The sequence below is a fragment of the Saccostrea cucullata genome, unplaced genomic scaffold (assembly GCF_032062105.1).
Source record: "Saccostrea cucullata isolate Sc308-1 unplaced genomic scaffold, CSIRO_AGI_Scuc_v1 ctg2065, whole genome shotgun sequence".
Taxonomy (NCBI): domain Eukaryota; kingdom Metazoa; phylum Mollusca; class Bivalvia; order Ostreida; family Ostreidae; genus Saccostrea; species Saccostrea cuccullata.
In genome coordinates this window covers 1-106,249 of record NW_026926015.1, presented here as the reverse complement: position 1 = coordinate 106,249, position 106,249 = coordinate 1, and the positions used below count along the sequence as shown (strand labels likewise).

At 33.6% G+C, this 106,249-nt stretch overlaps 3 protein-coding genes, 4 long non-coding RNA genes and 1 pseudogene across 17 annotated transcripts; 2 read left to right on the top strand and 6 right to left on the bottom strand.

The window, feature by feature from the left end:
• The first annotated feature begins 4,008 nt into the window (after positions 1-4,008).
• Positions 4,009-5,215, top strand: LOC134270392 (uncharacterized; annotated as a pseudogene).
• Positions 5,216-44,611: 39,396 nt separating this feature from the next.
• Positions 44,612-68,073, bottom strand: LOC134270391 (NADH dehydrogenase [ubiquinone] 1 alpha subcomplex subunit 6-like). Its single transcript, XM_062752627.1, has 3 exons — positions 67,908-68,073; positions 57,833-57,948; positions 44,612-44,881 (listed from the first exon to the last, which is right to left on the bottom strand). Exons 1-3 carry the CDS (start codon positions 68,035-68,037, stop codon positions 44,750-44,752), a joined length of 378 nt encoding a protein of 125 aa, XP_062608611.1. The 5' UTR covers positions 68,038-68,073; the 3' UTR covers positions 44,612-44,749.
• A 2,522-nt stretch (positions 68,074-70,595) lies between these two features.
• LOC134270384 (ATP-dependent DNA helicase RecQ-like) lies at positions 70,596-72,384 on the bottom strand. The gene is made up of 2 exons (XM_062752624.1): positions 71,945-72,384; positions 70,596-71,757 (listed from the first exon to the last, which is right to left on the bottom strand). The coding sequence occupies exons 1-2, from the start codon at positions 72,382-72,384 to the stop codon at positions 70,596-70,598; spliced, it is 1,602 nt and encodes a 533-aa protein (XP_062608608.1).
• Positions 72,385-75,842: 3,458 nt separating this feature from the next.
• On the top strand, positions 75,843-87,329 carry LOC134270389 (uncharacterized). 4 transcript variants are annotated; one of them, XR_009992809.1, is made up of 5 exons: positions 75,843-75,928; positions 83,238-83,309; positions 84,099-84,274; positions 84,915-84,987; positions 85,427-87,329. XR_009992809.1 is itself a non-coding variant. In XM_062752626.1 (3 exons), exons 1-3 carry the CDS (start codon positions 75,893-75,895, stop codon positions 85,510-85,512), a joined length of 273 nt encoding a protein of 90 aa, XP_062608610.1. In that variant the 5' UTR covers positions 75,843-75,892; the 3' UTR covers positions 85,513-87,329. The 4 variants fall into 4 exon arrangements, 2 of the variants coding, with proteins under 2 accessions (XP_062608610.1, XP_062608609.1); XR_009992810.1 differs by lacking the exon at positions 83,238-83,309; XM_062752626.1 differs by lacking the exons at positions 83,238-83,309; positions 84,099-84,274 and having other exon boundaries at positions 84,915-85,065.
• A 9,113-nt stretch (positions 87,330-96,442) lies between these two features.
• On the bottom strand, positions 96,443-100,367 carry LOC134270388 (uncharacterized). Its single transcript, XR_009992808.1, has 5 exons — positions 100,255-100,367; positions 98,637-98,735; positions 97,777-97,859; positions 97,592-97,682; positions 96,443-97,475 (listed from the first exon to the last, which is right to left on the bottom strand). It is a non-coding gene; the product is annotated as an uncharacterized LOC134270388 (long non-coding RNA).
• Positions 100,368-100,529: 162 nt separating this feature from the next.
• Positions 100,530-102,122, bottom strand: LOC134270387 (uncharacterized). Of its 3 annotated transcripts, none has more exons than XR_009992807.1 (3): positions 101,729-102,122; positions 100,957-101,040; positions 100,530-100,865 (listed from the first exon to the last, which is right to left on the bottom strand). It is a non-coding gene; the product is annotated as an uncharacterized LOC134270387 (long non-coding RNA). The 3 variants fall into 3 exon arrangements; XR_009992805.1 differs by lacking the exon at positions 101,729-102,122 and adding an exon at positions 101,133-101,210; XR_009992806.1 differs by lacking the exon at positions 101,729-102,122 and adding an exon at positions 101,133-101,210 and having other exon boundaries at positions 100,957-101,037.
• Positions 102,123-102,775: 653 nt separating this feature from the next.
• LOC134270386 (uncharacterized) lies at positions 102,776-104,205 on the bottom strand. Of its 3 annotated transcripts, none has more exons than XR_009992802.1 (5): positions 103,743-104,205; positions 103,567-103,650; positions 103,072-103,475; positions 102,896-102,979; positions 102,776-102,804 (listed from the first exon to the last, which is right to left on the bottom strand). It is a non-coding gene; the product is annotated as an uncharacterized LOC134270386 (long non-coding RNA). The 3 variants fall into 3 exon arrangements; XR_009992803.1 differs by having other exon boundaries at positions 102,896-102,976; XR_009992804.1 differs by having other exon boundaries at positions 103,567-103,647.
• Positions 104,206-104,244: 39 nt separating this feature from the next.
• Positions 104,245-106,217, bottom strand: LOC134270385 (uncharacterized). 4 transcript variants are annotated; one of them, XR_009992799.1, is made up of 6 exons: positions 105,762-106,217; positions 105,586-105,669; positions 105,091-105,494; positions 104,915-104,998; positions 104,420-104,823; positions 104,245-104,327 (listed from the first exon to the last, which is right to left on the bottom strand). It is a non-coding gene; the product is annotated as an uncharacterized LOC134270385 (long non-coding RNA). The 4 variants fall into 4 exon arrangements; XR_009992798.1 differs by having other exon boundaries at positions 104,253-104,324; XR_009992801.1 differs by having other exon boundaries at positions 104,253-104,324; positions 104,915-104,995.
• Between the last annotated feature and the right edge of the window lie 32 nt (positions 106,218-106,249).

Below are 106,249 nucleotides of genomic sequence, written 5' to 3'. Positions count from 1 at the left end.
AATTCCTAAATTTAACATTGAAATAAAGTTTTCAAAAGTGACTGAAATATTGATTTCAAAAGTGATTGAAATCATTATTTTGATAGTTGCTGATAATTAACGCAATTTGCGGAATATAGGTCGATACTCTTTTCCTCAGAACCGCCGGGGCCGCCCAATATACAGAATGGACAATTCTAAGGCTCAAGTTTACGAAAAATGCCCCTAAATCAGTAAAAGTTACGTCAAAATTTGTACCAGCAACAAATACTTTTTACCTTATTTTCAAAATGACGGTTTCTGTCCGATAATAAAAAAATGAGAATTCCCCAAAACTATTTTACAGATATGAGCATCATTTCCCGACAACAAACTTTTTGCTTCTATTTTTGATTTTTTTTTTCAGATAGGAGCTTGTATTTATGATTTGGGGAGGTTTGATATGTAATTGACTTATCTGCACAGTTTCGGAAATCGTCAGGCTGTTTTGTCCCAGGGTTTTTTCTCAATTGTTTTTCATTGCAAGTAATAAATAAAAACTGAGGTTGTAAGGGATATAATTTACATCGTGTAACAAATATTTCTCCTCCGTTTTTTTGTTAATATCGGTATGCGTTCAATAATAAAAAGTGACAACAAAAAAAATAGAATATTGAAATTCAGATAGGAGACTATATTAATAGTTTGGAGTTTTTTATTTTCAAATTACTAATCTTAATCTGTACCAGGAATTGGGAAAATGATTCCCTGCAAGTCTTGCCGGTTTTAATATCCCTCCGGCTATTTACCTTGGGGGTTAAAAAAAAGTTTTCTGAAAGAAATACATAAAATCTTAATGTGCAAACAATATATTGGCCCTTTCTTTATCATGTCCAAACAACAAATAACTTGCTTCTATTTTTGAGAATGACTGTATTGGTTTGATATTAAAATGACAATTCTTTAAACTAAATTGAAATATTTTTCAGGTTGGAGAATGTGTCAGGAAATGGAATGTTTTTAGGTGGTTGATATTTTTTTATTGTCATTTTTAATTATTGAACTTATACAGTCATTTTCAAAAATATGAAGAAAATATTTGTTGCTGGAATATGCTTAGGAGACGAATTTGATATTATTTATACCTTCAGATTTTGTGCATTTTTTTGCACTTAAAAACTTGAGAAAAATTAATGATAAGAAATTCCTGCAAGTCTCAACGTTTGGGATACTTTTTTTGTCTTTTTTTCCCTGCAAGAAATACATAAAATCTTGGGGTACAAACAAAATATTGGCCCTTTCTTTATCACGTCCCAGAAACAAATATTTTGCTCCTATTTTTGAAAATGGCTGTGTACTATATAAAAAAAATGACCGTTTCAGAAATTTAGGTTATTGAAATATTTTTCAAAATATTTTCCGTTTGCTTAATTTGATTAAGTTATATGCTGCAGGAATAAGACAAAGACTTTCATGACTCTCATAAGAATACTTATTTGAGTGCACTTCAATTACACACATAGGTCAACCACTACTAATCAAGCAACAGTGACCAATTGAAATCATAGTAAAATGCTGTAATATTGCATGAAATATTGCGGTAAAATATAAATCTAATTGAGAGTACATTCGCAATTTGACAGTCATCATGAATTTCACGGCTTTTTTTGTTCAGTGAAGTGCAGCACTGATACCCTATAACGGAACGTGGATTTGCTAATCATGCCACGTAGGTATTAAAACCAGCACAGGTGTTAACACCTTTGAGTTCACAGTATATAAATCTCTATATCTGTCAGACAATTAAGATTCTGCTAGAGGCTTATCAAACGCAATTAAAGAATAGGAATATACCGACAACAATTTATCTCACGCATTTTACATTTAAATAAATGTAACGCAATAAAAATAAAGCATTTAATATATACTATTTTAATTAATCGTTACTAATAAATGGTAAAAAGAGACTGATTGCAAAAACTTTTCCGTATTTTAACATTTGGATACGGTTTCGGTTTTACTTTTAGTACATGATCACGACTCCTCAACTTGATGGACAGTGCATGATGTTTATAGATATAAAATTGAGAAATTGTTTGATAGATGAAGCAAATAATTTTTCTATTGTCATCAATGGATATTCTTTATGCCCTGGTAAACAACCAGGGCATATTAATTTTTCTGCGTAAAATAACAAGAAAGGAAAGTGGCACAGATTTTGCTTTGAAATCTTACTGATTTAGGAGAAATTTTCGTAAGCTTGATCCATAAAAAGGAAAATGATTATTTCAATCACTTTTGAATATTTCAATCATTTTTGAAAACTTTATTTCAATGTTAAATTTAGCAATATACTGAAAACAATTTATTTCACGCATTTTACATTTTAATGAATATAACACAATGAAAATGAAATATTTAATATATATACTATTTCAATTAATCGTTACTAATAAATGGTAAAAGAGACTACCATTGTAATTGTGAAAACATTTTGATACGGTTGCAGTTTTATTTTCAGTACACAAACACGATTCCTTAACTTAACAAGATATACAGCGCATGATGTTAATATTGTAATATTCATTACTTTATTAGATAAAGGGGGGTAGATTTTATTTGTAAAAGTTCTAGTCAAGTCATTGTATTTCTCGGAATATTCCGTGAATCATGCCATGTTTGTTTTGTTTATAGATTTACCATTGTGTTGGTCCCACATGTTTTTCTGTTATATGCTTATGTATTTTGATTATTATTTACCTGACAAGGCTATGTTCTTAAATTGTTTAAGATTTTATTGTCAATGAAAATAAGAATCTACTTACAGGAGTTTCAGTGATGTTATTAAGTAATCCACACTGTATTTGATATGACATGACATCTACTGTCAGTGCATGTAGGCCGCCATTGTATGACATCATCAAATAGTTCAATTGGCACAATAATTTGGATTTGTTATAATGTAAAGCTAGTACAAGTAGATTCCTATTAAATTACAGTTGAATTATAGTTTTTATAACTTGAACTATTTAAAAGATACCTGAAGATTTGATCTCTCTATTTATGATTGTTGTCATTTAGCACTATTTATTTTGCTCAAGAATATTACCTAATTACTGATGTCTACTATAGTTACACCACAAGAGATAGTTCTTTGTTAAGAATTGTTTAATTCTTGATTTATTAAGTAAGTAATGCATTCATTTTATTGTGTATAGAGAATATATAGCTAATAGGATAATTTAGTAATATATGATTGTTTTTAATTGTTAGAATTATAATAATTTATGCCTGTCAGGATTGTCAGGAAAATGAAGCATTTTGATTGGTTAGTTTCTAGATGCAAAAGCTATATAAGTGAGCCAACTTCTCAGTTTTGTCAGATAGCTCCACTGAGCACTTGACTAATTGTTATCTTATTAGGTATGATGAATTCTGAAAACCAAGATCATGATTTTTATAAAGACAAGTTCTAATTATTATTCAGCATAAAGATTGTTTTCATAACTTGGCAACCCAGAATCCTGACATTTTATAAATTCCTGACACCCAGATTCCTGACAACATATTTCCTGACACCCAGAATTCCTGACACCCAGATTTCCTGACACCCAGAATTCCTGACACCCAGATTTCCTGACACTCAGAATTCCTGACAATATAATTCCTGACAAGTGAAATACTGACAATCTCTTATAATGTAAATAATTATTACTCTCCACATTTTTTTACTCCTGATACAGCACTCTTTGTTATAAGAGTTATTCCCCTTTAAATCCCATTATGGCTATAGATACCTAGAACTTTATACTGAGCTATCTCCCACCACTCATGAGACCCTAACAAAATGTTGTGTGTATGTTGATAAAGGGACCAACACAGTTTTGTGCATCAAATGTTGACTTGTTTATTTATGTTTGCGATGAAAGTTAATAAACAGTTATAAAGAACATATGGAGTTCCTGTGTGAAACATCTACAATGGAAATAAGGATATTTTAAGGCCAGCCTGTTACAGTATTAAAAGTTTATTTTCTAAATTAATCGCAAGTTGCAGAAACACTGTGCTGGTCAAAACAAAAACAACACAGTGATAAGGTATATTTAAAAACATTCCATCTATTTATTACTTGTATTTCTCTTGAATTAATAGCCAAGATCAATAAATAGATTGTTTTGTTAGGGTTTGCTATTAGATAACTTCAAAAGAGAGAAACAGTCAAATTGTTGTCAGAAGTTAGTGGAGATAATATGAATATAAGAAACTCTAGCCAAAGGTCAAAGGCAACAGTTTTCCAGATCTTCCCAACTGTATACTAGTACATCTTCCCACTGTATACTAGTACATGTATATGTATATAGGGGTAGCAGTATTGCTTAATATTTTCTCAAAGTGATAATTGCACAACAAGCAGAATTCATGTAAATTGAAAGCAATATTTTATAAATCAAAATGATTAAAATTAAATTCTTACACTTTAAAATGTTAAATCAGAAATATTTATAAACTGGTGCCATGTCTTAATGTCTAAATTTGTACATTTAAAAATAAATTGATTTGCTAGCTGAGACAGGTGAGGTTTAAGAAACCTTAAACTTGTTCATATTTATGTTTATATGTCTTGTTCCAGATATGGCATGTGGAGAGTATTGACAAGCCGACACTGTAATGTTGAAGTCTCACTTATGGAGGCTCGGCACACTAAATTCAGTCTAGGTTGGCATTTCGGTCTCTAGAAGATGAAGTGGACACACTCAACTGCAGAAACTCGAGATGAAGTAGCGTTATCAGTGAGGCAATCTTCCAGAAATGATCACAATATACCCCAGCTGATCAGTGATGTTGTAACTGGTCATGTTTTATTGTTCCCTTCTTCAAGAAACTACCTTCCATTTCAAAATTTCACCATTTTAAGATTTCTGCAGACAGACGAGATGTTGTTTCTGTGAAGACTTATTACAGCTCAGAAGAAAAATCTGTCAACATTTTGAAAAGAGGTCACCAAGCACTAACGTTGCCATCAGTCATTGAACCAAAAGGCCTTGATGCTGCAAGGCAGTGGTATCTTATATGATGAGATACATGCAGGGATACATCTGACAGTCTGGAGTCATGCCCTAAACCTATATGTCCAAAACCTCGCATCAAAGTGGATCCAGAAAAAAGAAAGAGTCCAAAGAAGTTCACTGTGCCAGAGAGTAAAGATATTACGTCAAGGAAGATAGATATGTATTGTGCTTCATATAATCTTTCATGAAAATGATTATTTATTCAAATGTTAATTGTTTTGTGTGATTTATTAATTGTATGCTTGTTTTCTTTTTTGTTTGTTTGTTTGTTTGTTTTTTTTTTTTAAAGTTTTTTGAAAGTTAAAATGAAAAGTGAGTAATTTTTTTTTTACCTGTTATGTGCTGTATAATTGGAAATTTATTAGTATTTTTTCCTTTTTGCACCAGAAATTTAACCTTTTTGCACTAGAATTTGCTATGCATATAAAATTTGCCTACATACTACATGTATATAAATTCAAATTTCTATACAGTATTTGCTTGATAATGTTATTCATGTCTTGATTATTATTTTTTCTCTTCAATAAAACAAGCAAAACTTCCATTATGTCTGAATTTCAAGAGTTTGTGAATAAGATGTATCATTTTTGCAGCTTCATAACTGTAAAATTAAAAGGATAATCACACTAACGTTTTGGATTTTTACTTACTCATACTGTAGCTAGCTGAAAATACAAGAATCTCAATTTCTTGAAAAAACAAATAAACCTGGTTTTCTGGTGGCTTATCACATTAACATCATGCACTTTCCATCTTGTGAAGTTGGGGAGTCGTGATCGTGTACTAAAAGAAAAACTGTATCTGTAGCAGAATGTTAAAACACAGTAAAGTTTGTCAATCTCAACTGTAGTCTCTTTTACCATTTATTAGTAACGATTAATTAAAATAGTATATATTAAACATTTTATTTTCATTGTGTTATATTTATTTAAATGTAAAATGCGTGAAATAAATTGTTGTCAATATTTAATTGAGTTTGATTAGCTTCTAATAGTATTTTAATTGTCTGACAGATAAAGATACTCTGTACAGAAGGGTGTTAACACCTGTGTTGGATTCAATACCTGCGGGGCATGAGTTTCGTTGCAGCATAGTGCTGCACTTCATTGAACAAACAAAGCTGTGAAATTCATGTACTCTCAATTAGATTTATATTTTACCGCAATATCTCATGCAAAATTACAGCATTTTACTATGATTTTAATTGTTCACTGTTGCTTGATGTTCAGTTGTGGTTGACCTATGTATGTACATGTAAATGAAGTGCACTTAAATAAGTATTTTTAAGAGACTCATGAATGTCTTAGCCTAATTCCTGCAAATCAAACTTAATCAAATCAAACAAACCCAAAATATTAACACATGTTCCTCTGAAAAATATTTCAATAACTTAAGTTACTGGAATAGTCATAATACAGTCATTTTCAAAAATAGGAGCAAAATATTGGTTGCTTCGACGTGATAAAGAAACTGCCAATATATTGTTTGAACCATCAGATTTTATGTATTTCTTGCAGAAAAAAAATGAGAAAAAAAACCTGAAGTAACTGAAAAATATCCCAAGTGATCTTCAAATGGTGATACTTGCAGGAATTTCTTTTCCAAATTCCTAGTGAAGATCACTCAATTACAAAATAAACCAGTTAAAAGTATTATTACATGCTCCTATCTGAAGAGAAATCAGAAATAGGAAGAAAAAGTACATTCCACTAATTATTTTTAGAATCGGTAGAAGAAGAAAAGAGTGCAGAAAAAAAATTGCAAGTTCCTTAACTTCAAGGCTTGCATAAAAAAAATTCTGCAGATGTACTAAACTGAGCCTCAAACTTGTTGATAAGGCATATCTTTCCTACCAAAAAAGTTTAGCAAATGTAATTAATCAAGAAGATCAGCCGAATTATTTTTTTATATTATAACGCCAGTGAGAACTCTGAATTTCCCCTACTTTCACTTTCATTTTTAGAGGTTGCCGCAGACAGATGCATTTTGCTGGAAAACGAATCTGACATGCCACCTCGAGATTCTTACCAAGGAAAGACAATTTTTTTGTTCAATGAAGTGTAGCATTGATACACTGAAACCATTTCTCAGTAACAATTAATATAAATATAGTATGTATTAAATATTTTATATTCATTGTGTTATATTTATTTAAATGTAAAATGCGTGAAATAAATTGTTGTTACTAAATTCTTAAATTTAACATTGAAATAACGTTTTCAATAGTGATTGAAATAGATATTTTGATAGTTGCTGATAATTAACGCAATACACGTAATTTAAGGAATATAGATCGATAATCTTTTCCTCAGAACCGCTAGGGTCGCCGAATATACAGAATCGATCTTTTTAAAGATCTAGTTTACGTAAATTACCCCTAAATCTGTAAAATTTACGTCAATTTTTAAGTAAATCTGTGCCACTTTCGTAAATTTTTTATTATTTACGCAGAAAAATTAATATGCCCTGGTAAACAATAAACAATAAAATATTTATTCCATTGCTTTCGTACAAAATAAATTCCATGAAATATCCGTTGATGACAACAAAAAAAAATTGCTTTTTTCTAGTTAATAATTTCTCAACTTTATATATATTAACATCAAGGGCTGTTGTTCTTGTGAAGTTATCTGCTACAGCATCAAAATGTAAAAATACGGAAAAGTTTTCACAATCACAGTTGTAGCCTGTTTTTCCATTTATTGTCAACGATTAATTGAAATAGTATATATATATTAAATATTTTATTTTCATTGTGCTATATTTGTTTAAATGTAAAATGCGTGAAATAAGTTGTTGTTAGTAAATTTCTAAATTTAACATTGAAATTAAGTTTTCAACAGTGATTGAAATAAAATAAAACAGTGACTTAAATAATTATTTTGATAGTTGCTGATAATTAACGCAATACCCGTATTTTAAGGAATATAGGTCGAAATATTGCTTTATCTTGTAAATTATTTCTCAACTTTATATCTATTAACATGATGCACTGTCCATCTTGTTAAGTTGAGGAGTCGTAATCGTGTACTAAAAGTAAAACCGCAACCGTATCAAAATTTCAAAATATGGAAAAGTTTCCACAACCACAACTGTAGGCTCTTTTACCATTTATTAGTAATGATTAATTGAAATAGTACATATTTAATATTTTATTTTCACTCTTGTTATATTTATTTCAATGCGTGAAATAAATTTTTGTCAGTAAATTTCTAAATTTAAGTACATTTGAATAGCTTCTAACAGAATTTGAATTGTCTGACAGATAAAGAGACTTATACTGTGTACACAAAGGTGTTAACACCTGTGTTGGTTTAAATACTTGCGAAGCATGACTAACAAATCCACGTGCCGTTATACGGTATCAGTGCTACACTTCCTCGAACAAACAAAGCCGTGAAATTCATGACGACTGTGAAATTGCGAATGTACTCTTTAAATTTATGTTTTACCGCAATATCTCATGCAAAATTACAGCATGTTACTATGATTTCAATTGTTCATTGTTGCTTGATATCTACAGGTACATTTATTTCAATAGTGAACAGTAGTGGTTGACCTTTGTATATATTTGAAATGCACTAAAATAAGTATTCTTATGAGACTCATGAAAGTCTTTGCCTAATTCCTGCAGCATATAACTTAATCAAATTATACAAACGCAAAACAATAATATATTCTTCTGAAAGATATTTCAATATAACCTAAGTTTCTGGAATATTCATTTTTTATTATTGGACTAATACAGCCATTTTCAAAAATAGAAGCAAAATATTTGTTTCTTGGACGGCCAATGTATTGTTTGTACCCACAGATTTAATGTATTTCTTGCCGAAAAAAATGATGTACCAGCAACAAATATTTTTCACCTTATTTTCAAAATGACGGTTTTAGTCCAATAATAATAATAAAAAAAAGAGAATTTCCAAAATTAGAATTTTGAAATCTTTTTCTCAAATTTTCTTTTTATTTGCAAGTAATAAATAAAAACCGAGGGTATAAAGAATATAATTTACATTGTGTAACAAATATTTCTCCTCCGCTTTTTTGTGAAAATTGGTATTTGTTCAATAATAAAAAATGACAACAAAAAAATAGAATATTGAAATATATTCAAATAGGAGAATGTATTAATAGTTTTAGAGTTTTTCATTATCAAATCACTAATCTTAATCTGTACCAGGGATAGGAAAAATGATTCCCTGCAAGTCTCGCCGCTTTTCAGATTCCTCCGGCTATTTTTCAGTTACCCGAAGGCTTTTTTAAAAATAAGAAAAACTTTTCTGCAATGCATAATACAGTGAAAACCCGTATAATCTGATACCTTTATAATCCGACATACTGTGAATTCCGTCGTTTCTTTCCCATTTTAGTATTTTCCTTGTTTTTTTACACACTGCAATCTGACACCTTGTTCATTCCGTCACAAAATGTGTCTCCAACTGCATGTCGGATTAGACATGTTTCACTGTACATAAAATCTTAATGTACAAACAATATAATGGCCCTTTCTTTATTATGTCCAAGCAATAAATAATTTGTTTCTATTTTTGGGAATGACTGTATTGGTCTGATAGTAAAAATGACAATTCTTGAAACTAAGACTATTGAAATATTTTTCAGTTAGGAGAATGTATCAAGAATTAGAAAAGGAATTTCCTGAGAGTCTTACCGTTTTCAAGATCCCTTAGGGTATTTTTTCAGTTACCCCACTGCTTTTTTTATCAAAATTTTTTTGGAAGAAACACAAAAATATGAGGGTACAAACAATATGTAGGCCCTTTTTATATCATGTCCCAGGAATAATTTCCCTCCTATTTTTGAAAATGACAGCATTAGGTCAATAATGAAAAAATGACAATTCCAGAAACTTAGAAATATTTTTTCAGATAGGAGCATGTTCATGTATTAATGTTTCTGGGTGGTCGATATGTAATTGTGTTATATCCACCAGGAATAGGGATAAGAAATTCTAAAGAGTCTCACCATTTCTAAAATCTCTAAGGTTATTTTCCATTTGTTCCAGAGCTTTTTTTTTTTTTTAAACTCATTTACATAATTAACCACTCGAAAGTATTAATACATGCTCCTATCTTCAATATATTTCAATATACTAATTGTCATTTTTTTATTTTTGAACTTATACAGTCACTTTCAAAAATAGGATGAAATATTTGTTGCTGTAAGTTGCTGTAACATGATTAGGAGAGGACTTTAATATTATTTGTACCCTCAGATTTTGTGTATTTCTTGCAATTCAAAATTTGAAAAACATTAATGATATGCAATTTTGAAATACTTTTGTAATAATAAGTTCCTTTCTGTCATATATTTGAAAGAAAAAAATCATAAATACATCTAAGTTCAGAAATTAGAATATCTAGACCATAGTGAAGAAATGACTGATAATTTTGTGTACAAACTTCATGAGGAAAATTATGATTGAATAAATGAATCAAGAATGAATTAATTCTTAAATTTTTAAATAGTTAAGTTATTTCAATAGATCTTGCAGTGTGGTTTACGTACCGTAATTTACGGTCGACTACAGGTCGATGGGGGTATATAGGTCGAAAGGCTCATTTTCAGCAGTAATTTTTGAAAAAGTCCTTAGATAGGACGACTTTGCTACATACGACGAGGCTTTGTTTTTCTATTTCTAAAGATTCTTTGCTACGTATCAGAGTAGGTAAGCCTCCAAAATTAAATCAATCCGTGACATGAACTTATCAAAAAATAAACAGGTATTTTAATGAGTGAAGCAATTGGGTACATCCCACTGATTATTTTTAGTATCGGTAGGAGAGGAAGTGCAGAAAAAATTACAAATTCCTTAACTTGAAAGCTTTCTTTCATAAAAAAAATTGTGCAGATGCACTAAACTGAGCCTCACATTTGTTGATAAGGAATGTCTTTACTACCAAAAAAGTTTAGCAAATGTAATTTATTAAGAAAAATAAGCCAATTTATTTTTTTTTTGTATTATAACGCCAGTGAGAACTCTGAATTTCCCCTACTTTCACTTTCATTTTTAGAGGTTGCCGAAGACAGACGCATTTTGCTGGAAAACGAATGTTACATGCCACCTCGAGATTTTAACCAAGGAGAGACAGCATGGTTTGTTTAATGAAGTGTAGCACTGATACACTGATACCATTTATTAGTAACGTTTAATTGTAATAGTGTATATTAAATGTTTTATTTTCATCGTGTTATATTTATTTAAATATCAAATGCGTGAAAGGAATTGTTGTCAATAAATTCTTAAATTTCACATTGAAATAAAGTTTTCAAAAGGGATTGAAATATTGATTTCAATAGTGATTGAAATCATTATTTTGATAGTTGCTGATAATAAACGCAATACTGGAAATTTACAGAATATAGGTCGATACTGTTTTCCTCAGAACCACTGGGGTCGCCCAATATACAGAATGGACCATTCTAAGGCTCAAGTTTACGAAAAATGCGCCAAAATCAGTAAAATTTACGTCAGTTTTAAAGCAAATCTACCAACTTTTCTAAATTTTTAATTATTTTACGCAGAAAAATTAATATGACCTGGTAAACAATAAAGAATAAAGAATTCGATTGCTTTCGTACAAAAATAAATTCCATGAAATAACCCGTTGATTGTTGATTGATTGTATACTGTTTAACGTCCCTCTCCAGAATATTTCACTGATACGTCACCATTGTCGGTGAAGGCTGCAAATTTAGGCCTATGCTCCGCACTTACGGCCTTTGAGCAGGGAGGGATCTTTATCGTGCCACACCTGCTGTGACACGGGGCCTCAGTTTATACGGTCTTATCCGAAGGACCGCCCCATTTAGTCGCCTTTTACGACAAGCAAGGGGGTACTGAGGACGTATTCTAACCCGGATTCCCACGGGGCGAAATATCCGTTGATGACAAAAGAAAAAAAAATTGTTTCATCTAGTAAATAATTTCTCAACTTTATATCTATCAACATCATGCGCTGTCCATCTTGTTAAGCTGAGGAGTCGTGATCGTGTATTAAAAGTAAAACCGCAACCGTATCAAAATTTCAAAATTTGGAAAAGTTTTCACATCACAACAGTAGTCTCTTTTACCATTTGGCCGTCCCATACAAAAAGTTATTAAGGTCATTTTTATCAAAATTTGTTTTTTGGGGGTGTTTTAATAGTAATTCTTCTAAAATACAAAATTCCAAAGTTTGAATAAGAAATTCCGAAAAATGTGTGAAATATGACAAATTTATTAACTTTCAAAATTACAACTTTGACGTTGACTTCATAGTGACGTCGCATAAAAAGTGACGTCGAAGAACCTTCAAGTATCATTCTTCGTGTAATAATGGGGGGCATGTGACATCCCTGAACTCTGATATGACATATGGCCTGATATGTTTAAACAAACAATGACTGCCTTTTTCTGCTTAAACCTCTTGGTAATATTTCCTGTGGAAAATCCCCAGGCGCATCTGTTAAGGCAATAGGGACTTCTTGGCTGTCTACATCTGTTTTACAAAAGACAACTCCTGGTTGTAAAGCTTAAATCCGAAAATGGTGGAATTTCCTTATTTCTGTTATTGGTTTGAAGTGATTTTTACGAACTCCTTCCAGTTGTAATAAGTCATGTTCCTGTCCAGCACGATCACGTCTCTGTCATGAGAGGATTTGTTAATTAACTTTGTATTTGTGTCACAATATGTCCTAAAATGGTTTGAAAATATGTCATGATTCATATATTTAAAATTGATGTAACTTTTTTTTACTGAGGAATTCAAATTACATTCGATATTTCTTTTTGATCTGCGAAAAGCCTGCATCAACCTGGCATTTGGTGTGTCCAGGAACTTGCATGTTTAATTCAATAGCCCAGTGAAATCCTACCATGACTCGCCAAAGTAAGTATCCTATGGTGTATCTGTTTTTGTTCTGTCCTAAAAGAAATCAAATTGAAAGCTGATTTATATAATTTTCTATTTTTATTTTTTTTTTCGCTGTGTTACTTCTTTGAAAGTTAGGGGAGTTGATTTCTTAAATAATTCTACTAAATGTAAATTAGGCAGATTGATAGGTCAGGAGCTGAGGAGGCCTTATATGCATGTAAATCTCGTGCACGTCTGTTTTTCTTGCTAACGCTGAGGCCAAATTTATGTAAATCTCGTTCGGATCTCCTTGTGTTTGAAGTTAATTGGCGAGGATTATTGAAAAGGGCACGGGAGTCCTCATATATATTAAATATATTAGTCTGCATTTTTAAAATCTAAATCATTCTATATTTTTATTATGAGGCTCTGACATACAATACTAACTAGACAGTGATTTCTTCAGAAATTTCACACAGATTTTTGAAAAATTTAACAGAAGCATACACATAAAATTTAGGTGTAAGAGAATATACCTCCGCAATTGTCACAATGCAGTACTGCAGATTTCTCCCCAAACCCGAACTCCTGAAAATGATGGTGGAGGATACTCAAAACGGTATTTGGTCCATGTTTGTACTCTTGCCATCTTTCTTTATTGTCTGGTCCGCATCAAGGAGGTAGTTGTACTGGGTACTGGATCCTTCCATACAAATTCCAAATATTTGTATTTTACTTGGTGTTTCAAAGAAAAGAGGTCAACCTTGCCTAGAATGGTGTGGAATAGTTACAAGCGAAATCGAACGTGTAAAGAGCCTTTACATATTCTATGGAACAGGCTATATGTGGAGAATTTTCTAGAAATAAAGACCGGTGTTCTATCCTTGCTTCTTCGATGCATTTAATGTAATATTTATGTTCTCTTTCTTCTTTATTGAGATGCTCTGTGTATACCCATTTGGCATCCAGCTTTTCATTTTCAGTGTGTGCATACATGATTTTAACTCTATGATGCTCACATGTACTACATACATCCGTCCTCGGTGTGGCGATCTGGATGCTGGACCAATCGGCAATCCTCTGCTGACTCTGCTACGCTCCATTCAAACCTCGGATGTGATTGGTGGAGGAATACGCAACAGATCCTTACATTTCTCCGCCGGAAACTGCCTTATCACTCATTTCATATTTCGCTCTGCATAACGTTCTTCGAAAAAGGTTTCTTAATTTGTGAAATTTTTTATCGTAAACAGGTTTTGATTCATCCTCATGTTAATAGGCTTTGAAAGCAAGAAAAAACTGTTGTGTGTACCACAAAATAACTCCGATTTCAAATGTATGACATTTGAAAGAAATTCAAATAAGATCACATGACTGAATCAGCAAGATGGTAGATCACCGTTGACGTCCGAAGTTATGTGCGAGGTACGAGTCATCCGAGGAAATCCGAGTGATGCTGGACAGGCACGTAGACCATATGGCATAAAAAGAGGACAACTTCACACATCGTATATCTGAAGTGCTGCATGCTTCAGAATAACTTGCGTGCAAGATCCTCCTTGGTGAGAGAGAAAGGTAGGAAAATTGGTGGTTCAGTATCCCTACCTCTTGGAGCTGCTTGCATTGGAAGGCCGTGTTTCTAAGCATATCTCTGAATGAAACTTTCAACATACAAATGTACTGTGTATCGTCATATGTCAGGGCATTGTGCGTTTTTTTTTCAAGTATTTCTGTGTATCTGTGGCCTAATGCGATTGGTTTTCATGTGTCTTACTAAGTTTTTGAGGTATTTTTTCCCCAATGGCATGAATGAAAAGAAATTCGTCTTTACAAATCTCTCTAACATCAGAGTTGTAATGATATCTTTGTCTTGTGATTTGTTTCCTAGAATCTTCCCTGGTACCACTACATTTCAGCTTCCCCATAAGATACATAATTCTCTCCTCATATGAAAGTTCTTTCATGCAACATATGCAACATATATGCCCCCCAAATCTAATCAAAACTCTTACAAGTCTGAAATACATTCCATTTGACAATGACAACCATTATTAACCTTTTCTCTAACTATTTGCATTAAACTTTTCTCTAACTGTTTGCTCCAAATAAAGACATTGAGACATCTTCAGGCTTGTTTTCCGTCGTACTAACTTGACAGGTAAAAAGCTGACATCTGTCATGAATATCATTTTTGTTCACTTCGTCACTCTCACTGTCAGATGAATGTTCCTCACCATCCGAACTATCACGGTCAAGCAAAATTATTTGTGCAAAAGGGAAATATTCCCTTTGAAGCTCACCAATAATCTATTGAAAAAATATTGATTTCGTTGAAATTAAAAGTGTGTTAACAGAACGCTGACCTTGACACTAGCGGGACGTAACTCTTAATTTGTACGATTTCTAAAATCTCGTTAATGTTTTGACAACACATACGGCTGAGTAGTTCATTATGATTGTTGAAAATGACCTGTTTATAAAGACATTTTTTTTAATTACACGCAATAATGCATTGAAAAAAGTTATGGTCCCGCAGTCAATCGTGTATTGTACAGATGTAAGCAAGGATAACAAACAATCGGACAAATTTGTTTATAAACAGTGAGTCAGTTTATTCGAGTCAATTTACATAATACAATTACATGTAGGCTTATTTCTGCATATCTGATAATGTTGTTTACGGTAAATAGAACTGTAAAGCTGTAGTTCGATCTTTTATTTGAATGTAAATATTGCCGCATTGCTTCGAGATTTTTTCATGTCGCAGTTGGAGATCCAGGAATTTATTCAGCTATTAATTTATATATTTTCAGCAAAATATCTTTCTGTAATTAAATTATAAGCATAGTTTGTTTTCTAATTATTAATAATACCTCTAAAAAGTCCATCACCGTGGCATTCTCATTTTTTTCTTTTTTTCTTCTTTTTTCTACAAACGTCAAATTAATCTTTGCAAATTATGACGTTAATTTTTGGCGACGTTTTTTCTCAATTATGACGTTATACCAATAAGGATCCTTTTATGGGACGGCTCATTTATTAGTAACGATTAATTGAAAAAGTATATATATTAAATACTTTATTTTCCTTGTGTTATATTTACTAGAATTAAAACTGCAACCGTATCAAAATTTCAAAATATGGAAAACTTTTCACAATCACAACTGCAGTCTATTTTACCATTTATTAGTAAACGATTATTTGAAATAGTATACAGGGTGTATATATCAAATATTTTATTTTCATGGTGTTATATTTATTCAAATGTAAAATGCGTGGAATGAACTGTTGTCAATAAATTCCTAAATTTAACATTGAAATAAAGTTTTCAAAGGGGATCGAAATATTGATTTCAATAGTGATTGAAAGCATTATTTTGATAGTTACTTATAATTAACGCAATACCCGAAATTTACAGAATACAGACCGAAACTCTTTTCTCAGAACCGCTAGGGTTGCCAATATACAAAATCGATCTTTTTTAAGGCTCAAGTTTACGAAAAATGCCCTAAAATCAGTAAAACTTACGTCAATTTTAAAGCAAATCTGAACCACTTTACTAAATTTTTGATTACTTTACGCAGAAAAATAAATATTCCCTTGTAAATAATAAAGAATAAAATATTTGTCGCATATCTGCGGTGATTTTCTTTGATCTTTGTGTGGTGATATATCCCATATCACATATGCGATAATACTTTCCACGCCCCTTCATATATCACTGCAGGAGGCAGAAATCAGGTCATGAGAAAAAAAACTAATATCATTTCACAAGTTCATAACTACAGAAAAATGAAGATGTTAAGCTATTTCTTAGCCTTTAACTAAATTAAAACACAACTCGGTTGAAAGTTCCCAGTCGTTCAAAAGATTAATCCATTTTGAAATTTTTAAAGTTACGGAAAAATCTCCAAACTTTAAATCGTTAAACTCCTTGATATTTGCTTCTGTGATTTCACATTTGTCGAGTGCTAAACTCAAAAATAAATTGTCAAAATCTTCAAACTAAGTTAAAAAGTCAGACACATTCACTAAGAATGTTCGACATGTTGGAGAGCTAGCTTGAAATGAATTTTAAGTTTATGACTCTGAACATTTTTTTTTTTATTTTGACACTCTCAATGAAATTTACGTCATCAGACATGCGACAAGTTGCTTACATCATAGAAGCCGAGTAGTATTGGTTATATCCGCGCCCTCGATTTCCACGCCCCATGAAAACGATATAATCAATACTACTCGGCTTCTATGATGTAACCTATACTTATTCCATTGCTTTCGTACAAAAATAAATTCGATTAAATATCAGTTGATGACAAAAGAAAAAAAATTGCTTCATCTAGTAAATAATTTCTCAACTTTATATCTATTAACATCATGCACCGTCCAATCTTTTTAAGTTGAGGAGTGGTGATCATGTACTAAAAGTAAAACCACAACCGTACCTTTTTAAGGCTCAAGTTAACGAAAATTGACCCCAAATAAGTAAAATTTACGTCAATTTTAAAGAAAATCTGTACCACTTTACTAAATTTTTGATTATTTTACGCAGAAAAATTAATATGCCCTGTTAAACAATAAAGAGTAAAATGTTTGCACAAAAATAATGCTTGCACAAAAATAAATTCCATGAAATATCCGTTGATGACAAAAGTCTATCTTGTTACGTTGAGGAGTCCTGATGGTGTACTCAAAGTAAAACCGCAACCGTATCAAAATTTTAAAATATGGAAAAGTTTTCACAATCACAACTGAAGGCTCTTTTACCATTTATTAGTAATGATTAATTGAAATAGTACATATTAAATTTTCATTGTGTTATATTCATTTAAATGTAAAATGCATTTTGAATTGTCTGACAGATAAAGAGATTAAATACTGTGTACACAAAGATGTTAACGCCTGTGTTGGTTTAAATACCAGCGTGGCATGATTAACAAATCCACGTGCCGTTATAGGGTATCAGTGCTACTCTTCATTGAACAAACAAAGCCGTGAAATTCATGACGACTGTGAAATTGCGAATGTACTTTTTTGATTTATATTTTACCGCAATATCTCATGCAAAATTACAGCATTTTACAATCAATTGATCACTGTTGCTTGATATCTACATGTACATTTATTTTAATAGTGAACAGTAGTGGTTGACCTATGTATGTATTTGAAGTGCACTAAAATAAGTACTTTTATCAGACTCATGAAAGTCTTTGCCCAATTCTTGCAGCATATAACTTAATCAAATTAAACAAACCCCAAACATTAATATATCATAATACATTCTTCTGAAATATATTTCTATGGAACGCCGTCACTGCCTTATGTGGAGAACTTTCATTATATAATGGTATTTTGTCATCATATGCTGGTACTTTGTCATTATATGTTACTACTTTTCATTATATGTTTCTACTTTGTCATTATATGATGATACTTCAACATTATGGGACTGCAGGGGATCGATAGATTTGTAGAAGAGAGAATAGATGTTAAATAATAAAGAAAATATGTAAACGTTTTTATGCATACAAATTATATAGTATGTAAATGAGGTTTTCCTTTTTTTTTTTTTAATATATATAATTCATTTTGTTGTTTTTAATCGAGATTTTACGAAAACATCGGTGTCCGTTTTTGGTTTTAACATTTATTACAGAGTACTAGATTTACCGCTTTTTGGCAGGTGATTGTCATACTGCTGATTCAGTAACAAATACGCATGTCTCCTAAAATTTTTATGCATTAATGAATTTATTTAAACCTAGAAAATGTTATGGAAAATTTGAATAAATTCTGTGCAACAATAAAAGGAAATCGATAAAAATCCTAAATCCGAGAACGAGCATATAATGTTAAAGTAGTAGCATATAATGTTAAAGTAGTAGCATATAATGACAAAGTAGTCGAATATATTGATGAAGTAATAGCATATAATGAAAAGTAGTAGCATCATAAAATGACAAAATACCATCATATAATGACAAAGTACCATCATATAATGATAAAATACCATCATATAATGACAAAGTAACAGCATATAATGACAAAATCCCATCATATAATGACAAAATACAATTATATAATGATAAAATCATATAATGACAAAGTAACTAGCATATAATAAAAGTTCTCCACATAAGGCAGTGACGGCGTTCCATATATTTCAATAACCTAAGTTTCTGGAATATTCATTTTTTAATTATTGGACTAATACAGCCATTTTCAAAAATAGGAGCAAAATATTTGTTGCTGGGACGTGATAAAGAAAGGGCTAATATATTGTTTGTACCCTCAGATTTTATCTATTTCTTGCTGAAACAAAATGAGACATGGTATCATGTAGCAGCAACAAATATTTTTCACCTTATTTTCAAAATGATGGTTTTGGACCAATAATTAAAAAAAATGAGAATTCCCAAAATTAGAATTTTGAAATCTTTTTCAAATATGAGCATCATGTCCCAGGAACAAACTTTTTGCTTCTCTTTTTTATTTTTTTTTTCCAGATGGGAGCTTGTACTTATGATTTGGGGGAGGTTCAATATGTAACTGAGTTATCTTCACCATGAATTGGGATATGAATTTTGACAGTTTCGGAAACCGTCAGGCTATTTTGTCCTAGGGCTTTTAATCAAATTTTCTTTTCATTTGCAAGCAATAAATAAAAACTGAGGGTATAAAAGATATAATTTTCATTGTGTAACAAATATTTCTCCTCCGTTTTTTGTAAATATCGGTATTCGTTCAATAATAAAAAAAATGACCAAAAAAAAAAAAAAAAAAAAAAAAGATAGAATACTGAAATACATTCAAATAAAAGAATGTATTAATAGTTTGGAGTTTTTCATTATCAAATTACTAATCTTAATCTGTACCAGGGATTGGGAAAATAATTCCCTGCAAGTCTCGCCGCTTTTAAGATTCCTCCAGCTATTTTTCAGTTACCCTAGGGCTTTTTAAAAAAAAAAAAAAAGTTTTCTGCAATGCATAATACAGTGAAAAACCGTATAATCCGATACCTTAATAATCCGAAATACTGTGAATTCCGACGTTAAATTTCTTTCCCATTTTAGCATTTTCCTTGTTTTTTACACACTGCAATCTGACACCCCGTCTATTCCGACACAAAATGTGTCTCCAACATTCCAGCATGTCGCGTTAGACAGGTTTCACTGTACATAAAATCTTAATGTACAAACAATATAATGGCCCTTTCTTTATCATGTCCAATCAACAAATAATTTGTTCCTATTTTTGAGAATGACTGTATTGGTCTGATAGTAAAAATGACAATTCTTGATACTAAGACTATTGAAATATTTTTCAGTTAGGAGAATGTATCAGGAATTAGGAAAGGAATTTCCTGAGAGTCTTACCGTTTTCAAGATCCCTTAGGGTATTTTTTTCAGTTACCCCACTGCCTTTTTTATCAACTTTTTTTTGGAAGAAACGCACAAAATATGAGGGTACACACAATATGTAGGCCCTTTTTATATCATGTCCCAGGAATATTTTCCTCCTATTTTTGAAAATGACAAAATGAGATGTTCCAGAAATTTAGACTTTTGAAATATTTTTCAGGTAGGAGCATTGTAGATTTATGTTCTGGGTGGTTGATATGTAATTGTGTTATATCCACCAGGAATAGGGAGAAGAATTTCCAAAGAGTCTTACCGTTTCTAAAACATCTCAGGTTATTTTCCATTTGTTTCAGAGTTTTTTCTTTTTTTTTTTTTAGATATAACTCAATTACATAGTAAACCACTCGAAAATATTAATGCCTGCTCCTATCTTCAATATATTTCAATATACTAATATTTATTGTCTTTTTTAGTATTAGACTTTTACAGTCATTTTCAAAAATAGGAGGAAATATTTGTTGCTGGAACATGATTAGGAGAGGACTTCTATATTATTTGTACCCTTATATTTTGTGTATTTCTTGCAGTTAAAAATTTGAGAAAAATTAATGATATACAATTTTGAAATACTTTTGTAATAATAAGTTCTTTTCTGTCATTGATTTGAAAGAAGAGAATCATAAATACATCTAAGTTCAGAAATTAGAATATTTAGAGTATATTGAAAGAAATGACTGATAATTTTGCGTACAAACTTCATGAGGAAAATTATGATTGAATGAATGAATCAAAAATGAATTAATTCTTAAATTTTTTAATAGTTAAGTTATTTCAATAAAACTTGCAGTGTGGTTTAAGTACCGTAATTTACGTTCGACTACAGGATGATGGGGTATATAGGTCGAAAGGCTCATTTTCAGCAGTAATTTTTGAAAAAAATCCTTAGATAGGACGACTTTGTTACATACGACGAAGCTTTGTTTTTCTATTTCTAAAGTTTACTACGTATTAGAATAAAATCAATCCGTGACATGAACTTATCAAGAAAATAAACAGGTATTTTAATGAGTGCAGGAATTGGGTACATCCACAGGGGCCGGTAACATACTGTTTTTGATTTTACGTAATCACTATATATATATATATACAAAAAGAGAAAGGGAAACAACGTCAGCTCGAATTTACACAAGGTCGATCTCGGAAATGACTCGTGTTTTCAATAAAATATCTTGTAGTTGGTGAAATAACATCTGGGATCATTCAGTAATAATCACTCTTTAATAAAAATACCATCGTGTAAGTCATGTTTTGCAGATGCGATATCCTGTCATGCAAGTGATGTAGTTTAAGTCTTCCACTTAATTCGCTGAACATTGCATCCAATATTTAACGCGAGATGTGATTGGTCAATGGTGCTTTTCTAGAACAGATCTGACCAATCACGCTCCGCCTTTTAGCAATCATGGGTTTTTCCAAAATGTCGTCTGTTCTGGGCTCGAGCCTCTCTGTGAACGAAAAAAGCTACCGTATTTATTCGAATCGGAGATGTTGTACCTTTTAATTGCAATTAACAAAAGAAAAAGATGATTTTCGTGAACGCTGGATCTTTACTTTGTGTTTTCCATCTCCGGAAAGACTTCAAGACTGGAGAAAATGTGCGAATTTTGCCTCTTTTTTGGTGGACGACTTAAAGTACATCGACTCGCACAACGGGATATCGAATTAGTATTACCCAACTTACACGCTATAAAAAGTAACGAGGTTTCTGTTTTATTTAAGAATATTTATTGTAGTATGATTTCTAGTTATAATTTAATTGGCTACATTCTTTTTTCTATGAAATACGAAGTATTTGGGAGATCGACCCTGTGTAAATTCGGGCTGACGTTGTTTCCCTTTCCTTTTTTGTATATATAAAGTGATTACGTAAAATCAAAAACAGTATGTTACCGGCCCCTGTGGGTACATCCCAATGATTATATTTAGTATCGGTAGGAGAGGAAGTGCAGAAAAAATTACAAATTCCTTAGCTTGAAGGCTTGCATAAAAAAATTGTGCAGATGTACCAAACTGAGCCTCACATTTGTTGATAAGGAATATCTTTCCTACCAAAAAAAGTTAAGGAAATGTAATTTATAAAGAAAATAAGCTGATTTATTTTTCTTGTATTATAACGCCAGTGAGAACTCTGAATTTCCCCTACTTTCACTTTCATTTTTAGAGGAAGCCGAAGACAGACGCATTTTGCTGGAAAACGAATGTGACATGCCACCTCGAGATTTTAACCAAGGAGAGACAGCATATTTTGTTTGAATTGTAGCACTGTTACACTGATACCATTTATTAGTAACGATTAATTGTAATAGTGTATATTAAATGTTCTATTTTCATTGTGTTATATTTATTTAAATGTAAAATGCGTGAAAGGAATTGTTGTCAATAAATTCCTAAATTTAACATTGAAATAAAAGATATCAAAAGGGATTGAAATATTGATTTCAATAGTGATTGAAATCATTATTTTGATAGTTGCTGATAATTAACGCAATACCCGAAATTTACGGAATATAGATCAATACTCTTTTCCTCAGAACCGCTGGGGTCGCCCAATATACAGAATCAACCTTTTAAAGGCTCAATTTAACGAAAATTGCGCTAAAATCAGTAAAATTTACGTCAGCGTCAGTTTTAAAGTAGATCTGTATCACTTTCGTAAATTTTTGGTTATTTTGCACAGAAAAATTAATATGCCCTGGTAAACAATAGAGATTAAAATATTTATTCCGTGAAGTCCTACCATGACTCGCCAAAGTAAGTATCCTATGGTGTATCTGTTTTTGTTCTGTCCTGAAAGAAATCAAATTAAAAGCTGTATAAATTTCCATTTTTATTTTTTTTTTCTTTGTGTTATTTCTTTGAAAGTTAGGGAAGTTGATTTCTTAAATAATTCTTCTGAATGTAAATTAGGCAGATTGATAGGTCAGGAGCTAAGGAGGCCTTATATGCATGTAAATCTCGTGCACGTCTGTTTTTGTTGCTGATGCTGAGTCCTTGTGTTTGAAGTTAATTGGCGAGGACTATTGAAATTGGCACGAGAGTCCTCATATACATTTATTATATTAGTCTACATTTTTAAAATCTAAATCATTCTACATTTTTATTATAATCAATGATGCCCTGACAGACAATACTAACTAGACAGTGATTCCTTCAGGAATTTCACACAGATTTTTGAAAAATTTAACAGAAGCATACACATAAAATTTAGGTGTAAAAGAATATACCTCCGCAATTGTCACAATGCAGTACCGCAGATTTCTCCCCAAACCCGAACTCCTGAAAATGATGGTGGAGGATACTCAAAACGGTATTTGGGCCATCTTTCCCTATTGTCTGGTCCTCATCAAGGAGGTAGTTGTACTGGGTACTGGATCCTTCCATACAAATTCCAAATATTAAATATTTTGTAATTTACCAGAGCTTGCCTAGAATAGTGTGGAACAGTTACATTTTGAGCGAAATCGAACGTGTACTGAGCCTTTATATATTCTGTGGATCAGACTATATGTGAAGAACTTTCTAGGAATAAAGTCCGGTGTTCTATCCTTGCTTCTTCGATGCATTCAATGTAATTAATGTTCTCTTTCTGCTTTATTGAGATGCTCTGTGAATAGCCCTGTGACATTCAGCTTTTCATTTTCAGTGTGCGTATACATGATTTTAACTCTATGATGCTCACATGTACTACGCGTCCTCGGTGTGGCAATCTGGATGCTGGACAGGCACGTAGACCATATGACATAAAAAGAGGACAACTTCACCATCGTATATCTGAAGTGCTGCATGCTTCAGAATAACTTGCCTGCAGGTCCTTCTTGGTGAGAGAGCAAGGTAGGGTGGCAGAGAATATTTTTTTTTCGCAATCAAAACGTTTGACTGACTGTTTTCTTAATATTGAGCTGCTTTTAAAATGTGCATTGAAAAATTTTAAATTCCCTCTACATGTAGCCCCATAATATCAAGAGCTTTTAATGAACCTATGATCAATTTTTGGTAATTAAATATGTGGTTTATTGGTTAGAAATTTAATAAGACTATCAAAAATATGCCAATCAAAGTTAAATTAATTCTGTACAGTAGTCAACATAACTAAAATCAGAGTTAGAAAAATGATACATTTAGATGTATTTATTGTCCGTAAAAGCCGTAACGTTGGTCTCATTGTTTTAGTTTTAAATATTTTAACAGCGTGTTTCCCATGTTGATTACATGTATGATGTATATATTTGAATCAATTTTATAATCTTTTATTATGTTTTGTTTTATTACATATTTTTTTAATCATATTTTGTGTTGTCTTCAGTGCAAAAATAAAATAACGAAAAAGGTAACAACGAAAAAGGAAGTTATTACTGCGTTGATCTCGACGCAAAATGTAATAACGCAAAATGTAATAATCTAAAAATCGTGTTATTACATTTTGCGTTATTACACGTTGCGTTGATCTCGACGCAAAATGTAATAACGCAAAATGTAATAATCCAGGTTTATTACATTTCGCGTTGTTATTACATTTTGCGTTGTAACAAAACTTACAACATTTTGTGTATCTTCATATGTCAGGGTTGCGGTTTTTTTTTAAAGTATTCCTGTGTATCTATGGCCTAATGCGATTGGTTTTCATGTGTCTTACTGAGTTTATGAGGTATTTTTCCCCAATGGCATGAATGAAAAGAAATGCGAGTTTAAAAATCTCTCCAACATTAGAGTTGTAATGATATCTTTGTCTTTTGAAATGTAGTATACCACTACATTTCAGCTTCCCCATTCCCCATAAGATACATAATTCTCTCCTCATTTGAAAGTTCTTTCATGCAACATATATGCCCCAAAATCTACTCAAAACTTACAAGTCTGAAATACATTCATTTGACAATGACAACCATCATTAACCTTTTCTCTAACTATTTGCCCCAAATAAGACATTGAGACAACTTCAGGCTTGCTTTTCGTCGTACTAGCTTGACAGGTAAAAAGCTGACATCTGTCATGAATATCATTTTTTTTCACTTCGTCACTCTCACTGTCAGATGAATGTTCCTCACCATCCAAACTCAAGCAAACTTATTTGTGCAGAAAGGAAATATTCCCTGTGAAGCTCATCAATAATATGTTGAAAAAATATTGATTTCGTTGAAATTAAAAATGTGTTAACAGAACTCTGACCTTGACACTAGCGGGACGTAATGCATTTGTACGAATTCTAAAATCTCGTTAATGTTTTGTTCTCACACGTACGGCTGAGTAGTTCACTATGATTGTTGAAAATGACCTGCTTATAAAGACATTTTTTAATTACACGCAATAATGCATTGAAAAATTTGCAAGTTATGGTCCCGCAGTCAATCGTTGCTATCAACATGTACAGATGTAAGCAAGTATAACAAACAATCTGACAAATTTGTTTATAGAGTCAGTTTATTAGAGTCAGTTTATATAATACACTGTAAAAAGTAGTGTTCATTTTTAACATGTTCACATGTTAATTGATATACAGCAGTGTTAAAACTTGAACACGTAATGTATTAAAGGTGTAAAATCTTAAACACATAAACATGTAAGCATTCCATGTACTATGCTTTAACATATTATGTGTTAATAGCTCCTCAGTCTTCTGGCAAGTTTATTTCAATTAATATAACTATTTTCTTTACCTTTCATTTTAGAATGCAAAACATTTTGATATGTAAGAATTTTGTAACCCCCCCCCCCCCTCCAACTGGTTTATTTCCTGAACACATTTTAATATCTTATTACACTAATATATATATGATTTATGATTTTGGTGTATATCGATTTATATGCATCACATGTACATGTAAATTAGCTAACATAATTAGTAATATCCCAAATATCTTGGAATTGCATTTGGTGGGAACAAACACTCAAAAGCAAGTAACAGATATATACCGTATTGTTAACTATTAACATTCGTGTTAAAAGTAGGTATTGTTTCATTAACACATTAAGTGTATAAACTAGTGATGAATTGCATCACTGAAACTGACCTCTCTCTAGTTGACCTGACCTTTTGCCGCCGCATCAGTAATTTCTTTGTTTCAAAGAGAGCGGTCAGCAGAAAATTCAAAGAAAGCAAGGCCAACTTCGGAGTGTGTTCTTGTGTGCAAGGGTAAGTTGATTATCATTTTAAAGTTATTTTTACATAAATTGTAGTGCAAATTTTATTTCAAAAACATTTGTGTAAATATTATTTACAAACACTTTAATTTTGCATTCTTTGGTCGGTTGAGTCAAGTAAAGCATGTAAACAAAGAGTAGATATTGTACTAATTTATAAACGTTGTACTAAGTATTTGCTTATGCATTTCCATCATTTATTTAGAACGCCCAGTAAATAGAAGACCTGTCTTCAAAGAATTTCAAAGCATCTCGAGTCTGAAGAGGAATATGCCCCTTCCAAAGAATTTTGTGATATACATTGTACATCGATCATTGGAGACGTTTGCCTTTGTGAACTTGATAATTCTGGACTTACATGGTGGTGAATCTAAATTATTTTTCTTTGGACTTTGAATTCTTATACTGTATCTCGGATAACAACTTAGAACATTTTGGATTGTGTTCGCCTACTCAGACGATTACTGTAAATGTGAGCAAAATTTGGACATAAACGGATTAAAAAAGAAACAACAGGATCCTTTGTGACTGCTGTGTGTGCTCAAAGCAAAATTGTATTATGTATTTGACTTCGACTACCAATGCAGTAATCTACGGACTGTTTTGGAATATTTTAAAACATGCACGTGTTGAAAAATAAAATTATTCTCGTACGATGTGTACTTATGTTTGTTTTTTCCTACAGGACAACAGACAAAAGGATAATGTTTAGGATTCTTTTTTTACGAAACGTGTGTTAAATGTAAAACACCAGTTTCAGTATTAACGCGTTAAAGCGTGAATTAAGTGTTTCCAGGGGTTTTAACGTGTAATGCGTTAATTTTATGAAACATTTCTACATGTTATTAGATTAACACACCCGTTAATGTATTCACACTTTAACGCGTGAATTAAGTGTTTCCAGAATAGTGTTAATAATTGTGTTAAATTATTTACACTTCTTTTTACAGTGTACATGTAGGCTTATTTCTGCATATCTGATAATGTTGTTTACGGTAAATAGCACGTACAGTGCTTATCTTTCAAATAACAGATCGTACTACAGCTGTACAAGCTGTAGTACGATCTGTTATTTGAATGCAAATATTGCCGCATTGCTTCGAGATTTTTTCATGTCGCAGGTGGGGATCCAGGAATTTATGCAGCTAGTATTTTCAGCGAAATATCTTTCTGTAATTAAATTATAAGCATAGTTTGTTTTTCTAATTATTCATAATACCTCTAAAAAAGTCCATCAATGTGGCATTCTCATTTTTTTTTTCTTTCTTTCTTCTTTATTTCTGCAAACGTCAAATTAATCTTTGCAAACTATGACTTTAATTTTTGGCGACGTTTCATTCTCAGTTATGACTTAATACCAATAAGGGTCCTTTTCGCATGGTACGGCTCATTTATTAGTAACGATTAATTGAAAAAAGTAAATATATTAAATATTTTATTTTCATTGTGTTATATTTATTTGAATGTAAAATGTGTGAAATGAATGTTGTCAGTAAATTCCCAAATTTAACATTGAAATAAAGTTTTTAAAAGTGATTGAAATATTGATTTTAAAAGTGATTGAAATAATTATTTTGATAGTTGCTAATAATTAACATCAAGCGCTGTCTATCTTGCTAAGTTGAAGAGTCGTGATCGTGTTCTGAAAGTAAAACTTCAACAGTATCAAAATTTTAAAATACGGAAAAGTTTTCACAATTACAACTGTAGGCTCTTTTTGCCATTTATTAGTAATGATTAATTGAAATAGTATATATCAAATATTTTCATTGTGTTATATCTATTAAAATGTAAAATGCGTGAAATGAATTGTTGTCAGTAAAGTTTTCAAAAGTAATTGAAATATTGATTTCAAAAGTGATTGAAATAATTATTTTGACAGTTGCTAATAATTAACGCAATACCCGTAATTTACGGAATATAGGTCGATACTCTTTTCCTCAGAACTGTTGGGGTCGCCCAATATACAGAATGGACCATTCTAAGTCTCAAAAAGCCCTTAAATCAGCAAAAATTACGTCAATTTTAAAGCAAATCAGTCAAATTTACGTCAATTTTAAAGCAAAATTAATCTGTAAACAATACCACTTTACTAAATTTATTAATTAAGTATTAATTTCTCACTAAAGTATTAGTAACATAACGTAAAACCGTAACCGTATCAAAATATTTAAATACGGAAAAGTTTTCACAACCACAACTGTAGTCTCTTTTACCATATATTAGTAACGATTAATTGAAATAGTATATATATTAAATATTTTATTTTCATTGTGTTATATTAATCTAAATGTAAAATGCGTGAAAACAAAATGTTGTAAGTAAATTCCTAAATTTAACATTGAAATAAAATTTTCAAAAGTGACTGAAATATTGATTTCAAAAGTGACTGAAATCATTATTTTGATAGTTGCTGAAATTAACGCAATATCCGTAATTTACGGAATATAGGTCGATACTCTTTTCCTCAGAACTGTTGGGGTCGCCCAATATACAGAATGGACCATTCCAAGGCTCAAGTTTACGAAAAATGCCCCTAAATCAGTAAAATTTACGTCAATTTCAAAGCAAATCTGTACCACTTTCTAAATTTTTGAATTTTTTGAAAATATTTTACGCAGAAAAAATATATATGCCCTGGTAAACAATAAAGAATAAAAAAATTTTTTCCATTGCTTTTGTACAAAAATAAATTCCATTAAATATACCGTTGATGACAACAAAAGAAAAAAAACATTGCTTCATCTACTTTATATTTCTCAACTTAACATCAAGCGCTGTCCATCTTGTGTTAAATAGGGGAGTCGTGATCATGTACTAAAAGTAAAATCGTAACCGTATCAAAAATTTAAAATACGGAAAAGTTTTCACAATCACAACTGTAGGCTCGTTTGCCATTTATTAGTAACGATTATTTGAAATAGTATATATTATATATTTTATTTTCATTGTGTTATATTTAATTAAATGTAAAATGCGTGAAATAAATTGTTGTCAGTAAATTCCTAAATATAACATTAAAGTAAAGTTTTCAAAAGTGATTGAAATCATTATTTTGATAGTTGCTGATAATTAACGCAAATACCCGTAATTTGCGGAATATAGGGGTCGATACTCTTTTCCTCAGAACCGCCGGGGTCGCCCAATATACAGAATGGACCATTCTAAGGCTCAAGTTTACGAAAAATGCCCCTAAATCAGTAAAATTTACGTCAATTTCAAAGCAAATCTGTCCCACATTCCTAATTTTTTGAATATTTTACGCAGAAAAATTAATATGACCTGATAAACAATAAAGAATAAAAATATTTTTTCCATTGCTTTCGTTCAAAAATAAATTCCATTAAATATACCTTGATGACAACAGAAAAAAAAGCATTGCTTCATCTAGTAAATAATTTCTCAACTTGATATCAAACATCATTGCTAATGCAATTTATTTTGTCTAAAAGTAAAACCGTAACCGTATCAAAAATTTAAAATACGGAAAAGTTTTCACAACCACAACTGTAGTCTCTCTTACCATTTAATAGTAACGATTTATTGAAATAATATATATTCAATATTTTATTTTCATTGTATTATATGTATTTAAATTTAAAATGCGTGAAATAAATTGTTGTCAGTAAATTCCTAAATATAACATTAAAGTAAAGTTTTCAAAAGTGATTGAAATCATTATTTTGATAGTTGCTGATAATTAACGCAATACCCGTAATTTACGGAATATAGGTCGATACTCTTTTCCTCAGAACCGCCGGGGTCGCCCAATATACAGAATGGACCATTCTAAGGCTCAAGTTTACGAAAAATGCCCCTAAATCAGTAAAATTTACGTCAATTTTAAAGCAAATATGTACCACTTTCCTAATTTTTTGAATATTTTACGCAGAAAAATTAATATGCCCTGGTAAACAATAAAGAATAAAATATTTATCCATTTCTTTCGTACAAAAAAAATTCCATTTAATATCCGTTGATGACAAAAGAAAAAAAAAACATTGCTTCATCTAGTAAATATTTTCTCAACTTTTTATGTACTAACATCATGCGCTGTCCATCTTGTTAAGTAGGAGAGTCGTGATCGTGTACTAAAAGTAAAACCGCAACCGTATCACAATTTTAAAATCCGGAAAAGTTTTCACAATCACAACTGTAGTCTATTTTACCATTTATTAGTAACGACTAATTAAAATAGTATATATTACTTATTTTATTTTCATTGTATTATATCTATTTAAATGTAAAATGCGTGAAATAAATTGTTGTCAGTAAATTCCTAAATTTAACATTGAAATAAAGTTTTCAAAAGTGACTGAAATATTGATTTCAAAAGTGATTGAAATCATTATTTTGATAGTTGCTGATAATTAACGCAATACCCGTAATTTACGGAATATAGGTCGATACTCTTTTCCTCAGAACCGCCGGGGTCGCCCAATATACAGAATGGACCATTCTAAGGCTCAAGTTTAAGAAAAAGCCCCTAAATCAGTAAAATTTACGTCAATTTTAAAGCAAATCTGTACCACTTTTCTAAATTTTTGATTATTTTACGCAGAAAAATTAATATGCCCTGGTAAACAATAAAGAATAAAATATTTATTCCATTGCTTTCGTACAAAAATAAATTCCATTAAATATACCTTGATGACAAAAGAAAAAAAAACATTGCTTCATCTACATGTAAATAATTTCTCAACTTGATATCTATTAACATCATGTGCTGTTAAGAAGGGGAGTCGTGATCATGTACTAAAAGTAAAACCGTAACCGTATCAAAATTTTAAAATACGGAAAAGTTTTCACAATCACAACTGTAGTCTCTTTTACCATTTATTAGTAACGATTAATTGAAATAGTATATATGAAATATTTTCATTGTGTTATATTTATTTAAATGTAAAATGCGTGGAATAAAAATTGTTGTCAGTAAATTCCTAAATTTAACATTGAAATAAAGTTTTCAAAAGTGACTGAAATATTGATTTCAAAAGTGATTGAAATCATTATTTTGATAGTTGCTGATAATTAACGCAATACCCGTAATTTGCGGAATATAGGTCGATACTCTTTTCCTCAGATCCGCTGGGGTCGCCCAATATACAGAATGGACCATTCCAAGGCTCAAGTTTACGAAAAATGCCCCTAAATCAGTAAAATTTACGTCAATTTCAAAGCAAATCTGTCCCACATTCCTAATTTTTTGAATATTTTACGCAGAAAAATTAATATGACCTGGTAAACAATAAAGAATAAAATATTTATTCCAATTGCTTTTGTACAAAAATAAATTCCATTAAATATCCGTTGATAACAAAAGAAAAAAAACATTGCTTCATCTACTTTATATCTATTAACATCAAGCGCTGTCCATCTTGTTAAATAGGGGAGTCGTGATCGTGTACTAAAAGTAAAAAACGTAACCGTATCAAAATTTAAAAAGTTTTCAGTTTTCACAATCACAACTGTAGTCTCTTTTACCATATATTAGTAACGATTAATTGAAATAGTATATATATTAAATATTTTATTTTCATTGTGTTATATTTAATTAAATGTAAAATGCGTGAAATAAATTGTTGTCAGTAAATTCCTAAATTTAACATTAAAGTTTGATTTTCTTCCAAAAGTGAGAATTTTACTTTGTCTGACAATAAAGAGATTTATAATGTATACGAAAAGGTGTTAACACTTGTGTGGTTTAAATACCTGCGGGGCATGATTAACAAATCCACGTGCCGTTATAGGGTATCAGTTCTACACTTCCTTGAACATACAAAGCATGATGACTGTGAAATTGCGAATGTAATCTCAATTAGATTTATTTTTTACCGCAATATCTCATACAAAATTACAGCGTTTTACAATGATTTTACTATGATTTCAATTGTTCACTGTTGCTTCATAAATACACGAAACGGTCATATGCGAGTTTTAGCAAATCAACCGCAAATTTGTCAAAATTGTGAATGTACTCTCAATTAAATTTATAAATTAAACTTAAGTATGTTAATATGATTTCAGTTCCTTACTGTTGCTTAATGGTTATTTGCGTGTTTTAGCAAATCCCCGGAGCTGAAAAATAAAAATGGCGGACATCGAAGTAAATGTCGATTACCGGTAAATAACGTCTGAATAAAATATATTAGGAATGTGTTCATGTTGTTCTGAAATCTTATTATTCATTGATGTCGGGTATTTCACGAATTAAAGCTGTTGTACACTAACGTATTTACGTGTTATTTATGCCTGTGGTTTAACAACAGTGTGAAACTACGCAATAACATTGAACAGGCAAGTTGGAGGAAATTAGTATCACAATTCAAAGAAGTTTTAACAACATTGATATAAAACTTTATTTAAATGCTGTACTCATTGAAATACCTGTTTATTTTCTTGATACGTTCATGTCACGGATTTAATTTTACAGGTTTATCTCTTCTGATACGTAGTATTTGCGTATTGTAGAATCTTTAGAAATAGAACCAGAAGTCTCTGTCGAGAATGTAGCTCTACTGGTTTGTACTTATCAAAAACCATTGCACTATTTCATGTATCTTTGTGTAGTCTACTTGTGTGCCAACTTATTTTGAAATCAAACTAAAACTGTAGAAGGAGTAGGGTTTTAAAGGAATTTCACAGAAAATTCTATTTTTAGTAACCATGGAAACACCGATCATCGAAATCAAAAACCGATGCACTATTCGATGTATCTTAGAGTAGTCTACTTGTGTGCCAAGTTATACTGAAAGCAGACCAAAACTGTAGATGGAGTAGCGTTTTAATATATAGGTCGATACTCTTTTCCTCAGAACCGCCGGGGTGCCCACAGAATTAATTTATGCCCCTTCAGTAAATTTACGTCAATTTTAGAGTGCCACTTTCGTAATTTATTTTTATTATTTTACACACAAAAATTAAAATGCCCTGGTAAACAAATTTCACAGAAAATTCTATTTTTAGTAACCATGGCAACACCGTTCATTGAAATCAAAAACCGATGCACTATTCTATGTATCTTAGTGTAGTCTACTTGTGTGCCAAGTTATATTGAAATCAGACAAAAACTGTAGAAGGAGTAGCGTTTTAAAGGAATTTCACAGAAATTTATATTTTTTAAATGTAAACATGTTCATCGAAATTAAAAACCGATGCACTTTCTATGTATCTTAATTCCTACTTGTTGCCAATATTGAAATCAGAAATTTTCAAAACTGTAGAAATAGTGTTTTAAAAATTTCAAAGAAATCATTATTTTGATAGTTGCCATGAAATTCACCAAATCAAAAACCGAATATATTCTATGTACTGTTGGGGTCGCCCAATATACAGAATGGACCATTCTAAGTCTCAAAAAGCCCTTAAATCAGCAAAAATTACGTCAATTTTAAAGCAAATCTGTGCCATTTTCATAATTTTTTGGTTATTTTACGCAGAAAAAATAATATGCCCTGGTAAACAATAAAGAATTCTATTTTTAGTAACCATGGCAACACCGTTCATAAAATTAAAAACCGATGCACTATTCTAAAAAAACATGTATCTTAGTGTAGTATATAATGTGTGCACTTTATAATATTGAAATCAACAAAACTGTAGAAGGAGTAGTGTTTTAAAGGAATTTCACAGAAAATTCTATTTTTAGTAACCATGGCAACAATATTTAAATCGAAATTATAAACCAATGCACTATTCTATGTCTCTTTTAGTCTATATGTGTGTGCCAAGTAATTGAAATAGTATATATATTAAATATAGTGAAATTTCACAGAAATTTATATTTTTAGTAACCATGGCAACACCTTTCATCGAAATCACAAACCAATGCACAGAATTAGGTATCCTAGTGTAGTCTACATGTGTGCAAAGTTATATTGAAATCAGACTAAAATTGTAGGAGGAGTAGCGTTTTGAAAAGTTGTTTACAGACAGACGGACAGACAGACGGACAGACAGACAGACAGACAGACAGAAGGACGGACGCCGGACGCATTACTATCGCATAAGCTCTTCTGGTCTCTGACCAGTAGAGCTAAAAACAAATCCTCGTCCTATGTAGCAAAGTCGTCCTTTCTAAGGATTTATCAAAATTTTGGCCGAAAATGAGCCTTTCGACCTATATACCCCATCGACCTGTAGTCCGTGAATTACGGTACTTAAACCACATTGCAAGCCTTATTGAAATAACTTAACTTTTAAATAAAACATAAGTATTAATTGTTCATTATGTTCTCAAACATTTTTGATTCATTCATTCAATCATAATTTTCATCATGAAGTTTGTACACAAAATTATCAGTCATTTTTTCAGTATAGTCTAGATATTCTAATTTCTAAACTTAGATGTATGAATGATCCTTTTCTTTCAAAATCAATGACAGAAAGGAACTTTATATTACAAAAGTATTTCAAAATTGCATATCATGAATTTTTTTCTCAATTTTTTTTTACTGCAAGAAATACACAAAATCTGAGGGTACAAATAATATTAAAGTCATTGAAATCTCCTAATCATGTTCCACCAACAAATATTTTCTCTTATTTTTGAAAATGACTGTATAAGTCTAATAATAAAAATGACAATAAAAAAATTAGTATATTGAAATATATTCAGATGGGAGCATGTAATAATCCTTTAGAGTGGTTTATAATTTAATTGAGTTATATTTGAAAAATAAGCTGTAAATGGAAAATTACCTGAGAGATTTTAAAAATGGTGAGACTCTTTAGAAATTCTTCTCCCTATTCCTGGTGGATATAACACAATTACATATCAACCACCCAAAAACATTTATACATGCTCCTATCTGAAAAATATTTCAAAAGTCTAAGTTACTGGAATTGTCATTTTTTATTATTGACCTAATGCTGTCATTTTCAAAAATAGGAGGGAAATTATTCCTGGGACATGGTATAAAAAGGGCCAACATATTGTTTGTACCCCCAGATTTTATGTGTTTCTTGCAGAAAAAAAAATTCAAAAAAAAGCCCTGGGGTAACTGAAAAAATATCCTAAGGGATCTTGAAAACGGTAAGACTCTCAAGAAATTCCTTTCCTAATTCCTGATACATTCTCATGTCTGAAAAATATTTCAGTAGTCATTTTTTTTAATATAGGACCAATACAGACATTTTCAAAAAAAGAAACAAAATATTTGTTGCTTGGACATGATAAATAAAGGGTCAATATATTGTTTGTACATTAAGATTTTATGTATTTCTTGCAGAAAACTTAAGCCCTGGGGTAACTGAAAAATAGCCCGAGGGATCTTAAAAACGGTGAGACTTGCAGGGAAATATTTTCCCAATCCCCGGTGCAGATTAGTAATTAGATAATGAACCACTCCAAAGTATTAATACATTCTCCTATCTGAATATATTTCAATAGCCTGAGGGATCTTGGAAAGGGTGAGATTCTCAGGAAATTCTTTTCCCAATTCCTGGTACATATGACTCAAATTACATATTAAACCACCCTAAAACATAAATACAAGCTCCTATCTGAACAAAAATCAAAAATAGGAGCAAAAAGTTTGTTATGCGACATGATGCTCGTATCTGAAAAAAGATTTCAAAATTCTAATTTTTGAGAATTCTCATTTTTTTTATCATTGGACCAAGCCGTCATTTTGAAAATTAGGTGGAAAATATTTGTTGCTGGTACATGATATATTGTTTCTACCCTCAGTTTTATGTATTTCTTTCGTAAAAAAAATTGAAAAAAAGCCCTGAGGTAAGTGGAAAATAGCCTGATGGATCTTGAAAACGGTCAGACTCTCATGAAACTCTTTTATCGATTCTTGGTGCATATAACTCAATTACATATTAAACGTTCCAAAAACATCAATACAAGCTCCTAGCTGAAAAATTTTCAAAATAGGAGATAAAAGTTTGTTGCTTGGAAATAATATAGAAAGCACTAATATATTATTCGCACCCCCACTCCAATTCTTTTTGTGCATTTCTTGCAGTAAAGAAGTTTATTTAGGCTATTTTTCATTTGCCTCGTGGCTTTTTTCAAAACTTCTTTACTGCAAGAAATACCTAGAAAAAATTGGGGGCACGAATAATATATCAAAAAAAGAAACGCATAGTAGAATTTTAGTGACACATTGAACATAAAGATTATTTAGTGAAATGATGCATTGATAAAACAGAAATGTTGTAAGCAATAGGAATACTATCTAAATGTCATAATTGCTCAACTATTGTAAAATCATAGTCAGTTCAAGGCCATTAAAGATCAATATTTGGTATGCCCCACGCAGACACAAATGATAGCCACAAACTGCATCCAATGGAAGCAAATGTTTGTAACAAAAACAGTATAGGAATATACTCTCCCACTCCAAATGTAGAACTTTGGTCAGCTGTTGCAGAGTCTGGGGATGCCATTGTCTATGGCAAATCATGTCAATCCATTTTGTCCAATGCTGCTTAATTTGGATTAAATTTAGCGATTTAGATGACTGTGGCAGAAACAGGTTGCTGTTGCTTTGCAAGAATTGGAGTTGTCAAACGAGCCGTATGTGACTGTGTATTGTGAGATTGCAATACGGCTCTAGGATGCAAACAGGATGAATGGGCATGTGTAGGTAGAACATGGTTAGAGTACCTTTTTTCCATCAAAGTCCATTGAATTCGAACCAAATCAATCTTACTTTCTTATAATACCGTTTTCCATATCATTACACTACCACCACCAACTTTTTTAACGTCCTGGAGGCAGTTATCTGTCTAACATTCATTACAAAGCATTAGCACTCTTAAACTTATAAGAGGCTTTTAGATATACATTCCGGACTAGTAGCTAAACCAAAATGTTCAGCAGTGATGCTGTGGTCATACTCTATTGATCTGAAATCTTTGAAGTCGATATTTGGGGTGTTGTGGGGTCAGAACAACGGCATGAATAATCCTCTTGCAATAATTCGAAGTCAACTGAAACACCCCTACTAATGTGTTCGGAACCTTTTATTTTTCGGTGTTCTGCACATTATAAAACCCGATGAGTTCAGAGTAGCTCTAAAAGTGGCTCTGGCGAGAGCTAGCGAGACTTCAGCGAGATAGGGTAAATTATTCACGAAATGTGGCTAGGAAATGACTAGCACGTGGAGACATGGTAAACAGAAGTTATGTTGCGTTTTAGTTTTCACCACCCTATAATGTAATTTTCAATGTACTTCAATCGATCTTTCTTGAATCCATTCAAGTTTATATTATTTTTTAGTATTCTCTATGATACAATTTTCTGCAGTCATGAATTAAAATTTCTTTATGGACAAATATTTTGCATGGGAACCGGGACTATATTTTTTGGCGTCAGATTAGCAAATGATGCACCAGTGTGACTTTAACTGAAAAATCAGATGAATGAGAATTGTATTACGGGTTACTATACGAATACTACAGGAATTTTACGCTTGATAAATTCCTTTATTGTACTATCGATGAATACAATTGCCAGGTGGATTCCCTGGCCAACACACGTGATCACAAGTATTGTTTTGTCCATTTAAATGCATACGAAAAGCTGCTCATTTTCCTTACCCTTGAAGTGCTGGTGTTCTAAACTTGACACGAACTACGTATACATTTTATTAAACATATTTTTCTCTAGTTAACAACAAATTTAAAAAGCCCGTAATATTTTTCATAGTTATCTAATGTTTGCATTTTGTTCATAAGAACATTTTTTTATTTTGCACTCCGTTGACACCCCTACTATTTAGTTATCTAATGTTTGCATTTTGTTCATAAGAACATTTTTTTATTTTGCACTCCATTGACACCCCTACTATTTATGTGTTCGGAACCTTTTATTTTTCGGTGTTCTGCAAATTATAAAACCCGATGAGTTCAGAGTCGCTCTGACAGTGGCTCTGATGAGAGTTAGCGAGACTTCAGCGAGATAGGGTAAAGGATGAGGTGACTTGCGGCCCCTCGCATATTGACAAAAAATTAAATGTCTAAATTTTACACAAATTTTTGTATGTAACTAATCACTGATATGTGTACCTTTATAGAATACTATTTTTAACAAAAATAGAAACGTGATTTGAAAGATTTAGATCTTATATTGTGGTAGGGGTATCATGTTTACATTCAATTCCCATTGCATTGAACCCCGCCCCACTCTTTGAAGCCCTTAAAATATACCAGCGCAGATAGGTACAATTTTCTCCTTTGGCTGGTCACTGTATTCCATTAAAATCTACCTATATGTGAAAGGAGAAAATTGTACCTAACTGATTTTTCAAAAAATTGTAAAATCTAGTTGCCCTTTCCCATTATAAACAGATCGACGGAACTAGATATTCTGACGTAAGAATGAATTCATATGCTAATCGAGGCACAGGCGATACTTTCTAACTGACCAATCAGCTTAATAAAATTCGTTACGAGTGAGTAGCACAAAAATACTATGGAAACATGCTTGGAATTTTACTACTATCCGATATTTTTTTTATGCACTAGAGTCACAGATTAGACACGGATCTACATATGTACAATTTCCGCGACCACGGTAAAATTTATATACAGTTATTGTAACAATTGATAGAATATACATGATATACATTAGTTTAAAGTTTTGTAGCGTGTTTGGTGAGCAATTCGCTAGGTCTACACGTATTCCCGAGTATCGGTGAATACATATTTCATATGTGCATATCTTGTCCTAAAAACCATAAATGCTGAAGATCCATGCGTATTATTATAAACACCATTGGCTGACCAATGTCCATTATAAAAGTTTGAAATGTAGAAAAGGATAACAGGTAAATTGACCTAAACCACGTGTCTGCGATAAAATGTAAACGTACTAATCCAGCATGTTTTGGTATTCTGTCATCGGATTTGACAATGACTAAGTGCGAAATAATAAAAATAACCATATAAGGTTTTCTCGGACACGCGTATCCCTCTATTGTACTAAGACCCGCCCATTCTCTTGTCATAAAAGAAAATATTCGCACAAACCTGGCCGAATTTAGCTGTAATAGGGTCTAAAAAATCAAAGATAATGCAGTATTTCTTATAGAAAAAAATTTGTCTGAGCTATTGAAACTATTCAAAAAGCGTCGTATTTATTATCTCATGTTTGAAAACTATCAACATCGTTGTAGATTAAATAAAATTCGTCGTGGAAAAAGGGGCCCCAGATAGCAGTTATGTCACATCATCCTTATTCACAAAAATGTGGCTAGGAAGTGACTAGCACGTGGAGACATAGTAAACAGATAAGTTATGTTGCGTTTTAGTTTTCACCACCCTATAATACCGGGGTCATTCTGTAGAAATGTACTTCAATACTTCTTTTTTGAATTCATTAAAGTTTAAATTATAAGTATTCTCTATGATTTTCTGCTGTCATGAATTAAAATTTATTTTTGGACATATATTTTGCATGGAAACCGGGACTATATTTTTTTGGCGTCAGATTAGCAAATGAGGCAGCAATGTGACTTTAACTGACAAATCAGATGAATGAGAATTGCATTATGGGTTACTATAAGAATACTACAGGAATTTTACGCTTGATAAATTCCTTTATTGTACTATCGGTGAATAAAATTGTCATATGGATTCCCTGGCCAACACACGTAATCACGATCGAGTATAGTTATGTAAAAAAATGTTTTGTCCATTTAAATACATACGAGAAGCTGCTCGTTTTCCTTACCCTTGAAGTGCTTGCGTTCTGAACTTGACACTAACTATACCTATACATTTTATTAAACATATTTTTCTCTAGTTAACAACAAATTAAAAACGCCCGTGATATTTTTCATAGTTTCTAATGTTTGCATTTTGTTCATATGAACATTTTTTGAGCACTCTATTGACATGATCATAGATTGACCTGAACCACGTGCTCGAAGTATAATATCATGTAAACACGTATTTGGCGTAAACGTATTCAATCAACAATTGGTTAGTTACTCGTGGTAAGATCCCCTGTGCGCATTAATAGAAATAGCCATATAAGGTAAACAAAGGTTTGCCAGTGTAGATGATATTTCACATTTTTTTTAACCAGCGTATCGGTCGCTAATGAGCTGTAATTTTTTCAGTAAACTATGATAAGATGTATCTATTGTTATTTACCCCCCCCCCCCCTTCCTTAAACCACCCTTTTCTGTTGAAAATCATGAAAGTCTTTAAGAAAGGTCTGGAAACACATTTTTCATAGGACGTGTTTTCAAAAGAACCAGACTATAGCAATTTCCTGTTTACTGCTAACTTTATTTATAAAACCGGTTCTAACCTATAACCTTTGAATAGGTAAACCCAAACCTCGTGTCTTGAATTTAAATCACAATAACATTAGTAGGGGTGATTGACATGATCATAGATTGACCTGAACCACGTGTTCGAAGTAACACGTAAACATGTATTTGGCTTAAACGTATTCAAACAACAATTAAATGGTCAGTTGTCGTGGTAAGATCCTCTGTGCACATTAATAGCAATAGCCATATAAGGCAAACGAAGGTTTGTCCGTGTTTCTGTTGAAAATCATGAAAGTCTTTCAGAAAGGTGTGGCAACACATTTTTCACAGGTCATGTTTTCAGAAGAAACAGACTATAGCAATTTCCTGTTTACTGCTAATTTTATTTCTAAAACCGGATCTACCCTATAACCTTTGAATAGGTTAACCTAAACCACGTGTCTTGAATTTAAATCACAATAACATTAGTAGGGGTGTGAAAATGTTCTTGTTAGATGACCTGTGCAGTTCAGGAATAGCTAATGCTTTAGATGACGTCATTGCATTACATTCAGAAGTGATGCTGTGCTGCTGATGTCACACGTAGTCTACAATATTTTTGCGAACATTGGGTGTTCGATGTTAATGGTTTATGTTTTATAATATACGGCGCTGTGCATAACATTTAAACCTCTTGCAATAGTAGATTGCGGTACCCCTGCTTCCAGTTGCCCATTTTCCTTTTTGTGCTTTGCAACATTCAGATGCAGCATTTTTAGGAAACATTATTTTTCAGATAAAACCAGATTCAAAACATCGAGAACCCCCGCTTTTGATAGCCCCTTTGTACCTGAAGGAATTGTATCAAATTCAACAAATGAAAATTGAGATCAAAATTTTGGGGGAAATTTTGCAAAATCAGGTCTTTTTGTCTGTGAGACTTGTAGAATAGCTGCAAAGTTCACAACTGCATTAAAAAATCACGCATTTCACTCAAATACATCATATCCATATAAAAACAAAAGGTATGACAAACTATCAAACATTTTTCAGGGCATTGTTCCTACTATGCGTTTCTTTTTTTTGAGGAGTATATATAAGTGCTTTCTATATCATTTCCCATGAACAAACATTTTCTTCCTATCTTTAATTTTGTTTCCGATAGGAGCATGTAATAATACTTTGAAGTGGTTTATTATGTAATTGAGTGATCTTTCCCAGGAATTTGAAAAAAGAATTTCCTGCAAGTCTCACCATTTTTAAGATCCTTTAGGATGTTTTTCAGTTACTCCAGGACTTTTTTTCTCATTTTTTTCCTGCCAGAAATACATAAAATCTGAGGGTATAAACAATATTTTATCTTTAGCACGTCCTAGCAACAAATATTTTGATCCTATTTTTGAAAATGGATGTATTAGTCCAATAATAAAAAATGACTATTCCAGTAACTTAGGTTATTGAAATATTTTTCAGAGGAGCATGTATTAATGTTTTGGGGTTGTTCAATTTGATTAAGTTATATCCAGCAGGAATTAGGCAAAGACTTTCTTGAGTCTTATAAGGGTACTTATTTGAGTGCATTTCAATAACAAACATAGGTTGCAACCACTACTGTTCACTACTGAAATAAAGTTTTCAATAGTGATTGAAATACTGATTTCAAAAGTGATTCAAATAATTATTTTGATAGTTGCTGATAATTAACCCAATGATGAGGTGATGCCTTGGGTGTTGTTGGTCATCAACTTTGTTTTTCTCCATTGATTTCCATGCCATATGCAGAGGCTGCTAGGTATATCAAGTTAATTTATCAAGCAGGTAAGCTCATCCTTCTTCCTTCGGCCATCTTTGTCATAAGCTAATCAGAGATTTTTAATGGTTCTTCCTCTATAGAGACTACTTTTGTGATCGTTATGAACATCTATAATCCTTTCAAAGAAGACATTAAAGAGGATGGTGGATAGCTGACAGGCCTGGCGTAATCCTAACATAGTGCAAAACCAGTCTTTAATGCTGTTTTGAAGAGAACTTGTGGCCTTGTAGTATATTGAGGTTTCATCAGTTTTCGTTAGCATCAATTTTCAAGGATTTTTTTTTTGAGGATACGTAATTTCATGGACAAAAGCCTTGCCTATGCAAATGAATAACATATTTCTCAATTCAATGAACATTTAAATTCATGGATCTGCTCAACAATGAAATCCTCGATAACTGGTGCTCAACAAATATTAATAAAACCACAGTAACTCTTCACTTTCCATGATGCTCCAGATAGTTTTTTTTAATTCGAAAGTGGATTTACTCTCTGAATTTCAAATCAATGCAGATTTTGATGTCCAGTAAAATTAATTCAGAGTATTTTGTTAATAAAGGTGTTTTAGAAGAAGAAAAAAGTACAAAGGTCAGTTTCTGCATTTATATTTAAATAAATTTTGAAAATATCAACAAGGCTGACTACAAACTGAGAAACATTCTTTTTTGACAAGGAGGATCATACAGTAGGTAAAGTTACCGCTGGCACTTTAAACTTATCCTCCATTTAAGATGATATTATAACAAGAGAAATTGAGAGAAAAAATCTTTAATAATATGGTAAGTTGATAGAAATCAGAAATTGGCAATAAACTCATGAAAAAAGTATGTACACAGGGATTTATCAAGGCTGTTTTTACTACCGGTAAACGGTACCTTTCCCCTCTTGAAAAAGGTGCAAAAATTCCCCTTTTTCAGATAGAAAATTCTCCGATTAAACGGAGAATATTTAAAACATCGTTCTGAAATTTTCCGTTTTTGTCCGATTGAAGTTTTACAGCTAATTTACCATCCTAGTCATTCAAACGCTTTTAAAAGAAAGAATATATTATTCAAGCTTTTATTTGATATTGATCGGTAAACATGTGCCAAGTCCATGATGTCGAAAGATAGGCGTGCGATTGTAGAGTTAAAAAGAAAAGTGTAGATGAGTAAGATGGAGCTTATATCACTATGAATCGGAAGAATGGAGTAACAACAAAAACAATGTTAGTAGTGAAACATGAAAAACAGAATTGATTTGTGATAGATATTTAGAGAAAAAATTAAATAAAGTCCTGACCTGGTTAAATTTTTTGTGTGTGTGTTATTTAGTATTTTGCCTAAAAAGGGAAGTTTTTGTGGTCTTTGTAAAGGTCTACAAATGACCCTCAGAAGCTCTAAGAATGCAGGATTTTGCTCCATTTATTTAAAAATTTTCCGGGGGGGCATGCCCCCGGACCCCCCTAGAATACTCGCGCCTCCGGCGCTCAGATTGAGCCTGCGGCTCTCATTTTTCCCCTTTACATATAAAACGGTAGTAAAACAAAATAGCTAGATAAATCCCTGGTACAAACCGTGTGTAAGTGGCTTACTAAACAGAGAACTCTAGAGAATTTAAGACAACTCTTGGTCAATAAATTAAGAATTTTAAACATAAAATGAGAAGTGAATTTTAATCTAAATCTTTGATTCTTTCTCACGGAAATCCTCCTCGCCATTACTAGTGAGAATATTCCTGGTCATTAAAATGCTTTGAAATCAGTATTTTGTTTTGAGAAAAATCAAACACCGAGTTAACCTCAATTCATATCATTAGCTAAGTTGTACTTGTATTCCACAAACCACCGCACGCACATTGTATGCAGTACTTTTGTGGTGTATTACTTAATATCTATTATTGCTAATGCATAACTGTATGCCCAGTTTTAATTTCCAATGCGTATTTTGTAAATTTCAATGCTTATTTCTGCAGATTCACACTTTATCTGGAGCTCTGTACATGTACCAACTTTGGTCAAAATTTGGCCAGTGGTTCAGGAAAATGTGAAAAGTTTACAGACAGACGGACACACAGACAGCTAGATCGACAGATGGAAAACAAGTGATCAGAAATCTCACTTGACCTTTCAGCTCAAAGTGGTCTAAAGAAGAAGAAGAAAAACTTCAAGTTTGCTTTATTACTATGGAGAGAATATCTACAAACACAACACTGTTAACAATGTCTACATGTGTTTGTGAGTATAAGGGTGTGTGTGTGAGTGTGTGCGATAAATAGATATTATCCTATTTTGGATGGTTTAAGGATCATGTCCTGCATAAAACTTTCCTAAGAAATCAGTGGGTCTTGGGTTATGTGTGTCTTTGAAGTATTTCATCAAGTGAGTTTTCTGACTAAAGTCCTCCACAGCATCTAAGAGTGCCAGTTGACCCTGTAAAATACAAGAGGTCCATGGGCCACATCGCTCATCTGAGCACTGTGGCAATGATAAAAGCAAAAATCAATCCATTTTTGAAAGCATGTGGTCCCAACCTACCCCTTAAATGTAGAAGGGAGGATGATTTGAATTAACTTGAATCAAAAAAGGATGCTTACACATTTCTTTGACTTATTATAGCTTTTTTCCATTAAAGTTTTAACTTTTATTTTTCCCCACCCTATCCCCCGGAGTCATTTCAACAAATTGAATCTACACTACCTGAGGATGTTTCCTTATAAATATGACCAATCATGGCTTTGTTGTTCTTGAGAAGGAGATTTTTCAAAATTTTTCTTATATATTTCTATGTAAAACTTTGGTCGTCCATTGTGTCCCCATCCTACCCTCAGAGGTCATGATTTGAACAAACTTGAACCTACACTACCTGAGGACGCTTCTGTATAAATACCCAAGGACCTTGAATCGCTCTTCTGATAAATTGTACAATCTCTATCACTTCTATTTGAAGCCTCTAACCTGAGTATCCTAAGACCCAAGTTGTATCAACTGACAAAGTTTGATGATTCTTAGCCAATTAGGACTGAAAATATTTTTAATAATAAAGCTATAAAAAACCATAAGTACATCACAGTGACCTATATTAAGATTGAAGTTTTCTGAGGACTCAAGATGCATTAATAAACAAAGATTGAAGATTCTAAGCCAATAAGTATTTGAGATATTTAAAAGTAGGTCACCGTGACCTACTTTTTGTCTACATTCTTTGAAAACCCAAGATACATCAACTGACAAAGTTTGATGATTCTAAGCCAAAAAGTACTTGAGATATTCAAAAGTAGGTCACCATGACCTACTTTTTGATCAACATTCTCTAAAAACCAAAGATGCATCAACAAACAAAGTTTAGTGATTCTAAACCAGTTAGTACCATAGATACTTAAATAAAGCCATAAAATGTAAAAAATTAGGTCACTGTGACCTATTTTTTGGACATCATTCTCCGAAAACCCAAGATGCATCAACTTACAAAGTTTGATGATTCTATGCCAATAAATATCTAAGATACTTAAATAAAGCCATATAATGTCAAAAGTAGGTCACTTTGACCTACTTTTTGGTCGTCACTCTCCGAAAACCTAAGACGCATCAACTCAAAGTTTGATGATTCTAAGCCAATAAATACCTAAGATACTTAAATAAAGCCATAAAATATCAAAGGTAGGTCACTGTGACCTACTTTTTGGTCATCACTCTCCGAAAACCCAAGACGCATCAACTCACAAAGTTTGATGATTCTAAGCCAATAAATACCTAAGATACTTAAATAAAGCCATAAGATGTCAAAAATTAAGTCACCATGACCTACTTTTTGGACATCATTCTTCGAAAACCTAAGATGCATAAGCTTACAAAGTTTGATGATTCTAAGCCAATAAGTACCGTAGATACTTAAATAAAGCCATAAAATGTCAAAAGTAGGTCACCGTGACCAGCTTTTTGGTCGTCACTCTCCAAAAACCTAAGATGCATAAGCTTACAAAGTTTGATGATTCTAAGCCAATAAGTACCGTAGATACTTAAATAAAGCCATAAAATGTCAAAAGTAGGTCACCGTGACCAGCTTTTTGGTCGTCACTCTCCAAAAACCTAAGACGCATCAACTCACAAAGTTTGATGATTCTAAGCCAATAAATACCTAAAATAAAATACTAAAATATAGCCATAAAATGTCGAAAGTAGGTCACAGTGACCTACTTTTTGGACATCATTCTCTGAAAACCCAAGATGCATCAACACACAAAGTTTGATGATTCTAAGCCAATAAGTACCGTAGATACTTCAATAAAGCCATAAAATGTCAAAAGTAGGTCACCATGACCTACTTTTTGGTCGTCACTCTCCGAAAACCCAAGATGCATCAACTCACAAAGTTTGATGATTCTAAGCCAATAAATACCTAAGATACTAAAATATAGCCATAAAATGTTGAAACTAGGTCATCGTGACCTATATTTTGGTCGACATTTTTTAAAGTCACAAGATGCATCTGCTGACCAAGTTTGATGATCCTAGGTCTGAAGGTAATCAAAATATGCCTTTTAAACAATTTGAAAACAAATGCCTGCAAAATTCAAAAAGTAGGTCACAGTGACCTACTTTTCCATAAATATGTTTTAAGGTCCCAAGATGCATCATTTTACAAGATTTGATGATTCTAAACCTCTCAGTGTCTGAAATAATTGGATTAAATGTTTTAAAAAGAAGTAGTGATAAAGTTCAAAAAGTAGGTCACGGCAACCTACTTTTAAGCTGACGTTGTTCAAGGACCCAAGATGCATCAACTGACAAAGTTTGATGATCATAGGCCTTAAAGTGCCCAAAATATGCCTTCAAATCAACTTGAAAACAAATACCCACAAAATTTGAAAAGTAGGTCACCGTGACCTACTTTTGAGTTAACATGATGTGAAGTCCTGAGATGCATCAACTTACAAGATTTGATGATCCTAATCCTAATATTAAGCAAAATATAAACGTTTTTATTATTCGTAAATTTAGGTCAACTTTGAAGTGACCTTGAGACCACGCCCTTTGCCCCAGGGTCATGCATTGAACAATTTTTAATCTTCAACATATCCTGATCCTTGTATGTAAGTTTGGTGAAAATCTGCCTGGTGGTTCTGCAGAAGAAGATTTTTTAGCAACCAGTACTTTTGGTTTTGTTTTCCTGATTATCTCCCCTTGTTTAAAAGTCCCAATCTTTATTTTAGTATAAAGGGTAGCCCTTGGGCCAAGGATACCCTGTGACAAATTTGACACTGATTGGCCAAGGGGTTCTTGAGTTATGGCCCATATTCTAACAAAAGGCCCATGGGCCACATCGCTCACCTGAGCACTAATGGTAGGAAAAAGTAGAAAATGGCTTTTTATTGTAAAATTTAAATCAAGTAGTCCGATGATCAATCATGGATTTGCTATTTTTTATAAAATTATTTTTAAAGAATTTTCATATATATATCTTTAAAAACTTTGGACGGCCATTTTGGCCCCGCCCTACCCCCGGGGGTCATGATTTGAACAAACTTGAATCTACACTACCTGAGCATGCTTCCATATAAATATGATGAATTATGGCTTTGTCATTCTTGAGAAGAAGATTTTTAAAGAATTTTCCTATGTATGTCAATGTAAAACTTTGGTTGGCCATTCTGGCCCCGCCCTACCCCCGAGGGTCATGATTTGAACAAAATTGAATCTACACTACCTGAGCATGCTTCCATATAAATATGATGAATTATGGCTTTGTCATTCTTGAGAAGAAGATTTTTAAAGAATTTTCCTATATATTTCTATGTAAAACTTTGGTCGGCCATTTTGGCCCCGCCCTACCCCCGGGGGTCATGATTTGAACAAACTTGAATCTACACTACCTGAGCATGCTTCCATATATATATGATGAATTATGGCTTTGTCATTCTTGAGAAGAAGATTTTTAAAGAATTTTCCTATATATTTCTATGTAAAACTTTGAATTTTCCATATATTTCATTTTGGCCCTGCCCTACCCCCAGGGGTCATGATTTGAACAAACTTGAATCTACACTACATGAACATGCTTCCATATAAATATGATGAATTATGGCTTTGTCATTCTTGAGAAGAAGATTTTTAAAGAATTTTCCTATATATTTCTATGTAAAACTTTGGTCGGCCATTTTGGCCCCGCCCTACCCCCGGGGGTCATGATTTGAACAAACTTGAATCCACACTACCTGAGCATGCTTCCATATAAATATGATGAATTATGGCTTTGTCATTCTTGAGAAGAAGATTTTTAAAGAATTTTCCTATATATTTCTATGTAAAACTTTGGTCGGCCATTTTGGCCCCGCCCTACCCCCGGGGGTCATGATTTGAACAAAATTGAATCTACACTACCTGAGCATTCTTCCATATATATATGATGAATTATGGCTTTGTCATTCTTGAAGAAGATTTTTAAAGAATTTTCCTAATATTTCTAGATTTTTAAAGAATTTTCCTATATATTTCTATGTAAGATAAGATAAGATAATATTTATTTAAAGTCGGGTACATCAACAAAGAACATTAGCTCTGAAGAGCTATTTTCCGACTACATAATAATGTTACATAAAATACAACAATCAAACATAATAAACTAGAAACAGTTTTTAAAAATTACATCGATATCACACTACTAAAATATCACTATTCCTCCGTGGTGCTTTACAATGACATAGTATTCACCACATTGAAACTGACAAACCTAAAATAACTTAAACCCTGTCTACTAGTTTCTAAAAATAAAATTAGCGACAGGCACAGCAATTACAGCAATTTCCGTACCAACTATTTATGTTGGATTTAAACTGGTTAAAAGAAGTAATATTTCTAAAAGATTCTGGTAAAGAATTCCAAAGTTTTGCAGACTCATATCTAAAAGACTTCATAAAAACTTTGGTCGGCCATTTTGGCCCCGCCCTACCCCCGGGGGTCATGATTTGAACAAACTTGAATCTACACTACCTGAGCATGCTTCCATATAAATATGATGAATTATGGCATTGTCATTCTTGAGAAAAAGATTTTAAAAGAATTTTCCTATATATTTCTATGTAAAACTTTGGTCGGCCATTTTGGCCCGGCCCTACCCCCGGGGGTAATGATTTGAACAAACTTGAATCTACACTACCTGAGGATGTTTCCCCATAAGTTTCATCTTTCCTGGCACAGTGGTTCTTAAGAAGAAGATTTTTAAAATATGTCACCAAATTTTCATTAATTCCCAATTATCTCCCCTTGAATTAGGGCGTGGCCCTTCATTTGAACAAACTTGAATCCCCTTCACCCAAGGATACTTTGTGGCAAGTTTGGTTGAAATTGGCCCAGCGGTTCTTAAGAAGAAGTCGAAAATGTGAAAAGTTTACAGACAGACGGACAGACAGACAGACGGACGCCGGACAAAATGTGATCAGAAAAGCTCACTTGAGCTTTCAGCTCAGGTGAGCTAAAAAGTTAATGCACACCGCACAAATGGCCATAGCATTAGCTCTTTGAGCCTTTGGCTCAGAAGAGCTAATAATCAATCATGGCTTTGTTGTTCTTGAGAAGATTTTAAAAGATTTTTTTTTATAATTAGTTCTATGTAAAACTTTGGTCATCCATTGTAGCCCCATCCTACCCTCAGGGGTCATAATTTGAACAAACTTGAATCTGCACTAGTGCACTACCCGAGAATGCTTCTTTAAATATATGATCAATCATGCCTTTGTTGTTCTTTAGAAGAAGATTTTTAAAAGATTTTTCCTATGTAAAACTTTGGTCTTCCATTGTGGCCCAACCCTACCCCAGGGGGTTATGATCTGAACAAATTTAAATTTATACTACCTGAGGATGTTTCCACATTAGTTTCATCTTTCCTTCCCAGTGGTTCTTAAGAAGATTTTTAAAACATGTCACCAAATTTTCATTAATTCCCAATTATCTCCCCTTGAATTAGGGCGTGGCCCTTCATTTGAACAAACTTGAATCCCCTTCACCCAAGGATACTTTGTGGCAAGTTTGGTTGAAATTGGCCCAGCGGTTCTTAAGAAGAAGTCGAAAATGTGAAAAGTTTACAGACAGACGGACAGACAGACGGACGACGGACAAAATGTGATCAGAAAAGCTCACTTGAGCTTTCAGCTCAGGTGAGCTAAAAAGTTAATGCACACCGCACAAATGGCCATAGCATTAGCTCTTTGAGCCTTTGGCTCAGAAGAGCTAATAATCAGTCATGGCTTTGTTGTTCTTGAGAAGATTTTAAAAGATTTTTTTTTTATAATTAGTTCTATGTAAAACTTTGGTCATCCATTGTAGCCCCATCCTACCCTCAGGGGTCATAATTTGAACAAACTTGAATCTGCACTAGTGCACTACCCGAGAATGCTTCTTTAAATATATGATCAATCATGCCTTTGTTGCTTTAGAAGAAGATTTTTAAAAGATTTTTCCTATGTAAAACTTTGGTCTTCCATTGTGGCCCAACCCTACCCCAGGGGGTTATGATCTGAACAAATTTAAATTTATACTACCTGAGGATGTTTCCACATTAGTTTCATCTTTCCTTCCCAGTGGTTCTTAAGAAGATTTTTAAAACATGCCACCAAATTTTCACAATTTAATTATCTCCCCCTGAATAAGGGCATGACCCTTTATTTAAATAAACTTGAATTCCCTTTACCCAAGGATGCTTTGTGGCAAGTTTGCTTGAAATTGGCCCAGTTGTTCTGGAGAAGAAGTCAAAAATGTGAAAAGGTTACTGACAGATGGTATAGACAGGCAGCATTTTTACAATGATTTTATATGAAAAGTCATTATTTTTCTAAAAAATATGCTAGAAAAACAAAATTTTACGTTCTGAAATTTTTATGTATATAAAATCAATTATGTTTGGACGACAAAATGTGATCACAAAAGCTCACTTGAACTTTCAGCAGATCAGGTGAGCTGTGATCACAAAAGTAAAATTTCTTAAAATTTCTTCAGAAGTAAAGAGACTTATTTCATAAAAAAAGGACTGTATGCCTTAGAGTCACCTAAATATCAAATGGATTTTCCGGATATCATATGACCACTTTGAGCCCAACTGGAACCAGCTTAGAAATATAACCCAAATGTTTTACACATTGATAAACCTCTTGGTCATTATCAAATCTATCATAAGCAAATGAAATATTTAAAGGCACTGTTACAATCAACAAGAAGAAAATGATGTCATGGCATTCACAATTTTGAAAGAGGCACCATTGCTTATTATAACTATACACTTAGCATGCTTACTTTGGTTACTTAATACTTTTAAAATACCCATTGACAGATAAGGGGACAAAAGAAAAAAACATTTTGACTAATCAGTAATATTTAGCAATAATAAGTAATGCCACTACCACACAGAAACCCCTGACCCTTGGTCCACACATAACACAATTTTGGAAAAGGCACCCTTGCTTTATATCAAAAATCTTTGATTACTACCACGAAGTAAATTTAAATTCATTCATTTTCAGTATATAAGTAGAGCCATCATCCCCCTCCATGTACCCCTGACCCAGGGGCCTTAAAAATCACGCGGAAAAATGGCCCTTGCTCATCATAGCAATATAGGAATTCATAGCTTAATACCTAGAAGCAGAGAAGACTTTTAAAGAAATAATGCATTTTCACTATATAATCAATACAGCCATGCCCTAACACCAGAACCCCTGACCCTGGGGCCATAAAATTCACAATTTTGTAAAAGGCATTCCTGCACATTATAACTATGTACTTAGTTAGTTTATTTAATACCCAGGAGCAGAGAAGAAGATTTTTAAAGAAATAGTGCATTTTCTTTATATGTTCCATAGAGCCCTGCTCTAACACCAGAACCCCTGACCCTGGGGCCATAAAATTCACAATTTTGGAAGAGGCATTCTTGCACATTATAACTATGTTCTTAGTTAGTTTGTTTAATTCAAAGGAGCAGAGAAGATTTTTAAAGAAATATAAATGTATTTTCACTATATAATCAATAGAGCCCCACCCCAACACCAGAAAAAAAACCCTGACCCTGGGGCAATAAAATTCACAATCTTGGAAGAGGCTTTCTTGCTCAGCATAACTATATACTTAGCTAGTTTGTTTAATACCCAGGTGCAGACAAGAAGATTTTCGAAGAATTTCTGCCTTTTATCTATATGTTTGATAGAGCCCCGCCCCAACACCAGAATCCCTGACCCTGGGGCCATAAAATTCACAACTTTGGAAGAGGCATTCTTGCTCATCATAACTATATACTTAGTTTGTTTAATAACTAACTGGAGCAGAGAAGAAGATTTTTAAAGAAACAAGAGGCCAATAGGCCTTATAGGTCACCTGAGTATCATGCGACAACTTTCCAATGATTGAATTTGATTCATGTTTTAAACCAGAGGCCATGAAATTCACAATTTTGAAAGAGGCACCATTGCTTATCATAATTATACACTCAGTGTGCTTATTTTGGTTACTTAATACCCAGAGGTAGATCAGGGTAACAAAGAGAAAATGCATTTCCACTTTTAATGAATTTCAGGGCCCTGGGTCAGGGCTTCTTGTGTTAGGGTGGGTCCACAGTTGAGCTCCCCATCCCACAGGAACCACTGACCCTGGGGCCACATCTTTTAAAATTTTGGATTTTTAAAAAAAATTTATTTCATCATGCTGTTGATTAATACCAAAGTGCAGATTTCAAAGCATTAAATTATTTCAGACTATGTTACCCCCCCTCCCAAAGTACCTCTGTCCCAGGGGCCAGGTAATAAACTGTTTAAAGAAGCAGGTTTTTTTGTCATAAATATATACTAAGATCATTGGCAATATATACCCAACAACAAAGGAAAAGATTTTCAAAGAATTCATGCATTTTTACTATATAAACATAAGAGCCCCGCCTTAACACAGGAAGCCCTAACCCAGGGACCCTGAAATTCAAAAATCTCAAAGAGACATCCTTCCTCTGCATAACTATGTACATAGTTCTTCAGTTAAATACCCAGGTGCATAAAAGAAGAGTTTTAAAGAATTTAGGCATTTTCACTACATAATCAATAAAAGTTCCGCCCTAACACCAAAACCCCCAACCCAGGGGTCATGAAATTCAAAATTTTGGAAGTGGTAGTCTTATTCAACATAACTATGTACTTGGTTAGTTTATTTAATGCCCATGAACAGAAAAGAAGAATTTCAAAGTATTGTTGTATTTTCACTATATAATCTATATAGCCCCACCCTACCACTAGAACCCCTGACCCTGGAGCCATTAAATTCACAATTTGAGAAGAGGCAGTCTTATTCAATATAACTATGCACTTGGTTAGTTTATTTAATGCCCACAAACAGAAAAGAGGAATTTTAAAGAAATTATGCATTTTCACTATATAATCTATATAGCCCCACCCTAGCAACAGAACCCCTGACCCTTTAATGCCCAGGAGCAGAAAAGAAGAATTTCAAAGAAATAATGCATTTTCACTATATAACCTGTTTAGCCCCGCCCTAGCTCTAGAAACCCTGACCCTGGGGCCATGAATTTCACAATTTTGGTAGAGGACTCAATGTTGATCACAATCATACCAACAGTTTGACTGCTTGATGTCCAGGTGTAAAGAATAATATTTTTAAAGATTGCACTAATTTTAGTGGTTTTGCCCCCCCCCCCCCAGGCCTCAGGGGGGCAGGTATCATGAAATTCACAATTTTTGTTCCTCTTCACCCATAGATGCTATATGCCAAATTTGGCTGAAATTGGTAAAGTGGTTTCAGAGAAGAAGCTAAAAATGTTCAAATGTTAACGCACGACGAACCAAGAACGACGGACGAAAACAGATAGCAATAGGTCACCTGAGTTTACTCAGAAGACCTAAAAATGCATTTTCACTATATAATCAATAGAGCCCTGCCCTAACACCAGAACCCCTGATCTGGGGCCATAAAATTCACAATTTTGTAAAAGGCATTTCTGCACATTATAACTATGTACTTAGTTATTTTATTTAATACCCAGGAGCAGAGAAGAAGATTTTTAAAGAAATAATGCATTTTCTCTATATGTTCCATAGAGCCCCGCCCTAGCACTACAACCCCTGATCTTAGGGCCATGAATTTCATAACTTTGGTAGAGGACTCAATGGTCATTCCAATCATGCTAACAGTTTGACTGCTTGGTGTCCAGGAGTAAAGAAGAAGATTTTTAAAGATTGCATTAATTTTAGTGGTTTTAGTCCCACCCCTCAGGCCCCAGGGGGACAGGGACCATGAAATTCATAATTTTTGTTCCCCTTCATATATAGATGCTTTATGCCAAATTTGGTTGAAATTGGTTGAGTGGTTGCAGAGAAGAAGCTAAAAATGTTCAAATGTTAACACACGAGGCACACTGCACGAGGATGGACAAAAACAGATAGCAATAGGTCACCTGAGTAGAGCTGAAACGAATACCATTAATCAACATTCGAACATTCGTGACTGTTATTCGATTCGTATTTGAACATTCGGTAATTAAATAAAAGAGTTATTATGCCTTTTCATATACTTGCAAATCCTATTGTTTATTACTATATATCAATGTATAAGTGTGTAATAAATAAACGTCTGTTCCATGCCGTTTGACATGTAAGTGTGCATTAGGAATCGCGTGTATTTTCAAGAAAAAAAATTAGAAAAAAAATCTTTCTCAACAATCATAAGCCTCTTTACTTCTTTAAATTAGGTGACTGTATTGCATTCCGATTATGTAAAACGCCCGATCAGCAGACCAGCAGGTGCTCGCCATGTTTTACTGTTATAAAAATAAAACCAAAAAAAAAAAAAAAACAGTTCGTTTCCGGAAGCGTCCTGTGAATTTTTTAATCAATATTTAGATTTAAAATATAACATTCTCAAAAAATATACCGGTAATATAATGTATATTTTTCAGATATGATTTCTGCAATTATTTATAAATTATAAATCTGAACAATCAATTCCGTTTGTTGATCCGGAATATTTCTCGCACAATATAAATCTTTTTTATTACTTTCGAAAATCATGGTGGTCAATCTCACCCATATCTAAATTAATTCGGAAACACATGAGGTTGTTGAATATTTGGCTTGAAGATGATTAAATAAATCTGACGTTGTGTCTTTACCAGGCCAGTAGTACCATGTGGACAAAGTTTACAACCTGTCTTATACATGTATTTGCTTTCGTTTGCTTCTTTTTCCACCTTGATCAAAAACAAGAGGATAGATCCACACCATTTATTGCATAAAATACGTTGTATTAAACATGTGACCGAATATTCGAATACAAATTTTCCATTCGAATATTTGTGAAAAACTATTCGTTCGCGAATGTTCGAACATTCGTTTCAGCTCTACACCTGAGTTTACTTAATTACATTTTCAAAGTAATTGGAAGTAATTTGTATTTGAGCCACCTTTCAATTACAAGTAAATGCATGTATTTAAACACATTTCCCAAAAAGTCATGTATTTTTAATTCATATTTTACAATTACATTTCAATTACTTTTTTCAAGTTAAAATCTTAAAATAGTTGACTTATAATGATACCCCATTTATATACCTGTGGCATGGGCTTGAGTTTGTGCAAAAAGTAAAGTTCTCATAATTGTTTAATTTGTATATTCCCCGAATGGCTACTGGACAAAACCAACAAGTAATTATCACACTCAATTAAGGGGCCTTTAATGGGTAGAGGTAGACGGTGTGTTCCCGTTTTGCACACATTTGGTAATTAGTATAGAACAACCGGTGTGAAGTGTGTTTTGATAGCAATTATAGTCTGATTTCTGTTTTGGATTTACCTGGATTTACCTGTGAATACCTGATTTAGCTTAATGTATTCTTAAGAGGTTTAATACAATTTTATAAGCATTTTATTGAAATTATATATATATTTATGGGAAAATATTTAGTTTTATTGAATAAATAATTAATATTTGTTTCATATTATTTATTATTAAGTCCAATTTCTGAAAAAAAAGAATATGTACTTTTAAATCTTGATATAATTCTAAATGAATTAAAGATATAACATATAATAAAGAAAATAGTAATAAAAATTAATTTGAAAAGATGTCATAATAAGATCATCAGATAATCAAATACATTAACTTTGTATTTGTTCTCTTATTTTTTCACTATAAGTTCATCTTTCACATACTTGCTAAGCCAAGTATAGTATAGACTATAGCAATTAAGTAATTATCTCACCTGGTCAAATTCCCGTTTTTCACACATTTTTTAATTATCTGTAATTAAATGTGTGCAAAACGGGAACAAACCAGGTAGACTTACAGTACCTGTAGTAATAATATACCAGGGGTTCATACCATATAAGTTTGTTAAGATTTTGACTTACGTAGGGTCATAAGTATGTTTTAGGCACAATCCTAAGACCTATCTAAGTACTACTTAAGTATGTTTTAAACCGTAACATAAAACGAACTAAGCTAGGTCTTAGCTAAGTCAAACTTATATGCAAAATATTTCTTACAAATCAACCTATAGTTTTTCATTTTATTTAGATATTGCTAAAAAATGATTCAGTTACATTTTAAATAAAATATTTATAAAAGTTGATGTCCTTACCTATCGGTTTTAGTTATGTAAGATTAGATTTTGTATTAAATATATATTTCTATTAAAGCAATAAGAGCTGCATGTTTGACATCGGAAAAAAATGTTGCAAATTTGTAATTGACTATTTCAATGACAGGAAAATAGAACAATTAAAAACTTCTGTTGTTCATATTTGCTATGAAAGAACTTTTTATACACGTTGATTGAAGCAAAATTGAATTATTGTCGTCCTGTACAATAATGATTTCTTATATAATACTATATTCGGTTGTACAGACATATTTCTTCTGAACCATTTTTAAACTTTATTTTGGTTTTATTGATCATAAGGGTTTAGATTACATACAGATTAATCATAATAACACATTTTACCAGCAAAATAAAATTCTCAAAAATACAGCTCATATTGCTTTAAATGCACTGAATATTTGATAAAAAAAAAAAAATGCGTGGTTACAAATTGGCGATTTGTGGTTCATTGTAAATGTATGACTATTGCTGTCAGTTATTTTAATTTACACTCTTTATTAGTTATTTATCATCATCCTCTTACTCATTAACATTTTTTCTGTGTTTGAAAATTTGTGGCTAGTTTGGTTGAAATTGGTGGTTTGAAGAAGTCAGATAGTACATGTAATATGTTTACAGATGGATGGACAGATGGACAAAATGTGATCAGAGGGTATCACTTGAACTTTCTGCTCAGTCTAGCTATATACATTGTGAGTTTGGTTTGTCTTTAAAGACAAAGAAAACACACTTATTTATCTTACCTTTACAACCAGTAAATCAACAACTCTTAAATCCGTGACATGCTTATTTTTAATGAACTCCTCCCTGAGCTTTGCATAGGCTTCTTGTTCTGTGACATCTAGCTTAAACTTAGCAACTGGAAGAAGGGAAGAAATATCAACCATGCAGTTAAAAAAAAAAATTTCTCATTTCCTAAAAAGAGGCCCAAGGGCCTTGAACTGCTCTTCTGATAAATTGTAAAACCTATCACCTCTATTTGAAGCCTCTAAGTATCTATACTTACAAATTAATTTTGCAAATAAACTCCAAAACACTTCCACAAGAGTTCAACCTTATTCCCCATTTTCAAAAGTGAGTTATCTCCCCTCAAAATCGGAACTCTTCTATACTAGCCTAACTTCCGCGGACTACGCGTTGCGATTATCCCACAACATAATGAACAACTTACACGCTGTATTTAAAAATTTTAAAAGAAGGAAACGGTTTGCATTTTTTTAAGATAATAAATTAATTTATAAAGGGTCTGTTAACCCCCCCCTTCTAGAAAGCTATACATGTACGAATTAGCCAGGCACGTAGCATCGTCTTTAAAAGTGGGGGGGGGGGGGGGTATCCAAAGAAATATTTTTTTCTTACCTGGAAAAGTTGACAAGCAAAGAAAAACCTTGCCAAAAGTTGAAAAAGTTACTTATTTTAGTACCAGTTCCTGGTATACAATACTACATTTCCCTTGTATAACTTTACCGTAGTATAAACTGTGTGTGTGTGTGTGGGAAGAGGGGGGGGGGGTGGTGGGGGTGGCAACCTGTCTATCAATGAACATTTTCAATAGAAAAAGTAATATTGGGAAAAAAGTGGGGGTGGGGCTAAGGCCCTTGATTAAATCCATTGTGAATGTCATTATTAGTTTTTAGAAACGTTTAAATGCTTATATGAAATTTTGAATTAATTCCTGAATTGATTCTTTCCTTTATTCATATAGGGTTTACCGTGAAAATTAAAAATCCTGTCTTTTCTTTGGAGTGAAACTACCGGTAAATGCAGTAGGTTTAAGCACTCTTCAAGTTCATTAATTGTGAATTCAATAAAATTGCAGCCATACCTGTTAGCATAGCTTTCACTGAAAACAAATTGTTATCCAGGCCTCTCTCTCTCTCTCTCTCTCTAGATTGTTTTTACACACTTTGCAAAAAAGAATAACTTTATAAAACATAAAGGCTGTGTAGATTCATGTAAAGGATTAAAAAAAACTTAGGCCGAGTAACTTCACTGGCTCTGTAGCACACAGAGACGATTGCAATGTTTTTTGAGAAGAGTCAATTAACTTAGAAATAACACCCTGGATGATTGCTGAGTCAATTCTACAGGAGAGATTCCTGTATCAATTTCGTTTAGGCTTTCTGCACTCCCCTTTTTGGTTTTGTACAAGGAAGATTAGAGCTTCCTTACTGTAAGGAAGAGGATGACCTTTAGTTTCTTGCATAAACAAAATTTGTGTCCCCTACCTCCCCTGAGGCTAACTCGGAGTCACGATAATAAAGAAGGTGGCCTGGGCCTCCTTCAGCCTTTTTTAGAACATTGAGACTCTTGATCTAGTAATGAATCATCAACTGGGGCAAAAATAGAAACTTTGGTTCTGAGTACTGACAAATTTAACTGCGTCAAAACAGTAGATAGCACTGCTATTTTGGCGCGGATTAGTCTTTCTTTGTTACCGAGTCGCATTGTTGCAAATTAAACTAGTGCTAATTGTACTAAAGCTCAACTCCCTTTTGGTGCCATATTCCCTGTAAGCTTCATTAAATAGGACAAAATCTATGCATTTGAGACTTATAGTTCATTCAAATTTTAGCATTGCATGCGTTTGAATGCATGTGCGTAATGACCATATCATCTTGTCTACACAATCTATATATTTTTTATATACTAAATTATATTAAAGTTTTAATCCAAAAGTATTAAAAAAATACGCTCATTCTAGGTGTATTTTTGATTTTACTGCTTTCACGTGCACGCACGTGTGGTGAGCATGGTGACCATACCTTCTTGTAGAAGTCCATTACATCTAATGTTCTAAATCCCACCCCATTTGGTTGAGAACCAAGGGAGTTATAGCTGTTTAAAGTTTCAGCCAATCAGATTACAGCGCACGTACACGAACGTATGCATGTGCATAGTGACATACCTTCTTTTAGAAGTTCATTATATGTATCTAATGTTCCAAATTCCATCCTGTTTGGTTGAAAACCAAGGGAGTTATAGCTCTTTAAAGTTTAAGCCAATCAGATTGCATAACGTGCATGCACGTGTTTTCATGATAATTGCTATATATCATGTTGTAGGATATCTTAATGCATGGCTATGTTCAAAATTTCATAGGATTTCGTCGAAAAACAAGAAAGATATAGAGTCTTTAGAATTTCAGCAAAGTTTTAATACGTGCATGCACGTGAATCTTTATTTTGACATGTCATCTTGTAAAAAAAGTTACGGCTATATCCAATATATTAGTCATTTCACTGTCACCAAATGCGCGCAAAATGTTTGACAATGTCATCTTATCTACATTTATAATATGTCTATATATTCTAAATATCAAAGCATTACATCGAAAAATGTAAAAACGGCAATTTCAAGTATATTGGTCATTTCACGTGTTGCACGTGCGCGCTCTTGAAGCACGTGCGCGCAAAATATGTTCAGCAATTTAACATGCCTACTTACCCTAAAAAGGTTTCTGTATGATGTGTACATGTACAAGATCATTCGCGGAAAAATTTTCCCGAGAAGAAAAATAATAATAATAATAATAACTAGTGCTAATTGTAACGCAGGCTACATTAATTCGTAAAAACGCTCCCCAACTCCCTTTTCTTGCCATATTCCCTTTAAGCTTCATAAGATAAGACAACTTCTGTGCATTTTTGACTTTAACAATGTTTTCTCGGAAAGATACCAATTATATTCAAATTTTAGCATTGCACTCGTGCGCAAGTGAATGCATGTGCGTTATGGCCATATCATTTTGTCTACACTATCTATATATTTTAATATACTACATGTATTTTTAAAGCATTCAGTCCAAAAGTATTAAAAATCACTCATTCAAGTGTATTTTAATTTCACTCGTTCGAGATGCACACGGGGTGCACCTGCATGATGACCATACCTTCTCGTAGGAGTCCCTGATATTTATCTATGTTCTAAATCCCATCCTGTTTGGTTGAAAAACAAGGGAGTTATAGCCATTTCATAATTCAGCCAATCAGATTGCAGCACGGGATTTGATGAATTTTTTTCTATATCGTATTGTAGGACATCCTAATGAAAGACTATGATTTAAATTTCAAAACATTTTTTTCAAAAAACAAAGGAGATAAAGCCATTTAAAGTTTCAGCCAATCAGAATGCAGCACACGTGCATGCACGTGATTTCTTGAAATTTTTTGTATATCATATTGCAGGATATTCTAATGAATGACCTTGTTTTAAACTTCAAAGCATTTCGTAAAAAAACAAAGGAGATATAGTCATTTAAAGTTTCAGCCAATCAGATTGCAGCACATGTGCATGCGCGTGATTTCATGAATTTTTTTTTATATCGTATTGTAGGATATCCTAATGAATGACTTTGTTTTAAATTTCAAAACATTTGAAAAAACAAAGGAGATATAGCCATTTAAAGTTTCAGCCAATCAGATTGCAGCACACGTGCATGCGCGTAATTTCATGATTTTTTTTCTATATACGTACAAATATTCTAATGAATGACTATGTTTTAAATTTCAAACCATTTCGTCAAGAAACAAAGGAGATATAGCCATTTAAAGTTTCAGCCAATCAGATTGCAGCACACGTGCACGCGCGTGATTTCATGAAATTTTTTCTATATCATTTTATAGGATATCCTAATTCATGACAACGTTTAAAATTTCAAAGCATTTCGTCAAAAAACAAAAGAGATATTGAGATTTTTGTTTCAGCCAATGTGCAAAGCTCACGTGCACGCACGTAGTTTAAATTTGACAGTGTCACGATATTAACACTATCAATATATTTTTATGTAATGAGATTCAAAGCATTTCATTAAAAAATATAAAAGTTATGGCCATATTAATTATATCAGTCATTTTATTCACTTCACGCGCCCGCACGTGCATGCGTATGCGCGCAAAATGACCTTCGTTCGGCACATCTACACAACATACCTATTAACCCTAAAAAGGTTTTAACTTAGTTTGGTGAACAGTTTCTGTTCCGTGACAAAAAAGTACCGGAGAAGAAATAAGAAGAAAAAAGAATAATAATAATAATAACTAGTGCTAATTGTAACGGGAACCGTTAGGATGTTCTTTCCCCAACTCCCTTTTGGTGCCATATTCCCTGTAAGCCTTATTAAATAAGACAACATCTGTGCATTTTTTACTTTACCAACGTTTTCCCAAAAGGATACCAATTATATTCAAATTTTAACATTGCACGCGTGCTCATGTTAATGCACGTGCAAAATGATAACATAATCTTGTCTACACTTTCTATATATTACAATATATTTTATATGAAAGCATTAAGCCCAAAAGTATTAAAAATCACTCATTCGAGTGTATTTTCAATTTCACTCGTTCCAAATGCAACGTGCGTGCACGTGCATGATGACCATAGCTTCTTGTAGGAGGCCCTTATATCTATCTGTGTTCTTCAAATCCCATCCTGTTTGGTTGAAAACCAAGGGAATTATAGCCATTTCAAATTTCAGCCAATCAGATTGCAGCACACGTGCACCCACGTGATTTCAAGATTTTTTTCTAAATCATATCGGAATATCCTAATGCACAACTATGTCTTAAATTTCAAAGCATTTTGTCAAAAATCAAAGGAGATATGGCCATTTAAAGTTTCAGCCAATCAGATTGCAGCACACAGCATGACGTGTTTTCTTGAAATTTTTTGTATATCATATTGCAGGATATCCTAATGCATGACTATGTTTTAAATTTCAAAGCATTTCTTAAAGGAGATATAGCCATTTAAATTTTCAGCCAATCAGATTGCAGCGCACGTGCATGCGCGTGATTTCCTGAAATTTTTTCCATATTATATTGTAAGATATCCTAATTCATGACAATGTTAAAAATTTCAAAGCATTTCGTCGAAAACAAAAGAGATATTGAGATATTTGTTTCAGCCAATCAGAGGAAGGCGCACGTGCATGCACGTGAGTTCATGCTTTTGACAGTGTCATATTATCAACACTTTTAATATATCCTTATGTAATGAATGTCAAAGCATTTCATCAAAAAATGTAAAAGATATAGCTATATTAAGTATATCAGTCAATTCACTCATTTCACGCGCACGCACGTGCAGGCGTATGCGGCAAAATGACCTTCGTTCCGCACACCTACACTACACACCTATTAACCCTAAAAAGGTTTTAGCTCAGTTGGGTGAACAGTTTCTGAGAACACTTTTTTAGAACAAATAAGAAAAAAAATAATAATAATAATAATAAGAAACAGAGTAAAAACAATATGTTCCCAAACTCCGTTTGGGGAACATAATAATAATAATAATAATAAGAAACAGAGTAAAAACAATATGTTCCCCAACTTCGTTTGGGGAACATAATAATAAGAAACAGAGTAAAAACAATATGTTCCCCAACTTCGATTGGGGAAATAATCACATAGGTTGATGGGATATGGGTATGGTGTGTGAAAATATCCAGGTATCTGATGGGTCTGAGGTGGCACCGGAATAAATGGTGCACCATTTTGCTGGCCCATAAACCTTGATGGAGGAAATTCGGTCTACCTTGATCAGACTGTCCCATTTTCCTCCCTTCACTGGCGAACCTGAACATTCCTGGCTTTGGGAAGCAGGTCGTTGTTTCTTGCCTCGACGCCATGTCTCCCGCTCCAGAGAGGCATCGGAAGAATCTGACAAGTTCTGAGAGATCTTCCGAAGACATGATATGACAAAATGAACACCAAAAATCTTACCAAATATCAATTGAACATGGTACTTTACAAAAGCGATGACATAATCACCGATAAATTTAGTTAGATGCAATATTTTTTGTCATTGTATTGCAATATATCAAAATATCAATATTTTTGCCCAGCCCTAGTAATTCTTTTCATTCAGCACGTAAACCAGAGCTCCTCATGCGTGTAACCAAAACATACTTTAATACTATAAATAATAAACATGGCTACAATGGATGCTAACATTCTTTAGAATAAGGTTCTTGAAGTGTTTTGTGCTTTTTTTAATACCCATAGGTAGGGTAGAGAAAAAAATGCATTTCAATCAGTAATATTCAGCAATAATCAGTAGTGCTCCATACCACACATGAACCCCTGACCCTAGATCCACACGTAACAATTTTTGAAAAGGCACCCTTGCTTATCAAAAATGTTTGATTAATACCAAGGAGCAGATTTCAAACAATTAATTCATTTTCAATCAGCATATAAGTACAGCCCCCTACTCTGTGGTACCCCTGACCAGGCCGGGACCTATATACTAACAGGGACAGAAAGCGAAAGCACATTTGGTTACCTCGGGGTTTTTTCCACTATTTAAAGCAACTGCTAATTATAAATTTGAAAAAAAAATGTGTTCTAATTCCGTATTCGTATGTAAAACGCCGAGGTTACTTTCGCTTTTTGTCCATATCAACTGTCCTAACGAGCGAGTTTGGATTATTTCTAGTTGAAATGTGTATTGAAGAGGCTCCAAGGGGGAAATTTCAGCATAAGGTCTTTAGAAGAATCATTTCTAGACAGATCCGTGGCGGTGAGTCAGTAAAATACGGCAAAATATAACGAAAACAGAGGTTGAAGCGAGGAAGGGGTCCAACATGGCGTCCTCCCTTGTGTAGTTTTATTATTACTGTATATGATTTTTTAATAAATAATTATTATACGCCGGGAACAAGCCCCTGTGAATGGACTGATAGTTGTACCTAGCGTATGCATTTAACATCCATCCTGAAATCGTTCTCAATCAGGATTTTTTTGGGGGGGGAGGGGGGTTGATTGATTATTACCGTCTTCCTTGGAAGACGGTTTTGTATAGTTGAAGTTTTTTACAGTCTTCGGACTATGCACTTCCTCTCTTTTGTGATTGGTAGAAAATGCATGATGAGAAAATTTTCAATTATTTCATTGGTTGAAATGCTGTTCAAGGCAAGGGAGATAACTTTCTGATGATCTAATTTTCGTACGACTTAACAATTTTGCAAGATTTTCAATCTTAAAAAAAAATGACAAAACGAACAACAAAATCAGCAGTAATTAATTCCTAATAACATGATTTTTTGTATAGCAAAAAATAAAAAGATCTCTTTAACTTCATAATAAATAAAATTTGATTTTTATTGCTTGCAGGCTTTACAATTTGTTATTTTTCTTTTCCTCTTTCTTGTTTGCAGAAGGTAACGGAATCAGCCGAGGTTTGCCGAAAGCTCTCGGCCAGTCAAAGTGTACGGAGATGACCTAGTGACAACCGTGGTAGGGCTAATACCAATCGCAACTTTTCGGGCCTTTCTGACTAGCGGAAAAACGACCTCGAATGTATATGGTAGACGCCATTACAGCCCTCCCTTTTCATTATCTTTGAAATAAATGCATGGAGACCTTTTATCTTTGGAATATGGAGTTTAAATTTATTCAATGTAAAATATATTACCTAAAATATACTATAGAAGGGACTTCTAACTCACTCTATCCTATGTTTGAATAAACAGGAAATGTATAAATTTTTAACATCCGATGATGTTAATACATTCGAGGTTGTTTTTCCGACCTCTGACGGAAAGACCCGAGATGATGCGATTGGGGCTAATACCAGTAAAAAGCTAATGTAGAAGGCAGTGTCTATCCGCACGACGGTCGTGCCGATTATATTCGTTATTCGCACGACGGTCGTGCCGATTATATTCGTTATTCGCACGACGGTCGTGCCGATTAGAAATCTTATCCGCACGACAATAAAAAGAGAGATAACTCCTCTAAAATATTGTGATGACTTATTGTGCACGCTGTTTTGCTTTAAAAATGGCAGTTAAATGGCGTGAAATGGCAAGTCATCATAAAAATAATGTGGCATTAAAAAAAATTGGCTTTAACCCCCCCCCCCCCCCCCCCCCCCCCCATGTAATAGGATTTTCTATCTTTTTTTTTTTTTGCTTGTCAACTTCTTCAGGTAAGTAAAAAAAAAAAAATTCTGGGTACACCCACGTTCACAAACGAATACCCCTCTAATATTATGTATAGAGGAGTATTTTTTGTATGGAACGGTTATCTTCAGTCTTTTAACTAAATTTTTCGCATTGAAAACATGAAAAGACAGTGTAATAAATATAAATTGTAAAATAAAAAAAAAATCAAGGGGTCATATATTAGTGTGTGGCACTGTACCTCTGGGGTCATCCATCCCATTTCCTTTTCAGACCAGATCTGCAGCTATTATACAAATTGTGCTACATGTTTGTTGTTTTTTGTTATATAACACGTACATATGAACGGTTTCGCTTTAAGACTATTAATGAAGTCAAAATGTTTTAAGAGTTCGAGTTATTTTTGAGACAATCCTTTTAAAAAGTAAAAGAGTTATTTCTACATAATATGTTGATTAAATATTTTGTCACAATATCACGCTCTTTCTTTACTTATTTATGGGAAAGATATTTCTTTGTGATAAATATAATATACAACCACTGGACCTTTTTAACCTTTCTTATATCGTAAAGTAAAAAAAAAATTCCCATATTTCAATGTTATTATTATGGCTGCAGCATGGGGAATTTTTCATTTATTAAGAGAAATGTTTAAAACGTCAATTGACTTAGATTAGAACCGTAATACACTTTTGTTTATCAGCAGAACTAGAATTATTATTATTCTTCAAATCTTTCGAGTACTGGTTTGTCATAGCTTTTGATACTGCACGTCAATTCTCGTTTTTAAAATTCCCCCGGGTGATCAATGGCCCGCCCCAAGGTACAGAATCGGCCGAAGTTGGCCAGAGAGATCGGAGGATGCTGTCGCGGGAAAATGAGATAGCGCAAAAATGGAGGAAGGGATGGATGTAAGCGACACATTCGATACTTATGAAGATTTTGAAAAAGCTTTAGAAGCCTACTGCGAAAGAGAAAATGTTCAATACACCATCACAGACAGCAAATCAACAAAAAGCGAGAATCTAAAAGTGAAAAGACCTTATGATGAAAAATTTCAATTCAGATTTGTAAAATATGAATGTAAGCACGGGCCGAAGAACAAGAAGAAAAAAGTGAAAGGACTTGGGCTTCGACCAAATCAGAGGTATAGTAATAATTATGAATGTCATTGAATTAATGTTTAGGACATATGCAACATAGTGATGAATATAATTGGAAAATTGATTTATTTATTGATTTTACAAAACATTTGAATTACAATTACATGAACAAAATATTTATTTTAAAGAAAAAGAAATATGTAATCTCTTATACGTGCATAATGTGGTATATAACCATTGGTCAGTCCAAAGACTATTTCTACGTATGCAGCTAAGTAATAGTAGCATAGTAATTTTTGCAAAATTGTTGCTTTAATTACGAAGTTTTTAATTTTTTGCCACAGTTTTGTTGTATTCATTATCATTTGTTTTACCAGTGTGCACAATAAGTTGTGGGTATTTTAGAGGAGTTATCTCTCTTTTTATTGTCGTGCGGATAAGATTTCTAATAGGCACGACCGTTGTGCGAATAACGAATATAATCGGCACGACCGTCGTGCGAATAACGAATATAATCGGCACGACCGTCGTGCGGATAGCCTCGGCCAATGTAGAAATACAAAATCAAGAAATTCAAAAGAATTATACGGCCTGATAGGTGTAGATCAGTTTACAGTAACTGTTTAAGATTGTTGCTAAAGACGGGAAGCTTTTTAAAAAAGCTCTACTTGTGATACTTCCCTCTCGAGAATTTTTCACTCATAGGGAGATACCACCACTTTGTGTTAAGACTTAAGTACACCGGTACTATAGGACCCAAGAATATAGTATACTATAAATTATAAAGAAAGGCGTTCAAATACTTACTTATTGTTGGTATTTGTTTGTACCAAGCTTTGTACAAATGAACAACTCTTGCTCTGGATTCTGCCTTATTTGCAGACAAAATAGGTTTGACCTGTTTCAGGCCACCTACGACCTTGTTTGCGGTAGCCATATTGCGCTTTTCAGTCAAGTCGTACCCAAACCGACTCGAACCCAAACCGAATCGTACCCAAAAAGTTTTAAAACTCGTAGCCAAAACAGAAGTACACTCGAACCCAAATCAGAAGTCCATATTTGATTTAAGATATACGTAGTACAATTTAGTAGTACTATCTAACGGGCATGATTTTCTAAAACTTGTAGAAAATAAATATAGCCTGGTATCTCAAGGATTCGTGGTACTTACCGATTCGTAATCAAATAAACTTTCTATGGCAAGTCAAACGTTGCAATATTCGATCTTTTCCATTTGTATTGTAAAATTTTCCATTTGTATTGTATAATTTTTATTTGTATTCTATAATTTTCCATTTGTATTGTATAATTTTTCATTTGTATTGTATAATTTTCATTTGCATTGTATAATTTTCCATTTGTATTGTATAATTTTTCATTTGCATTGTATAATTTTTCATTTGCATTGTATATTTTTCATTTATATTGTAGGAAAATCATTTGTATTGTATAATATTTCATTTGTATTCTACATTTTCCATTTGTATTGTATAAATTTTCATTTACATTGTATCCGAGGGATTGTTTATTAAACCCCCCGCTTGAAAAGCGGGAGGGTATATAGTAATCGTTAATTCCGTCCGTCCGTCCGTCTGTTACGCTTTGGGGTACCCATCTCTTATCCGCAACTCCTCTCATACCACTGAATGAAATTTGATGAAACTTTCACAGAATCTTTATTACCGGCGCGTCGATTTACCCAAATGGACCCAAATGGGCTTCTGTAGACTTTAGGACTAGAATGCATCTATACATTTAAAATAAAATTATTTATTTTTGCATTTAGATATAAATATTGTTGAATATTCAGAATAAATGAATCAAATGCCGTTAAATGTGTTTTATGTTTATAACAAACATTCAAATTATTTATTTTAAAAAATGCGTACTTTATTCATAACATCCAGGCAAATTATTTTAAAATATAAAAGTTTACCAATCGGAAAATTTCATAAAGTTATATTCTTTTTGAGTAAATCAGGCACATAGCAACAGGGGTGGGGGGGTGGGGGGGTGGGGGCTTGTCCCCCTTACGATTTTTCAGACATAACTTTTTGCTATTTTAAAATTGTTCATTTAAAGCCCCCCCCCCCCCCCCCCCCCCACACACACACCACACACTTTCAAAAACGATGCTACATCACTATAAATAATTAATTTATTATTATTTTATCATTAATAAGTCCATTTGGGTCCATTTGGGTCGTCATTTGGGTCCACTTGGGTTCATTTGGGTCCATTTGGGTAAATCAACGCACCCTTTATTACATATTGCCATAGTGCACCTCCTATTTTACTTTTTTTGATCTGATACTTAATTCGGGTCTCCCGGTGCAACACATGGACTTTGCAATTATAACTATATGGAGGCGAGGGGTATCATTTAGTGAGCTCATCGCTCACAGTACCTCTAGTTTTGATTTGTTACGAAGGATTTCATTGGTTTAATCTAATCATATATCGGATTTGGTAATACCCGAGATATATGTTCCAGGAAGTTTACTCGTGCTATCCAGTCTGAGCATAGACTGGCTTGCCTGTCTGATCCTCGATATACAGACAGGTGACCAGTAATTAATGTAAAGGGCCGCGCTCATTGGCTATCAATTATAACGGCCGATGTCTCTGCACTTTGTCGCATAGGCATCGGAACCGGGGGGTGGGGTGGGGGGGGGGGGGGGGGGTTAGAGGGGGGCGGGGTTTGGAAAAAGTAGACATTATAATTATAGGCATTGAGAATTGGGATTTACCTTTTTTTGGTTGGTTTAGCCCCCCCCTTTCAATTTGCTTCCGATGCCCCATCCTCACAACGTCAGGGGTCCTGAGTCAACACGTTGCCGTTGGAGCATTAAATACCTTAATTTTGCTAAAGTTAAGGTCTTTCTACAAGAAAAAAAAATTTGAAATCAAATCCTTTGACTGACAACATAGGAAAAACTTTGAATGGCATAAAAACATATTTTTTATATTAGACCTAAAGCAAACTGTATCTAAATCTACTTTCAACATTTAAATGAAAATTTGTGAAATTGATCATATATTATAATTACTACCTGTGAATATCGATGATTTTAGTTAACCTTTCGTAGCTTAACTATTTATTGAAAAAAAATTTCATTGTATTAAAAGAGTTTTCAGAGTCTTGCAATATTACCAGTATCTCAACAAAGACTTAGCACTGGATTATTATTTATTTTTATCTTGTTTCATTACACTGGAAAACAATTATTTTCCTTGTTTAAAATAAGTTCCCAAAATACCATAAATTTCTTAATAGTATAATTTAATTCATCCAGCCAGATTGTGCTAAAAAATGAAAATAAAACAGAGAATTAAATGATCTAAGCTCTATAAATTAGACTATGTGAAATGAATCCCAAATATTTTGAAAATGTATAGAAATAGATAAAATGATCATAAATGAACCAAATAAAATAGGAGAATGAATAACTAATAACAGATTACCTATGTTTTTGTTTTTGTTTTTGATATTTATTAATCAGAGTCAATCTCCTCTAATGCATACATTTCATTGTCATTGAATATTTCTGTAATTATTTGGATTATCTTGCTGGCTAATGAGAAAGAATCAACACTTGTTTTATCTAGTATATCATTTACAGTAAATAAAAAAGATAACTTTGCTATGATTTCTTGAACAGAAAACCCACAAACAATGTCACTGTGAATGAAAGATTTGGTTCCTTCAAATATGTTGTCCTTCAATGACTGAAGTCTTTGTTGAACAATGACTTTCTCTTCTCCTCCTATTTCTCTTCTCATGTCTAGTTCATTATCTTCATCTCTCAAATTCAAAAATGTTTCCTTTGCAGAATGCTTTGACGGGCAACCATCACTTTGACATTTGCACATTAATTCACAGATGTCACAACAGAGGTGATCACAATCTCTTGTGTGTTTCTTCATGTAAGCTTCATTTAGAATTTTTCGCCTACAGGTACTAGTACTTTTAAGAAGCTTAATCACATCATCATCCACCTTTTGTAATTGATTTGCCTTGTAGATAATCAGTTCATTTGATGGGGATCCATCCCTGCCGGCACGGCCCATCTGCTGCACCAAATTGTCAAGGTCTCTGGGTGGACCATAATGAACAATGTTATTTAAGTTTTGGAAATTCACTCCCATCCCTGCTGCATTTGTACATATTAACACTTTTATACTACCATTCGCTTCATTCATGTCTTTACGGATTTTTTCTTTAGTGGGCAATAGTGGCATCAGTTGTTTTACTGTGATACATGTTAAAATATTTGTAGGCCCACAGATTTTTAAGAACAGCATATAAATCATAGCACAGTCTTTAATTGAGTTACAAAATATTAGATGCCTCTGTAATAAGTGTAATTCTTGCCCATTCTCAACTAATGCAGCTGTTAACCACTGAAATACATTTTCTAATTCTACATTATTTTTCACTTTCAGTACATTCAATTTAATGTTTGATCTATCTGGACTGTCTAGAATTACACAGGATGGATGACGAAAACACAGTTTCTGCATAATTTGGCGTCTGTGTGTGGGGCTAGCTGTCGCGGTGAGCGCCAGTATAGGTACCCCAATGCAAAGTGATCGCATCTCTCCTATGTGAGCAAACCACTCTCGAAATGGCCCTTCTTGTTGATGCTCTAGCCCCCTAAAAGTATACACAAACTTTCAATTTTAATAAATTAATAATCGATTTCCTGGAAAACTAAATTAAATTAAAGAAACATCATTTGACATGTGAGGAAGTTTTAAAACATGCATTGTTAAAAAGGGGCAATTTCAAGGTGATGCAATTATTCTATATTCAAATGGTTGATGTATTCTTATTAAATTACCATTGAATTACGGTGTGGGCCTCATCGACCACAATCAATTGGTGTTTTGATGTGAAGATTGGATTTCTCAAAACTTCTCTCCATTTGTCATCACCGACGAGAAGTTCGGGGCTTCCAAACACGAACTGAAAATATCCGTTCATAACAGCTTGCTTATCAGTGTCATTCGATACTTGCACAGCTCTGTATCCAAGCATGTTCAGTCTCTCTATATGTTCAGACATAATACTGTTCAGCGGAGCAAGCACAGTTGTAACACCATTCTCTCCCAAAACAATCGGCGAGCTTTCGTAGACCAGAGATTTCCCACTCCCCGTCTTTGTCCCAACAAATGTGTCGTTTCCTTTCTTCAGGGCATCGATCGCCGAAATTTGTTGATCTGTAAGTGACTTCAGATTGAATTTCTGACAAATTCTGTTTACAACTTCTATATCGGCCATATTGGCTGTCTTACCGAAAGGTAATGTGTTTGGCTTAATTTGATTGGTCGAGAGATTGTAATTTCCCCGAAAGACGTCGCTGTAGTCAACCCACATAAGTCAGGGGTCCAACGGCAACGTGTTGACTCAGGACCCCTGACGTTGTGAGGATGCCGATGCCCGATCTGTTTTTGTTTCTCCGACTGGAAACCAAAACAGATCACAGCATGGGCGTCGAAAGCAAATTGAAAGGGGGGGGGGGGGGGCTTAACCAACCAAAAAAAAAGGTAAAAAGACACTCTCATAGGCGTCGGAACCGGGGGGAGGGGGGGGGGCTTCGTAACAAACCAAAATAAACAATCCCTCGGATACAATGCAAATGAAAAATTATACAATACAAATGGAAAATACTAGTATAGAATACAAATGAAAAATTATACAATACAAATTGAAAATTATAGAATACAAATGGAAAATTATAGAATACAAATAAAAATAATACAATACAAATGAAAAATTATACAATACAAATGAAAAATTATGGAATACAAATAAAAATAATACAATACAAATGAAAAATTATACAATACAAATAAAAAATTATACACTACAAATAAAAAAATATACAATACAAATAAAAAGTATACAATACAAATGGAAAATTAGACAATACAAATAAAATTATAAAAATACAAATAAAAATTATACAATACAAATAGAAAATTATACAATACAAATGGAAAATTATAGAATACAAATAAAAATTATATAACACAAATGAAAAATTATATAATACAAATGGAGAATTATAGAATACAAATAAAACTCATACAATACAAATGGAAAAGATCGAATATTGCAACGTTTGACTTGCCATAACTTTCAGCTTATTTTTATTGTGATTTAATAATAGTGAGGTCTAATCTCTTCTTTAGTAAAAAAAAATTGTTCAAATTTCATCGGTTATCTGTGTCAAAATTCACCTTAAAATGTGTGGTGTTCACACCACAATAGAAAAATCATGCGTCTCGTAGATTCGTGGTACGTCATCAAAATCTGAGTTATTTGTATGGTGTGCTATTTCGGGCACAATTGCTTAGAAAAACGAAAAAAAAAATATTGACGAAAATCGATGTTTTATTCCATAAATTATTTAGTTTATTGCAAATACCTTAATATAATTTTCTAAAGATAAGTTTTAAAAGTTAAACAATAAAAAGCTTTCCTTGGTTATTGGTACGGGAATGAATGTCACAGTTTATATTACAGAAAATTATACATACATGTAACCCGCGTATATTTATATTAACATTTATAAAGTTAGAATTGGATTAAAATGGAATTTATTTGTCTTTTAATTTTTGATGCAAAAAGAGAGAAAAATAATTTTAATTTGAAGGACGAATATCTTATAGTTTTTACAGCACTTGTAATTCGGGTGCTGATTATGATAAACAAAAAAAAAAACTGATTTTAAACGCTAGCAACTTTCCATATTTTATTCAATGCCTAGCAAGATCACTTGATATAAACAGTCAATCATGCAGACGACATCTGGATATTCATTTGTAATAAATTTACTTACTTTTGTTTTTTGTACCCATTTAGCTATTTTAGGGAAACAGGTATGTCATCCAAAAGTGACTTATATGGATGTTTACGTAATTTGTACATTTTTTTTGCATTACTTACCGAATTTTCCTTCATTTTCGTTGAATTATGCTCCTGTGTTTACATCAGGAACACTACTTTCGATTTCTCCAAATTAAGGGGAAGATCGAAGGACCTTTAGCTGAAAAAATACCTGTCGTTCAATTTTTTTCATATTTTGTAGATCTCTAATATAGTATGTCCTACATACTTAAAAGCATATATATCAATAGGTTTCTAGACTTATTTTTGAGATATTGAGTGACAAATACTATACCCCACAGTGTCTAAGTGGAGTTTTAACACTGATGCTATGTAACTTTCAAAATCCTTCGGCCACGGAATGTCTCAGATTTCAATGAAACTTTGTGTATTATAAGATATTGGTGTATAACAGGTAAAAAACGTGTGCAATGATTTGACCTAGCAACGGTTGTCATGGAAACATATTTCATAACGACCGACAGTGGAAGTATTGGAAACTTTAAACAATCTCTTAAAAAGAGATATATCTAAAAATCAAAAACAAAAACAAATTTATCAGTCTTTTTTAAACGCTTTAAAGCCAAAATCTTATTTACCTAGCTCATAAATAATGTGTAAATATACTTTTTCAGTAAATTTCACAGTTAAACGATGGGTGCGTTCACAGTTCTACCATTAGTACCAACTTTCAATATACCATTGGTACAATAATTTGACAATGGTACCAACTGTACCAATAAACCCTGAACGGGTATTGGCATACAAATGTAACAATTTTACCAATGTTACCAATGGGAGTCCAATGGAGACATTGGTAATACTTTTTACAGATTTCTTTGTCTTCTAAGTTATTAGCACATGCCAGAATCGCAAGAAAATCATAGCAGACTCATATCCGACAAACAAACCACATTAGGATCACACTTCTTTAGTTGCCATATCTATGAGTTTTATATAATCCATTTAATGGATCATGTCTAAATCATACTTCAAAATCATGAATATAAGTGTTTGATATGATTTTTATGTGATTTTGGCATGATTTTTTAAAAAGGATTAGAGGAAAAATCGTTTATATCATTGTAAATCCGGGATCCCAGTCTTTCTAGCTTGTTGCCATGTCGATAACTAGCTGTGACGTCATTTACCAACACTAACCACACTCTAGACTGTCTGCAGAAAAATATACCATTGGCAAAAAACATTGGTACCAGTGGCATGCCAATGGTAATTAATTTTACCAACGGCAACTTTTGTCTACCAACGGCAGAACTGTGAACGCACCCGATGCCAGACTTGAGAGGAAAAATAAATGTTTTGTCCAGTCATCTAGTGTAAACATTTATGTTAGAAAAATAATATAAATATTATCTTAGAATATGGAAACTTTAAATTTATGGAGAAACCGAAGATAAATCTGGAAATAAGATTTAATTACTTGGGAATTTGGAGAAAAACAACGACAGAGTTATAGTTTTTGACGTACTCTTTTGTATTGAAGGAGAGAAAGAACGACCTTCATTTATTCCAAATTGTCTCAGCAGATCATGCAGGTGGAACTTAGGTTTCATTCGTTTCATTTTTTTAGTTGTTCGTTCTAATGTAGTGACTTTTAGTCCCCTTGATTCATTACGTTCAACTTTGTGAACCAATATTTTGACAGAATCGGGTTTGATATACAGTAAATTTTCAAATTCATGTAAAATTTGCCAAAATGAGTTTGAGTTGCATTGAGCAGCTGTTGAGAAGGATCGCCTAAGCAGAACATGGAAATATTGCGGAAATTCCTTAACAATTAGCATCACACTAATAAAATTTTTTTAAAAAAAAACGATGAAACAAAGAGCAATGAGACACTCAACGATTCATCAGGTGGAAGGCATCAATAGAAACTATGGCCGATATGGGACAATTCTTCCTGTTGGAACATGTAAGTATAAAGTAATTTAGTCAACTCAAAACATACAAAAACTAAAAGTAGACACAGACTACAGACTAGAAAGCTTCTTATTGAAAATGTATTATAAAATCAAAATAATCATGAATGAAAGGACTGATATATAACTGGAAATCATTTTTACACATGTAATGAATAGACTTCATAATATACTCCAGTAATCATGGTAATGACTAATGTTGAATATTTAGCCTTTTTCGTATTCTAATTTTTAATGGACAGGTGCTATCAATAAAGATGGCAATTTCCTGATTTTAAAATGCATTTTTGTCCTCGAATGTTCTTGAGAACGGCTCAAGATATTCACTGGAGACTTATTAGAGACGATAGATCATGAGTTATAGATTTGCAATTTTGCCTTCGTTTGCGTTGTCAGTACTTCCGGTCGCTACGGGAAGCGAATTAAAAAATATGCAGTTTTTGAACTTTTTTGTTTTTCAGTATTTTTCTTTGATATAATTAACGTTAATGAAGACCCTACTGAAAAGGCCTAATATATCATTTATTTTAGAATTGATCAATCCACCAGTCTAGTCGAACCCTCAAACGGGGGTAAACGGAAGTAGGAAAACCGTACCCTCAAATGGGGGTATGCGCATGTGCAGACACTAAAAAAAGTGCCGTTTTCACGGAAAAATGTGTGGTCCACAAAATATGCTCGTGCAAAGTGATGGATTATTTCGTAGCTCTGTATGTACCCAAATTTGATAGATTAAAGATGTTTAAAGAGATTGTATTGCGAAAAAGTATATGTTTATTGCAAAAATCGAGACTTTTTCTCTCTCAAAGTTAGCATATTCTGTGCCTTGACCTCCATGCTTGATACAACTACATTTTTTTATTCCTAATTTAATAAAACGGATGAATAAACAGTCAGTGGTTTGTTTAAAGTTGAACTACATATAATTCCCTTCCCCAGTATTACAAATCTTGTGTAACTATCATGTTATTTATTATTTTTCGACACTTTCTTGTGTGCCCGTCCGAATTTTCTCTGTCCTGTAAACAAACTTTTGTGCTTCAGAAATGAGGTAAATATAAACGAAAACATTTTTATTACTTTTTTTTTAATTGAAACAAAGGTGTACACAATTCATTTTTGTATGTTTGTGATTTTTAAAAAAATATTTTTTTTTAAATAAGAACAGTTATCGTTCTTGAATTCCACTTCCGCTTTTGCGCGTTGCATTAAGGGAAGGAAAACCCTCATTTGAGGGTATACCCCCGTTTGAGGGTTCGACTAGACTGATCCAAACACTACATATTTGCATTTGAAAATCTGAAGCGGGTCCAAGATGGCGGCTGTCTCAGTAAACTCGGCCATTAGGCAAGTCGGGGTCTAGAAGGTCAGCCGAGCGTTTGGATGAAAGAAACTTCTACCATAAATATCAATGACATGTAAAGGAATCATTGGATTGTCACGTCGTAATTACGTTGCATTTCTGTTTCAGATTATAGTTTTAATCCGAGGTTTCTTCAAAAGTCTGTTAGTATTGCTTATGTCTGAATATTTTTGTAATAAATGCAAGTTATTGAACATAAATAGTATCAGATTTCATGACCGTTGGAGAGCGAGAGATTTTTTCAGCGAAACATTCCAATCTCTTCATGAATCTGTTTCTAATCGGAAGGGAGTCCACTTTGGGGGTAAACAGGATACAAAATTCATGTACAATGCGATAAATATATTTTCTAAAGCTCGAAATTCCGGTGTTAAGAACATACATTTCTAAATTTTAATGAAGCTATCACATCAATTCAATAGATCATGCATTTCAAAGGAATAGCTTTAAGAGCTACTCGTGACGTTTGGCACGAAAAAAAAAATGTATCGTGACCCGACTTAACTAGTAGACAAATGACAACAGAAGTGCAGTAATAGATACCATTGGCATGCCTGTATATGGAGTTGCATGGAATAGAAAGTTGAATACATATCAAATAAAAGAAAGTAAACAGTACCATTTGTTCATCAGTAATAGGTTATCTCTCCTAAAAGGAGATGGGTGAACATGACGAGAGATAAGCCTATACCGCAACAAACATTGAGGTGAAAAATTAAATCTCAATTATATCAAAATTTTCCTTAATATTTCATCTAACATTAAAGTATACTTTATATAAAATCTCTACAACTTACACAAATCTCATGAAGATTGAAGTTATCTGCCTATGAAATATTATACACACACGAAAGAGGAAAAAACGTGTCATTTTTTCACACTGTAACACTTTTTAGCTCACCTGAGCCGAAGGCTCAAGTGAGCTTTTCTGATCAAAATTTGTCCGTTGTCTGTCGGCGTTGTTGTCGTCGTTGTTGTCGTCGTAAACTTTTCACATTTTCATCTTCTTCTCAAGAACCACTGGGCCAAATTCAACCAAACTTGGTACAAAGTATCCTTGGGTAAAGGGGATTCAAGTTTGTTCAAATGAAGGGCCAGGCCCTTTTCCAAGGGGAGATAATTATGAATTGGAGAAAAATTAATGACATTTTTAAAAAATCTTCTTCTCAAGAACCACTGGACCAGGAAAGATGAAACTCATGTGGAATCATCCTCAGATAGTGTAGATTCAAGTTTGTTCAAATCATGACCCCCGGGGGTAGGGTGGGGCCAAAATGGCCGATCAAAGTTTTACATAGGAATATATAGGAAAAATCTTTAAAAATCTTCTTCTCAAGAACCACTGGGCCAGGAAAGATGAAACTCACGTGGGATCATCCTCAGGTAGTGTAGATTCAAGTTTGTTCAAATCATGACCCCCGGGGGTAGGGTGGGGCCAAAATGGCCAATCAAAGTTTTACAAAGGAATATATAGGAAAAATCTTTAAAAATCTTCTTCTCAAGAACCACTGGGCCAGGAAAGATAAAACTCATGTGGAATCATCCTCAGGTAGTGTAGATTCAAGTTTGTTCAAATCATGACCCCCGGGGGAAGGGTGGGGCCAAAATGGCCGATCAAAGTTTTACAAAGGAATATATAGGAAAAATCTTTAAAAATCTTCTTCTCAATAACCACTGGGCCAGGAAAGATGAAACTCATGTGAAATCATCCTCAGGTAGTGTAGATTCAAGTTTATTCAAATCATGACCCCCGGGGATAGGGTGGGGCCAAAATGGCCGATCAAAGTTTTACATAGGAATATGTAGGAAAAATCTTTAAAAATCTTCTTCTCAAGAACCTTTGGGTCAGGAAAGATGAAACTCATGTGGAATCATCCTCAGGTAGTGTAGATTCAAGTTTGTTCAAATCATGACCCCGGGGATAGGGTGGGGCCAAAATGGCCGATCAAAGTTTTACATAGGAATATATAGGAAAAATCTTTAAAAATCTTCTTCTCAAGAACCTTTGGGACAGGAAAGATGAAACTCATGTGGAATCATCCTCAGGTAGTGTAGATTCAAGTTTGTTCAAATCATGACCCCGGGGAAGGGTTGAGCCAAAATGGCCGATCAAAGTTTTACATAGGAATATATAGGAAAAATCTTTAAAAATCTTCTTCTCAAGAACCTTTGGGTCTGGAAAGATGAAACTCATATGGAATCATCCTCAGGTAGTGTAGATTCAAGTTTGTTCAAATCATGACCCCGGGGGAAGGGTTGGGCCAATCAAAGTTTTACAAAGGAATATATAGGAAAAATCTTTTTAAAATCTTCTTCTCATTAGTACCACTGGGCCAGGAAAGGATAAACTCATGTGGAATCATCCTCAGGTAGTGTAAATTCAAGTTTGTTCAAATCATGACCCCCGGGGGTAGGGTGGGACCAAAATGGCAGATCAAAGTTTTACATAGGAACATATAGGGAAACCTTTTAAAATCTTCTTTTCAACTACTTCAAAGCCAGGCTTCGTTATATTTATAGGGAATCATCCTCAGGTAGTGTAGATTCAAGTTTGTTCAAATCATGACCCCCTGGGGGGATGTAAAATTCAAGCAGCCCCCCCCCCCCCCCCCCGTTTACTTTCAGTTCTGATCGATCTGATCTGTGTTTTTTCCTAGCCAATTGCTCAGGTGAGCGATGTGGCCCCTGGGCCTCTTGTTTTGTTATGAGTGGGTCTTCTCTCCATTTTTTTGAAAGGTAATCCTCAAAGTTTGCATAAAAACATACATATTTTGGTTTCCAAAATTATGGAGCAATTTAAGACCCACTATACCTTAAAAATATAATTTTATGACATAACTTTGGTATCTTGTTGAGAAATACTTGAAGTCCCTTAAGTCAATGGTCATATCACAAACAAGATTTAAATGCCACACTTCGTCAGGACTTGTGTAGCTTATTGGTTAGCGTGCTGGTCTCAAAGAGAATGCAGCTCAGGGTTTTTATTGCCAGGGTTTGAATCTAATGGATACCACACTATTTTTTTTTTTATATAAAAGAATAAATTTTATTGAAAAATTTTCCTCAGAACTTTTTGTTTTTCATGATTTCATAAAAATCAATGATGAGAACTTTACTCTAAATACTAAATTCACAATTTGAATATGATTCTTATATATCTGAAGCTATTGGGCTTTCTGCATGCTAAGTTCACCCATCTCCTTACTCTTAAAACTCAAGGATCAAATTCCAATGTGATATTCTTGGGCAAAGTTTTCCAAGATAGCTCTCATTTTATAATTCCATACTTTAAAAAAACATGTAATATATATTAGAATCAAAAAAGGCAGTCTCGCGATATTGCATTTTAAATTTGAAGCGGATTCCCAAAACTGTAATGGGTAATGGATTTTCACGTCGGCCACTCGGGTTCAACCCCTCGTATATCTGATTTTTTCGATCACTTTTTCAATTTGATCTTACGGGTTTTGCACGTTGCTCGCAATAAGTTTCGTATCTAGTTATTATTATTCGGTGCTCGATCGATTTTCACGAAACTTTCAGATCTGATAGATATTGGTCTGAACCTTATTGGAAATTTTTTATATATACGCTGTCACTTCCGGTCGTGAGATATGGACGTTTTACTGATTTTTAGAGGGTTAGCTTGTCCTGGCAATCACTCCAAAACGAATAAAGATATTGGCTTGAGATTTTCAGTGAAGGTAGAGGAAGGATTGCTGAATTGCTTTTTTGAGTCTATATCTTTCCAGCGCAAAAGGCGTTGAAGCTCGCCTGAGCTCAATATTATTATTACTTTTTCGACCATCTAATTTTGTGCACGCGATTTCTCGAAGACTACTGGATGGATTTTCATGAAATTTGCAGGAACAATGAGTTGTTATCTGAAGTTATTTTATCCAAGAGATTTTTTGGAAATTCCTTTCTGGTGCCAAGTTACGGACAATTTTCTGATTTTAAAATGACATTTTGTTTGCAGATAATCTCAAGAACGGTAAAAGATATCACTGTGAAACTTTCAGGGATTATAGATCGTGATAAATACTATCCAAGACGCGATCTTTTGTACGTCGTCTCTACTTCCTGTCGTAACGGCATGCAAATTTTAAAAGTCGTATTTTTGAACTTTTTTGTTTTTGAATATTTTCAAATTATATTGGTATGGTTGATAGAAATAATTCTTATTAGGCTGAATATATAATTTGTTTGTAAATTGATAAATTCAAATTTGAGATATTAACATTCAAAAATCTGAAGCGGGACCAAAATGGCGGCAGTCTCTGTCAATTCTGACATTTCGCAACAGGGGTTTACAGAGGCAGCCGAGCGTTTGCTTTAACGAAAGTAACATAAGGAGCGATGAAATGTGTAGGGATACTTGGATTGTCACGTCGTAGGTTCGTTGCAATTCTGTGTCAAACTTCATTTATAATCCAAGGTCTCCTTACAAGTCTTCTTTAATTGGTTGTGGTTGTTTCTCAAAGTAGAAATAGAAAAGAATTAATGTGCAAATCAAGTACAATATCCAATATCTTTTGTTTTGCATCACGGAAACACATAGCTTAAATCATATTAGTTATAATTAATGGTTTTTCAAGAAACAATATATAAAGTAGGTACAAAACGTGACCACTGTTTTCCCATGCACACTTGTGTCATATTAAATTAATAGAAAGGACAACTGTCACAATAAGAAAACATTTTTTTAAAAAGATAACTATTTTTCAAAGACCGTTTAATTGACCTATATTAACATTTTTTTCTCAATGCAAGTTATTGAACAAAATGGAATCTTATTCCTTGACCCTCGTAGGGCGATCGAGGCATTTTATTATTTTTTTTTCTTACCGATTTTGTGCAAGCGAGTTCTCGGAAACGGCATAGTTGATTTTCACGAAACTTTCAGATCTGATAGATATTGGTCTGAACCTTATTAGAAATTTTTTATATCTACGACATCACTTCCAGTCGTGATATATGGACGATTTACTGATTTTCGTAGGGTCAGCTTGTCCTGGCAATCACTCCAAAACGAATGAAGATATTGACTTGAGATTTTCAGTGAAGGTAGAGGAAGGATTGTAGAATTGCTTTTTTGAGTCTATATCTTTCCAGCGCAAAAGGATTTGAAGTTCACCTGGGCTAAAAAAATAGACTCAGAAATATCTCGCAAAATTTGATACGTTTTCTTTGATATCTTTGTACCTGTAAATAATTTGTTAAAGGATATATAATAAAAGTTCTTCAGAATTACAAGTTCTTTCATTTGATATGAAGAAAAAGGGTCTGACCCCTCAAATAAAGGCACAGAGGGGCCAGAACGTTTTGATTTATAGCTCTTTAACTATCAAGATTTTGTGATACATTTCTGAAGCAAAAATATTTATCTTAACAATCTGCAACAATATATTGTAAAACTATTATCATATGTTACGTAATAAGGGGCCTTAAGGGGCCAAAATGCTAAATCTTTGCTTCTTTATATCTCGGAAAGGATAAATATTTTGATAAGCAGTATTGAATAAAAGATGTTCAGAATCGTATTCTTAACAATATACAACCATTCATTTTTTGCAAATCGACAACATTAAGGACTTGAAGGGCTGGCCCCTATATATTTCTATTCTACATAGCTTGAAAACGAAGAGAAATTTATGAATAGTTATTGAACAAAAAATCTTTAAAATCACGAGCCTTATAATTTGATATGAAGACAAAGGGTCTGACCCCTTAAATAAGGGGCCTATAAGGGCCAAGACATTCATCTAGAATTATTAGATAAGGTTATCTAAATCAAAAGAGAGAAAGCTTGATATCATTCTGTATTGACAAAGATAATAGTCAAAATCATATCTCATTTGATCGAAAAATCGGATGGAAGACCTACTCGTTGCTCGCAACGAGATCTCATCTAGTTAAATTATTATATTTCATTTTAGGCAGTGGAACAGCGTAAAGAATGTAGCAGATTGTTTCTGAGACCAAGAATTCAGATACAAAACAATGTAAATGTAAGATCATAGATTTATTTCAGTATTAATTTCATATCTCCTCACTCATCTTTATGTTATTAATATTATACTCCCACCCCCGTTAATTTTGTGATTTAAATAAATGCTTAATTGCAGCTTAAATGACAAACTCTAAAGCAATTCTTAAGCAATCATGTTAAGAAAGATAGATTCTTATTTTCACACAAAAGGTCATATGTGCAGGAGAATATAACATATTATTATACCTCATTATAAATATTCTACACATCGCGTAATCTGATTGGTTCTAGGTTATCACGTGATCAGGTCGTAAAACTTCATATTTCCCGGCCATCGGCACGCTTTTCATCATATTCCACCTCTTCGGAACACCTAGTGTATTTTCCCGCAATATTTTTCTTGTTCGTTGAACGAAAACTCCAGAGAGTAGTAGACATCACAATAGCCTGGTTTACATCACAAAATTGCTGATTAGAAATGTGTCAAAAGGTTTCAGGAACTTTGACGTTAAAAATGAAAGTGACTGGAGAGCAGTACCGAATATGAAAGTTTATGTTTAGTTCAAAGGTTTTGCTTATTCGGTATAATAAACAATTCATTGCATGAATGTTCGGGAAACATGAAGACTTATTCAGCTAAGAAATATCATATTCCCCTCGGGCTAATATGATTTTTCTTGGCTGAATAAGTCTTCATATTTCCCTCACTATCATGCAATAAATGTATATTGTTATACCTTTAACTTTCTTCCTAATCCTATACAAATCTATACAGAAAAAGTCTTAACATTTTTAATATGTTTTGCAGAGCAGGTGCATAGAAAAAAAATCGATGTTGGACCACTGAGTGAGATGTTGGACCACTCGGAGAAATGTTGGACCGCTTACGTTACAGAATGGACAGAGCTTAATCTCATTTTCATTCGTTGATGTTAAACAGTGACAGACTTGATGTTACATCATGGAATGCAGCACAAAATACATGTATGTCAAAAAAATAAAATAAAATTAAAGGTATAACAAAACATTTATTGACAGAGATCTTGGGCAATATGCGTTTTGTGGGACCCTCGAACCAAACTGACGGCCTCAGGCAGTCAGTTTGTTTCTTGGTTCCGACAAAACGCATGTTGCCCTTGAACTCGGTCAATAAATGTATAGTATTTTTTCTACAATGTTGAATCTTAGCCAATTCAATTATATAATAATTTAATTTACTTTGAGAAAGCCATTTCAATTAAATTGTGTGCAATATGATCAGTTGTCATCACATTTTATATCTAAGAAAAATTTATGAATTCTTGTTAAGTGTATACATTTTTTTCAATCTCCCTACAACTAAGCTAAGATGTAGAGCTCTAGTAGCTGCTCATCATGTAATTGTAAACAGACACAGCTGACTTTGGCTTTTAAAATCTAACAAATTATGTGTTGATTAATTTGCTGAGATGAAGTATAGATTGAATCAGAGAACACTTTGCCTGGTGTCTCTTTGTTCATCTGTCTTAATGTAAATGTAAAGACTGAAAGGTTAAGGTCAATGATCAATCTCAACAAAGGGCAAAAAATTTTACTAATTTTTTTAAAAAGATTACTGTTTTTCTATTGTTTCTTGTATTTTTAGGAAAATGTTGAATCCAGTCAAGAAACACCAACGGATAGCCAAGAAAGCCAAGATTCAGAGGCATCAATTTCTGGTATCGATCACCTTTCAAAACTTGCAGCGTGCAACAAGAGTCATCTTAAAACACTTAGAGGGTCATTTGTTAGTTCAAGTGAGCAAACAAGAAGAAGATATGCTGCCAAAGCAAATAAATGCCTCTCTCTTCTTTTAAAGACAATATGTCTTGGAGAAAGTGATGCCTTAAAAGATGCAATGTTTTCAAAATTATAAAAGTCTTACACCCATTACGAGTCACCGGCACTTATTGAGGCTTTAACTGAGAGTTACCTAAAAGCTGAGACACCAACAGTTCGGCGTCAAATATTAATTATTCTTACCACCCCGACCATTTATCAACTTTAATACCACGAGACACTTGTCCGAGCCGCAGTGATGACTATCTTTGCAGTGTAAGGAAGAAGTAAAACATGTATTTTCATTCTTATTGTATTAAAATATTTTGTTATTTTCAGAAAAAGAACTACCAGAAGGAGACGGTAAAGAGGAACGGACATATCACACCATAAGACGTGCTTCAAAATCTGAATATACAGAGTGAATTTTACTTACTGCAAATCCTTGTGAAAGAACACCTTTGTTGTATTGACATAAAAACAACGGAATTGTCAGGATCCTTGAACATGACGCAACTGGCTGCATACGATGGCAATTAGAAATGCATACATGTTTACATTGATCTTTGTTAGCGAATAAGACAAAAAGCAAAATAGCAAGTTTATCCTATTACCGTACATGTACTGAATGTATTCACTTTATTTTGTTGAACTACATCATGAGTTAAAAAATTGTACAATATCACATACAGTTTATGGTGGGATTCCTCTAACTTTTATGAATCTGTTTGCAAAATCTATACTTTAAAGTTACAATTTATTACCTCTAAAACATTGTATGTTTTTTTTGTAAATTATTACACTGTTTTTGTATGTATGTAATGATAACCAAATCACCCAATTTTCCCGCACTTTTTACCATGTATTTAGCATTTTTTTACCATGCTTAAGTGTATTAATATTTTACAACTGATGACCAGGCAGTCTTCATTTAACAGTGTAATACATAACACATTTTTATCTGAATATTTTTAAAACAAGGATAACATGCCGTGGATTGATTCTGTGTTCAAAACTTCATAATCACTGGGTTTTCTTATTTATGTTGTACACGTATTTGGAATAAAAAAGGAATTGTTAAAAGAAAAGTGAAATTAATCATTCTATTGTTGTCAAAGAAAGATAATAAAACCAGTTTACTTATGCACAGAATTGGTCAACACATATTGTCATTGATAATTCATCCAAGAATCATATGTATAATAAATCTACAAAGTCAATTTGAGTGATATCAAAGAAAGTTCTTTATCTTTTTTAATATAAGTGCAAAAAGGTCAAGCAGGGCAACATGTGCCCAGGTGTACATGTATAAATTGTTTTCTGTGATATAGAATGTAATTTAGAAGAATATTACTTGGAATTTTACTCGTTTTCTTTGAAATATTTTGATTAATTCTATCTATCAAAGTCGATTTGAACGATATAAGGAAAACTTCTTTTCTTTTTAGCTCTTCTGAGCCAAAGGCTCAAAGAGCTAATGCTATGGCCATTTGTGCGGTGTGCGTAAACTTTTTAGAATATGGGCCATAACTCAAGAACCCCTTGGCCAATCAGTACCAAATTTGTCACAGGGTATCCTTGGCCCAAGGGCTACCATTTATACTAAAATAAGGGTTGGGACCCTTAAACAAGGGGAGATAATCAGGAAAACAAAACCAAAAGTACTGGTTGCTAAAAAATCTTCTCCATAACCACCAGGCAGATTTTCACCAAACTTACATACAATTATCAGGATATGTCGAAGATTAAAATTTGCACGGGGAATTACCCTGGGGCAAAGGGCGTGGTCTCAAGGTCACATCAAAGTTGACCTAAATTTACAATTAATAAAAACGTGTATATTTTGCTTATTGCAAGGACTAGGATCATCAATTCTTGTAAGTTGATGCATCTTACGACTTCACATCATGTTAACTCAAAAGTAGGTCACGATGACCTACTTTTTAAATTTTGCGGGGATTTGTTTTCAAATTGATTTGAAGGCATATTTTGGACACTTTAAGGCTTATGATCATCAAACTTTGTCAGTTGATGCATCTTGGGTCCTCAAACAATGTCAACTTAAAAGTAGGTCACCGTGACCTACTTTTTGAACTTTATGACTTATCCTTTTAAAAACATTAAATCTCATTATTTCAGACACTGAGAGGTTTAGAATCATCAAATCTTGTACTTTGATGCATCTTGGGGTCTTGAAACATATTTATGAAAAAGTAGGTCACTGTGACCTACTTTTTGAATTTTGCCGACATTTGTTTTCATATTGTTTAAAACGCATATTTTGATTACCTTCAGACCTACGATCATCAAACTTGGTCAGTAGATGCATCTTGGGTCTTTGAAAAATCTCGACCAAAATGTAGGTCACAATGACTTACTTTCGACATTTAATGGCTATATTTAAGTATCTTAGGTATTTATTGGCTTAGAATTATCAAACTTTGTGAGTCCATGCATATTTGATTTTCGAAGAGTGACGACCAAAAAGTAGGTCACGGTGACCTACTTTTGACATTTTATGGCTTTATTTAAGTATCTCTGGTACTTATTGACCTAAAATCATCAAACTTTGTGAGTTGATGCATCTTGGGTTTTCGGAGAACGTTGACCAAAAAGTAGGTCACAGTGACCTACTTTTGACATTTTATGGCTATAATTAAGTATCTCTGGCACTTATTGGCTAAGAATCATCAAACTTTGTCAGTTGAGGCACCTTGAGTTTTCGGAGAACGTCGACCAAAAAATAGGTCACAGTGACCTACTTTTGACATTTTATGGCTATATTTAATTATATCTGGTACCTATTGGCTCGGAATTATCAAACTTTGTCAGTTGAGGCATCTTAGGGTTTCATTGAATGTCCAACAAGAAGTAAGTCACAGTGACCTAATTTTGAATATCTCAGGTACTTATTGGCTTAGAATCATCAAATTTTGTTAATTTAGGCATTATGGGTTTTTGATGATGCATCTTGGGTTTTCAGAGAATGTTGACCAAAAAGTAGGTCATGGTGACCTACTTTTGAATATCTCAGGTACTTATTTAATTAGAATCATTAGTCTTTGTCAATTGATGTATCTTGAGTCCTCAGAAAATTTCAATCAAAAGGTAGGTCACTGTGACCTACTTATGGTATTTTATAATTATATTATAATATCTTCAGTCTTAATTGGCTAAATATTATCAAACTTTGTAAGTTGATGCATTTTGGGTCTTATGATTCTAATAGAGTTGGAGGCTTCAAATAGAAGTGATAGATTGTACAATTTATCAGAAGAGCGATTCAAGGCCCTTGGGCCTCTTGTTTAATATAAGTGCAAAAAGGTCAACCAGAGCAACATGTGTCTAGGTGTACATGTATAAATTGTTTTTGTGATACAAAATGTAATTTAGAAGAATATTACAAAGAATTTACTCATTTTCTGTGAAATATTTTGATAAATTCTTGATAATCTCTCTTAGTCACCATATTCTTCAAAATTGCATCCTTCTAAAGGAAGGGGGTAGGGTAGGGTGTAAGATAATAATCTTGTTCCAGGTTGAATTTAAACCCCATTATGTAGTATGATTTTTTTTCTAAAATTTAAGACACTTATAGGCTAACTGTAATATGTAATAAAAAAAGAAATTTGATGGGTAATTTTTTCACAGTGGAAGCAGAAGTATGAGACTTTGTGCAATGAATAGGCAATATTTAAACCTAATTTGACCATGCATGTTGGTAAATGTAATTCTGTTTTTTGCTTACAATGCTTGATAAATTTAAGATTGATGTCAAATATTAATCCATACAGACAGATGTTTGAATTCATATATGACAAATGATAATTGATATAGCAATAAAAGATTTACATCCCTTTTCATATCATATTATTATATTATTTTATCCTGCTTTTTCAGCTCTTCGGTGGTTGATGAAGGCTATATTAAAAATGTCAAATTTCTCTAAAACTAGCCTGATGACCTGCCTTGAATTTTTGATATGATTTAGAACAAGGACTCAACACAAACATATAAAAAATTCAGAAAAATTCAATGGGTAGTTTTGTTGTTGACAACCTATCAATCTCTACCTTAATGCATGCGGATAAACCTTAAACCCCCCCCCCCCCCCCCCACTTCTATATATTTTTCTATTTAAATGAAGACAAAATGCAAATAATCATATTTGTAGAATAACAAAACACTTACATTTGAAAAATATAAAAATTCACTTCACGTCCCTTTTCTTTATTAACCTTTTTATAAGCTACATATTGCATTGAATTCATATTTTGGAATGTCTTTGGTCCTATAACACACCTGGCCGTGCCGACAAATGGAATACCGCGCGTTAGCATTTGTTGTATTTTTTCGTTAATTCAACAGGGTTAATTTTTTTTTATTAATTTATGTCAAACACTGTACATTTTGGTGATCATAAAGTATTGAAAATGCATATAGTTCCTACTGTGTATTCTAACGCGCGGTGACAAGGTTTCGCGTGTGTTATAGAGATTTGAACGTCATGGATTTCTAATGGATTTCATAAAGAAAATTACACTGAATGTAAATATAACTGTATAGATACCAGGACGGGGTCAAGAGGTCATAGATGTGCGTATGGATAAACGTTCGACGTAAATTCTCAGTGACGTCATAAGGGGTCGACGTGCGCTGACTGAATTACATATATACATACCGTTGGGTTTGAAAAATAATGCATTTCACACGTTAAAAGTCACAATCAGGCATATATAAATAAGTCACAAATGTAACTAGTGCTAATTGTAACGGGGACCGTTACAGATGTTCCCCAAACGCTCCGGCCCCAACTCCCTTTTGGTGCCATATTCCCTGGATGCTTCATTAAATAAGACAAACTCGATGCATTTGAGACTTAAAAACGTTTACCAAGAAGTGTACAAAGTTCATCAAATTTTAGCATTGCACGCGTGCGCATGTAAATGCATGTGCGTAATGTCCATATCATCTTGTCTACACAATCTATATATTTTAATATACTTAATATTAAAGTATTTAATCCAAAAGTATTAAAAAGATACGCTCATTCAATTGTGTTTTTGATTTTGCTCATTTCACGTGCACGCACGTGCATACATGAGCATGGTGACCATACCTTCTTGTAGATGTCCGTTACATCTATCTATGTTCTAAATCCCACCCCGTTTGGTTGAAAACCAAGGGAGTTATAGCTATTTAAAGTTTCAGCCAATCAGATTGCAGTGCACGTACATGCACGTGTATGCATGTGCATGGTGACCATGTTTTCTTGTAGTAGTCCAGTATATCTATCTATGTTCCAAATCCCATCCTGTTTGGTTGAAAATCAAGGGAGTTATAGCTATTTAAAGTTTAAGCCAATCAGATTGCAGCGCACGTGCATGCACGTGTTTTCATGATAATTGCTATATATCATGTTGTAGGATATCCTAATGCATGGCTATTTTCAAAATTTCAAAGGATTTCGTCAATAAACAAGAAAGATATTGAGACTTTAGTTTCAGCCAATCAGAGCAAAGCGCACGTGCATGCGCGTGAGATCTTGCTATTTTGACCATGTCATATTGTCTATGCTACTAATATATCCTTATATTATAAGTTTCAAAGCATTTCATCAAAAATTTAAAAAGTTACGCGTATATCAATTAAATCGGTCATTACACATGTTGCACGTGCACGCTCTAAGCACGTGCGCGCAAAATGACCTTCGTTCCGCAAATCTACATTACATGTCTACTGACCCTAAAAACATTTCACCTTAGTCGGATGTATAGTTTACGAGATCATTCCCGGACAAAAAAGTACCCAGGAAGAAGAAGAAGAAGAAAAATAATAATAATAATAACTAGTGCTAATTGTAACGGGAACCGTTACAGATGTTCCCCAAACGCTCCCCAACTTCATTTTGGTGCCTCATTCCCTCGAAGCTTCATAAAAAAACTAAACCCTATGCATCTGCAACTTAAACAACGTTTTTCCTAAAGTATACCAAGTATAAACAAAATTTTTACATTGCACGTGCGCACACTTGCATGCATATGCGGAATGACCATATAATTGTATCTACACTATTAATTTATTATAATGTACTTAACATCTCGGCATTTAATCAAAAAGTATTCGAAAATACGCTAAATCAAGTGCGTTTGTAATTTTACGTATTGCACGTGCACGCACGTGCATGCATGTGCATGATGACCATACCCTCTTGTAGGGGTCCATTAAGACTATCTATGTTCTAAATCCCATCCTGTTTAGCTGAAAACCAAGGGAGGTATAGCCATTTAAAGTTTTAGCCAATCAGATTGCAGCGCACGTGCATGCGCGTGATTTCATGAAAATTATTTTATATCATATCGTAGGATATTTTAATGCATGACTATGTTTTAAATTTCAAAGTATTTCGTCAAAAAACGAACAAGATATTGAGATTTTTGTTTCAGCCAATCAGAGCGAAGCGCACGTGCATGCGCGTGAGTTCATGATAATTTGACCATGTCCTCTTGTCTATAATACTAATATATTCTTATATTCTGAGTTTTAACAAATTTCATCCGGAAATAGAAAAATTACGGCTTTATCAATTGTATTGGTCATTTTAGATGTTGCACGTGCACGCTCTTGCAAGCACGTGCGCGCAAAATAACCTTGAAAATCTACATAACATGTCTACTTACCCTAAAAAGATTTTACTTACATCAGATGAACAGTTTACAAGATCATTCGCGGACAAATAAGTACCCAGGAAGAAGAAAAATAATAATAAGAAACAGAGTAAAAACAATATGTTCCCAAACTTCGTTTGGGGAACATAATAAGAAACAGAGTAAAAACAATATGTTCCCCAACTTCGTTTGGGGAACATAAAAATAAGTAATAAGGTATCATTTTAAAACATCCATCGGGCTATAAATACGGGTTGGTACGAGATTAAATTCATCATGAAGCCCTTCGGGCTTTTTGGAATTTAATCTCGTGTCCAACCCGCATTTAAATCCCGATAGATGTTTAAAAATGATACCGAATTTCTTAAATGAAAACTGATGTTATTTGTGACTTGTGGGCACCGTCACTACGGCCTGCTTTTTTTTTTAACAGAGTTATGTTTGCCATTCCCGGATAACCATTTAAAGCGAGATTCTTACCGGTCCCCAGAAAAACGCGCTAAAATGTAGTGTCGCCGAAGGCGACTTCAGTATATATGAGATAAAAAATTTAAATATGAGTTTTTTTGGCCTTTTGACCCCAAAATTGGATTCTACGGTTAAAAGTTTAGTTTAAAACTTTGTTTTTAAACAAAGTTTTTAACCTCGTTCTCTGAAAAAAATTAATAAACGTTGTTTATTCATGGAAAAAATGGACAAAGAATAATTCTGAACGAAGCGCGTGCGGCGCATGCTTAGTGTCATTTCTTTCGGACTTAGCCAATCTTCCATGTAAACAAACGAAGGAAATGCCTATGAATCTGAATTATGATCTTGGAAAAATTACAGAAACGACTGAATTTCTTAACTTAACTAAAAGAACGATTCACTAACCCTAATCCATCGGATGGTATGCAAGGACTAAGACGTTCAGACGAAATCTCCCGGGCAGATGCTAAACTAACCCTAATCAGTCGAATAATGTGCGAGGACTAACCCTAATCTCTCGGATGGACGCGAGACTAACCAAAATCAGTCGAATACTAGTGCAAGGACTAACCCTAATCTCTCAGGTGGGTGCAAGACTAACCCTAATCAGTCGAATAGTGTGCAAATTTATCCCATTTCGGTTGAGTGACGTAGTTGTTACGTCATAGTCCAATGAGCGCGAGGATCTTGCGGATCTGGGGACCGGTAAAGTAAAGTCTACCCTCTGTTTCTAACTAGATAAGTTTTTTTGAAAGTTGTTTTAATGAAAAATTCTTTAAAATATACGTGACCGATGACATGACATAGAGCGCAGCCTAGAACATTCATAATTTTTCTGTCACTAGTATTAGTACTGGATAGATACATCTTTGGTAAAAATATGAAGTTTCTTCTACGCTGCGCTCTATATTTTCTGGAAGAAAAACTGCTTGAAAATAAGCAGTTTTATACAAAATATGCTAAAATGGCTTTTATGATGTCAAATTTCTAGAATAACGGCATTTTGATCAAATTGAAAATAACCAATTAAGGTCGCATTTATAACTGTACAAATTAAAGCTATATACAAAGTAAATTCAGATATTCTTTTTAAGGGGCCATTTGAGACACTTGTCATATATTACTCTTACGCCCTATTCACACGGAGAGTTTAATTCGAATTAAACGTAAGTTTACTGCGAATTAGCTTCGCTTAGCGTTCACACGGAGAATTTAATGCGAATTAGTTTACTTCGCATTAGTTTACTGCGCATTAAATTACTTCGCATTAGCTCCGTGTGAACGCTAAGCGAAGCTAATTCGAATTAAATTTTGGGGCATGCGTAATGGCAAAATTAAGTCAAATGCGTCATGTCGGTGGTCAGCTTTACGTACTTGTGCTATTTTTGAGTGAAAAACTAAGAAAAAATGTGTTAATCACTAATGCCCTGTTCACACGGAGAGTTTAATTCGAATTAAACGTAAGTTTACTGCGAATTAGCTTCGCTTAGCGTTCACACGGAGAATTTAATGCGAATTAGTTTAATTCGAATTAGTTTACTGCGCATTAAATTACTTCGCATTATCTCCGTGTGAATGCGCGAAGCTAATTCGAATTAAATTTTGGGGCATGCGTAATGGCACAATTAAGTCAAATACATCATGTCGGTGGTTGGCTTTAAGTACTTTTTTTTGAGTGAAAAACTATGAAAAAATGTGTTAATCACTAGTAAACTAATGCGAATCAAATTAATGCGAATTAAATTGCGTTCACACGACAGCTAAAGCGAAGTAAACTAATGCGAATTTTAAAAAAAATTTCTTCTACAGTCAGGCGTCAGTAAGTCTGTTATGACGTCATTTGTAAATCACGTCATGTATTCTAACTAATTCGCATTAAATCCTCCGTGTGAACGCTAAGCGAAGCTAATTCGCAGTAACTTTACGTTTAATTCGAATTAAACTCTCCGTGTGAACAGGGCATAAAATAGCCGTGCTGACGCCGGGCTGCAGAAGTAAAATTTTATATTCGCATTAGTTTACTTCGCATTAATTTACTGCGAATTAAAATCTCCGTGTGAACAGGGCATTAAACTTGTCGTGTGAACAGGGCATTAGAGACATACACAAAACATTCGTATGTATTTCTTGTAAAAGTAGTGGTCTTCTTACTGATTGACAAAAAATGAAGGTAGTTCATCAGTAACACATTAGGTTTACTCACTATCTAATATAATTATTTTGTGTAAATGTGTTTATAAAGTAAATTTTAATATGGCCATGTATCAAAACACTGATATTTCTTTAGTATACTACACTTCACTAACATGATTGTATCAAAGATGATATATGTCTACAAATCAAAGTCACAATATGAGGGAGAATAAGTTTTGTGGGTACAGTTTCAATGCTGTTGGAGAGATTACCATTGGATTATTTATCCTCGTGCTCACTCCAGATTCAGACTTTAAGAAAAGGTTTTTGCTATTTGAGTCAAAGAAAGAAAGAATGGTAGCAAAGTTGACAATTGAAACATTTCACCTTTTGCTCGTCGCTAAGAAGAAGACCCACTCGTTGCTTTGCAACGAGCTTTGCTCTAGTTCTTTTTATTATTGTAACTATATGCCACTCTATTGTTTTCATAATCGTCTTTATTACATTTCACTTTGAACTTTTATCATTCTTCATTTTGTCCCCACTTCAATGTTACTTTATTCTTGTAAATTCATCCTACTATCTTTTAAATTGATAGTTCTTAAATAATAATGATTATCTCTATTACGAACGTAATATGCAGTGAAGACAAATACAAGTTGTCCGAATTTAGTAATCGTTAAGTGAAATGTGGACATGCACCATTTCTCCATCAGAGAATAAGGACTTGTTATGAATTTAATATTTTTTATACCATAACCTTAAACTTGCTAAAAATGACCTCGAATCAAGGTCACGACACACCTTAGGTTCATGAACAATCCCTGTGTTTCTCCATTACAAAGTTAGCTTTGCTCTAGTTCTTTTTATTATTGTAACTATATGCCACTCTATTGTTTTCATAATCGTCTTTATTACATTTCACTTTGAACTTTTATCATTCTTCATTTTGTCCCCACTTCAATGTTAATTTTGCTTTATTCTTGTAAATTCATCCTACTATCTTTTAAATTGATAGTTCTTAAATAATAATGATTATCTCTGTTACGAACGTAATATGCAGTGAAGACAAATACAAGTTGTCCGAATTTAGTAATCGTTAAGTGAAATGTGGACATGCACCATTTCTCCATCAGAGAATAAGGACTTGTTATGAATTTAATATTTTTTATACCACAACCTTAAACTTGCTAAAAATGACCTTGAATCAAGGTCACGACACACCTTAGGTTCATGAACAATCCCTGTGTTTCTCCATTACAAAGTTAGAGTCTGAACAAGAAATCTATGCTTTTTCTGCTGTTGACCTTTAATTTGTTGTCATGGTCTGAAGACAAGGACCTAAATCAAAAGGACAGTAGCAATATTTGTTTCAAATAAGAGCTCTAAGTAATTCTCCATTATGAAGTTAAGCCTAGAATTTTTTTTTTACACTTTTCTGCCAGTAACTTTGAACTTGCTACAATGACATTGAATTAAATTCAGGACTTTCATAAATCTGTACCAGTTCCTCTCCATTAAAAAGTTTTATCCGAGAAAATGTTAAATTTTTTCTACCAGTGACGTTGAATTTACCAGAGTGACCTTGGATAAAGGGTCAAGACACATTTTTTGATCGCATGCAATCTCTATATCAAATATAAGCTTCCCTTGAATCTCCATAACAAAGTCAAGTTATAGCCTGGACAAGAATATCATACTTTCTCTGTTAGTAACCTTGAACTAGGAATGACTTTGAACTGGAATGACTTTGGATAAGATCATGACACACTTTTGGGTCATCAGCAATCACTATACCAAGTTTGAGCTTCTAGTGATTCTCTTTCACAAAGTTATGACCCAAACAAAAAATTAATACTTTTTTGGCCTGTGACCTTGAAGGAATGATCTAGCTTGTATCAAGATCAGGACTCACTGGTTGGTCATTATAAGCAAGGCCTGTAATGAGTATGAGTTTCCAAAGTTTCCCCAAATCAAAGTTAGAGCCTGGACAAAATTACATAAGAGACAATGTGATTCCTAAATTAAAATATGCCCCAAATTCTTTAATTACTGAGGCAGAGTAAATTCAACAACTTTCATTGCATGACAGATATGTTCAATATATTTTGATATAAAAGTTAAAATTTTAACTGTGAGCACATCATCATGTATCACAACGGACAAACACATTTTTTTCAATTAGTTATTAACAATTCAGGAACATTCTTGAGAAAATATATTCAGAAAAAATAACTTGGTGTAATTCAAAAGATGAACAATAGTGTAGTAGCATTTTGAGCTTTCTCTACTTAAATCAAAAGATTTAATCCCTTAATACAGATTTAACGGAGTAAACTTTGAGTCATATGCTGTTGAGGACGTGAGCTATCCTTTATGAGTTATGTACACAGCAGGGTCCACTGAATCCTGTAAGTTAAGCTATTAAATGTGTCCATCATTTTGTTATAGGAATGTACTCAGCATGGTCCATTGATTTCTGTGAGTTAAGCTGTTTAGTGTGTCCTGTCAGTCCATCCCTTTGTTGATAAGAGTCACTCAGCACAGTGCACTGAAACCTATCAGTTGAGTTATTTAGTGTGTTCATCACTTTGCTGTTACAATGTACTCAGCACTGCATGTCCATTGAATTTTGTGAGTTATGCTATTTAGTGTATCCATCACTGAATCCTGTAATTCGAGTTATTTAGTGTGTTCATCACTTTGTAGATAACAACATACTCAGTATGTCCATTGAATTCTGTGAGTTAAGCTATTTGAAGTGTCTTTCACTTTATAATTATCAATGTTCTCAGCATGGTCTATTAAATTCTGTGAGTTTAGCTATTTAGTTTGTCCATCACTTTGTAGATAACAGCATACTCAGCATGGTCCATTGAATTCCATTGGTTTAGTTATTTAGTGTGTCCATCACTTTGTAGATAACAATGTACTCAGCACTGTCCATTGAATTCTGTGGATTAATTTATCTAATTTGTTCAATTTGAAGCAAAAGGTGTAAATGGTTCCTCCTTGTCCTGACTCTTATGTTTTTTTTAAATCAGACTACATCAGGTTGCAGTCCAAACCTTACTCTCTGCACTATTATTGAGGCATATTTGTTGGCTATCATAGAAACACTATGTAAAGAAACAAAATAATGAGGATCAACAAAAAATATTGATAAAATTTTAATAAATGCGAAAGTGGTAACATTTTCACAGAGTAGAAGGAGTTTGTAGAGCTTGTGTCTTACCTTTATTTTCAGGTTCTAGTTGATCTCTTTTGACTCTTGCTGAATCATGTCGACCTACTCTCAGAAATGGGATCAATGTCAGCATAACCGCCTGCATGCCTATAACAAAAAAAGACACCAGGAATCCAAGAAATGAGTCATAGTCTCATCTAATTCACATAATGAAAGGCATAAAGCTTGAGAACTTTCTTGCCATCAATTTTACGTTAGACAGAAGTTAGTCCTTCATCTCCACAGTCTTGTTCACTAATTGAGGTCAGTCTTCTGCCTGTTAACAAAGAAAATCCAAAAGATCATTAACCAGAAGTCTCTGTCGAGAGTAGCTCTACTGGTTTATACTTAAAACAAAGGAAGAGAAAAGTAGCAGTTGGGACTTGAAACTTTAAAACAGCAATAAATAGAAAAATGATTCTTGCCACTCATCAAAATAAAAACCGATGCACAGAATTATGTATCTTAGTATAGTTTACTTGTGTGCCAAGTTATATTGAAATCGGACCAAAACTGTAGGAGGAGTAGCATTTTGAAAGAATTTTACAGAAATTTCTATTTTTAGTAACCATGGCAACACCGTTCATCGAAATCAGAAACTGATGCCGAGAATTATGTATGTTAGTGTAATCTACTTGTGTGCCAAGTTATATTGAAATCGGACCAAAACTGTAGGAGGAGTAGCATTTTGAAAAATTGTTTACAGACAGACAGACGGACGGACGACAGACGCATTACTATTGCATAAGCTCTTCTGGTCTCTGACCAGTAGAGCTAAAAATTAACAAGAGGACCTTGTGCAAAAAGTTCACCTCAGTCACCTTGACCTTGTCATCAGAACAAAAATTCTTTCCATATTTTTACTAATCCTAGTCCAAAGGGATCATGATATAACATAGTTTGATTCAAGAATCCTCTGGATCCCACAGTGTTATGGCAACACAATCTTGCTGTTGTGCAGCAGAAGTAAATCTTCCTGGACCCATGATTTGAAAAAAATTGAATAACAAGTATAAGGAAAATTTGAATATTGCCAAGAAAGCTATTAACTAACTCCTTAATCATATATTGGCTGCTAGACAAAGCTTGGCAATGGAATCTTCTTCTTCTCTTTGTCAGCACTAGTCTTCTTCCTTCTTCCCTTGTCAAAGTCCTTGAAAATACATGATTGAGAGAAGAAAAACAATAATTCAATGCAATACAACAATAAAAAGAAATCATATGAACATACTGGTAATCATTTCAACATTATTAGCTGGAAAATCAATATGCAAATGAAGACAATAAAGTTGGGATAGTAATAAGGTGGGATATTGGGGCGAGGAGAGGGAGGCATAGTTATTTTAGAGTAAGGAGGAAAAAGATAAGTCAGAAATAATTAAACAAGAGATCCAGGGGCCACATCACTCACCTGAGCAACTAGTTAGGTAAATACAAAAATACTGTATATATACATAATTTGGTGTATTCAAAATTTAGCGCAATCAATGGATATGGAGTTGTTGGCGTAATTATAAAATATAAAGCTCTCCATTATAAGAAAACATACAGTAAGTTCAGTATTGAAATGTTTGAATATATTATAAAAGTGGGTTCGAGGGAGGAGGAGTGGGGGGGGGGGGGATTTGAACAAACTTAAATTTACACTTCCTTGGAATGTTTTTGAATTAACATGACACAAAATGACTTTGTTGTTTATTGTTATGATCCATTTTAATGACGCTTTTAAATTGATGATCATTCATGGCTTTGTCACGAATTTTAACAATTTTCCCCATGTATTCCTATGCAAAACTCTGATAACCCATTTTGGTCCCACTCTACTCCAGGGGTCATGATTTGAACAAACTTGAATCTACACTACCCGAGGATGCTTTCATATATTAAATATGACCAATCACAACTTTGCTGTTCTCCGGAAGAAGAAATTTAAATGTGTTTTTTTTTATGTTATCCCAGTTTCATCACCTTTAATGGCCCCACCCTTGCCCCAGGGGTTATGACTTAAACAAATTTGAATCTTCACTACCAGACGATGCTTCCATATAACTATGACTAATCATGGCTTTGCTGTTCTTGAGAGGATGATTTTAAAGTCTTTTCCTATGTATTCCTATGTTAAAATTTGATACCCCATTGTGACCCCACCCTACCCCCAGGGGTCATGATTTAAAAAACTGAAATCTTCGCTACTAGAGGATGCTTCTTCATAAGTTTCATTTTTCCTGGCCCAGTGGTTCTTGAGAAAATTATTTAAAGATTTTTCCTATTTTAAGCTTTAATACCCCATTGTGGCCCCGCCCTACCCCCAGGGGTCATGATTTGAATAAATTTGAATCTACACTACATGAGGATGCTTCCACATAAGTGTCATCTTTCCTGGCCCACTGGTTCTTGAAAAGAAGATTTTTAAAAGATATCATTATTTTATCACCAATTCATAAGTATCTCCCGTTGGAAGAGGGAATGGCCCTTCATTTGAACAAAATTGAATCCCTTTTACCCAAGGATAATTGTGGCAAGTTTGGTGGAAATTGGCCCAGTGGTTCTTGAGAAGAAGATGAAAATGTGAAAAGTGAACGATGACACAACAACAATGACGACAGAATGGACAAATTTTGATCAGAAAAGCTCACTTGAGCCTCCGGCTCAGGTGAGCTAATAAAAAATACTTCATGAAAGGTTCCTGTCTGTTAAAGGTGGGTCCTGAATCTGAGTCTGAATCTTACGAGTATTCTCCTCATGGTTGCAGTGGAATGGGAAAGGGACTCTTCCACACTTAGAAAGAAAACAGACACATCAAAGGGGAATCACTCTCATTTCTTACCAAGTGGAAAACTTCATCTAAATAAGCAGTTTGTTACTTACCACTTTGGGCCATGCTGACTGCTGTATATAGCTGAGAAATGGACTCGTCGTCGTCTTGTCTTTCAGCCTGGGACTGTTGGACGACCTTGCTCCTCCATCGTTGTCCCTCTTCTGAGTTCCTGAAAGTATAAAACTGGCAGAAGATTAGTAAAACTTCAAAACAATGCAACAAATCACAAAAATTCAAGTGGTAAAAATCAGTACCACACAATTAGTTGAAAAAGCAGAAAACAATGGCAATTAATTCAGGAAGATGAAATGAGGGGGAAAGGGAAGGTGAGGGTTAGTTATGTTAGAGTCAGCAGGGGGTAGGGGAAAGAAAATGAAAATCAAAAATACTTCCATATAAGCTTCCTTGGCTGTTGCTGTGGCTCCTGGTGATGTTCCTTCTGAACTGTCTCAGCATCTCTGCTTACTGTCAATTGAATGTCAAGAGGTCAGAGCCAACATCAATTGGAAAGCCAAAATATAAGGAAAGGTTAAAAGAGGTCAAGTGTGAATCTTACCGTACTTTCTTTTCTCGAATGCTGTTAAATAGGAGAGGTACTTCTCCGCACTTCAGCATCCTGGTCAATCTCAACTTTCTTCTGCTTGAAAAGAGAAAACAGACACATCAAAGGGGAATCACTCTCATTTCTTACCAAGTGGAAAACTTCATCTAAATAAGCAGTTTGTTACTTACCACTTTGGGCCATGCTGACTGCTGTATATAGCTGAGAAATGGACTCGTCGTCTTGTCTTTTTCTGTTGGACGACCTTGTTCCTGAAAGTATAAGCTGGCAAAGATAAAACTTCAAAACAATGCAACAAATCACAAAAATTCAAGTGGTAAAAATCAGTACCACACAATTAGTTGAAAAAGCAGAAAACAATGGCAATTAATTCAGGAAGATGAAATGAGGGGGAAAGGGAAGGTGAGGGTTACTTTCTTTTCTCGAATGAAAATCAAAAATACTTCCATATAAGCTTCCTCTGTTGCTGTGGCTCCTGGTGATGTTCCTTCTGAACTGTCTCAGCATCTCTGCTTACTGTCAATTGAATGTCAAGAGGTCAGAGCCAACATCAATTGGAAAGCCAAAATATAAGGAAAGGTTAAAAGAGGTCAAGTGTGAATCTTACCGTACTTTCTTTTAGGAGAGGTACTTCTCCGCACTTCAGCATCCTGGTCAATCTCAACTTTCTTCTGCTTGAAAAGAGAAAACAGACACATCAAAGGGGAATCACTCTCATTTCTTACCAAGTGGAAAACTTCATCTAAATAAGCAGTTTGTTACTTACCACTTTGGGCCATGCTGACTGCTGTATATAGCTGAGAAATGGACTCGTCGTCTTGTCTTTTTCTGTTGGACGACCTTGCTCCTCCATCGTTGTCCCTCTTCTGAGTTCCTGAAAGTATAAAACTGGCAGAAGATTAGTAAAACTTCAAAACAATGCAACAAATCACAAAAATTCAAGTGGTAAAAATCAGTACCACACAATTAGTTGAAAAAGCAGAAAACAATGGCAATTAATTCAGGAAGATGAAATGAGGGGGAAAGGGAAGGTGAGGGTTAGTTATGTTAGAGTCAGCAGGGGGTAGGGGAAAGAAAATGAAAATCAAAAATACTTCCATATAAGCTTCCTTGGCTGTTGCTGTGGCTCCTGGTGATGTTCCTTCTGAACTGTCTCAGCATCTCTGATTTACTGTCAATTGAATGTCAAGAGTTCAGAGGCAACATCAATTGGAAAGCCAAAATATAAGGAAAGGTTAAAAGAGGTCAAGTGTGAATCTTACCGTACTTTCTTTTCTCGAATGCTGTTAAATAGGAGAGGTACTTCTCCGCACTTCAGCATCCTGGTCAATCTCAACTTTCTTCTGCTTGAAAAGAGAAAACAGACACATCAAAGGGGAATCACTCTCATTTCTTACCAAGTGGAAAACTTCATCTAAATAAGCAGTTTGTTACTTACCACTTTGGGCCATGCTGACTGCTGTATATAGCTGAGAAATGGACTCGTCGTCTTGTCTTTTTCTGTTGGACGACCTTGCTCCTCCATCGTTGTCCCTCTTCTGAGTTCCTGAAAGTATAAAACTGGCAGAAGATTAGTAAAACTTCAAAACAATGCAACAAATCACAAAAATTCAAGTGGTAAAAATCAGTACCACACAATTAGTTGAAAAAGCAGAAAACAATGGCAATTAATTCAGGAAGATGAAATGAGGGGGAAAGGGAAGGTGAGGGTTAGTTATGTTAGAGTCAGCAGGGGGTAGGGGAAAGAAAATGAAAATCAAAAATACTTCCATATAAGCTTCCTTGGCTGTTGCTGTGGCTCCTGGTGATGTTTCTTCTGAACTGTCTCAGCATCTCTGCTTACTGTCAATTGAATGTCAAGAGGTCAGAGCCAACATCAATTGGAAAGCCAAAATATAAGGAAAGGTTAAAAGAGGTCAAGTGTGAATCTTACCGTACTTTCTTTTCTCGAATGCTGTTAAATAGGAGAGGTACTTCTCCGCACTTCAGCATCCTGGTCAATCTCAACTTTCTTCTGCTTGAAAAGAGAAAACAGACACATCAAAGGGGAATCACTCTCATTTCTTACCAAGTGGAAAACTTCATCTAAATAAGCAGTTTGTTACTTACCACTTTGGGCCATGCTGACTGCTGTATATAGCTGAGAAATGGACTCGTCGTCTTGTCTTTTTCTGTTGGACGACCTTGCTCCTCCATCGTTGTCCCTCTTCTGAGTTCCTGAAAGTATAAAACTGGCAGAAGATTAGTAAAACTTCAAAACAATGCAACAAATCACAAAAATTCAAGTGGTAAAAATCAGTACCACACAATTAGTTGAAAAAGCAGAAAACAATGGCAATTAATTCAGGAAGATGAAATGAGGGGGAAAGGGAAGGTGAGGGTTAGTTATGTTAGAGTCAGCAGGGGGTAGGGGAAAGAAAATGAAAATCAAAAATACTTCCATATAAGCTTCCTTGGCTGTTGCTGTGGCTCCTGGTGATGTTCCTTCTGAACTGTCTCAGCATCTCTGCTTACTGTCAATTGAATGTCAAGAGGTCAGAGCCAACATCAATTGGAAAGCCAAAATATAAGGAAAGGTTAAAAGAGGTCAAGTGTGAATCTTACCGTACTTTCTTTTCTCGAATGCTGTTAAATAGGAGAGGTACTTCTCCGCACTTCAGCATCCTGGTCAATCTCAACTTTCTTCTGCTTGAAAAGAGAAAACAGACACATCAAAGGGGAATCACTCTCATTTCTTACCAAGTGGAAAACTTCATCTAAATAAGCAGTTTGTTACTTACCACTTTGGGCCATGCTGACTGCTGTATATAGCTGAGAAATGGACTCGTCGTCTTGTCTTTTTCTGTTGGACGACCTTGCTCCTCCATCGTTGTCCCTCTTCTGAGTTCCTGAAAGTATAAAACTGGCAGAAGATTAGTAAAACTTCAAAACAATGCAACAAATCACAAAAATTCAAGTGGTAAAAATCAGTACCACACAATTAGTTGAAAAAGCAGAAAACAATGGCAATTAATTCAGGAAGATGAAATGAGGGGGAAAGGGAAGGTGAGGGTTAGTTATGTTAGAGTCAGCAGGGGGTAGGGGAAAGAAAATGAAAATCAAAAATACTTCCATATAAGCTTCCTTGGCTGTTGCTGTGGCTCCTGGTGATGTTCCTTCTGAACTGTCTCAGCATCTCTGCTTACTGTCAATTGAATGTCAAGAGGTCAGAGCCAACATCAATTGGAAAGCCAAAATATAAGGAAAGGTTAAAAGAGGTCAAGTGTGAATCTTACCGTACATGTACTTTCTTTTCTCGAATGCTGTTAAATAGGAGAGGTACTTCTCCGCACTTCAGCATCCTGGTCAATCTCAACTTTCTTCTGCTTGAAAAGAGAAAACAGACACATCAAAGGGGAATCACTCTCATTTCTTACCAAGTGGAAAACTTCATCTAAATAAGCAGTTTGTTACTTACCACTTTGGGCCATGCTGACTGCTGTATATAGCTGAGAAATGGACTCGTCGTCTTGTCTTTTTCTGTTGGACGACCTTGCTCCTCCATCGTTGTCCCTCTTCTGAGTTCCTGAAAGTATAAAACTGGCAGAAGATTAGTAAAACTTCAAAACAATGCAACAAATCACAAAAATTCAAGTGGTAAAAATCAGTACCACACAATTAGTTGAAAAAGCAGAAAACAATGGCAATTAATTCAGGAAGATGAAATGAGGGGGAAAGGGAAGGTGAGGGTTAGTTATGTTAGAGTCAGCAGGGGGTAGGGGAAAGAAAATGAAAATCAAAAATACTTCCATATAAGCTTCCTTGGCTGTTGCTGTGGCTCCTGGTGATGTTCCTTCTGAACTGTCTCAGCATCTCTGCTTACTGTCAATTGAATGTCAAGAGGTCAGAGCCAACATCAATTGGAAAGCCAAAATATAAGGAAAGGTTAAAAGAGGTCAAGTGTGAATCTTACCGTACTTTCTTTTCTCGAATGCTGTTAAATAGGAGAGGTACTTCTCCGCACTTCAGCATCCTGGTCAATCTCAACTTTCTTCTGCTTGAAAAGAGAAAACAGACACATCAAAGGGGAATCACTCTCATTTCTTACCAAGTGGAAAACTTCATCTAAATAAGCAGTTTGTTACTTACCACTTTGGGCCATGCTGACTGCTGTATATAGCTGAGAAATGGACTCGTCGTCTTGTCTTTTTCTGTTGGACGACCTTGCTCCTCCATCGTTGTCCCTCTTCTGAGTTCCTGAAAGTATAAAACTGGCAGAAGATTAGTAAAACTTCAAAACAATGCAACAAATCACAAAAATTCAAGTGGTAAAAATCAGTACCACACAATTAGTTGAAAAAGCAGAAAACAATGGCAATTAATTCAGGAAGATGAAATGAGGGGGAAAGGGAAGGTGAGGGTTAGTTATGTTAGAGTCAGCAGGGGGTAGGGGAAAGAAAATGAAAATCAAAAATACTTCCATATAAGCTTCCTTGGCTGTTGCTGTGGCTCCTGGTGATGTTCCTTCTGAACTGTCTCAGCATCTCTGCTTACTGTCAATTGAATGTCAAGAGGTCAGAGCCAACATCAATTGGAAAGCCAAAATATAAGGAAAGGTTAAAAGAGGTCAAGTGTGAATCTTACCGTACTTTCTTTTCTCGAATGCTGTTAAATAGGAGAGGTACTTCTCCGCACTTCAGCATCCTGGTCAATCTCAACTTTCTTCTGCTTGAAAAGAGAAAACAGACACATCAAAGGGGAATCACTCTCATTTCTTACCAAGTGGAAAACTTCATCTAAATAAGCAGTTTGTTACTTACCACTTTGGGCCATGCTGACTGCTGTATATAGCTGAGAAATGGACTCGTCGTCTTGTCTTTTTCTGTTGGACGACCTTGCTCCTCCATCGTTGTCCCTCTTCTGAGTTCCTGAAAGTATAAAACTGGCAGAAGATTAGTAAAACTTCAAAACAATGCAACAAATCACAAAAATTCAAGTGGTAAAAATCAGTACCACACAATTAGTTGAAAAAGCAGAAAACAATGGCAATTAATTCAGGAAGATGAAATGAGGGGGAAAGGGAAGGTGAGGGTTAGTTATGTTAGAGTCAGCAGGGGGTAGGGGAAAGAAAATGAAAATCAAAAATACTTCCATATAAGCTTCCTTGGCTGTTGCTGTGGCTCCTGGTGATGTTCCTTCTGAACTGTCTCAGCATCTCTGCTTACTGTCAATTGAATGTCAAGAGGTCAGAGCCAACATCAATTGGAAAGCCAAAATATAAGGAAAGGTTAAAAGAGGTCAAGTGTGA

What these genes read in the sequence shown, in the direction of transcription:
- LOC134270389 (XM_062752625.1), top strand. Translation starts at nt 75,893, where the DNA reads ATGGCCGATATGGGACAATTCTTCCTGTTGGAACAT. An exon ending in AATTCTTCCTGTTGGAACAT is followed by an intron (nt 75,929 to 84,914) that starts GTAAGTATAAAG and finishes TTGTATTTTTAG; the next exon opens with GAAAATGTTGAATCCAGTCA.
- LOC134270384 (XM_062752624.1), bottom strand. Translation starts at nt 72,384, where the DNA reads ATGGCCGATATAGAAGTTGTAAACAGAATTTGTCAGAAATTCAATCTG. An exon ending in GCCCACACCGTAATTCAATG is followed by an intron (nt 71,758 to 71,944) that starts GTAATTTAATAA and finishes GTATACTTTTAG; the next exon opens with GGGGCTAGAGCATCAACAAG.
- LOC134270391 (XM_062752627.1), bottom strand. Translation starts at nt 68,037, where the DNA reads ATGGCTACCGCAAACAAGGTCGTAGGTGGCCTGAAACAGGTCAAACCT. An exon ending in CAAACAAATACCAACAATAA is followed by an intron (nt 57,949 to 67,907) that starts GTAAGTATTTGA and finishes CCCTTCTTCCAG; the next exon opens with TTGCTAAGTTTAAGCTAGAT. An exon ending in TTGATTTACTGGTTGTAAAG is followed by an intron (nt 44,882 to 57,832) that starts GTAAGATAAATA and finishes TGTATTTTACAG; the next exon opens with GGTCAACTGGCACTCTTAGA.